Below are 138,643 nucleotides of genomic sequence, written 5' to 3' on the forward strand. Positions count from 1 at the left end.
TTCTTTTTTTTGGTATGATTTAACCTCAAACACTAATGGGTGGGGTGATATTACAAATTTTTTAAAGTTTGATACACTAAATTTAGAGTTTTTAAAATTTAAGGGAGTAATTACAAAAGCGATGAAAATTTAGGAAATTAAATTAAGTTTTTTTGTTCTTTTTCAATCATGTGCAGTTTAGAAAGTGCTTCAATGGCCCAATTGTTTTGCCGTGAGAATCAAGAAAAGCAATTTATATGCTCCTGTCAAATGGTTATGTCAAGACACAGTGATATCGATACAAACATCAATTAAGATGCCCATTAAGATGGAATATTATATCTATTATGGTTTTTTTTTTTTTTTTTCGTGTCTTTTTTGACTGCATTAGTTTATGTTTTAAAAGTATAGCATTAAGTGGTAAAAATTCAGGTACAAATCTTACCAATTAAAAAAAGAAAAAAAGATAAAGAAAAGATAAACAATTACAGTGTTGAACAACGACACTGAGAACATGTGTCAGTAACAAAGTCCCTGGTTGTGCACTGGAATCATATTCTAAACGAAAAAGCATGTTTTCATCATTTAAATCACCAAACCCATCAAATAATTGTTCTTCAGATTTCTTGGAATTTCAGAATATATCAGCCCAGCAAGAAAATAACACAACATGGAAAGAATTGATCCTCCATATATATTGTCATATATAGTTAAGCCTGCCAATGGAGTGAGGCATACAATTCCAAATAGTGCCAAAATTGGCTTGATGATCTTAACTTTTAGTTTTCTTTTGGAGGAAATATACTTTAATTAGTTCTCTAAACTATCACTATATTTTTATTTATGCCTCTAAATTTTTTTTAAAAAGTGTATTTAGAGCTTTTATACTATCATTGCGAGTCAAATAAAACATTTTTGCATTTTCTTTCCAAAATTCCCTTGACGTTATTAAAATATGACTTGATGAAAAGGGCCATCATTAATTTTTGGTATTTTTTTTTCTTATTTTTTTTAATAATTTTAATTTTTCATTTGGGGAAAATATACTTAAGTCTCCTAAAGTACTAGCAACTGTTTTCAAAAGAGTCTCATGCACAAGCAGTGGCGGAGCCACATGTCGGCCAGAGGTGGCCGTGGCCCGAATTTGTTTTTGAAAAAAAAAAATAAAGATGAGCATTAATTTATTGAGAAAAAAAAGTTTTTTTTGAAAAAAAAAATTCACACTTTCAGCACTAGGCCGTGGATCAGCATTAATTTATTGAGAATTTATTTATTTTTTTCTAAATAGGGCCCCTCCATTCTCCTAAAAGTTCATTTGTTTTTTTTTTCTAAATAGGGCCCAATGCGCTGCAGCTGGCCCCTCCATATTAAAAAAAAAAAAAAAAAAAAAATTAGTTTACAAAATGAACTTTCCAAAGCACAAATTTAGTTTACAAAATAAATTTAGTTTACAAATGGCCCGATCCGACATTACAAAATTTATCTTCTATTGCAGAATTATGCCAAGGATTGGCAAAGACAGAAAAATCAAAGATATACTATCTTATTGATGGATTGATTCGTCTTATTTTGACTCTTCCAGTGTCTACAGCAACTACCGAACGAGCATTTTTAGCAATGAAAATTGTTAAAATATGACTACGCAACAAAAATAGAGGATGATTTTCTTGCAAATAGTTTAGTTCTTTATATTGTAAGGGAAATTGCTGAAAGCTTCGATTTAGATTCGATACTTGATGATTTTGTACTTCTAAAAGATCTTAAAGTGCAGTTCTAGACACTTTTTGTATTTCTGTCTTTTTTATGTAGTGCCGACATATTATATTTCTAATATATTAATTTGAGCGCATATTTATGAACTTTTATAGATATTTTTTTGTGATACATATATTGTGTGAATCACCAAAATTTCAGTGTAAAAAAAATTTTTAGGACGCAAAAAAAAAATTTTAGGACGCGAAATTTTTTTTTTACGGCCCCTACATTCTGAAACGTCTGGCTCCGCCACTGTGCACAAGGATTGACATGTGTGATACTTGGATATATCAAATAATCATTTTCTGTTGTAAAAAAAGCCACTATATTAGCCATTAGAATGGATGAGAAAATGCTCATGTGCCTTCCATGTGACTAATTTGACCAAAATCTTCTGAAACACTTACAACCCTTTGTAACATTTTAGACTCCTTACACAGACAAGCTCCTCGCTCACCTCCCTAACACCTCACCAGGTTCCAGCTCCCCGCCAGTCCAACTTTTTGTAGAATCCTTACTAACAACAACGATGAGGGTACTCAAATACTTAAAGGGAATGATTGATCATTGTATTACACCAAAGGTCCACTCATCTTCAAACCTACTGTGATTCAGATTGGGCAGAAAATCCAGATGATTGCTGATTAACTACTAGTTTTGGAGTATTGTTCAACTCTTGCTTAGTTTCATGAAGTGCAAAGGAGGTAGAAGTAGTATAGTGGTTGAACACTGAGGCTGAATATTGAGCCATGGCAATCACCATCACAAATTTATTTTCGATTCATATGCTTCTCAAAGATCTTTAGATTCCTTTATATTTTGACACACCACCAATTTTGTGGTGTGACAATACTAGTGCATTGGCATTGGCTTCCAATCTAGTATTTCATATCTGCACTAACCATGTTGAGATTGATTGAGTACTTTCTAAGAGAAAAAGTGGTAAACAAGGACCTGTTGACTCAATATATCAGTACAACAGACCATATAGCTTGATAGAAAAATGATTGATGTCAATATTTTTGTCATATTTGTTTTTTTTTTTCATTTTATCTTATAAATCAATTATTAGATTTGTTGATTTATGTGGACCTCACATAAGTCAATAGTGAACCTCACAAATCTAATAGTTGATCTATTGAAGTTGTAAGAGAATATGAGAAAAATATGAGCAAATTATTGACACCAATTATTTCTCGGCTTGATATATCAGTATGGCAGTCGGGTTGCGAACATTTTCACCGACTCTTTCCTCTTCTTGATTTATCATGCTCTGTGACAAGCTTAAGGTAGTTCATTTTTTCCATTCGCTTAAGGGGAAGTGTAAGTCAACAATAAAAATGCAAGCTCAAGTTAACTCACGACAAAGGAAAACACAATCATCTCATCATCAAAGGAAAGGGAATCATGCACACATGCAAATTAAATTCAATCTTGATCTTGCCATACAAGACAAGTCAATAGTGAATATTTTTTATTCTATATCTATATATAAAAAATAAAAAAAATAAAAAAAGACATATAATTTTCTAGAATTATGGAAACATATCTCACATCTTGTATATATATATATATATATATATATATATATATATATATATATATATATATAATCACACTTATTTGGTTCCAATTATTTTCTTATATATATCCATAAAAGTCTCAAATATATCATCACTATGACTATGAGGGGTGGTCACAACTCATAAGGTTGTATATCCTATATTCCTATGCCTCTGCGTCTAGTTGGAAAAAGTGTGAAGAGAAGGCTGGAGAATAACCCGGCTCCTAATGGCAAATTCATCATCAGTGCACTCTCATTAGCTCCTGCTTCAGGAAAGAAACAGCTCTGCACATTGGAGTTGGTAGCAGCAAAAACCATGAACACCAAAGGCGACACAAAGGCATGAACAAAATCAACCAAGCTGAGTTTGAATTTGAACTTGTCTAATTCCTTAACATCCTCATCACCATAATTGTAGTTAAAGATGTAGAGGCCATTGAATGTGGCGATGCCATAGTAGAGCTTTCCATCCTTGTCGGTGAAGCTGTCAGTAAATGAGGATAGCAAACAAAAGATGGAGCAAAATGCAATGGTGCATGCTGTGAGGCACTTGTTGGGAAGTTGGCAGGAGCCATTGTTGGAGAATGAAGGGGTGAGTGCTTGAAACGCAAGGACAGAGCCGGTGGGGAGAAGGTTAGCAAGGTTGGCCACACTTGCTAGGGTCTTGTGGACAGGATGGTCCAAGCTGCGGTTCGGCGGCGGTTGTGGAGGAGATATTGGTTCAGCCATGCATGGAAAGAAAGAAAGAAAGAGAGAATTATATGGATTATTGGGTTTGTGTTCGTTCATCCTTAATTTATAGGAAATTAGGAGAACTGGAGATTGGATGGAATGTGCCTAAGCATGAACATGTCAACCATGTGGTGTCAAGGGGCTTTTTTCAGAGGGATGGCGTCAGGGACTCCTACTTTGGCTTAATTTCTATGCATTACGAAACACAATGACACACACACACACACACACACACACATATATATATATATATATGTACATATGCTAGTTGATAAGCTAAAGCAATTTATTTGCTTGTTCCTTTTTTTCTTCCAAGAGTTTACATCATCATATATGGATGGCCCCCTCCCCTACAGTTTGGTGTAGCGGATAGGGCACTGCTGGTCTAAGATTAATAAAATGTCTCGTTTTCTTTTCCAGATGATTTAACAATTTGTTAAGGTAAATATGACAAAACGGCAATCAATTAAGGTGCTGAACAATAATAGCACGTACAGTTGTTGAAGGCTAGCTTGCAGCACTGCAACTAACACCATTAGTGTGAAGGTTTTCTTTAGGAAGATTACAATTTGTAGTAAATAATTAAAGCAACGCATAATATTGTATCAACAATATATTAGACTAATTTGGTAGGCTACTCGTTGGACGTGTTTAAGCCTAACTATTAGGTATGTGGACCCAAGCCTAACACTTGCATACCTCTCGAATTTCTCTCATATACAAAGTTGTTGAATATTATGAATGCTTTCTCATAATATTAGGTTGTTATGTTTGGTGGTGTAATTTATAAAGCATATGTTTGTATGATATCCATAACTTGACATTTCAGCATTCAATTTAGCTTCTATAAATATAGTACCCAACCATTCCTATTCAAGAATAAGGAAGAGCTAGAATAGCCTGTTACGTGCTATTCTGGTCGTATCAGGATCGATCTCCTACAATTTTTTACTCAAATTACATAATTATTAGGCAATTTTTAGGCATCGAAACACTTGAAAAATGTTGCATGTTAAGAATTATGTGATTTAAGAATCTAATATTTCCTTAAAATTGTAGGGATCCTAATTCAAGATTCCCATGGCATTTTCCTAATATATATCCTATAATCATAATAATTGCATATTATTGCAGTATTTGTATTCATAGGAAGGAATTATTCTTAAATAGTTGCATAATTGCAATCATCTTATTAGCAGCTGATTCTATAATAATTGTATTCCCAAAATAAGCTGAAATCCTCTTTATAAAAGGATAATTTATCAAGGAAAATACTCAATCGATTTGAGGTCCGACCCCTCGAAGCCATCGATTTAATCCCACATATTCCAATCATTTGATTAATCTAAGCACACAGATTTTGTGATTGTGGTACATGCCAAATTCATCATTTTGCTGAAAATGGATTCATCGAAGCTTGAATTTCTTCTAGTGTTCTCCCCTTAGTCTCTGGCACCAACTTTGCTACGAACAGGACAGTCAAGCCACATATGCTTGAGAATATGAAGAATGTTCCTGACACAAAAATTAAAACATAAAATAAATGTTACAAAAAAAAAAAAAAAAAAAAGTGATAATATTGTAGTTCCTACCCAAAATAACAACTCTGTAGAGGGAGAGAGAGTGATCAAGCATTACCTGTTGAGCTCCAATCCATTAGGAAGTTGAAAGCATATGAGATAATCCAAGAACCTAACCAGCTAACCAATGTCACAAGGCTACCGGCCGAGCCCTTCATATTTATGGGAAATATCTGAGACAGAAATCACTCCTTTTCAGTCAACTATAGGCCTTAATTTCAACTATTTGGTCATAAAGGATGAATTTTGAGGTGTAATAAGGTTAACAAACCTCTGACATTATAACCCATGGAATTCCTCCCATGCCTAATGAGAAGGATCCTGTGTATACCTGATTGCAGAACCAAACAGATTGACACAGAATTCAGCTAAATCAATCTTCAAATCTCCAATAACTTGGCTCAAAATATGCAAATGTAGATGAGGAAGGGTGATGGATGGCCAAAATTAGATATTTTTTTTTAAAAAAAAAAAGCACAGATTTATGCAAGAAGGGTACTGATTCCTTTGAGGGCAATTTTCGCACTTCACACAGAATTCAGCTAAATCAATCTTCAAATCTCCAAGAACTTGGCTCAAAACAACAACTAGTATGAGATGTTAACACTACAAAAATTCAGGAGTTTTGTGACTCACATATAATGACGTTTTTGGCCCAAAAAAGGTCATTATATGGTTAGTGACGTTTAAATAGTGACTTTCTCAAAATGGCAAAAAGTGCATAGACTAGAAAATGAGCTAATGTCGTTTGAACAGTGAAAATGACACTCTTTGGCACCATTTTCAGCAAAACAGCACCTTTTAGAAGGTGCCGCTTGAACAGTACACTGCACCTTCTAAAAGGTGCCGTTTTGCACTATTCACACGTCACCTAGTGTATGGCAACGTGTGAATAGTGGCACATCACCTTCTAAAAGACAGTATGCAAATGTAGATGAGGAAGGGTGATGGATGGCCAAAATCAGATTAAAAAAATGAACAGATTTATGCAAGAAGGGTACTGATTCTTTTGAGGGCAATTTTCACACTTCAAAAGAGAAAAAAGTATTTCATAAATGCCACTGGTAATTAGACTAAACAAGTATTCATTTGGAGCATTAAAATCATAGGACTTCCACACTTGAAGAAATACGAAAACAATTAACCAAATTTGGAGACGAGCAAAACAAAAATTTTCCACTCTGTTTTTTTCTTTAGTATATATTATCAAAAACCAGAAACTGTGTTTGGGATAATTGCATTACCAGTACACCAACAAGTGCTAAAATTGGAGCGATCTGCGTCCATTTTTGAAGGTCCTACACAATTGAAGTATTACTCGTACAAGAAACGCTCTATTCAATTGATGAAAAAGAATTCAAAGAGACATTTGTTCTAGAAAACCTGGAAGAAGTAAGACAACCCTACAAAAAAGCAACCTAAGCATGTTCCGGCTGCAGAAACCTGAGAAGATTAGTGAGCTTTCAGAATTGGTTTTCATTCAACTGCATAAAGAATTAGACTTACCAACCTTCTTACCAGTAAAAGCGGTCGGCGTCCAGATTTATCCATCAAAAGTACACCCAATGCCGTCATTGGAATCTGTAGAGGACTATCAACATCATTTTAAAGAACATTAAGCAGAAGCATAAGCTGGAATTACACTAAGAGATTCAAAAACCTGAACAGCAACCATTGCTAGAGTCCCAAGACGACCAGAAAACCCTGCATAGACCACATATTCCTATAATCAACTTCAATTTTCTTCTGATTCCTGTCAAATCTAGGTACCATTAAAAAACGATCCTTTTCCTACCAGCTGATATGAATATAGCACTTGCATAAAATGCGATGCCATTGACCCCTCCAAACTGTTGTAGTACCATCAGGCCAACTCCAACCTAACCCGTTTTTATGTCAGCCATAAAAGGATCAAACAAGTGTCAACAATAAAATAAAAATGCCACAGTAATTACTTCAGAAAGCTTACAATGAGTGAATGAGCATATTTCCATTGGAATAAGTCAAGAAAACTAGCTTCTGAAAGCCGTTGAAGGGTTTCTGTATAGTCCTATAAGACAACTTGAGAACCATGTCAATGCTTGTTTCTAAGCAAAATTGTTGGAAAAATTAAAATCTAGGCTGAAGCTTGTAATTATGATAGTTAAATTGGAAACAAAGAGTTATTCTCTCATTGACGTATGAAGTGAAGAAATTACTCTGATCTCAGCAGCTTCCTGGGAGATATCAGCATTCTCCCCCCTAAGGCGCTGTAGAGCAGCTTCACACTCTTTTTCTCTACCAATCTTTGCCTGCAAATAAATAGAATCATCAATTAAGCATGTCATCAATGCTTGAATTTGCCACTTTATACCATTTAGATATGTTTGTTCAATAACATGTACTTGAGTAAAAACATAATATCAGAAGCAATGAATAACACTCAAACGCTTTTGTTTTTTGAATATTCAAAGACATATCTGGAGAGCACATCACGAGAATTTTTTTTGCTAAAATTTTGCACAACTCACCAGCCATCTTGGAGACTCTGGAATGAAAACTAGACCAACAAGTTGTACTAGACATGGAATAGTTCCTGAAATAAAGAAAAATAGTGCACCCTAATTATGAAATTACCTTCGAATGAAAAGAATATAGGAAAAGAGCAGAGAAAATTACCAATCAGAGCTAAAACCCGCCAGTTCACAAAAGCTCCAATTAGAAATGTGAAAGATACACCACAACATATCATCAACTGTTGAACCAATAGTCAGAAGGTGAATGAGTGCTGAGTTTACATTGATTTCCAAATTTTTTGAGGATTTTGCTCTACCTGATGAACAGTTGTAAACCCTCCTCGAAGATTCTTAGGTGTTATTTCTGCTATATATATAGGTACCTGATTGCAAACAGGAATGCAATTAAATTTCTTGTGAACATTAGAGATAATCCATTAGAATTGCAACTCAAGGACTTACCACATAAGAAAGAAGTCCCATCCCACAACCTACAAGCAGTCTCCCAAGGTCAAGCCACCAAGAGACCTTTAAATAAACACCAAATATTTGTTAAAGTATTGATTAAATGATTAAATTTACTTATTCCCATTAGCTTAAGCTTTTGGGACAGTGGTGATTTAACATGGTATTTGAGTCAAAAGTCCTAAGTTCAAATCCTAATTCCGTCAATTCACCCTCCTTTTAATTGCTTTCAATTAAATATTCTACGTGTTGGGTCTTATTTATTAAAATGGAGTTTAAGTCCACATGTGAGAGGAAAATGTTAAAATATGGATTAAATAATTAAAGTTACCCAATCCTATTAGTTTAAACTTTTAAGACAAGTGATGATTTAACATGGTATTAGAGCAAAGATCCTGATTTCGAACTTTTTCTCTGTCCTTTACCCTCATTTTCAATTAAATAGTCTACGTGTTGAGCTTCACTTATTAAGGAAGAGTTTGAGCTCACATGTGAGGAAGGATGTTAGAATATAAATTAAATGATTAAATTCATCTATTTCTATCATCTTAAGCTTTTATATGATAAGTGATAATTTAACAATATTAACATTATGAACTGATCCTCAGAGAATATCTTTACTTGGTACAAATTGATTCCTGAAACAATTTGGTAGTGTGGTAGTTTCTAACGACTTATGATCATCTAATATTCCGTTTTATGTAAGAGAGAGAGAGTTATTCTTCAGTCAGAGAATATCCAAGACAACCTAACTACATTTGTTTACATTAGGGCACCTGTGTCAGCATTAATCATTCTGCTTAGTGACCATAACTTCATGAATTGGAGACAACCAAATGAAGAGAGGAGAGAGGAGGGGGGAGGGGGACAGGATTCAAAACCTTAGAGAATACTATGGTAAGCCAGCCTGCCAGGCAGAATATCTCTGAGAAGCCCATTGCCTGCCTTGCAAAACAACCAAAAAATTGAAAAGTTTGTGATCTTTTCGGAGTTTGACACTTAACAAAATGACTAGATATAACTCCACGGTGATGGAAATACTTACACCTCTTCTACCTATGAAATCTGCTATTTTGCCACTCACTATTGCACCTATCATTGCTCCAATTGTCAATATTGAACCGAAAAGTGAGTACTGCATTATGAACAAATAATGTCAAGAACATCAGACACAGAAATGCATAAAGCAAGCAAAAGGATATAGACAAATGATTCAACAAACGGATTTTGCACAAAGAAATGTTATACAACATTTCATATGAGGGAGCTGAAATAGTGACTTCTTCATGAAGATAGGTCACTCTAAAATTACCTGAAGTCCTGCTCTTGAGATAATATTTAAGGAGAATAGGAGCATAAATACAACAATTTTCACTAAATATCAAGGATACATATCAATTGAGACAAGCAAAGATGGTTCAAATGCTTGAAAATGCTCTAAATTACATTTTCCAAGAGTAATTAGAACCTTATAGTATTACACCCACCTCTGCCACGGTAAGGCCCAGCTCCTCCATGATTCCAGACTGGGCAGGTGATGAGTATCCTATCTGCAAAAAAAATAAGTTTTATACACCATTTCTGTCAGTAGTCAGCATATCCAACCACTAGGCATTGCACATAGAGATACTCAGTGCAGTCTTACTCTCAGATAGTTTAAAAGACTTTGGCTCCTATCCATTGAAAAATCTATATGCTGATATTTAGATGCATTTTTTTGTGAGCGCACATTGTGAGTTAAGTCCCACATCAAGGAATGAGAGAAAGTAAGTAGTTGTGATGCAGTGCGGCATAATGGAAAGCTGAATCTACAAGCACACAACTCACAAATCTTTCACAAGACCAAGAAAAAACAAGGAATTTGTAGGAAAAGTGAAGAAAACTCTCTCTAGTGTTTCTTATTAAAAAACTTGTAAAATTCCTATAGTCTGGCAGCCAAGCCGTCCTTATTAGACTTAAATAAAAGTAGAGTTGCAGCTTTGAAAAGCAAATTACAAAACTACGCTGCCACGATCTCGGTTGAACGAACATTAAGTTCGGTCGAATGAGACAAAATATCACATTCTCGATTGAACAAAATATCGACCAAACCTCTCAAGAATGAGTACTGGTGGACCTCATCTCTTCGATCAAATGAACTTCGACTGAATTATCAACCAAAGCTCTCAGGAATTTATATTGAGCAACATCCCTTGGACTCAGTTGAACGAAATCTTTCCCTCAAATTTCTTCATAAAGTTATTGGCTAACCTTAAGCTTACGTACATTTGATCTCTAAACTCCATACAAAAATTTTGTATGGGTGTAGCTAGAGGTATTACAACTTTTACTACAAGTCTTTTACAAACTAACATGGTAGTTCATGTGGCACTTATTATGTCAGCCACTAAAATGTGGAATGTTTTGTAGCACTTACTACCTTTACAAATTGATGTGGCAATCCAAGTAACATTTACCAGGCCAACCACTCAAATGTGGGCGGTCACATGGCGCACTTATTTCCATAAAATATTGATTGCCACGTGAGTTTGTAAAACAATTGCCGTAAAAGATGCAGAACCCCAATCATTTTCCATTTTCTATTCAACCAATGCTGACATAGGACACCATGTTCTTTGTTCGAAGATTTTTATTTTTAATTTTGTAGTTTTTATAATTTTCTAGAATAAGGTATTATTTCCTTGTTTATGAATATTTCAGATAAAATAGTCTTTACATGGTTTGGAACTATGATAGTAGAATTGTTCAGTAATCTTTTTCCCTGTCAGAGTTCAATATCCATCAATAAGAATTTCTCGATTTTCTACACTTCCTAGAAAAGGCATGAATTTTGAACTATGCTATTAGAATTGTTCAGTAATATTTTTCCTTGTCCTAGACAACTCTACATTTCCTAGAAAATGCATGAATTTTGGACTGTGCTCCTGCTCCTGCTCCTGCCTGGTCACACGCACGTGGGACCACGAGGAATATGCTGAGCAGAGCACGTATGGGGACCATGCTGACTATGGTACACCAAGCTCCAGAGTGAGAAAACTTACAGCTGAACCAAAAACGTAGGAACCGGAGACAGCAACCAAAGTAGTAAGCACAACCGCAACCGTGGCGGAAGAGGGTCCACTCTGCTCACCGCCACCACCACTAACGCCGGCGTATGCTTCATGCTTCTCTTTGGGAAGTAGAGGGCTTGAGAGTTGTCCTTCTTCTATGCTTTCTCTGCCCATCTTGTATGATCTTCTTGGATGGCAAAGAACTGGGAGGAAAAGAGAGGGAGAGTTGTGTGTGTTAATGAGATGTTATGAAGGCAAAGACGAGAGGAACAGGTTTATCAATTGAGAAAGTGGCTGAACAGGACCTACCTTTTTGTCTCTATCTTCTCTTTTGAGGTGGCTGAGGACCCACTTGAGGATGTCAAGCTTTTAACTCATTTGGCATGTGATGTCGTCTATGTTCTGGTCTTCTTTATACATCCTTCAGAAAATGGTCGAAAATGGACGTAAGGTGTGTTACAATGTTACTTTTTTTAAGAAAATATTTGTGTCCACCATAATTGATATGCAACAAGCTTTACAGCAAATTTTTTTCCAAAATATAATGAATTCTGCATAAACGAAAATAAAACCCGAAAATACCATCAGATTTTTATTCCAATATAATACTTCTTAAAAAAAAAAAAAGGATAATGCTAATTTTAAAAATTCAAAACAAGGGTATTAAAGACAATTAAATTGTCATAAATAATTATCTATTCTTAGATAATTTCGAATTTCAAAATAAAACAACTATTTTGAATTTCAAAAATAAAATTGTTGTTTTGAATTTCGAAATAAAACTGTTGTAAACCGCTAATCCAACTAATACTTAAATCTGACTGTTAGATTAAATATTTATCCTTATTATTTAATCTCAATTGTTAGATTAATAGTCTAGTAGATCCAATTACTGGATCTACTTGAGAAACATCCTACGGTTTAGATCAAACCATTAGATCGAACAAGATTTTTATTCCAATCAGAGAACAAAAAGAAAGGATAATACTTCAAAAAAAAAGAAAAAAAAAAGAAGAAGAATGGAAGGATAATGCTAATTTTAAAAATTCAAAACAAGGGTATTAAAGAGGATTGAATTGTGATAGATAATTATCTATACTCAGATAATTTCGAATTTCAAAATAAAACAGCTATTTTGAATTTTGAAAATAAAACTGCTATTAAACTATTGTAAACCGCTAATCCAATTGGTACTTAAATCTGACCGTTTGATTAAATAATTATACTTATTATTTAATCTCAATTGTTATATCAATAGTCCAGTAGATCCAACCACTGGATCTACTTAAGAAACATCCTACTAGATCAAACCACTACATCGAACGAGATTTTTATTCCAATCAAAGACCAAAAAGAAAGGATAATACTTCCAAAAAAAAAAAAAAAAGGATAATCCTAATTTTGAAAATTCAAAAGTATTAAAGATAATTGAATTGTCATATATAATTATCTATTCTTAGATAATTTCGAATTTCAAAATAAAACAGCTATTTTGAATTTCGAAAATAAAATTGTTGTTTTGAATTTCAAAATAAAACTGCAATTTAACTATTATAAACCGCTAATCCAACTAGTACTTAAATCTGACCGCTTGATTAAATAATTATCCTTATTATTTAATCTCAATTGTTAGATCAATAGTCCAGCTGGATCTACTTAAGAAGCATCCTACGGTTTAGATCAAACCACTCGATCAACGATCTTGACCGTCCAAAAATAAATGGTCATGAACGCTCTGAGCTCCGATGCTTCGTGCAAAGTGCGCGCAAAGTGCACCACTAGCGCCCTACAGCCCACGCGATGCGTCCGGTGCTTGGCACCATACCATAACATGCATTAGAATGTATCCTAGCATAGTTCATTTAATAACTTAAATTTGTTGGACCTTATAAATGCCAACAAAATCTTCACTATTTTCGATGTGGGACAACTTTCATTTAATGCTCTTTAAAATCTTCCATTTAAAAACACTCACAAGACACAATATATATATATATAATATTTCAACATTTTCATCTTTTTCATAAATTTATTATGGTATTTATCCATCTCTTATAATAGAAAATAAACATTTCTCTTATCAAAGCCTCCCTGTCATTTCTGCTAACAATCATTATCTACTTAATTTAATTCATCATAAAACTGGTCTTTCCATTTAATTTCTCACACTTTCCTTAAAAAAATTTCTTTAAATTCATTTTCTTGTAAAGCATGGTGAAATATATGATAGCATATATGAACTTGCATAAATGATCACGAATAAATTATGCATATACCTCATGGCATGTAAAAAAGATTTAATAGTACAAGAGACCAAAAAGAAAATCAAATCTTGACATTAATCCAGATGCAACTTAGGAGGAGATTCTTGAAGGCGAAGAAGTCAATCAGGAAAGCTGCCAACAATGCTGGTTGTAGCGGCACTTGGTAGACATTATAAGTATCAACAAAGAGAATCATTTTTAACTTAGTTCCTATGAGGAGACTAAAAGGTAGATGTATAGTGGCAGACGAGACACCATTTGGGACGGTGAAGCAGAGAAACATCATTTCGAGCATCATTTTATTTCCTCCCATCAATTAGAAAGAAATACTTCTTATTACAGGAAATGTGCCATTGATGCTTGTATTTCTTCCAAGGCTCGCCCTTTAGTCTCTGGTACAAATTTTGCGACGAATAAGACAGTAAAACCACAAATGCCCGAGAATATGAAAAATGTGCCTGATGATGTAGAATGCCAAAACATTAATTAGTGTAATTTTACATAAGAGGGAGTAAGCAAGAAACAGTTTACAAAATTAGAAAGTATAAAGACAGTCACCTGATGTACTCCATTCCATCATAAAATTGAAAGTGTATGAGATAATCCAAGAGCAAGACCAGTTCACTAAAGTCAAGAGGCTTCCACCTGTACCCTTGACGTTTATAGGGAATATCTGAGATAGAAAGTCATCCATGAGTTAAAGCTACAGATCTGCTTGTTTATGGAAAATCAATAATTCTGCAGCTGCTAAATAAGTGTGTGTAAGGTTTTTTAGACAATTAAAGGTTTTTCCTTTCATAGTAAAAATAAATAAATAAATTTTAAAAAAAAAAAAAAAAAAAAAGGAAGAAATTTGTCAGAAGAATCAAAGTTCAATAAGTAACATACCTCTGACATTATAACCCATGGTAATCCTGCCATACCTAATGTGTATGCCACACTGAACCCCTGTGTGGATTATTTAATAGTCAATCACATGCATCTCAATTGGATCTATCACTATGTAAATCTTAGTCCAGCATTGGAGTAAAAAAGAATTGATACATTCATTTGTTATCTTTAAAAGTTTAAAAGGAAAAGTGTAACACCTGATCTCATATTAAGAAGATGAATAGCCCACATAGAATTGACGAATTATAAAACCACTTATGAGTGCTAAGTTTCACATTGGTTCCTTACTAGATGAGATTAGGCTTTGCAAGTGATTCTAAGGAACTCCAAATTAACAAGTAATTTTGGAGTGATAATGCAAATGTGGCTTACAAATGGTATCTAAGCCAAGTTGTAATGTTGTGTGGTCTTGAAGCACTGCATGATATGATCTTAACGAGGACTTTAGGGATTTAGAAAAAGGAGATTGTAATACCTTGATCCCACATTGGAAAGATGAGTAACTTGCATAAAGTGGGTGGATTATAAAGCCACTCAAAGAGCCTACATTAATCTCTTACTAAGCGAGACAAAACTTTATAAGTGATTCTAGAGAAATCCAAAGTGACTAGTCCTTTTTGAGTTATAATGCAGATAAAGAGGGTTATTATGGTGTATTGAATATGGAAGAAAGAAGTAGCTTGGTTTCCTAAATTTGGATTGAAACGTGAGAGCTCTTACCAGGATCCCAATTAGCACCAACACGGGAGTGAGCTCTTTCAACTGGTTGATGTCCTGCTCATAACAAAAGCTTTTAAAATACAGTCATTCATACATGCGGAGAACATAACCACAGACAGAGTAGCACTGAATTTGGTTCTGAAAGAAACCTGAAAGCAGAATGACAAGCCTACAAGGAAGCAACTGAAGCACATTCCAGCAGCAGAGACCTGCAAGAAATGGTAGAGTTCAATGCTATCAACTTATTGATGAACAACACCAGGGACTTAGAGCTAACTCTTTGCCGTCCTCACCAAAAGCAGTGGTCGTCTGCCTGATCTATCTGCCAACATAACACCCACAGCGGCAGACGGAATCTGCAAAATAATGTTTTGGTGATTGGGAGGTGTACCAAGTAGAATCATGCATCCCCTTAAAGTCACAGATACAGTGAGCCAAGTACCTGGATGATAGCCATTGATATAGTCCCAATGCTACTTGAAAAACCTAGCATAAACCGGTGCTAGTAATCATCATTTCTTCATTTTTCAGTAGTTACATGAAACAATTCTTGAAGCCATTAAATTTACCAGCTTCTAAAAATATAGAGCTTGCATAAAAAGCAATTGCATTGCACCCTCCCAATTGTTGCAGTATCATCAACCCAAGTCCAACCTAAACCAATACAAGTAAAATACATGTAAAGAGTAAACAAGCTATGAAAGTAAAAGTATCACAGTGGTGAGGCTTACAATGAGGGTATGAACATATCTCTGTTGGAACAAGTCCAGAATTCTAGTTTCTGAATGCTTTTGAAAGGTTTCTGTAAAATCCTGGGAGAAGGAAGGAGCATTTCTCATTTTCTAGTTAAGTTAATAGAAAATACACCGTCATTAAAACATAAAATCGGAAGCTTACTCTAATATCAGCAGCTTCTTGTGAGATATCAGCATTCTTCCCCCGAAGACGCTGTAGAGCAGCTTCAAGTTCTGGTTCTTTACCAATTTTTGCCTGCAGACCACTTGTACTCATCATTTCAAAAGAGAGGAAGTAGAAATTTAGTAGTCTTTAGATGTTTTCTTCTGAAAGTGTACTTGAAAAGGCCATGACAAATATATGAAGGAATTCATTGTATTCTTTTTCATCAGACAACCAAATTCCATATAAATAACTTCAACAGAATCTTGGACTCACCAACCATCTAGGAGACTCTGGAACAAAAAACAATCCCACAAGTTGTACTAAACATGGAATAGCACCTGAAAATAAAATCAATGTGGATAGAACTATATCATTTTAGGATTAATTTATCTTCACATTAAATTTACACTTAGAAAAGGACCAACAAACAAGGTACCAATTAAAGCCAAGGTGCGCCAGGAAACGATATTTCCAATGAAATACATAAGTGAAATGCCGCAACAAATCAACAGCTGCATATTTGATGAAACATAGGGTTGTGAACAATGAGTTGGCTTTTCAATTTAAAGCTATAATTAATGATTTAGTTATACTTATACCTGATAAGCTGATGTAAATTGTCCCCTAAGATTCCTAGGTGTTATTTCTGCAATGTATACAGGTACCTGTTTGGCTATCAGAAATTAATCATTATTTGTTGTTTACTAAGTAGGTAAATCAACTATAAAATCTAAAATGATGAGTTACCACATAGGAAATAACGCCAACGCCAATACCAAGGGACAGTCTTCCCAGATCCAACCACCAAGCATTCTACATGAAGCATTAAACTCTATTAGTAGCTGAAACCCAAAAGAGAGAAATGTCGATGGAGTAATTTCCTTCACTTGGTTCATACTGATTTTGAAAAACAATGAATTGCTTCTCTGCTCCTGAATCAACAATAAAATGGCCAGTGAAGAGCTGGAGTTCTCGCGTGCAAAGGGACGAACTAGGAGTTTGTCTTCGTACGGATTTTGTCTGCATACGGATGGTCTTAGTATTTTACAAGAGGGTTTGTAAGTTTACTATGCATATACTTTGAATCTTCTTTAGAGATTATGTTTTACCTTTGAGGCGCTCAAAATGTTTTCACTTCATCACCAAAAATCTTATGTTGATTATGTTTGATGAGTTCTTTTTTGTGGTTGAATTTGTATTAACTACTACAGAATTTTTTTTCTTAACATTGCTGCATATTGCCTGTTGTGTGCTTAGGGGTTAAATCCTGATCCTTTCACTATTTTAGGGAATGGTAACTGAAAAAGTTGAGATTAGAAATTAATTAAAGTAAGAAGAAATTCTTTGTAAAACTTGGTTGGGGATTGGAACTCATTCTATGGAAAGTTGCTTCCATCTGCTTGAAAGAGGAAATGTGAAGAAAAGATGAATTGGGAACATTAATTGAACATGTTGGCAGAACATATTGGCAACCAAATGCAGCATTATTTAGGGGAAGGTAAGGAAAGTGAGAAAAAAAAAAAAAAAAAAAAAAAAAACCTTTGCAAATGCTATAGCAAGCCAACCTGCAAAGCTGAATATTTCAGAGAACCACATCGCCTGCATTACAAGGTGAACAAGAAATTGAAAGGAATTTAAAAAAAAAAAAAGATTCAGTTTTGATTTACAGTAAGCCCTGAGAAACTTACACCTTTTCGACCAATAATATCCGTTATCTTTCCATTTAACAATGCACCTATAACTCCTCCAATAGTTAGGGTAGAACCAAAAAGTGAGTACTGCAAAAGGCAGAAAAAAGTATCAAAGATGTAAAATCCAAAGAAAATTCAATATGAATCTGCAAGGTACAAATACATTTGTGCATGTGGAAAAACTATAAACTAAAAATAAAGTGATGATATTAGTACTTACTGCAGCCACAGACAGGCCCAAATCTTCCATGATTCCGGATTCAGCAGCTGATGTAAATCCTGTCTTCAAACCAACAATAATACATATATTCAGACCAAGTTAGCCAACCCCCACAACTATTGCTCCATAGAACAGACATATATTGCAGAAGATAGTCAAAACGACACAGTTTCATTCAATCTTTTTCTCTGAGTTATTTGGAAAAAAATAAAATCACACATTTAATAATACAAAAAAAAAGAAAAAGAAAAAAAAAAAAAAAAAAGTGAGTGTCATATATGTTTGACCCACAAAAGAGAAAGAATTACAGCGGAGCCTGAGCAAAGTGAACCGCAGAGGGCGACCATGGTGCTGAGCACAACAACAGGGGTGGCTGCGCCCATGTCTCCAACATATCTAATGGGCTTGGCTTCATCATCTACAAGTGTAGACCTTGGTAGTAGTAGTCCTTCCTCCATGATTTCTCTCCCCATTTTTCATGGAAAGTGGGAAAACTTGTTATATATATTGAGGGAGAAGAGAGGCTGACAGACAAGAGAGAATTTGTGTTGGCGAGAGTTTGTTGAGGCCGATTAGTGGGAGACTTTCAGCTGGGTAGCCATTATTTGCATTTTAAATTAATTTCATCACATCAAATGTTCCTATTCGCAACGTGCCACGAAGATGCCCATACCAACTTTTAAAGACTCATATATATAATTTTTCCAAAAACATACATATGATATTTAATTGCTCTAAACAGATATTTCCATTCAATCACCCTCAAACTTGTATTGAGGTTGCAAAATTTACACTGATACCAGCCACTTCTTGAGAAATATCAGCATTCCTTCCCCTAAAGGCGTTGTAGAGAAGTTTCAAACTCTTTCCCCTTACCAATTTTTAGTGTTTTAATCGCTTTAAAACACTGAGTCTTTTCCCATGGTCTATATAAACACCTTGTTGCATTATTTCTGATAGATCTGAAGGCTATTGTTTTGTGAGCTAAGAGAGAGAAACTTCTCATATACCAGATGCCTTACATTGTTAATCCTCTTAGAGTTTATAGAAAACCACATGCATGTTCTAAATCCTTCAGCTACTAGAGTTCTGTGTTGCAGAGGAGACCAAGTAAAAGATTAACCGGAGTTCTAGAGCTATTGGGTTAGCAAACTAACGGGTAGTTTGTTTGGCTGTGAGTCATGTTTTTACTAGAAAGGTTTTTGTGAGTATAAACTGATTGTATTATTGATCTTCAATAGTGAATTGGTTTTCTGAGTTTGACTTTTCCGAAGTGGTTTTACCTTTGGCGCGTTCTTTTTTTTCACATGAGTAAGAACAAATATAAACAAACAACACTGTTAAAAAAAATTTTAAAAAAACACTGTTACAAAAATAGAAAAAAAAAATTACAAAATCAAAAATACAAGGGACCAAAAAGAAAATAAAATCTTGAGATTAATCCGGAAACAACTTAGGAGGGGATCCTCGAAGGCGAAGAAGGCAATTAGAAAAGCTGTCAGCGATGCTGGTTGTAGAGGCCCATGGTAGATATTATGAGTATTAAAAAAATAAAAAATAAAAACAATTTTTAACTTAGCTTCGTGAAGAGACTAAAAGGTAGATGTATAGTGGTAGAGGAGACACCATTTGGGGCAGTGAATTAGAGAAACATCATTTTCTTTCCTCCCATCAATTAGAAAGAAATACTTCTTATTTCAGAAAATGTGCCATTGATGCTTGTATTTCTTCCAGGGCTCGCCCCTTGGTCTCTAGTACAAATTTTGAAACGAATAAAACAGCGAAACCACAAACGCCCGAGAATATGAAAAATGTGCATGATGATGTAGAATGCCAAAACATTCATGTAATTTTACAGAAGAGGGAGCAAGCAAGAAACATTTTACAAAATATGAAAGTGCATCATAATCTATTAAGTCCATGGTAAAATTGAAAGTGTAGAAACAGTCACCTGATGTACTCCATTCCATCATAAAATTGAAAGTGTACGAGGTAATCCAAGAGCAAGACCCGTGCACTAAAGTCAAGAGGCTTCCACTTGTTCCCTTGACGTTTATAGGGAATATCTGAAACAGAAAGTCATCCATGAGTTAAAGCTACATACCCCTACTTGCTTATGCAAAATCAATAATTTTGTAGCTTCTAAATAAGTATGTGTAAGGTTTTTCAGACGGTTAAAGCTTTTCTTTTCATAGTAAGGAATATATATATATATAAAATTGTCAGAGGAATCGGAGTTCAATAAGTTACATACCTCTGACATTATAACCCATGGTAATCCTCCCATACCTAATGTGTAAGCCACACTGTACCCCTGCGTGGATTATTTGACAGTCAATTACTGCATCTCAATGGGATCTATCACTATGTAAATCTTAGTCTAGCATTGGAGTAAAAAAGAACTGCGAACATTCACTTGTTACCTTTAAGAATTCAAAATGATAAGTGTAACACTGAGTCTCACATTGGGAAGATAACCCACATAGCGTTGGTGGAATATAAAAGCACTTATGGGTACTAAATTTTACATCGGTTCCTTGGTGAGATTAAACTTTATAATTGATTCTAAAAAACTCCAAATTAACAAGTTATTTTGATGTGATAATGCAGGTAACAAGTTTAAGAATTCAAAAGGAATAGTATAACACTCGGTCTTACATTGGAAAGATGAGTAACTTACATAGAGTGTGTAGATTATGAACCCACTCATAGATGCTAAGTTCTACATTGAGTTCTTATCAAGTGATACTGAGCTTTATAATTGATTCCAAATAACTCCAAATTAACTAGTTTTTTTTAAGAGATAGTGCATATAATGAGAGTTATTGATGTGTATTTGAATATGGAAGTAAAAAGTAATTTGATTTTCTAAATTTGAATTGAAACTTAAGAAATCTGTTGTGAGTGCTCTTACCAGGATCCCAATTAGCACCAACATGGGAGTGAGCTCTTTCAACTGGTTGATGTCCTGCTCATAACAAAAGCTTTTAAAATATATGCGGATAACATAACCACAGACAGTCAGAGTAGCTCTGAATTTGGTTCTGATAGAAACCTGAAAGCAGAATGACAAGCCTACAAGGAAGCAGCTGAAGCACATTCCAGCAGCAGAGACCTGCAAGAATTGGTAAGATTTTATTGCTATCAACCTGAAAGCAGAATGACAAGCCTACAAGGACTTTAAGCTGAGTCTCTGCCATCCTCACCAAAAGAAGTGGTCGTCTGCCTGATCTATCTGCCAAGATAACACCCACAGCGGCAGACGGAATCTGCAAAATAATGTTTTGGTGAATGGGAGATGTACCAAGCGGAATCATACATCCCCTCAAAGTCACAGATACAGTGAGCCAATTAAGTACCTGGATGATAGCCATTGATATAGTCCCAATGCTACTTGAAAAACCTAGCATAAACCGGAGCTAGTAGTAATCATCATTTCTTCATTTTTCAGTACTACATGAAACAATTCTTGAAGCCATTAAATTTACCAGCTTCTAAAAATATAGAGCTTGCATAAAAAGCAATTGCATTGGCCCCTCCCAATTGTTGCAGTATCATCAACCCAAGTCCAACCTAAACCAATTTAAGTAAAATATCTATAAAAGAGTAGACAAGCAATGAAAAGTAAAAGTATCACAGCGGTGAGACTTACAATGAGGGAATGAACATATCTACGTTGGAACAAGTCCAGAGTTCTAGCTTCTGAATGCTTTTGAAGGGTTTCTGTAAAATCCTGCGAGAAGGAAGGAGCATATCTCATTTTCTCGTGGCTGTACCAAAAAAGTTAGTTAATAAAACATAACCCCTAAGAAATCTTTCCTCTAGTTAAGTTAATAGAAAATACACTCTCATGATTAAAACACAAAATCACCAAGGTTACTTTGATATCAGCTGCTTCTTGTGAGATATCAGCATTCTTCCCCCGAAGACGCTGTAGAGCAGCTTCAAGTTCTGGTTCTTTACCTATTTTTGCCTGCAGACCACTTGTACTCATCATTTCAACATCCTAATAGATGTTCACGTTTTCTTTACAGAAGAAATTAAACCAAAGAGAGCAAGTATAAATTTAGTAGATGTTTTCTCTCCTGAAAGCATACTTGAAAAGGGCCATGAGAAACATATTAATTAAGGAACTCGTTGTATTCTTTTTCATCAGACAACCAAATTCCATATAAATAACTTCAACAGAATCTTGGACTCACCAACCATCTAGGAGACTCTGGAACAAAAAATAGTCCCACAATTTGTACTAAACTTGGAATAGCACCTGAAAATAAAATCAATATTGTGGATAGAACTATATCATTTTAGGATTAATTTATCTTCACATTAAATTTACACTTAGAAAAGGACCAACAAACAAGGTACCAATTAAAGCCAAGGTGCGCCAGGAAACGATATTTCCAATGAAATACATAAGTGAAATGCCGCAACAAATCAACAGCTGCATATTTGATGAAACATAGGGTTGTGAACAATGAGTTGGCTTTTCAATTTAAAGCTATAATTAATGATTTAGTTATACTTATACCTGATAAGCTGATGTAAATTGTCCCCTAAGATTCTTAGGTGTTATTTCTGCAATGTATACAGGTACCTGTTTGGCTATCAGAAATTAATCATTATTTGTTGTTTTCTAAATAGGTAAATCAACTATAAAATCTAGACTGGTGAGTTACCACATAGGAAATAACGCCACGCCAATACCAAGGGACAGTCTTCCCAGATCCAACCACCAAGCATTCTACATGAAGCATTAAACTCTATTAGTAGCTGAAACCCAAAAGAGAGAAATGTGAATGGAGTAATTTTCTTCACTTGGTTCATACTGATTTTGGAAAAACAAAAATGGTTTATCTGCCCCTAGCCTTCATCAACATACAATAAAGTAGCAAAAAAGGAAGAAACTTAAAAGACTGATTACAATAAATATTGACACTATGATTTCCAGTGTCCTATTTGTTAGGTCTAAAGTATTGGCTCATTCTGGTTATCAAATATATAAGGGTTTTAACTTAGGGTTTGTCAGCAAGCTATCAGAAAGTTGTCCTAAAGCTACACAAATTATTGAAGGGATTTCAAGAACCAACACAAGAGGACCTTTAGAAAAACCGTCAGATAGATGTCCTAACGCAGCTCAGGCGGGTAAATAAAGAATTCAATGTAGAAGATTTGCTAGTGAGGATTGAGGAGTTGGAGTTGTCGTGGGCAAGGAGACAAGCAAGGGGTTTGTCTGCGTACATATAGTTTTAGGATTTTGCAAGAGGGTTTATAAGTTTACTATGCATGTCTGAATCTTTCTTTAGAGATTGGTTTTCTTGGTTTGACTGCATCGGAGTAGTTTTAGTTTTAAGCTGCTCAAAAGGTTTCCAATTGTGTTGATTGTGTTTGATGAGTTCTTTTTTGTTGATGAATTTTTATTAACTACTACAGAATTTGTCTTAAATTTGCTGCATATTGCATGTTGTGTGCTTAGGGGTTAGATCCTGATCCTTTCACTATTTTAGGGAATGTTAACTGAAAAAACTTGAGATTAGAAATTAATTAGAGTAGGAAGAAACTCTTTGCAAAACTTGGTTAGTTGGGGATTGGAACTCATTCTATGGAAAGACGTTGCTTCCATCTGCTTGAAAGAGGAAATGTGAAGACAAGATGAATTGGGAACATTAATTGAACATATTGGCAACCAAATGCAGCATTATTTAGGGGAAGGTAAGAAAAGTAGTGAACAAAAAAACACCTTTCCAAATGCTATAGCAAGCCAACCTGCAAGGCCGAATATTTCCGAGAACCACATTGCCTGCATTACAAAAGGAATAATAAATTCCTTTTAATGTTAGAAGATATGACAAGATATGACAAACTCCACTAATGATATTGCTCCACTCTCATCATGTTCCACTACATTGATATCATGGGGCACTTCCAAAAGATATGATGAGATTCATTATGATGTAACTTTAGTTTGTTGTACGGTCTAGTTTGTTCTATAAATGAGTGTAAGAACCTCTCATGTAATGTATCAAGGAATTCAACTCTTAAAGTGAAAGAGTTGTATTATTGCTTGAATTCCTTGATACAAAAAAAGTGACTAAAGAAACTTACTCCTCTTCGACCAATAACATCCGCTATCTTTCCATTTAACAATGCACCTATAACTCCTCCAATGGTTAGTGTAGAACCAAAAACTGAATACTGCAAAAGACAGAAAAAAGTAGAAGATTGATTGCAGTGATGACAATTAATCATTAAAGGGAAAATTCAATATAAATCTGCAAGCTATAAATACATTTGTGCATGTGATCATGTGTAAATTTGTCAACGTGCCTACAAATACTAATAAAACAAGCACATGATTTTGTGTGAGGATAAATAAAAGAAAAGTGAAAAACTAAAAAACTAAAAATAAAATGATGAATTATATATAGTACTTACATCAGCCACAGACAGACCCAAATCTTCCATGATTCCGGATTCAGCAGCTGATGAATATCCTGACTTCAAACCAACCATAATACATATATGCAGACCAAGTAAGCCAACCCCACAACCAATGCTCCATAGAACAGACCCTTTTTTTTTTTTCCTTATTATTATTATTTTATATAAATATATAAGAATCTATGATTATTAGATATATAATAGATACAGTACACTGCAACGAGTATAACTATATAATAAAGCAAGAGATCTGCTATTCTTCCATTTTTCATTCATCTTTTTTTACAAATTTACTATTTAATCTGTAAAACCTACTTCTAATAGTAAATTTGAAAAACAAAATATGGATGGAGACAGATAAATAGCATTTCTTTACGAAGCAAACTCTTCAAGTGGCTTAACAGTATATATATATATTTTTTCACTTTAATGTTGTTTAATTTTTTCTTTTTTTGAGATTTTTTTTTTTTTTTTTTTTTTGTTAAACAGATCCAAGAGCCGAATGTGTAGACCTGGCCTATGGGCCTATTGTATGGGACGATGCCCACCAATGACAGGCTGAGCAACCTACACAATCCCCATCCCACGGTCACCTCCTTCCAGAACCAATATGTTTCACCCGGCTATAGTAATAAATTGAAAAAACTTCACTTACCTCCGAAGTTTCAACAGTTTTACGATCATAACTTCTAATTATCAATTTTTGCAATGTATGTCAATATTTATACTCTAATGTTTCGGCCTTTTTTAATTGCATCCCTACTTTTAAGGTTTAGAGTTAAATCAAACAAACAGATGAAATATCTCTTATATTCTTGTAAAATTTATGCCCATAAAAAAAAAACAAAAACAAAAACAAATACATCCTCACTAGAGCAAATGTTGACTTTTTTCTTTTTCTTTTTTCTAATTAAGGGGTAATTTGGTTATTTTTGCATGATTTAATAAAAAATTATAATAGAAAGGTGAAATTAAAAGGAGCTAGCTAGAACTTTGATTAATACTGGTATTGCAAAAATTAATAATTTGAGATTATGAATAAAAAATCATTGATAGCTCTGAATCAGTGAAGTTTTCATACTAAATTTAGAACCTTATTTATTTTTATTTTTTAGTACATAACACAACAAAACGAAGAAAATAGCAAAAAACTAAACAGGCCTAGAGCGATGAAATGAAGGAGGGTCATTCCCACTTTTTCTCAGTTACTTGAAGAAAAAAAAAATCATAAAGTAGAAATGCTACCTTAAAAAAAAAAATAGAAAAAAAATATTAAAAAAAAAAAGACCTATTACAAAGTGACATGTCACAACATATATGTAAGATTATCTAGTATTCCTTAAAAAGAAAAGACCTAAAACAATAGTGAAGAAGTGAGTGCGGCGACAAAAAAAGTTAGCCGCTACTAACCATCAGTAGGGGCGAGATTGTTGTCACCACTACTGACCATCAATAGCGGCGACATTTTGTCACCGCTATTTAAAAACATCAGCAGCGACACATGGCCCATTTCAACCTTTTTTGCGGAACAAAAAAAAAAAGTCATTAGCGGCGACTAAAAGTCGCCGCTATTGAGCATCAGTGTTGGATTAGTACCAGCAACTGAATAGCGTCCAAGGGTCGCCGCTATTGATAAATAGCAGCAACATTTAGCTTATTAGCGGCGGCTTTGGGTCGCCGCTAATGAGCTAATTTCTTGTAGTGGTGTTACATATGTTTGAGCCCAAAAAAGGAAAACGTTAACGCAAATATAATGGTTGTTGGTAATGGCACTTACAGCGCAGCCTACGCAGAGTGAACCGCAGAGGGCGACCATGGTGCTAAGTACAAGAACAGGCGTGGCTGCTCCCCTGTCTCCAACATATCTGACGGCCTTTCCTTCGTCTACAATTGTAGACCTTGGCAATAATTCTTCTTCCTCCATGCTTTCTCTCGCCATTTTTAATGCATGGAAAGTAGTGGGAAATTAAACATGAAGAAGAAGAAGAAGAAGAAGAAGAAACAGACAGACAGAGAGTTTGTCGGGAGTCGGGACCGAACATACGGGTTCATTCAGGTGGGTTTAGTGTTCCATGCTTCCTCCTAAACTCAATGGGGGGCGTGGAGGGTGGGGAGGAGGGATATTTGTATAAATGGGATGGGGTGAAGAGGAATATGATGGACTTACAGGTGTAAAGTAAAATAAGTTGAACTATGGTTGAGAAGTACGTAAGGCAGTGATGCTGGGATAAGGCGACAATAATAATAATTGAACAAGAAAGTCCTAAATCCCTCTTTAGGACTACTGTTCAAGCTTTTCATCTTTTTTCTTTTTAGGGCGGTAAAATGGGTGGGTGGATCTGTTAGAATATATGATTTGATTTTATCAATTACAATCAATACAAAGATATTCTCATAATATCAAATCTCACATTATATATTCTTAGGTGTTCGGTCTATGGCCCCCACAACTATTGCTCCATATAACAGACATATATTGCAAAAGATAGTCAAAACACACAGTTTCATTCAATCTTTTTATCTTGAGTTATTTGGAAAAAGTAAAATCATACATTTAATAATACAAAAAAAAAAAAAAAAGAAAAAAAAAGGGAGAAACAGCAGTAAAGAAGTGAGTGTCATATATGTTTGACCCCCAAAAGAGAGAAAGAATTGCAGCGGAGCCTGAGCAAAGTGAACCGCAGAGGGCGACCATGGTGCTGAGCACAACAACAGGGGTGGCTGCGCCCATGTCTCCAACGTATCTAATGCGCTTGGCTTCATCATCTACAAGTGTAGACCTTGGTAGTAGTAGTCCTTCCTCCATGATTTCTCTCCCCATTTTTCATGGAAAGTGGGAGGACTTGTTATATATATTTGAGGGAGAAAGAGAGGCTGACAGACAAGAGAAAATTTGTGTTTGGGAGAGTTTGTTGAGGCCTAAAGTGGAAGACTTTCAACTGGGTAGCCATTTTTTGCATTTTAAATTAATGTCATCACATCATATGTTCCTATTCTCAACGTGCCATGAAGATGCCCATATCAACTTTCAAAGACTTAGTAGTCCTTTGATCAACTGTTGTTTAATTAGTAGTCTCAAAACAATTATTCATTCCATTCAATCCCTCTCAAACTTGTATTGAGGTTGCAAAATTGACACTGATACCAGCCACTTCTTGAGAAATATCAGCATTCCTTCCCCTAAGGCGTTGTAGAGAAGTTTCAAACTCTTTCCCCTTATCAATTTTTGGTGTTTTAATCGCTTTAAAACAGAGTCTTTTCCCATGGTCTATATAAACACCATGTTGAAGTATTTCTGATAGATCTGAAGGCTATTGTTTTGTGAGCTAAGAGAGAGAGAGACTTCTCATCTACCTATGCCTTACATTGTTAATCCTCTTAGAGTTTATAGAAAACCACATGCATGTTCTAAATCCTTCAGCTACTGGAGTTCGGCGTTGCAGAGGAGACCAAGTCAAAGATTAACCTGGGTTCTGGAGCTATTGGGGTAACAAACTAACGGGTAGTTTGTTTGGCTATGAGTCAGGTTTTTACTACAAAGGTTTTTGTGAGTATAAACTGATTGTATTATTAATCTTGTGAATTGGTTTTCTGAGTTTGGCTTTCAAGAAGTGGTTTTTTATTTTTTATTTTTTATTTTTTTGTATTTTTAACATGAGTAAGAACAAATATAAACAAAAAACACTGTCGCAAAAATAGAAAAAATTACAAAATCAAAAATACAAGAGACCAAAAAGAAAATCAAATCTTTTGACATTAATCTGGATACAACTTAAGAGGGGATTCTCGAAGGCGGAGAAGGCAATCAGAAAAGTTGTCAACGATGCTGGTTGTAGCATCTCATGGTAGACATTATGAGCATCAAAAAAAAAACATCATTTTTAATTTAGCTCCTATGAAGAAACAAAAAGGTAGATGTATAGTGGCCAAGGAGACTCCATTTGGGGCGGTGAAGCAGAGAAACACCATTTCAAGCATCAATTTATTTCCTCCCATCAATTAGAAAGAAATACTTCTCATTACAGAATGTGCCATTGATGCTTGTATTTCTTCCAGGGCTCGCCCCTTGGTCTCTGGTACAAATTTTGCGACGAATAGAACAGCGAAACCACAAACGCCCGAGAATATGAAAAATGTGCCTGAAGAGGTAGAATGCCAAAACATTCATGTAATTTTATAGAAGATCGAGGGAGCAAGCAAGAAACAGTTTACAAAATATGAAAGTGCATCATAATCTATTAATTCCACGGTAAAATTGAAAGTGTAGAAACAGCACCTGATGTACTCCATTCCATCATAAAATTGAAAGTGTATGAAACAATCCAAGAGCAAGACCAGTTCACTAAAGTCAAGAGGCTTCCACCTGTACCCTTGACGTTTATTGGGAATATCTGAAATAGAAAGTCATCCATGAGTTAAAGCTATAGACCTACTTGTTTATGCAAAACCAATAATTCTGCAGCTGCTAAATAAGTATGTGTAAGGTTTTTTACACAACAAAAGGTTTTATATATATATATATATATATATATATATATATATATTAAAGATAAATAAAATAAAATAAAATAAAAAGAAGAAGAAGAAATTTGTCAGAGGAATCAGAGTTTAATAAGTTACATACCTCTGACATTATAACCCATGGTAATCCTGCCATACCTAATGTGTAAGCCACACTGAACCCCTGCGTGGATTATTTGATAGTCAATTACTGCATCTCAATTGGATCTATCACTATGTAAACCTTAGTCTAGCATTAGAGTAAAAATGAACGGTAAACATTCACTTGTTACCTTTAAGAAATCAAAAGGAAAAGCGTAACACCTAGTCTCACATTGGGATGATGAATAGTTCACACAGAGTTAGTAGATTATAAAAGCACTTATGGGTGCTAAGTTTCACATCGTTTCCTTACTAAGTGAGATTAAGCTTTATAAGTGATTTCAGGGAACTCCAAATTGGCAAGTAATTTTGAAGTGATAATGCAAATCTGGCTAATGCTTTTCCTAAATTGTTACAAATGGTATTGTGTGGTCACGAAGCATTGCATGAGATGTTCCTGACAAGGACTTCAGGGATTTAGGAAAGGGAGATTGTAATACCCTGATCCCACATTGAAAAGATGAGTAACTTGCATAGAGTGGGTGGATTATGAAGCCACTCCTAAATGATAAGTCCTACATTGATTTTTTACCAAGTGAGACTGAACTTTATAAGTGATTCCAGATAACTCCAAGTTGACTGGTATATTTCAAGTGATAGCGCAAATAATGAGAGTTATTGATGTGTATTTGAATATGAAAGTAAGAAGTAGTTTGATTTTCTAAATTTGAATTAAAACTTAGGAAAGCTGTTGTGAATGCCTTACCAGGATCCCTATTAGCACCAACACGGGAGTGAGCTCTTTCAACTGGTTGATGTCCTGCTTATAACAAAAGCTTTTTAAATATAATCATTCAAATATGCGGAGAACATAACCAGAGACAGAGTATGTCTGAATTTGGTTCTGATAGAAACCTGAAAGCAGAATGACAAGCCTACAAGGAAGCAACTGAAGCACATTCCAGCAGCAGAGACCTGCAAGAATTGGTAGAGTTCATTGCTATCAACTTATTGATGAATTATACCAAGGACTTAAAGCTGACTCTTTGCCATCCGGCCCATCCTCACCAAAAGAAGTGGTCGTCTGCCTGATCTATCTGCCAAGATAACACCCACAGCGGCAGACGGAATCTGCAAAATAATGTTTTTGTGATTGGGAGATGTACCAAGCAGAATCATGCATCCCCTCACAGTCTCATATACAGTGAGCAAAGTACCTGGACGATAGCCATTGATATAGTCCCAATGCTACTTGAAAAACCTAGCATAAACCAGAGCTAGTAATCATCATTTCTTCATTTTTCAGTAGTGACATGAAACAATTCTTGAAGCCATTAAATTTACCAGCTTCTGAAAATATAGAGCTTGCATAAAAAGCAATTGCATTGGCGCCTCCCAATTGTTGCAGTATCATCAACCCAAGTCCAACCTAAACCAATTTAAGTAAAATATCTATAAAGAGTGGACAAGCAATGAAAAGTAAAGGTATCACAGCGGTGAGGCTTACAATGAGGGAATGAACATATATATGTTGGAACAAGTCCAGAATTCTAGTTTCTGAATGCTTTTGAAAGGTTTCTGTAAAATCCTGCGAGAAGGAAGGAGCATACCAAAAAAGTTAATAAAACATAACCACTAAGACATCTTTCCTCTAGTTAAGTTAATAGAAAATACACTCTCATTAAAACACAAAATCAGAAGGTTACTTTGATATCAGCTGCTTCTTGTGATATATCAGCATGCTTCCCCCTAAGACGCTGTAGAGCAGCTTCAAGTTCTGGTTCTTTACCAATTTTTGCCTGCAGACCACTTGTACTCATCATTTCCACATCCTAATGGATGCTCACATTTTCTTTACAGAAGAAACCAAAGAGAGAAAGTAGAAATTTCAGTAGTCTTTAGATGTGTTCTCTTGAAAACACACTTGAAAAGGCCATGAAAAACATATTAAAGAATTCAACACATTCTTTTTCTTCACACAACGAAAAATCTGTATAAATAACTTCAACAAAATCTTTGGACTCACCAACCATCTAGGAGACTCTGGAACAAAAAATAATCCCACAAGTTGTACTAAACATGGAATAGCACCTGAAAATAAAATCAATGTGGATAGAACTATATCATTCTAGGATTAATTTATCTTCAGATTAAATTCTCACAGAGAAGGACCAACAAACAAGGTACCGATTAAAGCCAAGGTGCGCCAGGAAACGATATTTCCAATGAAATACATAAGTGAAATGCCGCAACAAACCAACAGCTGCATAATTGATGAAACATAGGGTTGTGAACCATGATCAGTTGGCTATTCAATTTAAAGCTATTATTAATGATTTAGTTATACCTGATAAGCTGATGTAAATTGTCCTCTAAGATTCTTAGGTGTTATTTCTGCAATGTATACAGGTACCTGTTTGAGTATCAGAAATTAATCATTATTTGTTGTTTTTGAAATAGGTAAATCAACTATAAAATGTAGAACTGATGAATTACCACATAGCAAATAACACCAAAGCCAATACCAAGGGACAGTCTTCCCAGATCCAACCACCAAGCATTCTACATCAAGCATTAAACTCTATTAGTAGCTGAAACCCAAAAGAGAGAAATGTGGATGGAGTAATTTCCTTCACTTGGTTCATACTGACTTTGGAAAAACAAAAAATGGCTTATCTGCCCCTTCATCAACATACAATAAAATAGCAAAAAAGGAAGAAACTTCAAAGTCCGATTACAATAAATATTAACACTATGATTTCTAGTGTCCTATTTGTTAGGTCTAAAGTATTGCCTCATTCCAGTTATCAAAATAAGGGTTGTAACTTTTTAAACACAAGTGTTTAGGTGTAAAAATTAGGGTTTGAAATTTCAAGATTTTATACCGCCGTCAGCAAGCTGTCAGAAAGTTGTCCTAGCGCTACACAAATTGAAAGAGTTTTTTATTGTGTTTGATGGAGTAATGATATAAGGAGGACTAGAGTCTTCCCAAATGTGATGTGACTTTTAAAATCACCATTGAATTTAAGATGAACATTATTAAATTTTGATCTATTTGTGATTTTAAATGACACATCACATTTGGAAGGATTTTAAGGATGACTCTCTAGCCCTCCTTATATCATTACTCGATCTGTTTGAAGAGTTCTTTTTTGTGAATGAATTTTTATTAACTTCTACAAAACTTTTGTCTTAAATTTGCTGCACATTGGGGGTTAGATCCTGATCCTTTCACTCTTTTAGGGACTGGTAACTGAAGAAACTTGGGATTAGAAATTAATTAGAGTAAGAAGAAACTCTTTGTAAAACTTGGTTGGGGATTGGAACTCATTCTATGGAAAGTTGCTTAAAGAGGAAATGTGAAGACAAGATGAATTGGGAACATTAATTGAACATATTGGCAACCAAATGCAGCATTATTTAGGGGAAGGTAAGAAAAGTGAACAAAAACCCACCTTTCCAAATGCTATAGCAAGCCAACCTGCAAGGCCGAATATTTCCGAGAACCACATTGCCTGCATTACAATATCAACAAGAAATTGAAAGGAATAATAATAACAATAATAAATAAATAAGATTTCATTTTTAATTCACAGTAAGCCCTGAGATACAAAAAATTTTCTGAATTTTCTCAAGTGTTACAATATCAACAACCAAATGCAGAATTTTCTGACGTGTTACTTTCTGACACGTCAGAAATTTCTGACGTGCCACGAAGTGACATGTCAGAATTTTCTGACGTGCGAGAATGAGACACGTCAGAAATTTTTCTGATGTGCCACAAAGTCACAACCTGACACGTCAAAAAAAATTTTGACGTGCCTCTACTGACACGTCAGAAATTTTTCGTTTCTGACACCCAAAATTTTAACGCCCCACACACGTCAAAAATGCCCCATCAGAAAACCCATGTCAGCAAAATTTCCCTTTTTTGTAGTGTAAAGAAACTTACACCTCTTCGACCAATAATATCCGCTATCTTTCCATTTAACAATGCACCTATAACTCCTCCAATGGTTAGTGTAGAACCAAAAACTGAATACTGCAAAAGGCAGAAAAAAGAAAAAAGATTAATTGCATGCAGAATTGACAATTAATCATCAAAGGTTTAAAATCCAAAGAAAATTCAATATAAATCTGCAAGGTGCAAATACATTTGTGCATGTGATCATGTGTAAATTTGTCAACGTGCTTACAAATACTAATGAAATAAACACATGATTTTGTGTGAGGATAAATTAAAGAAAATTGAAAAACTAAAAGACTAAAAATAAAATGATGAATAATTAATTAGTACTTACATCAGCCACAGACAGACCCAAATCTTCCATGATTCCGGATTCAGCAGCTGATGAATATCCTGTCTTCAAACCAACCATAATATCATATATTCAGACCAACTTAGCCAACCCAACAACCAATGCTCCATAGAACAGGTTCAACAGACATTTTTTTTTTTTTTATATGAACCTATGATTATAGATACAGTACACTGCAACGACTATAACTATATATATAATAAAGCAAGAGATATGCTAATTCTTTCAATTTTTCATCCATCTTTTTGTAAATTTATTATTGAATCTGTAAAACCTATTAGATAAATTTGAAAGATAAAAAGCTTTTTTTTTTTTTTCTTTTTTTTTTTTTGTTAAACAGATCCAAGAGCCGAATGTAGCTGTGTAGACCTGGCCTATGGGCCTATTGTATGGGACAATGCATGCCCACCAATGACAGGCTGAGCAACCTACACAATCCCCGGCCCACAGTCACCTCCTACCACAGGGCCACAACCAATATTATTAAGTTCAAATAACTGTTTTTGTTTTTTTTTTTTTTTTTTTTTGACATGTCCGCACAAAAGGGGAGAGGGAGATTCGAACTAGTGACTTCCACTTCACTAAGTGTGGTCCAAGCTGATTGAGCTACCTCTGGGGGACAATTGCATCCCTACTATTAAGGTTTAGAGTTAAATCAAGAGACAAACAAATGAATTGTCTCTTATATTCCTGTAAAATTTATACCCTTAAAAAAAAAAAATCCAGTCCTCACTAGAGAGGCAAATGTTGACTTTTCTTCTTTTTTTTTCCCCTAATTAAGGGGTAATTTGGTCATTTTTGCATGATTTAATAAAAAAATTATGATAGAAAGGTAAAATTAAAAGGAGCTTTGAATACTGTCATTGCAAAAATTAATAATTTGAGATTATGAATCAAAAATCATTGATAGCTCTAAATAAGTGAAGATTTCCTAAAATTTACAACTTTTTTTTTTTTTTTGTGAGTACATAACGCACACAACAAAACGAAGAAGAAAGTAAAAAACTAAACAGGCCTAGCTAGAGGGATGAAACGAAGGAGGGTCATTCCCACTTTCTCTCAATTATTTGAAAAAAATAAAAAATAAAAAAACTATTACAAAGTGACGTGTCACAACATGTAAGATTTTCTAGTATTCCTAGAAAAGGAAAGACCTAAAACAGTAGTGAAGAAGTGAGTGTTATATGTTTGAGCCCGAAAAAGGAAAACAGAAAAGGTTGTTGGTAATTAATGGCACTTACAGCGCAGCCTGCGCAGAGTGAACCGCAGAGGGCGACCATGGTGCTGAGTACTACAACAGGCGTGGCTGCTCCCCTTTCTCCATCATATCTGAAGGCCTTGGCTTCATCTACAATTGTAGACCTTGGCAATAATTCTTCTTCCTCCATGCCTTCTCTCGCCATTTTTAATGCATGGAAAGAAGAAGAAGAAGAAGAAGAAGAGAGAGGGCAAGATTCAAGAACTTGTTTTATATATATATATATATATTGAGGGCCGGAGAAAGACATACAGACAGACAGATCGAGAGTTTGTTGAGACCGAACACACGACGGATTCATGGGAGACTTTCGGGTGGGTTTAGTTTAGTTGCCATTTTTGGCATTTTTATATTAAGGCTATCAAATCACGTGCTTCTTGTTTCTGACTTGTTAATGTTCCTATTATGATCAACGTGCCATGAAGATATATATATATATATTGGCTAATTTAAAAAATAAATGAATAAATGTTGAAAAATGCTATGGGTTAATATTTTCTCATATTTGGCCAATCTCATCTTAAAAATCAACCATTAAATTTATGAATTCCACATAAGTCAATGATAACCGAAAAAATATTAGGACGGAACTCTCTCGCCGTAATAGGTATTAGGCCTTAACATCAGATGATCTATTTTAAGTTTAAGTTGACTAAACAGATATATGTTTATTTGTTTTTCTTTTTATATAAAAATAAAATAAAATAAGTCAGAAAAACTAAAATTAAAAAAATGCTAGGAGATGGACAGTTGAAAATGTTGAATAACATTTTCTCTTTGTGAAATGGAACCATACTTGGTCATTTTCTTGTTAACAATTTTGTTTTCAGTTATCATCAAGTCAAAAACATTAAAAAAAAAAAAAAAAATTGTTTTTGATCTTTATGTTACATCAAAATACTTTTTTCAATCCAAAAATTAAAAATCTACTGAGTTTTATTTTTTTCTAATAACATACGTGTGGTATTTAATTGTTCTAAACAAATATTTCCATTCACTGATCACCATCAAACCTAATATAAATAAAAATAATTGGAATATCCCGTAGAAGATTTGATCATGTGAATGTACAGAGTGGGTGGATCATATATGTGGGGGGACAAATGCATCTCATATTACTAATTTCCATTAATAATTTCAATAGAAACAAGATGATCAAAGTAGATCATTCAAATAATTGAATACCACACGAGATATAAATATTAAAAACCATTGGAAACCCAGGTGTGAACACAGTGTATTATAATTAATAGAATGGGAAATTCATCTTAATTATTGGACCAAATGGGTAATCGATGCCTGTATTTCTTCTAGCACTCGCCCCTTTGTTTCTGGTACAAGCTTTGCAACAAATACAACAGCTGAACCACATATCAACGAGAATATGAAAAATGTTCCTGTAGTAGTGTACATACGTACCCAAAACATTGTTTTTATTAAAAAACAAAAACAAAAAAAAACCGGAGAGAGTGGGGCTGCAGGGGTTTGATTACCTGCTGAGCTCCATTCCATCATAAAGTTGAAAGCGTAGGTTACAATCCAAGAACAGGTCCAGTTTGCTAAAGACACCAGGCTTCCAGCTGAGCCCTTTATGTTCATGGGAAATATCTGTAACAAAATCTGACCCTTCAATCTAAAGCTCAAAACCTTCTTCTTCTTCTGTCAAACTGCTATTAAAACCAATGAAAAGATTCTTTCTATTACTTGAAACAAGAAAGTTATATACCTCTGACAATAGGACCCATGGTATTCCTGCCATGCCTATTGAGTAAGAAACAGCATACCCCTGAGCATTGCTATTAGTTAGTAAACGACAAACTCGACTTGATTAGGATTTAAGGTTGTTGTATTTAACGATATAAATTATGGAACATCACGTGGTGTCACCTACACCGTTAAACACAACAACATTGAAATGAAAACAATTAATGATCATCAGCAGGCACTAAGGTCCGTTCTCCTTTTAAGAACTCAGATAGCATCCAAACTTAGGAATCTTAAACACCACAAATTGTTATATGGTATTTCAAGCATATATGGAATTGTTACAAAATATGAGACATAGAAAAGAGGTATCTTTGATGGGTTTCCTTGTGAAGAAGGGGAATAATTGTATATACCATTATGCCAATAAACACCAAAATGGGAGTGAGCCCCTTCCACTGCTGGAGGTCCTGCTCACAGCAAACTTACCTTTTTCAAACAATGATCTTTTACCAATAAAAGTATACAAAAAACAATAGAAAAAGAGGTATATATATGGATTTGGGTGAACCTGAAACCAGAATGACAAGCCTACAAGAAAGCAACTCAAGCACATTCCGGCAGCAGATACCTACAAGAAATGGAAACTTCACTATCATTTAATCAATGAACTAAATTATTACCTTAAAAATGTATCCTTTTCCATCCTCACCATTAGAAGTAGCCGTCTTCCTGATTTATCTATTAAGAGCACACTAGCAGCAGTAGCTGGAATCTGCAATTGAATATTTACACTTGGTAAAAATGCATAAACCAAAAGCCTTGATTCATTCTGCAGTTAAAGCATCAATTAGTACCTGGATAATAGCCATTGATATTGTCCCAACACTACTAGAAAAATCTGTCATAAACCAGTGATCCATATCATCCTTTTTCATGTCTTCTATATTATCATTTAACTATGGAAAGCGGTTCTAAAGGCCCTTAATTTACCAGCTTCTTCAAATATAGAGGCGGCATAAGCAGAAATGGCATTGTTCCCTCCAAACTGTACCAGTAACATCAATCCAACTCCAACCTTTTAAGAGATACAGTAGAAAGATTAGACATGTTTTGAAAGGAAGAGGTTCTATGTATAAAAATTAATTTGTTTTCATTTCTAGTAAGGCTCACAGTAAGTGAATGAGCATATCTCCTTTGGAACAAATCTAGAAATCTAGTTTTTGACTGCAGCTCCAAAGCTTCCGTATAATCCTGCAAAAACAGGAACACATAAATACTAAAACATAAGAAACCAAAAATTATTCTGCTTGAGGTTGCAAAATTTACCCTGATATCAGCCACTTCTTGAGAAATATCAGCATTCCTTCCCCTAAGGCGTTGTAGAGCAGTTTCAAACTCTTTCTCCTTGCCAATTTTAGCCTGCAGGCAATTGTATGATCATTTGACAATTCTAATGGATCCTCACTTTTCCTTTACTGTGTATGCTTTAAGATAAAAGCGAAAAAGAAGATCTTTCTCTTTTACACTTTAGATGCATCATAAACATGACATTTTCACTATAACCTTTGAGTTGGACTCACCAGCCATCTAGGAGATTCTGGAATGAAGAATAAGCCTAGAAGTTCTATGAGACATGGAATGATACCTGAAAGTAACAAATGAACACAAATAGAATTGACTCAGAAATTCTCTACATATAAATAAGTAGGGAAAGTTACTAAACTCGTCCCTAAGGTTTGGCCTTGTTTCAAATCGACTCCTAGAGCACAGAAAATAGATGAAATTTGTACAGAAATTGGACAAAAGGATCACTTTGATGCTGCAATTACCAATTAAACTAATGGAAATCTTGAAAGGAATTACCAATTAAAGCCAAGATGCGCCAAGAAGTGACATTTCCAATGAAGTACATCAGAGAAATGCCGCAAGTAATCATCAACTGTACACTTGATGAAATATATTAAAGTAAAACAATTGAGTTAGGAATTCAGTCCAAACACCATAATAAGTAATTCTTACCTACCTGATTAGCGGATGTAAATCCTCCCCGAAGGTTCTTTGGGGTAATTTCTGCAACATATATAGGAACCTGGAATTGGATTTATTACTATCATAATTAGCAAGTGTTTCACAGATAGATAGCTAAATTAAGTAGGAATCAAAAGTCTTATTATAATTACCACGTAGGCAAGAATCCCATTGCTAAATCCCAAAGACAGTCTTCCAAGGTCCAGCCACCAAGCATTCTACAGGAAGAATTCAAATGATCTTTCTGCTATGAATCTAAACGTTAAATGCAGAGAAATGGAAATGTGACAAACGATATCTGTCTGACTTGCTTCAGAATGATTTTCAACAATCTTTCAATGGAAAAAATGGCCACAACCAAATAGACATCAGAAGTAAAGTTCAATCAGAATGCACTCTTTGCAAAAATTAAAAGGACCTCATCTTATTTGAAGTTGTTTCCATAAATCAAAGGAGAAGAGGAAAAACCTTTGCAAATGCTATAGCAAGCCACCCTGCAATGGTGAAGAACTCAGAGAACCACAATGTCTGGATTAAAATACCATTAAAAAAAGTGTTAAATCATCCGTTATTCCATAATCTTAATATGATAAAAAAGAGTATACTTCCCAACACTTGGAATATGTAATTGAAATTGTCATAAACTATAGAGTCAAGGTTTGAACTCGAACCTCTACTTTGATATTATGCTAAATCACCAATAATCCCAAAAACTTAAATTGATAGAAAATAATGATTAATTAATAATAATAAAAAAAAAATGTGGGAGAATTTGAGGGAGTAAAAGTGGCAAAAGAATCTTACACCTCTCCTACCGATGACATCTGCTATCTTTCCATTAACAAGTGCTCCTGCTATTCCTCCTGCTGTCATTATTGAACCGAAAACTGAATACTGCACAGTGAGGTTGGGGAAAAAGGCATGCAAGTAAATAAGACACTGAAATTATTATGTGAAATAACAGAGAAAATTTGATAGGAACAATCAAGATAACAAGTTCTAAATTAAGGGATAAGTGTCACATTTCACTAAATTGAAGTTAAGATTTTGGCTAGTCCTGTACCAAAAATTTCTCAAAAAAACTTCACATCCAGCTCAATAAAATGACTAAACTTTTGCTGATAGTACTCAACAAACAACAAATCCTTGGCTATATTAATAATTAAAAATAAATAAATAAACAATTTTGTTCTCTTTCCTCTTTGTGAATTGGGAAAGTAAATAAAGAAATAATATTTTAAATTGAAAAGTAAAAGTTGATAACTAAAATGGTGAATGATGTAATTGTTTTGAAAAAATGAATATCTAAAATAATTAAAATGTAATCCCTTAAGTAAAATTTAGCTAAACATTTATTGAACTAAACTAGATGTGAGGGATTGAGGGATTGACATACCTTTCTCAAATTCATAAATTTAAACCGTTCATTTCATCTAAACGTTTAAAATAATTCATGTTTCAGCATTTAATGAGAAAATTTAATAAGGAAATTACCTTTAAGGAATTTAATAAGCCATGTTTCTTCATTAAATGTTAAAACATGGCTTATTTTAATCGCTTGGATAAAATGAACAGTTAAGATTTATGAATTTGAGAATCTCAAATTTAAAAAAAAAAAATTATAAGAAATCTCAAGCCTGATGGGATTGCTCGGGTAAACTATATGAAATAGAACCTTATAAATTATAATCTTTATCTCCACATGAGTTATTTATTCCACATGGGTTATTTATTTAGTGGGCCCTCTCATTATTGGACTTCAATTATTCGGCCTACTTGTATTAACAAGTCTCAAACTGTTTGCATTTTGAAACTTCCATAAACAAATTTAGCTATATATATATATATATATATATATATAAAGGATTAGCACTTACAGCAGCGACAGAGAGGCCCAAGTCTTCCATAATTCCAGATTCAGCAGGAGATGAAAATCCGGACTGCAAACCAGTAATACTGCAAATGTTGAGACAAAGTTGCTCCTATTCCGGCCTCTTTCTTTTCTTTTGGAAGAAAATATATATATATATATATATAACAAGACCAATTGGGTGTTTGGATAATATAGTGCTACTTACAGAACACCCAATAGAAAGTGAAGCGCAGAGGGCGACTATGGAGCTCAGTACAACAATGGCCGTGGCTTTGGAATCACTTGCTGACACGTCCTCGCAGTTCTCATTGGCCTCTGCTGCTAAAAGTCCATCTTCCATTTTTTTCTCTTCTTTGATGTTTGAGTGCAGAACCTCTTAAGCCTCTTCCACTATATACCCAGCACGTGAGAGTGAGAGTTGGTGCCTGCCTGCGGTTGGTGAGACAAATTAACACGAGAATAAAATACTCTTCCGTTTCAAATGAAACGAAGAGTATTTATTTAGTGTAAAATGAAGGGTAATATTGTCTTAAAGTTGAACGATAAAATTTACAATATTGCCTTCTTATTTTACACTAAATGAATATTATCCGAGAATTCAAAGGAATCAAAGCAATATGAGCGGCTTTCTTGCTTTTTAAACATTGATTTATATATTCTGGCATCTCAAAAACAGGGGTTTTCTCTGCTTTTGCTTGGGATAAATCTTACACCTTCTCTCGAATTATACACTCTCCTTGACCTGTCACATAAAATAACTATTGGAATTTGGATTATATATATATATACACTTGGAAATTTCTAGGAATGAAGAGTACTAATCAACATTTTAAATTTAACCAAATCGGGGTGATCATATCATATCTGAATCTTTTCCAGTGTTTACAAAAAGGAGTATTGAATGTACAACTCCCGAAATAAATAAATTAAAAAAACAGAAGTTTTCGTGCATTCTTGTCAGGTTGACTTGCAGTTGGAGCTACGTACGACCCAATGTGGGTTGTTGAAAAAACGTGTCTATGATCCCTATATTTGTTACCACAACGAGGGGGTTGTGGTAATCTAATTTATATCAATCATTGTCCTCTTCTTTTCTTTTTTGAATAAAAAAAAAAAAAGTTTAAAAATGGTCAAAACGAGCTTTTGTTAAAAAACGTTTTTCTGACATAAAAATTATATTTCTCAAACGCAATTCTAAACAGGCTCTTAGCCATTCAAGGCTTAGCGTTGACAGTGTCTCCCTATGTCATCCACGACTCAACTCCATCGACATTTGACACCTCCCTCAAACATCTACAAATAATGATCATTGTAATAAAATTCAACATACTTCAATATATAGCCTTAAAGGCCCTTACCAGTCTCTTTCTTTCTCACTTTATATATTTTATTATATACAAGAGAAAAAAATGTTGTAAAAATTATGTAATTGCATATAGGGATAATGAAACTGACGGATTTGATGCCATTTATAACTACTCTTTTCTTATTATTGCAGACTATGAGTTTGGATTTCTTCGAGTGCACGCCCAGTGGTCTCTGGCACCAGCTTAGCAACAAATAAAATTCCCACACCACATATGCCTGCGAATATGAAGAATGTCCCTGAAATGGTGAACCAAGAACAATCGTTAGAAAAAAAAAAATGGTAAATCTACTAAATCATCACTTATCCAAAAAGTTTAAAGTAATAGAAAGAAGTAAATTTAATCAATACTCTATCTCTACACGTAGAATATTTAATTTAAATAGACATCTGGCTTTAATATTATATTAAATCATCACTTGTTCCAAAAGCTTAACCTCAAATCTAATTTGAATATATTTAAATCTAATTTGATTTGATCTCTTATACCGTTTTGAATTCTCTCAACTTCAATATAAATAGGAACCCTTTGTATTGTAAATTTATCAATTAAATAAGAGCACAATATATATAATCCTTAGGGCTTTTATCTTGCGAAAGTAGATCATAGACCGGACCATATAAAATCTTGTCTTTGTTGCTTTTATTTTCGTTTCATTATCATTTTCTTCATAACAAAGAAGCTTAAGTGAATGAAGAGTCACAAAGAGAAGGAGGACTAATTAAAGGGAGGCATTACCGGCTGAGCTCCACGCAAATGAAAAGTTGAAAGTGACAGCAATAATCCAAGAACCAATCCAGCTCACAAAAGTCACAAGGCTTCCAGCGGAAGCCCTTATGTTTATTGGAAATATCTGGAAAAAAAACAAACAAACAAACAAACCCCATTATTCATTTTCAAGCTAATTCCTTGTTATGTCATTCTCACTTAAATTTTTTATAGTTTGGTGCAGAAATGAAGCTTAAAACGTACCTCTGACATAATAATCCATGGTATTCCTGCCAAGCCTAGCTGAAAAGAACCCAAGAAAACCTGATTGCAGAATCATATATATGGTTAATACACATCTGGAAAAGAAAGACATGAAGTGTGTCTTATGCCAGGAGTGTTTGTGTTTTTTCTGCTTTTAGGTGTTGAGGAGTAGCATGGATTTAGGATAGGTGTTTGATTCAAATAACAATACACCAATAAGGAAAAAAAAAAAACACAAAATGGGTTGATTTAGCTTGAAAAAGTTTCCCTATGGTTAGCTTTCATTACCAATACACCAATAAGGACAAAAATCGGAATGAGCTCCTTCCCACTTTGAAGATCCTGCAAGAAGAATGAAAGACCAGTGATACTTAAAACTTTTTGAACCTTTTAGGACACTGATACTTCAAAAGAATATAATTTAGCAAATTAAGTATACAGGTTTATAAATTTTGCTTAACCTGCAAGAAGAATGACAATCCAGTGAGGAAACAACCTAAGCATGTTCCTGCCACAGATATCTGCAATCAAATCATTGGCAGACTTCTTCAGTATGGGATAGTCAATAAACTACAAATATAAACAGAAAATTGCTTCGTTCTGACCAGTAGGAGTGGCCTTCTTCCACACCTATCTATGAAGAGTACTCCCAAAACTGTCATTGGAATCTGCATATAAATGGCTACTTAATCTTAGAGAAGGAACAAGTTATACCAGATATATGAAGATTACAGTGAACCTGAACAACTGCCGCTGCTATAGTCCCAAGCTTACTAGAAAATCCTGTCATACAGCAGCTATTATGTCTTCCTTTCTCTATGATAATTGATATGATTCTTTCAATTAAGCATGAGTAATTACTATAGTTTCATAACTTACCAGCAGACTCAAATATCACACTTGTATAAAATGTAAACCCATTAAGTCCTCCAAGCTGCTGGAATACCATAAGCCCGACTCCAACCTGTGACAGTTTCAAAATGTCTAGACATCACACAAGATATTGAACAAAAAGGCTACACCTAAGAATAATTTAGAGTGTTTATTACTGTTATTGAATAAGCATATGTCCACTTGAATAGGTATAGAATTCCATCTTCAGATATCCGTTGAACGTTTTCTGTATATTCCTGTAAGACAAGGAAGCCAATTGCATAATAATAATATAAGCTTTTGGGATAAGCAGTGATTTACCAATAATTGTTTCAATATTAGTTGCTCCTTTATTAAGTATGGTAAAAGTAAGAATTACTATGATATCAGCTGCTTCTTGAGAAATATCAGCATTTTCTCCCCTGAGGACTTGCAGCACAGCTTCAAACTCTTCTATGCGCCTGCATTTGGCCTGCAGGCAATCAAACACAGAGCATAGTAATGAATTTGTTTTTGGAACTTAATGCAATGCTAAAATTGATTTTCATTTGTTATAGGCTTCATATATATGTAACATGGAAAAGAAAAATAACCATAATGTTCTCCCATTCTACTAATGTACCATGTGCAATCCAACCTAAAAGACAACTTCCAGAAGAAGCTTGAATTGGACTTACCAGCCATCTAGGAGACTCAGGAATAAGAAATAGGCCAAGCAGATTTACTAGACATGGGATAATTCCTGAGAATGATATCACATAGAAGCCAGTTTTAAGGAGCTATCTTGTGACTGTATTAGCAACAATACAAGCTGAATAAATAGGTGACCTATTAGAGCCAGGGTTCGCCAATTGACAAGAGAACCAAGGAGAAATGTGAATGCTTGGCCAAAACCTATCATCAGCTGCATATGGACAATGCATTGGCACATAAAGGATGGAGCTGACATTTAATTCAAACCTATAATCAGAAACTCTACCTGAGAAAGTGATGCAAATGCTCCTCTAACATTCTTGGGTGTAATTTCAGCAATATAAACAGGAACCTGTAAAAAAATATCATTATTCATCACAAGAATAGGTGATAACATTTGAAGTCTTAACCTTGTCATTGCAATTACCACATAGGAAAGAACCCCAATTCCACATCCAACTAAAAATCTTCCAATGTCAAGCCACCAAGCATCCTGTCAACAAGAATACACATTTTATGTTATGAAATCATTCAGTACTTCAGTTTCTAGTTGATTCCACCTAAACAATTTAATATTCTCCAATATAGTTGCTGGCCCAATTCAGACCTTTTATTTTTGTTTTTCACTTCAATCTCTTTTTTATTGTTACAAATATGCTTCAATTCATGGGGGGCATCTTCTCAATTAGTATACATAGAACTTGAACTTGAACTTGAACCTCCAGCAGAGACAAGAAAGTTAATATAACTATCTCTTTCTAATGCTAAGTCTAAAGCTTTCTTCTAAATTTGCTTGCTGACAATCTGCTTGACTATTAATCCTTGTTGCCAATCAAATTTCTTATAATATGAGACAAATATAAGAGAATCAAAGAAACCCTTTAAGTAAATAAAAGGTAGGAAAAGAAATAAAAGTAGAAGAATAAGAAGACCTTCGAAAATAATATTGCAAGCCACCCTAGGATGCAGAGTATTTCTGAAACTCCCATTGCCTGCTTTATAAGATTAGCTTATACTAATCAACTAAAAAAGTTGGTAGACGAATTATTTAGAGGGTAACTTGAAAACATACACCTCTCCTGCCAATGAAATCAGCAATATTCCCACTAAATACTGCTCCCAACATTGCTCCAATTGTTAATATTGAACCAAAAATCGAATACTGCACCAAGTGTGAAAAATGGAATGAGGAAAAATGAATCTAATAAAGGAATATAACATAAAGAACACAAATTCAATATATTGTAACAATCAACAAAGACTTCCCCACAATCATGTAATTTCAGATTTGTGTGTGTGTGTGTAAGGAGGTGGACAAATCAAGCACCCTGCATAATTCTATTTCAACACAACTTGAGAAATGCTTCTTTGCATTTTGGCGTTCATCTTGCGTGCATCTTCGCTGGCTTATTATTTTTGTTCATTTTTAAAGCTTGAGCAACAGCCATGGTGGTTGCCGTGGCTTAACTTCATGGCCATGCAACTAACGTCATGGCTGTGGAGGTTGAACCATGCTATGGAGGGGAGAGGGAGAGAGAAAGAGAGGGTAGAAAGATGCAGAGAGGGGAGAGATGATAGAGAAACTGGAAGGCATAAGTGGAGGGAACAAAATATAATTCTTATTGAAGTGGCTTGGATGCCAACTACGTAGAAACGCTATTGCAGTCTCTCTCTAAATGACATAAATTTCTTTCAAAAGGAATTTTCTTGAATTAAATACGTTAAAAAACACATGTTTTTTTTAATAATTTTATTAAAATACCATGTCATTCTCGCATGCAAATTAAAAAATTCATGTGCTTCTTACATGATTATTTTTGGGGGTGGGGGTGGGGGTGGGGGTGGTTCGGCCACCCCCAAACCGGCCATGAGGTAGCTCAACTACCCCCAATGGCTAAAATGGGGGTGACCGGCCACCCCCATAATTTTTCAATTTATTTTTAGAGTTTAATTTTTTTAATTTTTTTATAATTATTTTAGGACAAGTGTTATTTGTATGTGACAATACGTAGCATTTCATTAGTTTGGGCCGACGGAATGTAACATAGAGATTAAGTTGGTCTTTTTCCATAAATTAGGTACTATTTGTGAAACGATTTGAAACTTAGGTAAGAAAAAAAAATGAAAACTTAAGTGCTAAAAAAGTAATTAACCTTAAAAAAATGCCAAAAATTAAAAAATTAAAAAAAAAAAAAAAAAAAAAAGAAAAAAAAGAGGGCAAAACTGTTATTACGTGACATTAATCTTGATAGAGATGCTGGGCCACCTCTCTCTAATTTTTTTAATTTTTTTGAAGCAAAAAGTTAGCCTTGATACATAAAGAATTAAGCACCTAGCTTTTCAAAATATTTTTATTAAAAAAGTGTGAAAAAAGTTTTAAATAGTATTTTATAATTTTGAAAAGCGTTTTATGTTTTTGAATAGTTTGTTGATAGTTTGGAGAAAAGTGTTTTTTTTTTTTTTTTTTTTTTCAGTTTTCAAAACGGTTTCCAAACTAGGCCTTAGAGACTGGTTGGTATAGATTTTTCAAAGTATTTGACATTTCAAACTATTTTATTCTTGATTTAATGTAATTTTCATTTCAAAAGGTTATTAATCTCGAGTTGAAATATTGGTCCAAGCATTCTGGCAGTAATTTTCGAATCCTAATTAAAGTCCAAGTCTCAACGGCTAGTCGTTTGCTCCTTTCTTTTGGCCCTAAAAAAGTAAACAAATAAATCCACTTGTCACTTTCCATTTGGTCTTCAAATCTAGGCCTATAAGTACCACAGCCCTCACCTTAATAATAATCTCAGATGACACTGCTGCACCCATATGTTAAGTTTTTGACCTCCAGATGGAAATATTAGTTAGCTAATATAATAACCATGTTTAAATCATGAGTAAAATGCTATTTAGTCATAAACAATTATATAACTGTTATACAACTTGATGTTATGACGGTGAAAATCAGCTCTTAAATCAAATACTAATTGTAAAAAAAAAAAAAGAAATTATGACTGTCGCGTCTTATAAATTGTATGACAGTTATAATAGGAGTCTACTAAATAATAAGCTAAATTGAACCTCAGCGAAGTTAAGGCCAAGGTCTTCCTTAATTCCGGATTCGGCTGGTGACGAATACCCCACCTGCAAAACAATGAAAACCCCACTTTGATGAATACTCATCAGGTTTGTTTATGTTGCTCATATAATATAGGGATAATTGCGCTTTTAGTCCCTATAGTTTGAGGCAGAAAAGGGCAGAAGGGGGAGAAGTTTAACAGCTAAAGTGAAACACATTTAACAACAAAACTATAAAAACCTTAATCAAATCTAAAAGACAGTAATTATATATATACTTACACCATTTCCAAAAGTATAAGATCCGCAGGTGGCAACTAAGGTGCTGAGGAGAAGAATAAATGTTGTGGTTGAAGAGGATTCAGTCTTGTGGAGCCTTGGTTCCAGAAGGAGTGCTCCTTCTTCCATGCTTCCTCCTAAACTCATTGGGGGTGGTGGAGGGTGGGGAGGAGGAATATTTGTATAAAGGGGATGGGGTGAAGAGGAATATGGTGGGACTTACAGGTGTAAAACAAAAATAAGTTGAAATATGGTTGAGAGGAGAGTACGAGAGAGAGAGAGAGAGAGATGCAGTGATGCATGGATGCTTCCATGGGATGGGGCAGGGCTTTTAGTGAGACTTTGAACTAATGGTTGGGTTGTGTGTGAAGACGACTGGGCATAATTGGAATTATTTGAACCGAATAGTATTCAGTTAGTTATATTTGAATAGTATTTTTTATCTTTTCATTTTTCCTCAAAGACAAAAATATTCCTCAAAGACAAAAATATTCATCAAATATAACTAATGGGATATTCTTCAGTTTAAATGAATGGGTGGGGATCATAATTCCTCTTTGGGACTATCCAAACTTTTCATCTTTTCTCTTTTGAGCATTTAATTCTTTACACCGACCAACCTTAATAATTAAGAGCATTCGAATAAACCATCGCTTTATTAAAAAGGTATTCAACCTATCTGGGAATAGGATTCTCTCCATTTCAAATTAAATGGAGAGTATCTATTTAGTGTAAAATGAAGGGTAATATTATAAATTTTATTATTTGACTTTAATGTTAATACAATATTACCTTTTATCTTATATTAAATAGAGTATGTCAATTATTTTAATGGGAGTCTTAGGTGACAGCCTAATTGGCCTAATGAAACAGCCGGCCCTAGCTGAGAGAGAGAGTGGTTCAGCACATGGCCAGCTACTTACTCGATTGCACCATAATCAACTTACTATGGTGCAATACACATGTTGACAATTTAAAATGGGCCAAGAGATATACATATAACCCAAGTTGGCACGGCTAACTTTTTTCCTAAAAGAGCTAACCTAGATTTAGATCGCAATAATTATTTGTTCGAATTACTAGTAATTTAAATAGATAATGTGAAAGATCTGAGATCCTATATAAAACATATCTGCTTTCATATGGAACCCACATGTTCGAGTAGGCGACCACCAAACAGCTTAAAATTTATTTAAACAAGTGAATTTTATATGAATCTCTCATATTATTTGTTCCAATTACTAACAATTAGGACCGATGATTGTTGATCCTTTTCCGACAGGCCAGCACTCCCATTGTAGGAGTGCGCCTCCAACATTTTCACAAACAGTGAATTTTATATGAATCAGGAATTCGGGTGAAGTAAAACAGCACACGGTGTGCCACGCACACCTGTGCAAAACTTTTTTTTTTTTAATTATAAAAAAAAAAATTGCACAGGCGTGCGTGGCACGCCGTGTGTTGTGTATCACGACTCCAGGAATTCCATCACTTGATTCGACCCCCACTAAGCCATACCCTATTCAATGACATTCAACTAGATATATATACATACAAATTTTGAAAATTGTTTTAATAATTCAAACAGTGATTAGATGCAAGGATTTGATGTCATTTATAATGATCATTGCAGACTATGAGTAATTGATATTTGAATTTCTTCTAGTGCACGCCCCTTGGTCTCTGGCACCAGCTTAGCTATGAATAAAATTCCCACGCCACATATGCCTGCGAATATGAAGAATGTCCCTGGAATGGTGGACCAAGAACAGTCATTAGAATAAAATCTTGTCTTTGTTGCTTTTATTTCTATTTCATTATTATTTTCTTCTGAACAAAGAAGCTTAGGTGAATGAAGAGTCACAAAGGGGAGGAGGACTAATTAGAGGACGGCATTACCTGCTGTGCTCCACCCAAATGAAAAGTTGAAAGTGACAGCAATAATCCAAGCACCAACCCAGCTCACAAAAGTCACAAGGCTTCCAGCGGAAACCATGATGTTTATAGGAAATATCTGGAAGAAGAAAAAAAAAACCCCCATATTCATTTTCAAGCTAATAATACCTTCTTGTTATGTCATTCTAGCTTAAATTTGTTATAGTTTAGTGCAGAAATGAAGCTTAAAACGTACCTCTGACATAATAATCCATGGTATTCCTGCCAATCCTAGCTGAAAAGAACCCAAGAAAACCTGATTGCAGAATCATATATATATATTATTAATACACAACTGGAAAAGAAAGGCATGAAGTATGTGTTGTATGTGCAAGGCAGGGGCGAGGAAAATCAAACATTTCTACTTGTTTCCTTATGCCAGGAGTGTTTGAGTTTTTTCTGCTTTTAGGTGTTGAGGAGTGGCATGAATTCAGTTTTCATTACCAATACACCAATAAGGACCAAAATCGGAATGAGCTCCTTCCCACTTTGAAGATCCTGCAAGAAGAATGAAAATCAAGTGATACTTAAAAACTTTTTAGGACACAGTGATACTTCAAAAGTATATAGGTTTATAAATTTTGCTTCAAAAATAACCTGCAAGAAGAATGAAAGTCCAGTGAGGAAACAACCTAAGCATGTTCCTGCCACAGATATCTGCAATCAAATCATTGGCAGACTTCTTCAGTATGGGGTGGTAAATAAACTACAAATATAAATAGAAAATTGCTCAGTTCTGACCAGTAGAAGTGGCCGTCTTCCACACTTATCTATGAAGAGTACTCCCAAAACTGTCATGAGAATCTGCATAGAAATTACTACTTAATCTTAGAGAAGAAACAAGTTATACCAGATATATGAAGGTTACAGTGAACCTGAACAACTGCCGCTGCTATAGTCCCAAGCTTACTAGAAAAACCTGTCATACAGCAGCTATTATGTCTTCCTTTCTCTATGATAATTGATATGATTCTTTCAATTAAGCATGAGTAATTACTATAGTCTCGTAACTTACCAGCCGACTCAAATATCACACTTGTATAAAATGTAAACCCATTAAGTCCTCCAAGCTGTTGGAACACCATAAGCCCGACTCCAACCTATGACAGTTTCAAAATGTCTAGACATCACACAAGATATTAAACAAGAAGGCAACACCTTAAAATAATTTAGAGTGCTTACTAATATTGAATAAGCATATTTCCGCTGGAATAGGTATAGAATTCCATCTTCAGATATCCATTGAATGTTTTCTGTATATTCCTGTAAGACAATGAAAGTCAATTGCATAATAATAATAATAATGATTGAGGTTTTGGAATAAGTGATGAGTTTACCAATAAAAGTTCAATACTAGTTGCTCCTTTATTAAGTATGATAAAAGAGGATTACTATGATATCAGCTGCTTCTTGAGAAATATCAGCATTTTCTCCCCTGAGGAATTGCAGCACAGCTTCAAACTCTTTTATGCGACCACATTTGGCCTGCAGGCAATCCAACTCAGAGCATAGTAATAATACTAATGCTACATTAACTCTTGAACCTAATGCAATGCTAAAATTGATTTTCATTTGTTATAGGCTTCATATATATGTAACAAGGTAAACAAAAACATCCTTAATTTTCTCCCATTCTATTAATGCACCATGTACAAACCAACCTAAAAGACGACTTCCAGCAGAAGCTTGAATTGGACTTACCAGCCATCTAGGAGACTCAGGAACAAGAAATAGGCCAAGCAGATGTACTAGACATGGGATAATTCCTGAGAATGAGATCACATAGAGCCAAGGTGCTATTTTAAGGAGCTATCTTTCGACTGTATTAGCAACAATACAAGCTTAATAAACAGATGACCTATTAGAGCCAAGGTGCGCCAATTGACAAGAGAACCAGTGAGAAATGTGAGCGCTTGGCCAAAACCTATCATCAACTGCATAGGGAAAATACATTGGCACATACAGGATGGAGCTGACATTGAATTCAAACCTATGATCAGTACATCTACCTGAGAAAATGATGTAAATGTTCCTCTAACATTCTTGGGCGTAATTTCTGCAATATAAACAGGAACCTGTAAAAAAATTATAAATATCATTATTCATCAGAAGAATAAGTGATCATATTTGAAGTCTAAACCTTGTAATTGCAATTACCACATAGGAAAGAACCCCAATTCCACATCCAACTAAAAATCTTCCAATGTCAAGCCACCAAGCATCCTGTCAACAAGAATACACATTTTATGTTATGAAATTATTCACTTTAGTTTCTAGTTGATTCCCCCTAAACAATTTAATAATCTCCAATATAGTCGCTGATCTTTTTCAGACCTTTTGTTTTTGTTTTTCATTTCAGTCTCTTTGTATATCAATCCTTATACGATCATATAACTGTATTCGGAAATTTCAACTAATACAAATTATATCCAAAGGAACTATAGTTGCTGCAAATATGCTTCATTGGGTATCTTCTAAATTAATATACATAGAACTTGAACTTGAAACTCCAACAGAAACAAGAAATATCTCTTTGTAATGCTTTCTTCTAAAGTTGCTTGCTGACAATCAAACTTCTTGAAAGAATATAGTCTAGGACATGAGACAAATATAAGTGAATCAAAGAAAACCTTTAAGTAAAGAAAATGTAGGAAAAGAAATAGAAGTAGAAGAATACGAAGACCTTGGAAAATAATATTGCAAGCCACCCCAGGATGCAGACTATTTCAGAAACTCCCATTGCCTGCTTTACAAAGCAATACTATTTAACTGAAAAAATTGGTAGACTGTGAAATCGAAATTTTAGGCTATGCAACAAATTATTTAGATGGTAACTAGAAAACTTACACCTCTCCTGCCAATGAGATCCGCAATTTTCCCACTAAACACTGCTCCTAACATTGCTCCAATTGTTAATATTGAACCAAAAATCGAATACTGCATTGCGTGGGAAAAAAAAGAATTAGGAAAAAATGTATAAGACAATATACTATATACGTCAACCCTAATTCGACCCATTTAATAAAATGGGTCAGATCCTTCGACCTTAACCCACTAATTTTGTGTTGGACTTGGCAGGTTAATTTTGTGTTATGTTTGTGCCAAGTCCGCGAGTCATGCTAAAAATTGACAGCCCTGCTCCATGGTAATTGTCATGGCTCAACTTCCATGGTCATGCAAGTAATGTCATGGCTGTGTTGAACCATGCTGTGGAGGGGAGAGTGAGAAAGAAAGGAGAAAGGGTAGAAAAACGCAGAGAGGGGAGAGATGATAGAGAAACTGGAAGGCATAAGTGGAGGTAACAAAATATTTTTAAAATGAAAAAAAAAAAAAAAAAAAAAAAAAAAAATGCTAACAAAAATCATGGATTGGAAAGAAGCTATTACTCGGGTCCTAATGACTAGTTAATGTCAAAAGGTTGGAAACTAGGTTTTAAAATTCAAATGACTCAAAACACAGTGGGTGCTGCATATGTTTTCCTTAATTTTATATCAACTTGTTGGGCTTGGATGCCAACTACAAATGCTATTGCGCTCTTCCTCAAAATTACAATTGAAATACGCTTGAAGAATTAGGATATGTTTGATAATGGTCTTGAAAAGTGTCTTTTGGTTTTAGTTTGAAAAAAAATGTTTTGAAGTGAAAATGTTTTTCTCACAGAGTCCACATTTGGGAAAATGCTTTTTGTGGAGTCGACCTAAGAAAATTGTTTGGTTGTGTTTAAAAAATAATAATAATAATAATAATAAATATGATTATTTTGAGAAAACAAAAACAAAAGTAGAACAGAACTCTTACTTATAAAAATTTTAAAAAGGAAATTTGATTAGAACTTCCTGAGTTTTCAAAATACTCCATCAGTTTTTAAATCGGACTTTTAACTTCATAAGTGTTTCACATTTTTCACTTTATTCATTCTATCCAAAACTATTTACCCCTCACACTACCGGCCCCTTCTACAATCGATGTGAGATCAACAAGATAAATTATTGGTACCAATAATTTATCTATATTTTCCTATAAAGTCAATAGATCAACCTTTAAAATTGTGGGGTCCACCACTTACATGGGATTCACAAAAGTTTACAAATTTAATAATTAATTTAAAGAAGTCACACGCCGCATGTTAAAAAATATTTTTTATTCTATTAATTAAAAAAATGACAATATTTGAAGAAAAAAAAAAAAAAAAAAAGAAGGCAGAAAAAGGATAGTGGGGTGGCGGGTTTGCCACCCCTAGTGGAGGGGGGGCTTGTGCAACCGTCTCCAACCAAGAAGGTTGATGCGGTCACCCTGGGTTGCTGTGCAAACCCCCTCGGTTGGAGGCGGTCGAGCGAGCTGGCCCCTTGGTTTATGCAAAAACATTATAAAAAATAAAAAAATAATTTAAAAAAAAAAAAGAAGTAAAAAAGCATGTTTAAATTGAACCTCCGCTGTGTTAAGGCCAAGATCATCCTCAATTCCAGACTCAGCTGGTGACGAATACCCCACCTGCAACCAAAACAATGAAAATGAAAAACCCACGTTGATGAACATTCATTCTTTCCCTTTTTCTCCGATGATCAGCTGCTGCAAAACACCTCAACTGAAAAAGCACAAACCTTTACTGAATCTAAAAGACAGTGATGATGATGATGATGATGATATATACTTACAGCATTTCCAAAAGTATAAGATCCACATGTGGCGACTAAGGTGCTAAGGACAAGATTCAATGTTGTGGTTGAAGAGGATTCACTTAGCAGTGCTGTTCTTGTCGTTGTCCGTGCTCCTTCTTCCATGTTTCTTGCTTGCCTCTGACTCTGTGTGTCGGTGGACTGCGCCCTTGAGGAGTGGGAGGAGAGATGCTTGTATACATGGGGTCTGGCCGTCTGGGGATGAACGATACGTGAGCAGTTCATTGGTGCAAACTATTAAATATTAATTATTTTAATATTATCTTTTTTGCCTTTTTAGCAGATTAGGTAAAGACTATGTAAAATGTATTAACTGTACTGTATGTCTGTAACGCTCTATATAAATATTTTATTATTACTTATAAAAATATAAAAAAAAAAAAATATATATATATATATATATATATATATATATTATTTTTTCTTTCTTTTTTTAGATTTTTTATAGTAAGAAATAATATTTTAAAACAAATAAAAAATAATAGAGAAACTCTTGAAAAGTGTATTAAAAAAAAAACACAATAATTAAAATAAATAGTTGTACCTTTTTTTTAGCTTTTTTATTTATTATTGTTAGAGATGCTCTTAAGCAATTATTGTTTTTTAAAATAACGAAATTATCCTTACTTAAATTAAAACAAAAATACTAAAATTTAATTTTCTTTCAAATTTGTAAGAGTATTTTTGTCTTATTAAAAATTCTATAAGGGTAATTTTATCATTTTATTAGAATGGGGTACATTGTCATTGTTTTGATAGTTTGATGAGTAAATTATCGCAATTAATAGTTTATGAGGTAAATTGTCATTGAAGTAGTAATTTGAGAGAGTTAAATAGACTTTACCCTTTTTTTTATATTTAATATTTTACGCTTACTAACTGACATTGATTTTAGTCGTTATTACGAGTTTCGATCGCTTATCATTGCCATGCTGCTGATTTTCATTTTATAATTTCTAGTTTCTCTAGTCGTCTCTAATTTTTCAATTTATTTTAAAGAGAAAAATATCAGTATCACAGATTAGTTGAAATAGGTATTGCATTATCAGCTTCAGATGCTAATTAGAGATGTTAATTAAGAATTTTTCATTAATTGTCAAATTAATCTACCATAGTTCATCATAAATTTTGGTATTTTGTTAAATATGTATATATAGGGACGGCTGGTGCTGGGGTAGTACAGTCTATCACATAACATGATCCAACCATTTAAATAATTATAATTGAGATTAAACCATTCTTCAATCTAAAATACCATTCTTATCCAGTAAAGGCAAATTAAGTCTATAAATACAAATAATATAACTATGGCCTTTAAATATCAAGATCTATCTCCATATTTTCTATATTAAAAAAAATTAAAAAAAAAATTAAAAAAAATAATCTATTTTTATACCAGCCTAATTTAAAAATTGAGCCAAGAGCGGGACAAATAACTCAAGCTGACTGAGCTAACTTTTCTGCTAGAAGAATTGACCTGTATTGGGATTATGATTCTATGAATTGCTAGTAATTTGAACAGATAATGTAAGAAATTTTATATGAAACCTGCATGTTCGGGTAGATGGCCGAACAACCCAAAATTAGGTCTCATATGGGTCTCTCACGTTATTGGTCCAAATTACTAACAGTTCGAACAGATAATTGTTGTGGATCTTTATTGGGCAGACCAAAACTCTAATTGTAAGAGCATTCTCAGCAGACTCTCTATATTCCCTAAGTTTAAGAAGTATGTCCAAAAAATCGCAAAAAACGTCCCTAAACAAATTCCTTATATGGTTCTTTAGGATTCCACTTCAGTAGTAAAAACTACCGCATAAATGCTGTAGGTCAAAACGGTACAATATTGAACTAAAACAACTTTGGGTAGTGCGCCTGCAGTAAAAACGGTACTACAGCATTAATAAAAAATTGAGCTCTTTTCCATGCCGGGAATCACGTCGTTACAGCTCAAACGGTAATGTCTTGTGTTATGTTTTTTTTGTCCAAAGGCTCTAAAACTGCTCCCAGGTCTTGTGTTTTTTGTTTTTTTGAATATGCATAGGTGAATACAAGCAAAAGAATGGCATCGAGTTTGCATTGCTCAGACTCTCTATTTCCAGCTACCGAAAAAACAACATTGGTAAAATGCAATTGCATTTTTTTCTGTTAAAAGTCAAAAACAGAGAGCAAAGTTTTATGGAGGCAGGTAGTAGTTGCCTCTTGGAGATCGAGTGAAAATAACATAGCAAAGTTCCAGAGGAAGATGCCTGCAAAAAATAAAAAAAGGGACGACTATGAAAATTCCTAAAAAAAACTAACAGAGACCAAAGTGGCAAAGTTCCAGTGAAAATATCAAACTTTTTGCATACATAAGAGGATTCTAAAAGTTCTTTAAAAAAAAAAAAAAAAAAAAAAAAAAAAGGAGGATTCTAAAACATGGTTTGCCTCTTGTGGGGACTACTGGTTAGCTTAAACATGGTTTTCCGTTTGTAACGGCGTGATTCCAAGCGTGCAGAAGAGCTCCAGGCGTGCAAAAGAGTTATTTAATGCTATAGTGCCCTTTTTATTGCAATCGCACTACCCAAATTCGGTTCTTTAAACCATTAGCTGCTACAGTTGAATCAATGTTTTGGGTTCAACTGTAGCAATTTCACATGATTATTGTATTAATAAAACTGATGCGCTCTCTCTCTCCTCTCTCCTCTCTTCGTCTTCCCCTTCTTTACCCCAGTATTTTCTTTTCTTCTTCTCCGTTCAAGCAAACGCAGAAGGAGAAGAGAGGCCTTCCCTGACCCACTTTGCAAGCTTAATCTCAAAGAGACCTCTGATTTTGTCGAGTCATTTCCAATGGCCAGCAACAATATCAAAGAAGGTAGAGGATTTCTTGAGGTTTCAGAGGAGAAGAGAGGAAATGAAGATGGTGAATCAGAGGAGAAATTGCAAACCGCAAATCAGAGACTGAAACCATCAAATCTTACTGCTTCAACTTCGGTCTGAGAGACGATCTGAACCCTGTCCTTTCACGATCAGATTTCCATCCATAAACGTACCGCTCTGAGTCCTCAAACTTGACGCAAATCGGAGAAGAAATAGAAGACAAACTTGAACCATTTGAGAAGAAAATGGCAAAATCACATGGAAGAAGAAATAGCTACTGCCGGAAGAAAGAAGAAGAAAATATGAGGGGAAGAGAGAAAGTACAAACTATAGGAATAAAATATAGAAAAAGGTAAAATAAAAAAATAATATTTTAATGGTATAAGGGAGCATTTAAGGATGCTATTAGGTGTGTATTGACATAGAGAAGTAAAAAGTAGTTCGAATCCTTAAATTTAGAGAAAATGATCGGAGGCTGCTGAAAATGCTCAAAAAATGGGTCTCCAACATCTTCACAACCTGGTCCATTGTGGGCTAGGGGTGTCAAAAATAACCGGAACTGGGACCGGAGAACCGGGAAACCGGGAAACCGGGGACCGGTTCCGGTTTTCCCGGTTTTTTTTTTTTGGCAACCGGAACCGGAACCGGGTTTTATTTTATATATATATATATATATATATATATATATATATATATATATATTAACATTGTCTTTGTAATATGTTTGTGAACTATTTTTATTGTGAGTGTATTTCTTTTTATTGGTAGATTATTTAAATACTTGTTTTATTTTTTATTTTTTTGGGTTTTGAATTGTTGTAGTAAGGGGTATTTATTTCTTGTGCATGTTGGTTTGTTTACATACTTGTTTTTACTTTTTATTGTTTTAATGTTTTCTTTATGTATCTAATTTAAAATGATTTTTAGGGTATTTTAAAAATTTTGATTTTTTTATTTTTAAGGCTCATATAGGCAAAAACATTGATTTTTTAGGATTTTTAGGCTTTTTTAGGTTTATTTTTTAATTATTTGGAACAATCACAATAAAGCCTCTTTAATTTAGACAAAAAGATTAATAACTTTTTTTTAAATGAGCTAACTTATGAAAAAAATAATGGACTTATTTTAGGCCCAATACCTAAAATAAGCCCCAAACATTAATTTTTTTTCAAAAACCGGTTACCGGACCGGGTAAAACCGAAACTGGCTGGGAACCGGGACCCCGGTTAACTGGGGTCCCAGTTCCGGTTCCGGTTTCCCAAAATCGAGAACCGGGGTACCCCGGTTCCGGTTCCGGTTTTGGCCAAAAACCGGGAAACCGAACCGGGTTGACACCCCTATTATGGGCCTAGCATGTCGTATTGGATGAGAACAAAGAACTGCAACAACAACATGATGTTCCATCACTTGGTTGGACCCCCACTGAGGCATATCTTCTTCAATGACATCCAAAGCTCTCCCTTTCTGCATCAGAGACCAAGCCCAATCTGTCAAACGGGAAGCTTTTCCCTCCTCTGTTTCAATTGCTTTTCTCCCACTCAGAAGCTCAAGCAGCACAACCCCAAAGCTGTAAACATCACTCCTCTCTGTCAAAATCCCATACAAAGCATACTCTGGTGCAACATAGCCAAGAGTCCCAGCCACCCTGGTGCTCAAATGTGTCATCCCCTCTGCATAATTGAACCTTGCAAGCCCAAAATCTGCCGACTTTGGCTCAAAATGCTCATCCAAAAGTATGTTGCTGGCCTTGACATCCCTGTGGATGATGGCCGGCTGCGCTCCATAGTGTAAATAAGCCAATCCGCGGGCTGTTCCAACCGCAATCTTCTGCCGAACAGGCCAGCTAAGCTTCTTCATTTCTGATCCAAAAAGGTGGTCGTAGAGGCTCCCATTAGGCATGAAATCGCAGACAATTATTCTCTGGTGACCCACCAGAGGAACCGTTGTGGTACAATACCCTTTCAAAGAAACAAGATTCACATGCCTCACGCTTGCAATAACCTCCACCTCATGTGAAAAAGTTGCATCCCCTGCAGCAGAAGCAGAGCAGTTCTTGAATCTCTTGAAAGCAACTTGGGAATGGGATCCATCTGGCAATACACCCTTATAAACGTTCCCATATCCTCCCTTTCCGACCAGATTCTCCATGGAAAAGTTCATGGTAGCCTTCTTAATGTCTTCATATTGGAATTTCACCAAGTTGGTAAGAATCAAACCGGTCTTCTCCTTAGTGATCTTCTCTCTCTTGCAGTGTTTTCGTCGCATCCAAATAAACAGAACTGCAGAGGATGCCCCAGAGAATCCAACAAGACAATCTGTCAGAGCACCAGAAAGCACAATCGCATGTCTCTTGGCGTTGGAAGCCCGCAATGAAAATTCAAGCGAGAACAAACACTTTGCAGTTGCTGTATTTCCACACCCATTAACCATCGCAGCTGCATACATGAAAGGATATCCCGAACAATCTGAGACATTTCCAATATCAGGACCCTGCAAGTACGATTCACCAACGCTCGACAAACTTTTTGTACACACATCACAAGCAGAGCTATTGTCAAGAGACTGGTTACAGAAAAGCTTAATTTCCTGCAATTTAGATTCAGGAATTCGGCTCTCGAACTCCACCCGAGATGTAATTCTCTTACAACCCCTGGAAATCCATTCTGGGTGATACCCACAAGCAGTTTGGATATCAAAACCACGAAAATGCTGACCAATTAAGCTCATGTATGATTCCCAACATGCCCTGGAATCGGTGGAAGGAGGCAGAAAGCGCCCGTTTGTTCGAAGATACTCCAACCAAACAAGACGGATCGCCTCGAGAGCGTATTGGCACCGTCTTGGCATGTTAAGAGACACAGGCCCAGGAGCACCTTCATTCAGCAATTCCCCAAGAAAATGGAAGTTCAGAGGACAAAAGGGTTCAGAAGGGTCTTCTCTATGCAAGATTTTCCGGCAATCGGGGACTGAAAAACTGAAGCCAGAATATGCTAAGCCTAGTGCTAAGGCAAAGCAAATGGATAAAAAGGAGGAGGACATTTCAATGCTAAGGTTTCTTGGGATTGAAGGAAACTCTAAAACCTCCTCAATGTGTTAGCTAGTGGCCGGCCCGTTGGAAGTGGATATATATAGTCCTCACAAATGATTTTTAAAAGTAAAAGAATCTTTGGAAGCTAATAGACATCTTATGTGTTGTATGCGTGGTTTGATCTGATTCCAACTTGAATCACAGAAAAAAAGAAACTTTCAACTTGAAGTCAAATAATTCACCTAATAAACAAATATAGGGAATATCCATAAGAAAGCAACTTTGTCTCCCAAATCCTAGGCAGGCAAAACAGTATCCTTATTATAAACAAATTTACAGATTACTATTTAGAAACAAACTTGGCCTCTCAAATTTGTATGCAGACAGCACAATAGCCTTAATATACATCTTTCATCTTGCTCTAGAGTCACTTTTGCTGTAGCAAATTTTTAAGTAAGTTGGCAATAAGAATGATAACGACGTTAGGAAAAATGCTAGCTAGTCTCAAAAAAACTAATCAATTTAAAGCTTTTCGAGAATCATTTATAATACAACCACATATTTTATGTGTCATCTTTTCAATATAGGATCTGAGTGTTACGAGCGCTCTCGTCTGATCTACCCAAGATGTTTGCTCGTGTGTTCAAAGCCTAACGAAGATTTGTTCAAGGTCTGCTAAACAACCTCCCCGGGGCGTTTCCAAGCTTTAATGGATAAGCATTAGCCACTTCTTAGTTTACTCGAGAAAAAAGAAGAATATGCAGAGAAAAGAGGGACATTATTGTTGTCTGTTTTCATCTGTACTCTTTGTAGTAATTGAGAGACCATATATTAGTATACACTTGGCAGAGAGAATAATGAAACACCTGGAAAGGAGCAAATAGAGCTGCCAAAACACAATAGACAAACAGAAAAAGTCAAGAGAACATGAATCGAATCTGCATTGACAAGACTTAAGTAGTTGAAAATTAGACAAATCATTTTGAGATTATGCAGATTATTATATATTGCATGAAATAATTAGGTCTGATACGTAGAATGAAACAGTTGATCATACATTTAAAAAATTCAGCTTGGAAGACTACTGACTTTTTTACACGGACCGAGTATGCGCGGGAAGATTTTCTTCTAGAAATGTTTGTAGCCGATGATCTTATAATATAAATTAAATGGCTAAATTATTTTTTCTTATCGGCTTAAGTTTTTGAGACAAGTGATGGTTTAACATGATATCAGAACAGAAGTCATGAGTTTGAATCTTGTTTCCGTTATTCTTATCTCATTTCAATTAAAATATTTCACGTGTTGCGCCTATCTCTAACAAAAAAGTAATTATTTCAACAGATAATTAAAAAGTAATTTGTAAACACATTAATACACTAAAGATTTCATCTTTTTGCTTAAATTGCTCTAAACTGAATGTTGCTGAAATTGTCAGCTACCAAAGTTGCAGCCTCTGGAAAACAAGAAGGCTTGTGTTGAAAAATGCTAACAAGGCTACTATGCTACTCTTGTTTCTCTACAATTCAAAAGTTCCCCTTCTCAGTAAGGCAGAGGACACCAAATTAATGTGTTAAATCATCTGCTTTACATGTGCTACTGACAACTTCCCTCACTGTCCCTATGATCTAGAATGGGATGATCACTTTTACAGCAAAATGGCTGGTGACATGCAGGGCTGGACATGAAAGTTGAGCCATCACTATAGCTTGCTGATTGCTGCTCTATATCACCAATCTCTGCTAGAAGCGAAAGAGGACGATCCGGGATCGGGGGAACTGGAAAATCAATTTCCAGCAAATTCACAATTTGAATCATTGTTGGCCTACAATATAATAGTGTATGTGAAGAAAGAACCCCAACAAGAACATATTTCTCCATTACTTCTGGCAGGCCCAACTCAGGCATGCCTTCATCAATAACTTCCCTTGCTCTACCTTCCCTCACTAATGACCAAGCCCAATCTGTCAAAAGCAAAGTTTTGTTATTCTCAACTGAAATCACAGCTTTCTTCCCACTCAAAAGCTCAAGAAGCACAACCCCAAAACTGAAGACATCAGTTCTCTCAGACAGTTGTCCATACAAAGCATACTCAGGGGCAACATAACCAAGAGTCCCAGCCGCCTGAGTGCTAAAATGTGACAGCCCCTCCGGAGTGAACTTTGCTAGGCCAAAATCAGCCAGTTTAGGCTCAAATGTTTCATCCAAAAGTATATTACTAGCTTTGACATCTCTATGTATAATACCAGGATAGACTCCATTGTGCAAGTAAACGAACCCACGAGCCATTCCTTGGGCAATCTTTTGACGAATAGGCCAAGAAAGCTTCTCATTCCCTGACTCAAAAAGATGATCATAAAGGCTTCCATTACGGATCAATTCACAAACAATTATCCTTTGGTGGCCTTCCAAAGGCAGTGTTGCAGTGCAATAGCCTCTTAAACTAACAAGATTCACATGCTTAATTCTGGCAATAACCTCCACTTCGTGTGCAAATATCTCATCCCCAGCAGGAGAACAGTTCTTCAACCTCTTCACTGCAACTTCAGACCCATCTGACAATATTCCCTTGTAAACATTCCCATATCCTCCCCTTCCAATAATATTCTCCCTATGAAAATTATTTGTAGCCGTTTTGATTTCCTCAAACGTGAACTTAATGACACTATTCCTTCCACTAATCATTTCCCTCCCTAAAACCAAACCCGTCTCAGCTGGATCAAAATTCCCCTCCCTCTCCCTCCATTTCCTGTGCCTTCTCCAACAAACACAGACCACCAAAACTGACCCAAATAAGCCAATAAAACAACCTGCCAAAACCCCCCAAAACACAATCTTCATTTTCTTAGTGTTTCTACCAGTAAAAGTGAAATCAATTGTGAACAAACACTTGGCCGTCCATGTATCAGTGGGTCCAAATCAATTAGCGAAAGCAGCAGCATACACAAATGGATAAACTAGCAATATATACATGATGCACAAGATGAACTATTCTCCAAAGACTGCACTTACCCCTGATTTCCTGCAATTCAGATTGAGAAATTTGGCTTTCAAACTGCACCTAAGTTGTAATGTTCATGCAACTCTCCGACATCAAGCTAGTCTCAACCCTGCAAGTCGATCGAACACTAAAACCTGGTGCGAGCTCATTGACTAGTCTTCCATACAAGTCCCAACATGCCTCCGAGGAGTTCTCGAATCTCTCATACAATCAATCAATCAAGCAGAACAAACGTGATATAGTATTTAAAGAAAAATAAACAAAATAACAAGGAGGCAAGATTTACGTGATTCGACAATTTACTTACGTCTAGAGTTCAAAAGTAGAGAGCGATTTCACTAATTCAAAAGGGGAGAACACAAAAGAGTGTTAAAACACTCACAAACCCAAAACCCAAAAATAATACACCCAAATTCAATTCTCTCTCACTTTCTAGTACTCTCAATTCTCTAGTACTAGCTCTATATTTTCTGCAGAGCTCAACACAAGTTGCTCTCTTCCGGCCACTGTTCCCACAACAAAGGAAAAAACATGCACACGGTTTGCACGGTTTGCAATAAATGTCAAGAAATGTAGGATGACTTAACCAAAAGTCCAAAAGTGTGGGCAGAATTTTCTTCATTCAGTGCAGACATTGGATTGAGAGATTATGCTTCAAATGTCATCCTTTGACCAATATGAGCCATTACTTTTCAACACTTTGGTGGGGGAAAAGAAGGTGGGCATTTGAGAATTGGTCGGTTTGATTGTCAACAAAGAGCTTTGACATATATCTACTTCTCCAACTAAGAGCTTAATCTGATATGGGGTTTGAAAGTTAAGGTCAGAACAAAATTTTATATTTGGCGGGTGCACTCAGAACAATATACGAAAAATGCAACATTTTTTCTCCGGGTTCTTCTTCCATTTTTCAGCTTTTCAAAATTACTATTACATCTGTGTAAGCAGTGACAATGGATATCTTGAGGAGATTGATTCTTAAAGCATATGGTTTAGAACTATTATGCTAAAAGTGTTCATGTGTTTTGAGGGTATTTTTTTTGTTTTTGTTTAAAAACATGTTCTGAAATCTAAAGGTTTAGTCCCTCTAAGATATGGTTGGAGGAAGTGGTTCGGCCACCCATAGCCTTGGAGATGGTATGGCCCGAAGGTGATTCAGCCACCTCATGGCCTTTAGAATGGTTTAACCACCCCATACAAAAACCTCTTTTTTTTAAAAAAAAAAAACCTTTTAAGTTTTTCTACACATTTTTTTAATTGTTATGAATGGTATTAACAAGCAAACTCTCACTTCTTCCAAAATAAAACACATGGTTCGAATAATACCGGGTAAAGATTTTGAGAAATACTATACAGGTTCTCACTTCCACACTTTTAAGTACACAGTCCTTAAAATGACGTAAAAATCACCGTTAAATTTTGGATTAAACGTGTATAGCATTTCTCAAAGATTTTACCACTTACCTATACCCCATATAGAATCCTATATGTTTATTTGAATATAATGGCTCAAAGTCAAAGTCAATCGAGGGGTTTCAATTATTTGGCACCGGTCAAGTTGGGGCAAAAGTCAATGTTTACCATAAGTAGGTAAAGGCTGCTTAGCTTCTTGAGATTCCGATTCTCTATTTGGGTCAAGGGTGACATAGAAGCTGCCTCAAAAATCTAATTGGGCCTAAGTTGAGATAATGGGCTAGATGCTGATGTGCCGTATGAACCAAAGGTTGCTTGCTTGGGTAGGAAAAACCTTCACTAGCTACAGGTCCAATTGGGCCTAAGTTCAGATAATTAATCTACTTTGTGACTAAGCACAGCAAATAAGACTGTAATTTTATTACTATTATTATTTTTCTTTTACATGTCCGCATAAGAGTGGAAGAAAAAAAATTTTAAATTATTTAAACCAAGTAAACTTAAAAAAAATTAAAAATTAAAAAAATAAACAACAGTAAAGTCATGTGGCAAAAAGACATTATTGTGTAATATCCACAATGAAGTAAGTAATGAACCACACCTCCATGGGCCGACATATAAGACATTTTTTTTTATAATTAAAATTACATATGATATAGAAGAAAAAAAAAATATATATATATATATATATAAACTATTTCAAATACTGTTAAAAATGCTAAAAAAATCATATATCAATTAGTACATGTGATCAAGTTGCTCAACGTGGGCCTGGGGTGCGGCCATTGTTTCTGCATAAAGGCTTGGCTTGTAAGAGCAGCAACCGGCATCGCCGGGTCCATATCTGCCCCCCCGATTTCACAATACATACCAGACACGCACATGCTATATTGTAAATTTCTTCCCCATCCTTTTCGCCATTATTAATTAAATAATGACAAAAATTTGAGTAATGTTAGAGATTATTTTTTTTTTTTGGTACTTTTAAAGTTGATGTAGATTTTAAAATCACATCAACTTTAGGAAGATAAAAAAATGGTATTCAGCATTATTCCATAAATTTTCTTAATTCTTAATGACCTTAAAAATTTAATGTGCGTTTTAAATGTTTATAAACACTTGACACTATTTTAAATGGGTTTGATGAGTCTTCAAGAGGTAGCTCAATCGGTTATGATTACGCTTCGGAGGTCAGTAGTTTGAATTTCCCTCTCCCCACTTGTGTGGATATGTCCAAAAAAAGTTGGAAGATATTTCTTCGGATTGAGATCTCCTAAAATTTTCTTTAAATTTAAGATTCTCAAATTCATAAATCTCAGTCATTTATCTCATTTAACTGTCTAAAATAAGTTATGTTTCGACCTTTAAATTCTAAGAAATCTCAATCATATTTCCTCTGTTTGAATTAAATTTATGTCCGTTAAATAATTATTTAGTTAAGCGCGTCTTTTAATTTTTATGTTGGTGCCCGTGCGGCCTAGAGCGTAGAGCCCTGAGAAGCACACCAACGAAGAAACACTTCCTTAATCTCAATTTGTAATATATTAATTAAGACAAAACTCCAGCGAATTCACGGAGAAAGATATATATATATATATAATGTCACAGTTCCTTGGTGCTACCGCTTGCGTGTATAATATATAGTTGCCCACGTCTTGGAGTGTTGAAAAGGACAAACCAACATTCTTCCATGCTTTCTCTATCGCATGTCTCCAAGACCAAGAGTATTCTCGTATTGCGGATGGTGTCATGGGTGCATGCTTTTGAGGCACCTGGTTTTTTAACCAATAGCCCCTTGTATTTTTCTCTATATACACTATATGCCCAGAACTGAACCTTGTCTAAATATAATTATTGTGCATTATTACGGGCTTAATTACTTAAACACCATAAAGTGTAGTTTGAGTAACCTTAATGTCTCCAAGTTCAACTAAATTCTAAATAATATTAATCTTTACTTAATTTCATTAATAAATTTGGTCTTACAAAACATAATAGATATAAAAGACTAATAGAAATAAACTACTTCTAATGAAAATATACTATCTTTAATGATGACATATGATCTAATATTTAAATTATAAATCTAATTCTATAAAGATAACTTATTATCTCTAAGTATTTTAATTTTAAAATACCTCTATTATTAGTCTTGTAACATGCATCATCCCATTCCCATAAAAGTATTGACCTTTTGAAGTCCTAACCTCCAAGAGAGAGTAGTGTGACCTAAAAACAAATAAAGGATTTGGTAGTTTAGGTGTTGTGATGTAATTTTTAATGGTCTAGATTTAATTTCACTCTCTATTTTCCATGGGACGGTGACGGGTTTATTTGTTAGGTCAATGGGTGAAAAATGGTGCATTTTCTCATTGGGTGTTTGTGTTTTAACAATTGCTTAATTATTTATGGAGTAATGCTACTCTTCACTCGTATTTTATATGTCAGCCGGCGTGAAGAATTATCATTTTTTTTTATACTTTTCTTCGTCCAAATTATTTAAAGAACTCTTAGCTTCATAAGCTCTCGCTTTTATAAATTATGTTTCAATTGTGACCAATAAAAGAAGGGGGTATAAATTAAAAAATCAAGGTCTTAAAATAGATTAATTCCAAAGCATGAAGTAATTCTATTATAATTTATCAAAAGAAAACGACCATTTGACCATAAAAAGTAATCACCACGTAGACGAATAAAAAACATAAATCCAAAAGAGTATAGTTTACTAATTAATTAATCACATAAAAATTAAGCTCATACACAAAACACTCAAAGATGATAATTGATGAGATCATAAGTTATTTATTAGGAGCCTTGATGAAAAAGCTCACGCATAATATCTTATAAACCAATTGTAAGCAAACATTGCCAATCTTTACATTTTTATAATTTTATTTAATTATTTCCTCTTTTTTTAATATTAATAAATTGGGTAAAGTCCACTTAACCCTCTAAAACTATCACCCCAATGACAATGTACCCCCAAACTACTAAAACAATGACAATATATCCCAAAATGCTAACAAAATGATGAAATTACTCTTATAGAAATTTCAATAAGACAAAAATACCCTTCAAATTAAAAAAAAAAAAAAAAAAAAATTTAGTATTTTTGTTTTTATTTTAGTTAGGGTTAAATTGGAGGTACATTGTTTTGTTTTGGTAGTTTGAGGGGTAAATTGTCGCAATTGATAGTTTTGGAGTACATTATCATTAAGATGGTAGTTTGAGGAAGTTAAGTGAATTTTACCCTAATAAATTAAGTGGTCAAAACTCGTCAACTATAAAGAAGATTTTATGGGACCAATTAATTAGCTCATGTAGTACAGTGGTCCAGTACCGTAAACATGACATTGATTACGGGTTTATCCAGTTCAGTTTATTTCATAGACCAGACAGATGTACAGTTGAGTAAATATCTATTTTAGCAATAGATAATTATGACTAATAATTAACATTTTTTTTTTGTAAGTTCTAATAATTAACAATTTTTTCTTTAATTTTTTCTTTAAGTGTAATAATTAACATTGGTGCAGCTAAGTTTGGTACAAAGTTTTTGTAGATAGGTACCTGAGCTTTTTGAGAAAATCAATGATTTAACATGATTTCAGATAAAAATTTGTTATGATTCTAAGAATATGTTTGAGATTGGGTTTGAAAAATAAAATTTTTAAGTCAAAAAGTTTTTTTTTTTTGGCAAAAGCTTCATCTGTAAGCTTTTGTTAAAAATGCGTTTTGGCCATTTTTAGGTTTTTTGAATCGTTAAAAGCGCTTTCAATTTTATGTTTACCAAATAGATACATTTTTTTTCAAACGAATTTTTTTAGTGTTAAACACACTTTTAGACTCATCAAACGCACACCCAAACAAGTCCTAAATATTTTAGAGGGCTTAAGTATAAGCCAATTTTAAATGATGAGTTTTATTCAAAGTTTGTATCATAAATCCTTAATTATGACCTTATTTCGGTCATTAATGGTGATCTTTATCGGAAGCAATATATATATATATATATATATATATATATACAATGGCTTTACCAAATTGTCAATATAATTAATGAAGCTAATCAAGCATTCTTCATAGGAGAAGTGTTATTTTTATTTATTTATTTTTGTTGACATATCCACATAAAAAGGGAAGGGAGATTTGAACTAATAACATCCGCTTCATTAAGCGTGGTCCTAACCAATTGAACTACCTCTTGAGAGAAAGTGTTATTTCTTTACAAAACTAAATGCATGCAACAATTTCTTTTTTATTATTACAACCTGCTTCACATAAACATCCCTTCTAAACATCTTTGGTCTGTCATGCGAGAAGACTCAATCATTAAAATATGTCCTTGAAGATATTAATGGAACTATATATATACTATTTTATGAACTTTCCATTGGGAATTAAGCAGCTACATAAGAGGCTGACCCTCTATCGACAGCTAACATAAGATTTGAGAAATAGATAATTAAAAGGTTAAGAGAAATGTTTGGTTTTTTAATATTTTTATAAAAAAATTTGATTCCAAACTAATGTGACACCATTGTTTCACCTTAAAATGAGCTTCCGATACTCACGGGAAGTAGATGGTTACATCGTCAATTCATCAAAAAGAGAACGGTAAGCAACCCTTTTGAATAAGTTGTATAGCCGTTTTAGTGTTTCACATTTGGTAGACAATAATAAGTTCAAAAAGAATAACTATTTCACATGATTGACAATCTATTATTCTTTTTATAGTCATTCCTTCAAAAAATGAGATAAAGTGCTATTTTTATAATTAGCTCTTTTTGTTGATGCTTTTTAAATAATATTTTGTGTTTTTGATCTTTTGTTAATGTTTTTGTTTTTAAACTAAAAAACAAAAAGGACAAGGACGCAAGTGTTATCAAACAAAATTTAACCTTAAATTTGTTTTTTCAAAAAAAAAAATAATAATTTACAGCTAAGAAATTTTTTTTTTTTGTCGCCTTTCAGGTTGGTCGGCCACTCAAACAAAAAACACAGGAAGTGGTGTGACCACCCTCGTTGCCAACCGGGGGTAAACTTCGAGGGTCCAAACCTTGTTCAATTATTCAACAAATCAACTTCAGATAAAAAGGCCAAAACATCTTAGTATAACAAGATTTACAAACAATGTTTTGATCAGCAAATAAAGCCAATACTAAAACCTAACAAATGGTCGGGTCCCTTTCTAGAGCTCCGTTTAGCATCTCTATAGATTTTTTAAGTTGATTACCAAGAGTGTTGGCCACGAAGTTGCTTCTTGTATTTTGGCATTCCTTTCAACGTTTAATACTTTATGATAGGGGTAGGTACAACTTTTAATGAACTCATTAAAAAAAAAAAAAAAAAAAAAAGCAGAAAAATCATCAAGAAATGAGTGCTTTTATTTTTAGAAAATGAACATTTATTTTGAATGTCCCAAAAATGAGAAATCTATTAATAGTTCATTAAAAAGTGCAATTTTTCGTTAGCATGGGAGTAATAAATTAACACAAGTTAATGGAATTTAACAAGAAGCCTAGAAAGTAGTTGCAATGTATTTAATATGTAGCTTAATCAAGGGTTAGTGCATTAGTTTCGGGTCTAGAATGTAATACGTCATCTGTGACGTTTATAATCTCGTAGCTTTGACTATGATTCATTGTAAGAACTTTATGCTTATGATGATTTATATGAATGAAACTTATATAGTTATATGGATTTCATTTAAAAATAAATAAAAATTGAAGAAATATTTATGTACATACCCTTTTGGTTATGCTCCAAATGATTCAGCTCTTAATTTAATCAAACTATTAAATTACAATTTTGGAAGAGAAATATTGTATAAAATCATAAACCATGCAAATTTTTTTTCTTCATTTCTTCAAAATGTCATTGTATTTTTTTTTAATTTATCATTTTTTTAATTATAATTTAAAAAATATAAAAATTTGCATTTTCAAAAATGAGCGGAGAAATCCTTAAAGTGAGAAGTTCGCTATGAATTAGTGCACTACTTGACATAAGTAAAAGATCAGGGCGCAAAATGAAATTTTCCCAAAACACTTTCGTGTTTTGTAATTTAACTGAAAGTTTAAAACAATGCTCGCTCTCTCTCTCTCTTTCTCTCTCTCTCTCTGTGAAACTTTCTTTGTCTCTCTGTCTCACTTTCTGTTGAGAGTGTTTAAGGTTCGAGAGGACAAGTCGCTGTGCATCTTTAAACACATGTCAGCACCCCAGTTGAGCAGAACAGCGACTCCAACGGATCCATGTAAGAGAGAGAAGACAAGAAAATAGACTAACATTATGATAAATTTCCATATTTAGATTCCGAATTTGTAGCCAAGAAAGAGAAAGGTAAAAAAAAAAAAATCCAAGTAAATGAATAATAATTAAATAACTGAATAAAATACTTAGCAGGAACAGACACGGATTTATTGAAGCACATTGATGATTGGTATATAATTACCGCTTCTTTGGTCTCTTTCTCTGCATTGCATTGTTTCTGGGTGGCTTTCTCCCGTGTGTGAGTGTGTCCATGGCGAATGGTAGAGAGCATAGAGCTTCTTCCCCATGGTATGCGTGTGTTCTCCTTCATGTTCTCTCAGTAGGGTATGTCTTGTATCTTCTTTATATTCAACTCTTTTCTATGGGTTACTGAGTTTGAGCTTGTGGGTTTTGTATGTTTCTGCAATGGTTGAGCTTTTATATCTAGTTATGAATGTTTTGTTGGTTTGTTTGCCGTGTCTATCTGACCCCTTCTTTTACCTTCTTTTTTTTTTTTTTTTTTTTTCAGATTTTGTTTTTGTCACTTTTCTTAGTTTGAGCTTATGGGTTTAGTGTGTTTTTATTTGTGTTATATAATGAAGAATATTCAGAAATTTTGATTGTATGTTTTGTGATTTCTTGTTTCAATGTGTTTTGGGTGGTGTGAGCTTGTGGGTCTTGTCGATTTTGTATATTTGATGAATAATGGTGCATATATGTGGCTGTGATGTCACATTTTGTGTGATTTGTTTTATAAACCTGATTTCTTCTCCATTCATTTAATTTTTCTGTTATTATTATTTTTATTTTGAGCTTATAGGGTTCGGGGATTTATATAAAGACAAGTGATTCCATGAGGATTTAGAGGTTCCTCTTCAGCATCTGCATAATCTCCTTATCGCGTACTCTGATAAAAATGTACTCCTTTAATTTTTTTTTTTTTTTAAGTTTCTGTTTAGAGTATTTATATTTGTTTGATGGCAGAGTAGATTTGAAGATTTTGACCAATGGGTTCTCTGATAATCAGCTCTATGTGATTTTATTCTTCCTTGTGTTAATAAGTTTAGATTGTTGTTCTTTTTATAAATGTTTTGCTATAACAGCAGATTTGAGATTTTCTTTATTATGCATTCTTCTTCTTCATGTTCTGTTTTTTCTTATTAGTTATTCAACCTTTTCTTATATTGCTTCAAATTTAGCTGACGGGGCTTGTAAACCTTGCACTTTACTGCAAAAGGAGAGGTTGTCAATGGAATTTGTTCTTAATCTATATATCCATAAACACTTTGCTTATGGATTTTGGAGGAAATTATATATTTATACTATTGGAATAAATATAGAGGTTTTGTACTTCTCAATGCTGTGATTTTTGTTTCTGATTAACCATTTTTTTCTAACATTATTTAGATTTCGCTTATGTGTCCCTCATTTTTTCTTACGTAAATGTGAAAACATACAGAATTAAATATTTTTCCTTTTGTTATAGGTTTACAGTGAGTCTAATTGTTTCTTTGCTCTGTCTGAGTTTTTATTGATATCTGTGTTTTTCTTGGTTTCAAGTTTAAGCCTGGATTTGTGGTTTGGTCTCTTTTTGCCATCATGTAACAATTTTTCAGAGTTTTCTCAGATGTTGAGTGTTGTCTCAGATGAATCTCTGCTAATTTTTGTTTTTCTTTGGTTCCTTTTCTTAATCTTATTTACTTAAAACTTTGGTCTTGACCATTTTAGGAGATGGTTTTGAACTTTTCTTCTCTAGGGCCATCAGTTTTATGCACAATTAGCAATATACTTTTGGCCTGATTCTGGTCCTTGTCGTTTTTCTCTTTTCTGTATGAAACAGATGATTTCCTTTAAATTTTATTTCCTAAATAGTGACTCATATTTTGAAATCTCTCTAGTTTATTTAAATTTTTACTGATTCTTGAATAATTGCTCACAATTGTAAATATATTTTATTCAGGGAGAATGATAATGCTGCCGACAGCAAAGCAAAGAATATCCCCGTAGATGGCGCTCTTAAAGTAAAACATAGAAGACAAGGGGCTCTGCTTTCTTCCTCTGCTTCTGCGCAAGGTAATTCTTTCTATTGTCATTTGTTTCACGATAATGCATAGGTCAATCTGTTTGCAACTCTGTATCCACTTTCGTCATACTTGTTTTTCTTCTTGTGTAGACTTGAGATGTTTTGATGTGGAAAAGGAGAAACAAGACGTGTCATCTCCTAGAGGAGTTTTAGAAGCCTGCATTAGAGGATTTGAATCTGATGCAGGTTCTTCCAAAAATATCTCCAATGAAATGGACACTCGTTCAAATTCAAGCTGGAGCAGGTTCTTTAAATTATGGAAGAAAAGATCATTTAAGCGCTTAGGCTCTTTCCCTCCTCTTGGTGTATCAAAAGGAAAAAGCAGCACTAGAGAAAACCCGGAACTTAGTAATTTATCTAACTTCAAGTCTTCATTGGTGAACTTCAGCCTCTCTGAACTCCAAACTGCAACCAACAATTTCAACCCTGGTTTGTACTACAATTCAGAAATGTTGGCATACTTCTTTCAATTTTATAGTAGACTGTACTTGAACCCTAATTGCAAGATATGAATGCTTCTTTGGAAAATGTTACTTTCTTGTTCATTAAGATGGTTTTATGGTCCTGTTTCTTGTAGAAAATTTAATTGGAAAGGGTGGTTATGCTGAAGTTTACAAGGGTTGTTTGCAAGATGGGCAGCTGATTGCTGTGAAGCGTCTGACAAAAGGAACAGCTGATGAGAGAACATCAGGCTTTCTATCTGAGCTTGGCATTATAGCCCATGTAGACCATCCTAATACTGCTAAGTTAATTGGCTGTGGGATTGAGGGTGGAATGCACCTCATTTTTCAATTATCTCCACATGGGAGTTTAGGATCTCTTCTTCATGGTCTGTTCATATTTTGCATACTCCTATTCTTGAGTTAAAATCGGCTTCTGGTTTATGGTCTCATGGGTTTTCTCTAATTCAATTTTCTAGGTTCAAAGGATAATAAACTAGCTTGGAGCAAAAGGTATAAAATTGCTCTGGGAACAGCAGACGGTCTGCTCTATCTTCACGAGAGTTGTCAGCGGCGAATCATCCATAGAGATATTAAGGCTGATAATATTCTGCTTACAGAGGATTTTGAGCCTCAGGTATCTTTGAACACAAGAAACCACAATCAAATATTGCCAAAATATCTGTTTTGTATGGTTTATTTTGTAGAAACAATTTCCTAAATCACAACGTAAAAATTGTTGCAGTATATGCCTTGATGCGCGATTTTTAAGGCCCACCAACTTGGAACAATAACAACAAATCGTGTGATTGTGTCTATAGGTCTTGTTCTATACAACACATGGATGTATAAAACATGTTGCTGCTGGCACTTTCCAACACTAGTGATCCTTGTGCATATTTATCTTCTTTCAGAAACACTCGTACTACAATGTTTCAACTATATTGCACTCAGAATTCTTGGTGACGAAATTTCGTCGGAAGTATGCTTCCTAAGTTGCCTTATTTTTTGATGATCTATTGCTGCGATTACACCTTTTTTAAAACAATGTACCAGAGACATGCAGAAGTGTGTTGATTCTTAGCATAAACAATTTCCTGGATATGGGAAACTAATAATATGATTTCCTAGATACAGGAAGCTGTTAATCTTGAGGACTATATTCTGTATAAATCCCGAATGTGGATGAAGTCATTAATCAAAAGAAAGGCAGATGCGAAAGGGTATGCGTAGCATTTCATTAAAAGCAGGTCACATGGTCACTCATCATCTCTCAATATTAATGTTCCCTGTTTTATGTTGTGCTTGTGAAGTAAGTTGACCAGTGAAGTCGCCTGTCTGTGGGAATAGAAAGGTCAAATCCAGATCCCATTTGGTCAGTGGAAGAGTTTGAGACCTAAAGCCATACTAGGAATTGCCTATGTTGGAAGGAATGCTTTTATTTCATGAAAACAACGTCAAGTTTGTTGCTGTGTATTTTGGAGAAGATAGTTTAAGAATTACCTTTGCTGTTATATCCTTTTGCTCCAGAATTTTACTTTATGAAAGGGGTTGTAGCTTGATATGGAACATCCATAGACAGGCAATCTATCTGTTGCTGGCTTGAAGTTAGGCAGGTGGACATGTTGAATGTAATAACTACTTTTGACCAACCCCAAAATGATAAAAATGATTTTTTGGTCAGTTAGATTTGAGGATCCCTGAAACAAAGACATCATACCAGACATGTTCTTCCCCTGCACCCCATGCACTCTACTCTCATTGGTCTCTCAATTTTTCCTTTTTGTGCTTTTTCCAAAAAAAAAAAAAAAAAAATTATGTGAGACTGGGAAACCACTAATGATGGCATTGTAATTGTTGAAATTGACAAACATTTAAATTTTCCATGTACATAAAATTTACTCTACTTGTCCTCTCTCCTATGACATCAAGTAGTCTTGTTACACACCTTAAATATTTTAGTTTCTTATTTTTTTGTTTTTTTAAATTCTAGAATTATAACTCTTAACTTAGCACATTTCAATCCAGATTTGTGATTTTGGGCTTGCAAAGTGGCTACCCAAACACTGGACTCACCACAGTGTATCAAAATTTGAAGGCACATTTGGGTCTGTAAGCCTAAACTTTGGTTTTGGAGTTACTATATATCTCCTAGTGTAATGTTCTCCTTATTTTGTAAGTGCAGGTATTTTGCTCCCGAATATTTCATGCATGGCACAGTTGATGAAAAAACTGATGTTTACTCTTTTGGGGTTCTACTCTTGGAGCTCATAACTGGGCGTCGAGCTTTGGATAATTTGCAGCAAAGCCTTGTGATTTGGGTAAGTTTTTTTTTCTTTGTGATTTGGTCAAATCATCACCTATTGTCCCTATATTTCAGGCACGCAACTACTTTTCCAATTGTCTTCCCTGTTGTAGGCAAAGCCTTTACTTGATAAAAATGATATTAAGGAGCTTGTTGATCCTTCTCTTGGTGATAATTACGATACAGAAGAAATGGATCGTGTGGTTTTAACTGCCTCTATGTGCATAGAGCAGTCTCCTATCCTTCGCCCTCGAATGAATCAGGCAAGTACTGAATTTAAAACAGTTTCTCATAGACTTCCTAGTCCCATGATTCATTTGAGTTTGGTAATTACCATCTCAGTGGATGAGAAGTATGAGAATTTCACTAATCGAACAGTTTCGATTTTCCAAGGGAAATGACAGGTGTGACCCCGTATTCTATTGTGACACACTGCAAATGCACCGCTAGCCAACTACAAAGACATCCACTATAGAAACCTTATGTTACAGATTATTTCACTTACAAAACTTTTGTAACTTTGAAGACCCAATCTTGTAACCTTTGCAAACAACCCGATTACCTTCCATCAAAGTGGCTCCAGAACTTCTAACCTTCTTCTACACGGATCATCCTCACGAATGAACCTCATCCGCTTCAAACCGGAATTCTGGTGGCGGTAGGCTTTTTATGGTTTGTATGAGGAGAATAAACTAGGAGAATGTTTTGATCTATTTAGGTTCAATAACCATATTAAAACCTTTCCAAAGCAATTGAGAAACTGCCTCTTTTGAGACTAGGGAAGTCATGGTATGAGATGCCTATATAGAGAGGGGACAAAGCATGGTTTTAGGTCAAATTCAGTCTAACTTAAAATTGTCAGCGACTGGTTTCTGTCAACTAAGGATCAAGCTCGGTCGATCGAGCCATTAGGGTTTTGATGCTAAATTGCAATTTGCCCACCTAGGTTGACCAAGGATCGACCAACCCTCTCGGGTTTTTGTATGGGACATGCTGCAACTGCGCTGTTGATTGAAAAAAGGCTGAGGGATTGACCGATTCTTTCTCAACTTCAATTTTAATACCTCTTCAACTTATTTCGATCCCAACTCAACCCTAAACCTAATGCTTACACCAAATCATGCTTTGACACTGAATTTGCCAATACTAAAACCTAACCATGAGGAGAGAACCAGACTTTTAGGGGTACTATTCTTGCTTATCTTCAGCTCCAAAAGCAAGAAAAGCCTCAATACTATTCAATCAGTATCTTGGTTTGGTTTTTGTACCCTCGTTGACCTTGAATATATCTAAGGTCATTCTTTCCTTAAAAAGAACTATAATAGGGAAAGAAAACAAATATGTTTAAGGAGTTCACATGCTCTTTCTCTCTGGTGACTCCAGTTCGGGAGGTCATTTTTCCTTAGTTCTTTGAACTTCGGCCTCCTAGATCTACTACAATGGGGATGCCATAATTGAAAAATAAAAAAAGTTACTCAAAGCTGTTATTAAATAGCATATTGATCAATATTCTTCTGTTCAATGCAGGTTGTGATACTGCTAAGAGGTGATAAATTTGTCTCAGATTGTGCTGTAGAATGTCAAAGAAGGTCTTCCCAGAGAACATACTCTGAAGAGCTCTTGGATGTACAAGAATACAACTCAACCAAGTATCTGGGCGATCTAAAACGGCACCAGGAGCTTGCTTTGGGTTCTTGAAAGCACCAGATAGGATATTTAAGTATATAGTAGGTATAATAGTTCCTATAGATCTTTTAAAAGGAAAAAAGGAGACAAAAAAATTGGTTCCTATAGATTTTGCAGCTCAGAGGGGTGTTTGGAAGTCCAGTGGAAATGAATTCATAAATATTGTTTTCCATAGCATTTGAAAGCACTAGTTTATATTTTAGAGTTAAGCCATTACTAAAAGGTGAATTGGAAACAAAAACAAATCAGTGATCATCAAATTCCCAAACAATTATGATTCATGTCCATAAATTATTGTGGAGATTGCATTTCAACTGTAATCAAAACTAGAACACCCAGATGTGCTTGCTTCAAATTCCATGTAAAACAGTGTAGAATGGCTTTATTTCCAATGTACTCCAAAACACCCCTTAATCAGTTTTTCCTGCTGTATATATATAAGTTTTTCTGCTCAAACTTGCTAGTGCAGATTATACATGGAGACATGGCTTTCAAGTCACTATTGAGTGTTTTTGCTAAAGCTCTTGCTGGCTCATTATCCAATGTGTAACTGGGTGCAACAATGTTGTGGTAAATGGTCACAGAAAATAGACCCGATAAGGATTTATGGCAATTACTTGTCCGAATTGCTAGCAATTTATGCAAGTAATGTGAGATAGCCTATATTAAACCTACCTATTTAGGTAAGTGGCCAGACAATCCATAATTCATTTGGGCAAGTGGGTCTTCTCTGAACTCTCTCTGTCATTAGTTACCCGAATTGCTATGAATCCTAATCCAAAAAAAAGTACAAGACCATGTTAAAAAATGGCCAAAGTCCAACAAGAAGGTAGTATAAGAACACCAATCTTCTAGGTCTCTTGACAACTTTTAGTCGTTACACTTTTCTTGCGGATTAGAGGCAAGTGTTAGAGATAATGTCCCCAGTTCAAATTTAAATACTCAAGATCAAGAGTTTGAACAGAATAATTCTAATTCTAATTCAAATATATGATAATGTTATCTATGATGTTATCATCTTATTTGAATTTGAATTATTCGCTCAACAAAATAATTTATATTCAAATATTAGATAATGTTATATTTGATCTCTCTTAACCCAAAGGATATATGCCAGATTAAGAACAGATGCAAACTTGTCAGAGGACATTGTAGAGGATACATCCGTAGTAAAAAAAGGTATGAAGATACTTAGATGGGCACGGTTCTATGCCATCAACGATACCCATCAGATCATTACTCAAAATATTAGGCTCAAAAAGAGACAAACCACATAAGGTAGGTGGTACTACCAGTGAGTTTGATAGAGACCAAAATAAATGTAGAAGCAGATGAAGACGCCATAGGATCGTAAAATAATCGTGAGCTTTAGAAGAGCTCTGATACCGTGAAAATTTGTAATAATGTTTTGGTTTAAATACCAAAACAGGAAAGTATATTCAATTATATATAATGTTGTACAGTTACAGTAAACCTATCCTGATGATTCTAATCTAAGCTTATAATTCAAAATTGAAATATGATAGATACAATCTATGTACTCTTCAGTTACACTTTAAACATGAGATAAGATGATAACAACCTCAGATATAACATTATCATATATTTGAATTTGAATTATTTTGTTGAGTGAATAATTCAAACTCAAATAAGATGATAACAATATCAAATATAACATTATCATATATTTGAATTTGAATTATTCGGTTGAGTGAATAATTCAAACTCTTGATCTTAAGTATCTGAATTTAAACTGAGAACATTATCTCTAACAGCAAGAAGAGGGGAAAAAACAAAATGGGGTCAACAACCATGACTATCTAATTCCAAAAGGAAGAAGAAGAAAGAAAGCCATGGAAGCCTTCTGATTATCATTCCCTCCAATCAAATCATCTTGGATTAATAGTCTCCCAATCAAATAATGTATCCCTATATAAGTCTATCATGAGGTTGTCGAAAAAAATCCAAATTTCCTTTTCTTTTTTCTTTTTTTGAGGGCAAGGGAATATCAAAATTTATTTCTTTTGTGCTTCGGCATCTCGTTTAAGATATTCCCAATCCATTGTCGTGACGTAAATGTTTTCCAATTTCTTTTTTTTTTTTTTTTTTTTTTTTTTAAATGAAAAATAAATCATACGCTTTGGATATATACCATTATGCATATACATGGACATAAAATGCTTGGAGTAATTATTGGATGAAAAGACAGATTAACCCCTCTCAAGTGTCATCATCTCCAAAAAAGACATTGCTTCACCCAAAGGAGAAAATTTTCCAAAGAGAGACATGGGCAAAAAATTTTGACTCGAGAAATAGATATCTCTAATCTTATTAGTATTAATCACCTTAAGTCTCGGACGGTATTAAGTTATAATTCAGTCGAACTTGATAGAGCACATATATTTTTTATGGGTATGTGTTATTATGATCATGGCCAAATAAAATAGTTATGATCATGATTTTTAGAGTTCTATAAGTTATTATTGTTCTTCAATTAGCCCATCCATTAGACTTTGGTCAATTTTCTAACGGAAATAGTGTAAAAATGTCAATTATACTAAAAAAAAAATTCATAAAAATTGGTGGAAATGAAGTGGTCGAACCACCCTACTACCATTTTATTTTTATTTTTTAAGAGATATAATTAAGATTTGACATTACTTTTGTTAAAAAAATAAATAAAATGATGCAAACGAAGATAAAAAATGATCTTGTTGAAAAACAGAAAAACTCCCTAAAATTAATTACGGAAAATTAGGAACCGATAAAACTGAGTTCAAAAGGTACAATTGATTACTTGTAGTTGTATGTTTTCGTCCCGCTAGCCAAACGTTATTGTCAAAACGCTTGAAAATAAAATTTTTGTCAAAAAAAACACTTTTTTGACTTAAAAGCTAAACGCAATCTGTGTGTAAAAACAAAATAATATTTTTTAACCTTTAATATTATCTTTCTTTTCAATAAAGAATAAATAATTTTTTTAAAATAATATTTAAATAAAATAATAAAAGTGAAAAAGTAATTAAGTTTTTGAAGAAGAAAAAAGAAAAGTAATTTATTTATTTAGATATGAAGGAGCAAAATGCACGCTTTCCAAAATTTGGTGAGGGCAGATTTGTAAGTTAGTTTTGGAAACTGTTGAAAAACAGAACCTCCCAGGGACCTCGTAGACATTTCACGAAACCTCCTAGGATCCCTCTGACATTTTGCAAATTATCGCTTTCACTGCAATTAAAACCCAGCACACAGCACAGACCCAACCCAAACTGAAACTCAAAATGAGAGAATAAATAAATTAAAAAAAAAAAAAAAACACAGAGAGAGAGAGATTTAAAAAAGGAAAAAAGAAAAAGACAGCGACACGGAGAGAAGCGGCGAGGGAGGAAAAGAGAGATTTCGCATATAAAAGGGAAACCAACCGTCTCCGTTAAGGTCAAACCCAACCACCACTACCGCCGGTACACCCTCACGAAAACGCCACCGTTTCCTCTCCAACTCTTATGCTATATCCGATCCTCCGCACTCGGGCGACTCTCGTCGTTGGGGCCCATTTCCGATATCCCGGTGACTCCCCGGTGGGCGGTAAACTTGGATATTTGACTCATGAAGAGCCAAGCCAACAAGGCCAACGGCAATGGCTTTATCCCTAATTCTCTGAAATTTATTTCCTCCTGCATCAAAACCGCCTCGTCCGGTGTCCGGTCAGCCAGCGCCTCCGTCGCTGCCTCTATCTCCGGCGATAACCAGGACCACAAAGACCAGGTCCGCTTTTTAATTTATTGGATTTTTTGTAATTGCTATTCTTGAGTTTAGTGGTTATTGTGGTTTGAATTATCGGAGTTTGTTTGGAATTGGGGTTAGGAATACGTGTAAGTTCTGTTTGGCATCGGGTAAAGCCGGGGGAAGGAAAATAGAGGGGAAATGAAAACTGCTTTGTGGTTCAGTAATTGATTTAGTGTATGTGTTTGGCTGCTGAGAAAAGTGAGGGAAAATGACGAATGTGAGATGTGGAGATTTCTTTTTAGATAGAGGGATAACGTTCTCTCTATTTATGTATTTATCTATTTTGCAATATCGAAAGAGACGAAGGGCTTGTAGAATTTAAGAAATAACTTGGAAGCTTGAAAAATTTCTGGCGGACATTTTATTTTTCTGTGTGTGTGTGTATATATATATATATATTCTGGGATGGTCATGGTTTAAATTTCTCAGAGTGTGAAGTAGATGTGAGCTTTGGGTGTAGAATGGAAATTTTGGATGTCACAGAATAGTGAGAAGAGACTTAAGTGTCTCTTCTTTGGCAACTGGTTATATGCTTTCAAAAAGACGATAATGGTAGGGCAGAATGGGCTGTCATTTAATTGAGCTAATATTTCATTCTGCCATTTGATCACTGTCTCCATAGGTTAATAATGACACCCTTTTATGATTGCAGTTTTCTTTATCATCTAATGCATTGTTTGTGTAAGAGCATGATTTAATCGTTTTTTTTTCTTCCCAAAACAGGTATTATGGGCTGGTTTTGACAGATTAGAGCTTGGCCCCTCTGCCTTTAAACGTATTCTCTTACTCGGTTACTCCAATGGCTTTCAAGTCCTTGACGTTGAAGATGCCTCTAATGTCAGTGAAGTTGTTTCTAGGCATGATGATCCTGTCACATTCTTACAGATGCAGCCTCTCCCTGCAAAGTCTGAGGGTCGTGAAGGATTCAGAGCATCACATCCTTTACTCTTGGTTGTTGCATGTGATGATTTGAAGAGCTCAGGTCCAATGCAAAGTGCGAGAGATGGGATGGGCAGAGATGGCTTTACTGAACCTCAAACAGGAAGCAACATTAGCTCTCCTACGGCTGTTCGGTTTTACTCACTAAGGTCTCACAATTATGTTCATGTTCTGAGATTCCGGTCAACTGTGTATATGGTTAGATGCAGTCCTCAAATAGTGGCTGTGGGCCTTGCAGCACAAGTAAGCATTGGTTTATGTCAAGTATCTATTTCAAGTTATTTATAGTGTGCTTGTGATTGGAAGTAGATTTCTTTTATCCTCAACAAAATCTGACAGATTGAATGATTATAACATCCAATAGATTTTCGTGTGGAATAATTCATCAAGTACCTCCAACAACCTTGGTGAATTAGATAGATGGTTGCTGAATTAGTGGTTGTTTGTAAAGACAGCTATCAGAGGAAGGCTATATTGTTTAGATGAAGAAATTATGTAATTTCTATTTAAGTTCATGAATGGTGTAATTTAAACTTTACTAGTGTCTCATTTTTTTTTAATATTTTTTTTTCTGCCAGATATACTGCTTCGATGCTCTCACTCTTGAGAATAAGTTCAGTGTACTCACCTATCCTGTCCCTGAATTGGGAGGCCAAGGAATGGTTGGGGTTAATATTGGCTATGGACCCATGGCTGTGGGCCCCAGGTGGTTAGCGTATGCTTCCAACAATCCATTGCTGTCAAACACAGGCCGCCTTAGTCCACAAAGTCTTACTCCGCCAGGCGTCAGTCCATCCACATCACCTGGCAATGGAAGTCTAGTGGCTCGTTATGCCATGGAATCTAGTAAGCAGTTAGCTACTGGACTAATCAATTTGGGCGATATGGGATACAAAACTTTTTCCAAATATTGTCAAGAGCTCATACCTGATAGTTCTAATTCTCCTGTATCGTCAAACTCCAGCTGGAAAGTTGGTCGGATTGCATCACATTCGTCAGAAACCGATAATGCTGGGATGGTTAGTTTTTTATAATCTAAAAACCCTAGTTTTCAATCTTTCATGAGAATCTCATAGTCGCTGCACAACATGTACATAAGGGAAAATAGACCATTTTTATTTTGCCTTATGTATTTCATTTTCCAATGAGGTCTTTTAAGTTCAGCTTCCCCATAGCTGAAAAGGGGCTCATTTGAGACGTTTAATTTTGCTCAATAGTTTTTGGGAATATTAATATTTATCTCTTTAGGAGATAACTGAATATCAAAGGGATGTGCCAGATTTTTATTTTTTGCTTCTTCTGCAACTATTAAAATCTGAGAATATCTTCTTATGTAGTAAAACATTTATCGCAGGTTGTTGTTAAAGATTTTCTTTCCAGAGCTGTTGTATCACAATTTAGGGCCCATACTAGTCCAATTTCTGCTTTGTGTTTTGACCCAAGTGGGACACTTCTAGTTACTGCCTCAATTCATGGGAACAATATAAACATTTTCCGGATTATGCCATCCAGCTCACGGAACGGATCATTTAGTCAACCCCTTGATTGGGGTTCTACTTATGTGCACCTGTACAAGCTCCACCGTGGCATGACATCAGCTGTATGTTCCTACCCTCTCCTTATCCTGAAACTGTTGTGTTTTATATGTTCACGATTGTTCTCTTTTTCCCTTGTGTTCATTATACAGGTGATACAAGACATTTGTTTTAGTTACTATAGTCAGTGGATTGCCATTGTTTCTTCCAGGGGCACTTGCCATATTTTTGCTCTTTCCCCTTTTGGTGGTGAGACTGTTCTCCAAATACAGAACTCTGATGTTGATGGTCCTACCCTTTTGCCAGTTCTATCTCTACCATGGTGGTCCACTCCATCTTTCATGATAAACCAACAATCTTATTCTCCCCCACCACCACCACCGGTTACCCTCTCTGTGGTTAGCAGAATAAAAAATAGTAACTCTGGGTGGCTCAACCAAGTTAGTAATGCTGCATCTTCTGTAGCAGGAAAGGTATCCATTCCATCTGGTGCTGTTGCTGCTGTTTTTTATAGTTCTGTGCCTCATGATCTGCTACCTGCTCACTTCAAAGCCAATGCTTTGGAGCACCTATTGGTTTACACCCCGTCTGGTCACACAATTCAATATAAACTACTCCCATCACTGGGAGGAGAGCCAAGTGAAGCTGCCTCGAGAACTGGGCCAGGTTCTTCGTTGCAGATACAAGATGAGGAGTTGCGAGTAAAAGTTGAACCTGTTCAATGGTGGGATGTTTGCCGAAGAAGTGATTGGCCAGAAAGAGAGGAATGCATTTCTGGGATTACTCCTGGCAGACAAGGGACTTCAGAGATAGTCATGGATACTTCGGATTGTGAGGATAATGATATTGGAAATAAGGATTTTGCAAAGTCCAATGAGCCATCTCACTTATATCTCTCCAATGCTGAGGTACAGATTAGCTCTGGGAGGATAACAATCTGGCAAAAATCTAAGGTACTTGTTATGGATTTAATTGTGAGATACTCTCTTGTCGCTATTGGCAACTATTTTTTATGATACTTTCATTCTTATTTTAGATATCTTTCTATGCGATGAGTCCTGTGGGAGCTAATGAGGAGAATTTCACCGAAAATCATGCTGGTGGAGAGATTGAACTAGAGAAGGTTCCTGTTCATGAGATTGAAATTAAGCGGAGGGATTTATTACCCGTTTTTGACCATTTCCTAAGGATTCAGCCTGATTGGAATGACAGGTAATTATCTTTGCATATTGTGCTCAAGTGGTTATTAATTTCCAAAAATATATATAAAATAATACCTTAACAAATTAGCTGTTGATGGAAGAATTTATTCTTTAATTTCTATTGTATCAGGAAACAGATATTAATTTTCACTTGCATTCCCTTTTCATGTCATTTAAATAGCATCCTCCTCATTAGTGTTGTATTGGCCTTTATTGTTTTTATGGGTCTTTCATGGTATCATCCCTTGTGATGAAATGTTACTGAAACCCAAAGGATTAGTTTATTATGTGAAGTATCCCATTGGACAACTACTATCATAGAAAAGTTTGTTTCCAGTTAATAACTAGCATAAGAACCTTTGTGGTTGGGTTTGCACGAGTGGATTAGAATATTTGGTAGTTTAAAGCATTTCTAGCAAGACTGCGTGGGGCTTATACAGGAAGAAGCAATACTCTTGGTCATCTAAACATGCCCTATATGCATCTAGATTCTAGAACTTTCAAAACAATCTCTTGAATTTGATGCATGTTTGCCATATAATCATAGTGGAAGAAGAACATGTCCTTCTACTTAGGCGTTCTCTTGTATACTTCATGTGTCCTAGGGTTGCGCCCTTTTATGCTCTTTGATATGCATTACATTACTAATAATAAGAAAGGAAGAACATGGTGGAGAATGGCAGTTATTTTAGTTATTGTTGGAATAAAACAATCTCTGGAGGTTCATAGTGGATAAGTAATATGGTGATTATTTTGGATATTGGGGATATATTTTAGGCTCTATGGTCAAGGGAGGGCATATAGAGGAGTTGAAGATCTATTTTATTTTTATTTTGATTAGTATGATTTTGGTTTTTAAGAAAAAAATAAAGGTATTTTAGGAAGAAAGACAAAAAATTGGTCAAGTGTAATTTGACAAGCGATGGTACTTTGACACATCTTAAGTGTCACACTTAGTAGTTTGGAGGCATAAATGAAAACGGAGTGGTGATAGTTTTCCCTTTTTTTTTTTAATAAGTAATTCAATCTTATTAGAAAGCGTAGAGAGGTGTAACCCAACTAGGGAGAAGAACATAAATCCATAAGCTCTAGGAAATTAGATAGTAGAAGACTATAGTGAGAAGCCATCCAAACATAGAGGGATTTGAATATGAAAGCTTTTAACTCTTATCCCCGAGCTCTCGTAATCTTCAAAGTTCCACGCATTCCTGTTAAATACACCATATTAAGCACAAGGGAACCACCCTCCAAGCTTCTAAATTACGGTAGCTTTCAAACTATCCTCTCCAACTAGCCAACAACTCCACCACCTCGTTGGGGCAGACCCACTCTATTTCAAAAAGATAGAGGACCAAAACCTACAAGTCTCTGTCTACCTCACAATGGAGTAGAAGGTGATCTGTGAATTTCCCACTCTTCTTGCACATACAACATTAGTCCATCTCAAAGACATGCCTTTTTAGGTTATCCAAACTCAATATCTTTCCTAACACACCCGTCCAAACAAAGAATACCACTCTCGTAGGGGCCTTATTTTTTCCAAATGCTCTTCTACAGAAAGGGAGAGCCAATGGGAGGGCTAAGCGCCTTAAAAAACGATTCGACTTCAAACTCCGCCTTTGGAAGGGATCCAACACGTTCTATCCTTGCCACCTCAACCCAACTCGAGGGAATATGAAAGATTAAAAATCAAAGTGTTCAACTCCACCTCCCAGTCTGTTGCTACTTTGATAAAGGAGACCTTCCATTCTAAAAAGCCGTTAGAAAACTGCACATGATCTGCTACTTACTTATCAAAAAACTGCACATGATCTGCCACCAAAACCTCCTTATGGTGAGGAATAGAAAACATGGGGAAAGCTTCCTTCAAGGTTTGATCTCCACACCACATATCGTGCTAAAACTGGATTCTAGACCCATCTTCCACCTCAAACCTCACAAATTTGGGAAACTCTCCCCATCTCCTAATGTTTTTCCACACCCGGACCCCATAGGGCTCAACAACCGCATTGGAGCACCAACCACCCCACAAGCGGTCATATTTAACTTCCACCACCGATCTCCACAAAGCCACTCTCTTCGTGGCATAGCGTCATAACCACTTCTCCAGTAGAGCTCGGTTAAACAAGAGCAAGATTTGAACCCCCAAACCGCATGAAATTGGTGTACCAATTTTGGACCAACTAATTAGATGGAATTTAAACTCCTCTCCAATTTCGCCCCACAAGGAATCCTGCTAAAGTTTCTCAATACAGTTTGCAACTCCAATAGGGATGGGTAAGAGGGATAAAAAATAAGTGGGCAAGTTAGAAAAATAACTTTTAATCAAAGTGAGCCTACCACCCTTAGGCAAATACAGCCTCTTCTGAGGAAAACCAGAAAAAAAGGGTAATTAATCAACTTTCACCAAAAGCTTTGCAAACAAATGCTCAACTCAACCAACTTTGAGACCCAGGAAACAAAGTTCAGCAGATCACCTTCAAAGATCCTTCTTTCTCTTTCTTTCCAGTTGCTTTGGGAGGGCTTGCAACCTCCAAATAACTGCTGGTCATTTCTTACCCCAGAAAACTTACCATAATATTTGGATACCAAAATCTCTGCTCTACTGAGCATTCTGTTGGTAATTCAGCTAACACATGCTACTATTTTGCTCAATGTTTAAAGTTTATCTTTGTCCAATATGTCTTCTCAAGATTTTCAACTAGGCATCCGGTAATTTGTTGTTTTCAAACATTCCATGTAATGAACCATGCCATCTAATTTATTTTAGAATTTGTCATGGTTGATCTTGTTTCCCTTTGGATTTTGAGTGATTTAGTTGTTGCATTGGAAAGAATTGTCATTAAGATCTTCAAAACTGACGCAGTTTGAAATTTGTGTTATGATTCCGGTGGTTTTATGTTTTAGATGGCTCCATTCTGAAAACTGAATATTGCCTATGAATAAGATGAAAAATCAAGGCAACGTTTCCAATCATGTTGTCCAGAAGTGTCCTGTCCTGTAAAGCTTCAACCTGTCTTCTACTTTCTTATTGGGATGAAATTTTCACAGCTTTCCAGGCATGCTTTAGGACCCATTAAACCGGAAAACATTGGATCTCACATGTTACATGCTGAATTTCTCAACTTTCACACCTATGAGGTGTGGAGGCACCTGTATGCCTAGATATCTATCAAAATAATATCATCAAAATGATTTTTTTTTCTTACATATGTTTACCACAAACCTACTTGCTTGATTTTTTTGTGTGCAGGAGCCTTGTTGGTGAAAGATGCTCAAGTTCATCTTCTGATTCTCATGCAGCTAAAGAAAAGGTCTCCGAAGTTGCAGTTATTTGCCATTCTAAGCTGATATCACGTGGTGCAGTTGAAAACCCAGATGGTAGTAAGATAAAGCTTTGAATGTGATACGTTTTGATTCTTTTGAAATGAGTTGCTTATTAGTTTATTTATTTCCTGGAACTTTTTTCTCAGGATTATCCGGGGAATCGTATCCATCCATTGCCCAATCTCAGAATGAAAATAATGTGGAGAAACAAGGGAGATCACTTTTCTCATCACCCCTGCTGAATAGAAGCTCTATTAACAAAAATAGTATTTCAAATTCTGCCGAACAACCTACAACTGGGGTTTCTCTCGTTCGGGATAGTAATATCACTAATAGTATGTCCACTTTAACAAGTGACTCATTTCCTGCTGATAGAACTATTGTAAAAGAAGTTCAGTCATCAAACAGTGCTGGGGTCAGTGAAGCTTCAAACATAAGCTCCAACCGTTCTGATTTGAGTATGAATATTATTGATGAGGGATTAGTACATGACTCTCTAGACTTTGAGCAATTTTTTCAAGAGGGGTATTATAAAGCGTCACCTTTGAGTGACTGCCGTGATACAACTGAAGTTATTACTGATGTGGACAGCAGTAGTCCCTGTGACAGGGAGAAATCAGAGGAAGATGGTGACAATGACGACATGCTTGGTGGCATGTTTGCCTTCTCAGAGGAAGGTAGGACATTGAAACGATTGTATTTATTTGATCATACTCTTACTCGTGACATGATTTTTGGCTCAACTACAAGAAACCAAAGATGCTTTTGACCCTGCTATATTTGAACTTATTTTATCTGGATCATGTATTACTTGCAAATGGAGCCTTGTACTTGGTATTAACGCAAAAAAATACATTATGGATGCCAATTAGATATAAATTTGCCCTTTTTAGACGAAGTAAGTTTGTATTAGGATTATGAGATATTTTATAATCAGACAGGAAGATTAACTATATGTGGCCTCTTTAAATATAGTTTTGGATGCCAATGCCATAATAGGATCAAGCAAAATTGTCAAGAAATGTGGTGTTTTGATGCAAGGTTTAGAAAACATTTCAAGGCTTTATCTCATATCAAGTATGTTCCCAAAGTATTTTTCTGGAGTTTTGGGTACACTGGCTCATTTCTTAGGAAACAGTTATAATGTTTTTGTTTTATTTTTCTTGAGTTAGAATTTTTTTTTTTTTGGTGCATTTTAACATACATGTGGCAATATACCTGCTTATTTCAAAATCTTGTCTTAATTATTTGGATATTATTTCATTTATGTTTCATTCCTTTGTTGAATTATTGCCTCTTCTATTACATAGATTATAACTTGACGGAGATATGTAGCTTTTGTGAGCATGGTTATGACTTTGTGAATTGCAATGCAATAATGGGTTCTGAAACTCCATATATAGGGTGCATTTTAACGTTTTATTAGGTGGAACCCTACCCCAGTAATGTTATTTCTTCTATTGCAGGTTGATTTGTGCCTTATTGCTTCTAATATGTGCTGAACGGATGCATTCAGAATGTTGTGTAATGACAAGCCAAAGCTCAGCCTAATGGAGGATGAGATTCTAATGGACAAAATGCAGGTTATTTCCTTTCGACAATTGAATAGCTACTGACTGATTGATACAAATGATATGATCTTGGCTCATTAAAGGGTTGCTGTTGCAAATGCCTGGTTTCATCTCATCTAATCCCATGTACATGTTGTAAATTGAAATTAAATAGTACAAATGATTTGTGTGGACAGGTTCTTTCTATGCTGTGTAACATTATTCATTCTTCAAAGAAAAAGGAAAAAAGAAATAAAGAAGGTTAATGAAAGAGAGCATATTACTGTACAAAATGCATTCCTTGTCGGACCAGGTTTCCCAATTCAAAGTGAGTATCCAAACATTCTGTTTGGATGAGCTCTCTCTCACGCATTTATTTGGTGCAGGAATAACGTATTGATTGGTGGACTCTTGAGCTTCTTCATCATTGGATTTTAAGAAAAGGCTAGAAAATATTAGGGAATATGGAATTTTTAATGGTATAATAGAAGGGTAGGATTTGGATGTGAAATAAAGAGGAAACTATAGGGTTTGGGTGGGAGCATCCTGGGCTATGAACAGTAACTTGGGAATATTATTCGGACTTTTGGTGTTTTGGGGTTGTTTGCGAGCTATTTAATATAAGGGCTCTTTAAAACAGGTTTATATGGAAATAAATTATGAAAGTCATATCTAATATTGGTTAGAGTTTCAAACAAAATTGCTAGAAACTGAAAAAAAAATATATATAAAAAAAATAAAGAAATAAGGAAAGAAAAGAGACAAACCAAGGCATTACACTTGGTTTTTTTAAGCATCGTACTTTCCTTGTATCACATCTCGGAGAAGAATTGCATCACCAATCTTCAAGAGCAATCGTTGTTGAAAATTCTGCTACATTTAACCATTAGGTGAGCTTGGTGGTCGCACAGTCTATTTACAAGTACGAACATGATCGAAAACAAATAAAAAGATGCATGATTGATTTGTGAAACAACTCGTAACAGTGAGTGTGCATCAAAATGAACAAAAATATTTCTCCATGTCGTTTTCTTGAAGCGTGTGGTGAAACATTTAGACTGTGGGTATTTATAGGTATCACTTTAAGAATAAATAGGTGGAGGCGAATAAATACGTGGAGGCTCAAGAGCTAAAGCACGGGAAACAAATTTATCAGATCTTGTTTTTATTGCGTGAACTGTACTGTATTATATTTCGCTGTGTATTTTTTTTCTAACGTAAACCCAAGTGGAAAGCCATTTAGCAGTCTTTGGGTTTCTAGAAGCACTTGTTCTTTATGAGGGTTAGACCTGGCATTATTGGTTCAGTAATTTAGTACGGTTATTAACATAGACTTTGTGACTAAATAATTGTATTTCTTTACCTTTACAAGGGGAAGGGGATTCTGGGTGCACTTTGTAGGAGTGGAGAGAGTTTTGGATTCAGGAGTTTAGCCTCTCTAGTCTACTATAATAGTTGGAATAGTATATAACAAATTAGTTGCTTGCTAAGTCAAATCTGAATAGAGAGAACCTAGCTATGTATATAGAAGAAGGGTAGTCAATCACAAATTTTTTCATCGATTCTTAAGTAAATATTGGTTGAAAAAGATAATGAGCTAAATAAATTGTAGAAAAAAAGAAAGTGTTTTGCTAGAATATATGTGCATACCTTGTGAGTAGGTTCATTCTCTTTTATTTATGGAGTGTTTTCTCGATTTAGAATTTAGTGTGCGATGAACTAATTCTACAGTATAAAGTGATGAATAAGCGTTCCTCTCAAGACTTGTATATGAGCCCTTGGATTTGAAAGTAGAAATAGTCTGGTAGGGTGGAGATGCATTTAAAAAGGTTTATTATTCATATTTAAAATGAAGGATTCAGTTCTATGTATGTGATTGTACAGCTTGTATCAAATGGGGGGCATATAGAGCTTTAGATGGAGGGGGACCATTTAATTATTCATTTGAGAGGCCATGTGCAGCTTCCAGTCTCCATAGCCATCTCACATGTGCAGCTTTCAGTCTTTGCAACCGCCCTACTTTCTGCTGATGCAGAATTTATAAGAGTACCTGTACTGATGCAGTAGTTGTGCAGTACCTTTTGAGTTTGCTCTAAAACAAACACTCAAAACTCCGTTTTTTAACGCAATCCCAAACAGGCACGGGAGGAGGCCTTTGTTGATCATGTCGGTTGAGTTTATCGTTCTCCAAGAGGGATTAGAATCAAACTAATGGTGAAGAAACGTAATAGGAGATGGGAAATTTGTTCTCGTACTGACAGGTTGGGCTCAAGCATGTTTGGTTGCAGGTTTGTGATTCAAAATATTTGGCATGGAAGCTAGAGCTGAAATAAGCAGTCAAAACTTAAGGGCTTTGTTTGTGGGTTTGTGATGTACAATTGTTGTGGGTACTGACAAAGAACATTCATGCATAAAGTTTGTTGGGGGTCTCTGTTCATTCATGGCTCTGGATCCCCAATATCCTAGGCCTTTGTATTTTTATGGCCTTTGCCTTTGGCAATTGGCATCAACATTAATGGCTGAAATCTACGGAGTATACAGCAATTGGCCCCCACTTTTAGATGCCCTTCATGTCAAGGGAGATAGAATTTTTACCCAATCCATGCATTTACTGCAATCTCTCTCTCTCTCTCTCTCTCTCTCTCTCTCTCTCTCTTGGCTGATAATCTACAGAGACATGTCGGCCGGCCGGCCCCTCAGAAAAAAAAAAAAATTTATATATAGAAAGTTGGCAGTGGCAGCATCCAATAAAGGAACCATATATGTTGTGCCTGGCAGGCGGCGAGGCTGCAGGGGCTTTGTCGTCTACGTGCATGTCTTTCTCCAAGCATGCACTTGAACAGTGGCATGGGTTCCCAACATCTGCAACAATGTCGTAAAACAATTGCCCAACTTTGTTCTCAACTGCCATGGTGTTGTCCCTACAGAAGGAGAGCCTCTAGCTAGCTGCTCTTTTGGCTGTAAAATCACCTCTAAGATTCGTTATCGGTCATTCTTAGATCACTAGTAAAATATTCTTTTAATTTTTTTTTTTTTTTTTTTTTTTGTAATTTCATTCTACACTTCTGAATTATCACGCGATTTGACAAGTCCCATAAACTTCAAAACCTCTCAATTTGAACCCAAAAACTTTCAATTGCAATTAATTTGAACCCTTTCGTCAGATTTAACTATTAACTTTTAATGGCAATACCTAAAAAGACCAAAATATCTTTAAATTAAAATTAAAAAAAAAAACCTTGTGACTGCAATTTTTTTTTTTTTTTTAACTTTATTTTTTAATTTGGAATTAAGGGTAAATTTGGAGTTTTATAAAAAAAATCAAGAGTATAAACGTCATTATCTCACTTTTAACGTTTAAAATTTGACGGAAGGATTTAAATTGATTGCAATTGAAAGTTCAGAGGTTCAAATTAAGAAGTTTTGAAGTTTATTGGGAGCTTGTCGAGTCGCGTGGTAATTCAGGAGTTTAAAGTGAAATTACTCATTTAAAAAAAAATTGGAAAAATAAGCTCTTTTTTTTTTTTTTTTAACGTTTGTATTCAAATAAACGTCATAATAGCATTACCTTATCATTTTTTTATACTATTTAAAAATTATTTCTCTTGGTTTAGGGAACACGAAAGGAATCGATCAGGTGAGTTTTTATGAATACTTCTAGTTTCTTTATTTCCTTTGAGAGCCAATCAACCATTAATCAATCTACCAACATTGCTTACTAAGCCACTACCATCAACTCATCTCGGTAATGTTTTGAGGACTCCCTTGTATTCTATTTGGTACTATATATATATATATATATATATATATATATATATATCATCTCTTTAAAGAAATAAAAAATTTATTTTATTTTATTTATTTATTTTTGAAGTGGTGATATTAATATAGGCATTTGATGGTGGATTAGGGGTTTCGTTTGAAGCATCAAGACCATTTAATTTAGAGTTGGCTGCCCAACCATGATGGGTGGGGGGGGGGGGCCCATTAACATCCATAAGGGCCCAGAGAAAAAAAGGATTCGATAAGGGCGCACCGCCATGCACACCCTGTCTAGTCAGACACGAAGCTTTTAATATTGTTTGAAAGTTGAGACTTCTCATTTTAAAAACACTAATTATATCCCATTATCAAACTCATCCATTCAACTAATATATCTAGCTAGTGTTAATTTATTTAATTGCGTTTTTATATTTTGAAATATAATTTCTTCATTGCTAGTTTAAAACATCACCATATATTTTTTCAAATTATCTATGTGGAAAGTTATGGTTTTTTTTTTTTTTTTCTAAGCGAAAATGCGAGAAGGGGTGACCAATGTCATTTCTCCCATTGACGTGACCATCGTGGTTTTCACCCGCTATGGAATATTCGGTTTGAGCCATAGTTACTGCCTAGGAAGGCGAGTCCGTCACCACAGCTCCATTAAAGTGCAAGTTGGTAAAATCACTTCTTAGGTAGTATCTGGTTCGTGGACTACTACCACAAGCGAGTTCGAACCCATGACCATTAGGAAGAAAGGAGGGAGAGAATTGAACCTTATTCCATGCTACTTTACCAACTCAGTTACCACCTTGGTGATGTGGAAAGTTATGGTTAACTGGTTAACAACATCATTTTTATAGATATGCTCTTCGAATTTGGCCTCAATCATTCAGATGATAATTAGGAATTTTTTTTCTTAAGTAAGGATCTGCTGATAGGTAAGGTTAGCTAAATCTCATCGACACAAACTCGTTTAGAATTCAATTGAGATAGAATCGTTATTCTCGAAAATCTCAAGTAACTATAATTATATATTTCATATAATTAGAATATGTAAAGAAGAAATATTTATACTCGTCAACAATTAATTTAAAGGAGCAATTTGACCCTAGCCTCCACATGTTTTTCTCCCTATAACTTATTAGTTATGGTTTTTTAGTAAATCGTGAGACTATAATTGCTTTGATCCTTACAAGTTTTCATCCATATAATTGATTTCCCTCAATAAAGAGCACAGTTTCCTTCTGAGTATATGACACTATAATTACTTTTGACTCTTTCATGAGTTTGTTGAAGATTTCGTCACATATAACATTCGGTAGGGGCACTTTTTCTTTTTCTTTTTAGGGTGATCATTCAAAGTTAAAAAGGCAAAGAGATGTGATACACATCATCCCCTAATCCTTATCCCATTTTTTTACTTTTTAAACTCACCATTAAATCTGTGAGGCCATGTTTGAGTCCATATGTGCTCTACATATCTAATGGTAATATCTAAGCTACTTAAATTGTAGGAGGGCCAAAGGGAACATTTGCCCCTTCTCGCCTCCTATGACTCCGCCTATGCTTGAGATTAACCATATTATATTGATTATCAATCACTCACTTTTTTCATTTAACCAAACCACATTACTCACAAGCGTAGATATTCTAATAAAGTTTAGACTTTTAAGTACTTCACGTACACTTGAAAGTCTGAACTATGAGACATGCTATTTAGCATTTTCTCAGCATTTTGAATTGATTTGGGTAAATTGAACATGGCATATCAGCTAAGAATGCTAAATAATATTTCTCTTTAATTATTATTCTTTTGGGGGAGTGTTTGAACTACAAAAACAAAAAGGACCTCTTCTATTCTATCCCTAAAATCTACAATGAAATTTCATGTAGAAGACTATAATATCCTAACTTATAATAAAAAGATGTGCTAAAATCTCCTAATAATCTGTAAAAGATAGGTGGATTACTTTTTTTAAGGATGGACTTGAATTTACACTTGATCAATTTCATTAATTACTTATGTTTTTCGTACTTAGAAAAACAAAATCTAAGAAGATACTAAGATAGGCGCCCAAGCCCATTATAAATTTTGGTTACTTCAATAATTCAATCTAATTAGAACTACAATTTATTGAATTTTGAACTTGATCAGGAAGTAAATAGTTGGGTAGAGGTGGTGGAAGCAAAATTGAGCTTTCCGCTTTACACTTTCACCGGTGTCGAAATGACGTCCGACTCTTCTCTATCGTAAGTCATTTCCATCCGGCCTTTGCCTTTGAAATGTTGAAGGTAGAATCAAGCGGAACTTATCCCAAATCCCAAAAGCTTAAGCACCTAACATGTCAAATATTTAATTAAAATTAAAGTGAATTGACGGAGACAATGCTCGAATTCAAGAACTTTCGCTGTAATATCATATAAAATCATCACTTGTTTCAAAAAGTTAAACGGATAAAAAAAATAGTAAATTTAATAATTTAATTAATATTCTAATAAAAGAATCGGATGAGACGAAGGCGGCACGTCGTCTTTATCTTCTCCCAATGGTTCCAGATCTATAGTTGGCAATCTGCCACAACAACTTTTACTTTTATCATCAATTTGGAAACCCTAATTAGTACCGTGGCGAACCAGCAAATTAGTAATTTCAGGAAGGAAAGTCGAACATCCTTTTTAAGGTTTCCCGAAAGTCTACATCTTTTCACTACCAAAAAACCATTTTTAAGGCCGAAGGTCCATGACAGAAGGCTTCATCTTCACGCCAGGGCCCGCCAATAATTTCACCATTAAGCAATCATATTTGTAAAATTTAGTAAAAAAAAAGCACCAAATTTATCTTCTTTTATTTCCCTTTTCTAGCATTGGGCCCAAACATGATTATGCTTATCCAAAGTCTTTGGTTCCCACTAAGTTAAGCATTGATAAAAGTTCCTAAGTGGGTTTGAAAAAAAAAAGGGTTAAAAAGATGAACGTTTCTGATATGACATCGTATGCACTGTTAAATGTAACAATAAAAAAAAAATACACCGTTAAATACAAGAACGTTCGGAGAGGTGAGTTGGAACATTTGAGGATGACGATGTAATTATAATTAGTGGGAAAAAGAAAGAATGGATATTTGCTCTAATATGCCTTAATGAAAGAGTAGTAAAGCCAAGAACTAAGGTTGTTGTGGGGCATATATGATGCAGTAGTTGTCTGTTTTTGTTGAGTTCACTTAAAGCCAATCATCCAATCAAATGCAGTGACCAATCAAACAGCAACAGCACCACAAACAACAAGAAAAACAAAGAGCAGCAGCTATTTTTATAGAGAATCTTGGAAAGGTTGTTGAAAGCATAGGCCTGAATTCATGTACATGTGAAGGGATAAGGGATAAAGAGGAATAGGTTAAAAAAATATAGTAAAATAAATAAAAACTGGATATATATCAATGTATCATGCATATGCTCTTTGAAGAACATGGAGTCCTATCTCTCTGCTATCATATAATACCAACTTAAATATCTTTGGAGAAAGAGACGTTGGATTTTTCACCTTTTATTGCCTACATGTGGCATCTGTACGTTTTTCCAATTATCTTCAACAAGAGAAAATCTATCAAAGGATGGATCTCAGAATTATGTAGATGTGACATGGCTTCTAAGTACTTCCACATCATCCCACTTTGAGCTTAGCGACGTTGAAAATGTAGGCTTATGTGTGCAATTGGCTCTGTTTTTTCTTCTGCGCACTGAAATCTTGTCCATCCCGTCGATATATATAAAATAAATCATCATACATGAATTATCTGAACATATATATATAGATTAGATTTGTCCAATGAGATGCAACCATGTCATCTGTATTCCCTTTACATATTTAAGGAAATTTTGCATTATCCGTGACGTTCACCGTCCTTATCCCTTTTTTTTGTTGCAAGTTTGCTTTTAAGAGTGAGATGTACTCCAAGTTTGCGTCATTTGGTATAAGGGCCGACTGACACACTGAGTATGAGACCAGATGCAGTTCATTGAGTATGAGATCGAATATGTTGCAGCTTTGTCGTCAGGTCACTGCCCGCAGGAAATGACGATCTATAAGCTGGAACATAATATTAAATCATTGAATACTAATAGATGAGTAGAGATGCCGAAAAAGAAATGGCTACCATTGAGTCATTGTCGATAAAGTGGGCCTTCATGGATGTCGGTTATTGAGTGTGGTGGTATGTTACGATCGTAAGTGTCTCAAATGGCTTAAGTACAATCTTAACCATGTATATATAATTTTATTGGCGTCCTCTCCTTGCAAGCCCGTTTTCAATTTGTGAGTCGGTTTGTGTTAGAAATGGGTTTTGGGCCTAACTCAACCCAAAAGCTAGCTCCAGAGTTGATGTTTCCTCTCGCCTTATAAATGGCTCATCTCCTTAATACCCAAGCAATGTGGAACTTCCAACACGCCCTCTCACATATGGCGGGAGGACATCCAAGCCAACACGTGCGACAATGAGTAACGGTGGGACACAGCTAATTGGGCTAGGCACGTGTGGCGGGACAACATCCAAGCCAACACGTGCAACAATGGGAGAGACGGTGGGCCACAGCCAATTGAACCTAGCTCTAATACCATGTTAGAAATGGGTCTTGGGCTTAACTCAACCCAAAGGCTAGCTCCAGAGTTGATGTTTCCTCTCGCCTTATAAATGTCTCATCTCCTTAATACCCAAGCAATGTGAGACTTCCAACAGTTTGTATCAAAGTTTCGAAATTGAAAACAATATTTATACATGTTAATCATTCTGATGAATGTTTTTATGATAACAAAAGATTTTCTTAGTTTACTTAATGGGATATTAATGACATTTAAATTGGTTTAAAACATTTTCGAATTGAAAAAAGAATAATGACTAATTAATTTAAGTGAAAAGAAGTAAGGAGTACTTGAGAGAGAAGTAAAGGAAACGGAAACACAAGTGAAAAGAGTGCGACTTTATTTGCTGTATGCATATATAGTCGGCACAAGAGGCAGGAATCTGAGCGTTTTCTCCTCAGAGAGTAAAACTTATTACATCTCTCTGAGAGTTTTTACTCTTTCCAAGGGGAAAAAAGACTGAAAGAAAGACGAAATGAATCTTTAAGATCTGGAAGTTATTGCAAGAACTTGAGAAAGCTACAATGGATGGTGTGGTTCAGTTGCAGAAGCAGTTGGTTGACTATACGGCCTCACTCTTTCATGAGGTCAGTAGACATGAACTGTATATGCTCATTCCAGAGAAGCAGGAAAATAAATTGATTTTTTATCTGCCTTTTTTGTTATACTCTTTGTCTTCTTGGGTTGGGTTTTGATGCTAAGTTTTTTCTGTGTGAATAGGGATTTCTGGATGAGCAGTTTAACCAGCTTCAGCAGCTGCAAGATGAAAGCAACCCAGATTTTGTGGTTGAAGTTGTGTCTCTCTTCTTTGAGGATTCTGAGAGGCTTCTCAATGAACTGGGAAAAACCCTGTAAGGACAAACAAGCCTTCCATCTTTTTCAACAATTCTCTTTTGTGCCTTGTTGATTTTTTTTTTCTTTCTGGGTTTGGTTTTACGTTGAAAGTTTTGTGTTAATGTAGTTGGGCTTTTTTTTTTTTTTTTTTCTATCTTATTTAGGGAACAGAAAACTGTCGATTTTAAAAAGGTGGATGCCCATGTTCACCAGTTGAAGGGTAGCAGCTCCAGGTAACTCTTTTGTTTTACCTTTTTTTTCTCCCTTCAAAGGCTCATTTTGCTTGGATGAAAGTCATTTTCCAAGTATTTCAGTTGGTTAGCTCCTTAGACAAGATCAAAGCAGTTGGTATTGTTCTTGTATAGGTGGGTGATAGATTAGACTTGTTTTCTACTATTGTTTCCACTTTCAGAGCCATTTTTGTCTAGCATGAGAAGAAGCACATGTGCTTCAATGCTTCCAACTATTTCCTGACTTGGGTGAATAAGTTAAAATCAGCTGATCCAGATCTGGAAAACAATCCCAGAAAAATGAGAGTTTAAAGCCCATTTGGGTGATAATTGACTTGCTGTTTATCAATGAGGCACAAAGGAACTATTTAGTTCCAACATTCTTGCCCCACATGAAGGAAAAACTCATTTAACACCATCACCTTGCCACAATCATTAAGGAATGTATCCAGACTGAAACAAAAGAATCCTGCTATGGGAAAAGGGAAACTTTTTTCCTTTTTCTTCAACCAGATTTTCACTAGGAACTTGGTTCTTTCATGACAGTATTGGTGCACAGAGGGTTCAAAAACTCTGCATTGCCTTCAGGAATTACTGCGAGGAGCTGAATACTGAAGGGTAAGTTTCTTACCACCCCATAGCAAAAACATGCTTGTATCTTAAGTTAGTGGAAATTATTTGTATTCTAATAGAGTAAAAGCCTTGGAATAGGTGTCTTAAATGTCTGCAACAAGTAAAGCATGAGTATTCTCTTGTGAAAAACAAGCTGGAAACTCTGTTCAAGGTAAGGAGAAGATCTTGCAGAGAACTTAATTATATGGCTATTTCAGCTTCTTTGTCTCCTACCCTCATTTTTCTACTTGTTTGCTTGTAGCTTGAGCGACAGACTATTGCTGCAGGTGGTTCAATTCCTACTTTGTGAGATCAAGTAAAGCTATCAGAGCAAGAGACCACAATGGGGTTTTCGATTTGTAAAAAATTTCTTTAATTTCTTTCTTCTATTAGTCTAAGTTTCTGAAGGTTTGTATGAACTTTAGAGCTAGAGCATGTTTCATATTCACTCTAAGATCAATGATAAAGAATCTGAACAAATCCTTCCTCTTTTCCTCTCCATCCTATAGCAATGCTTCTTATTATTATAACTGTTCTGCAATGTCTACAAAAACAAAGGACAGTTTTGAAAAGGCCTATGGTTGTGGTTGCAAGCCTTCTCAAACATTCCTCTAGATATATTCATGATTATAAACCGAGTAATGTTATTTAGTAGATTATTATACGCCTGCCATACAACTTAATGATGTAGCAGCAAAAATCAGCCATTGAATCAAGTCATGTATGAGGCTAGAAATCCCATTAGTTGTGCAGAATAGTACAATGGAGAATAATGGAGGCTGCCTAGTCAAAGCAAATATGCCTCTATTTTCTTCGGGAAAGACAACATTTGAAAAGGCGACCTAGAGCTACTCTCTTGTTGATGCTTTCAGATTTTACTTGTTTGATCCTTATAATTATATTCCAAATTAGGGTATTTTAGTAAATCACTATTTATTTTAAAAGTTTAAGTCACACGAGGTTACTCTATGTTATTCACAGCTTAAACTCTCCCCTAATACGTAAAATATTTAATTGAAATAGAAGGTGAACCTTTACTCAAATACTATGTTAAAAAGTCACAACTTATCTTCAAAGTTTAAACAATAGGTTGCAGTTTGCAAAACTTTGAAACTATATTTTCTTTTCCACCATTTAGGGTAGATTGGTCATTGCAGGAGCCTTAAAAAAACACTAGATTGTCATCGGGAAGCTGAATTGCTCAAGATTAAATATGCTGTATCCCTTATGTCAAGGCCATGTCTAATTCAAATTAATGAATTTGGAGGTCATGTTAACAATAGTGGGATTCTTCTTCCATTGAGGACAATCTATACACACTAAAACCAATTAAAGCCACCGACCGCCGACCATTTTTCATTAGCAACCCTACAACTTTGTTAAAATATTTTAAGCAGGAATTGAAAATTAAGACAAAAACCCACGTTGGTAAGCTGATTATTTTACAATCAAATGTTACCTGTAAGATTCAATGAACAGGTGTATTTTATAAGGTCAACTGTATCAGATTGGGGTGGATGTCTCCTCCTCTGCAGCTAACTTAAGCAAGGACAAAATACATGCTGTAATGCGTAGCACCTAATTGTTCCTTGTTGGTTAGTGGCCCTGTTCCTATAACGACCCTTTTTAGATGTATTCTTTTCTTTCTTTCCAGTCTAGGATGAAATTTCCTATGTTATTTGACTCTCTATAAGATTTTATTACCCAACCAAGTTCGAACGAAGATTTTCTGCAATTTGCTGCTCGAAGAGGAAGGGGCAGGAGAATTGCAAACTCCTATGAGAGAGGGCTCCCTATCCGAGTAGAGAGCATGTGCAAAGAGTCCATACTCGGACACGAGAGGACGGATTTCCAATTGTAGGGGATCCCAATCCACCAAACCCACTTGAGATGTCAAGCTATTTGGCTTGATTACCTATACCCTAGCCAAAATGATCCAAATATAACCCAATTAGGACCATAAAATTTCCACACCCCTATTTTAATCACAACTCTCAGGTGAATAGGTCCTAAACTACTCTTAAGGTTTTCAAGGAATCTTGAAAGATGGGATGCCAATGTGATTGAAATTGAAAAATGGAATTAATGTAAGACATAGAAGATATTATAATGAGAAGAAAACAAACAACCACATCTTATTCAGAAGTCCAAGGCGGATTCTGTGCTCAAAGTTTCCACCTTGGCAGATTCCTTCATTACATGTATAACCTATTTTAATCATGAATTGCATTGTTCATAATCTCTTGGTTATATTATATAGAGGGTTTTATATATAAATTTTTTTCCGGAGTTGGTGCATGTATGTAGCAAGAACTAGGATGCATGACTGTTGACTCCTTATTCTTCTGCACATTTTACAAGTAAATAGCATATACCCTAGTGTCCAATCTGCCATTCAACCCCATTGCAGTACAAACTTTCAGAAAAATGCCCTGCGTATTCCACATAGATTGCAGAATGTAATGAAGACAAAACCAAGCATATATGAAATAAGAATTAATGTATATTAGGGTAATAGAAACCTGTGCACAAGCACATCTGATACATTTCTCAAGGCTTAAACTCATAGTGAATTGTAGTATTGTCTAAGTAGATAAAATATATTTGATTATACTCAGAAATAGGATGATCGTTAATAAATTAAGGATTCTAGTCTATATTTATGAATTGTTTAAGATTGTATTTTTTAAAAAATTGCGATTTGAGAACGCAGAAAATTCGTATTTTCAAATTGCAAGCAACGAGGTACTTTTTTGAAAAAGGCACAATTTTAAAGGTCAAACTGCGATTTTGCCAAACACTTGACTGCATTTTTAAAAATCACATTTTCAAAGCACATACTTTTAAATCGCAAAACCAAATGAACCCTTAGTCAATTAAAATGGATTTTCAAAGTTTAGAGCAAATCTCTCGAAGTCCAAGGCTAGCAAGTTCTCAAGGAGCTTCAAATTTTGAAAGAATTTCCAGCTATGCATATGAAACAATCTTCAAGATGTCATTCTCAGCTATGTGATACAAGTCCTCTTTCCGCATCATATTATTTAGTAAATTACTATACAATGTTGTGCAACTCAGATAATGTAAGAGTAAAAATCTGTCTTTCATTTTTTTCTTTTGTTATTTACAAGTACTGATCTAATGGCTAATTTTTTGTCATATGATTAAGTTGTATAACAATCATATAGCAGTATACTAAATAGCATTATTTCCTATGATATATTTAGGGCTTAATACTTGGTTTAATCATGGCATATACAGCTTTTGAAGACCTCAAGTAACAAGTACATTGTAGCATTCCCTTTATTCTTATAATGCCCTAATCAGGGCCCCATGTTTTCTCAAAAGTTTTTAAAAATTCCTTCAGAATGTTTTTTAAATTAGAATATGCCCCCTCTCCCCCCCCCCCCCCCCCCCCCCTCCCAAATTTTTTTATTTTGTACTTTTACCCCAAAACTATAAATGCTAGTTCCACGGATGCCCTCGTCCATTTCAAAATCCACATCCCAGTTACATTCATCATATGATCTTCTTGCTTTGCTAATACCAAACATTCAATTATTGGTGTAGACCATCAAAACGTTGCATCTACTCCACAACCAAATACAAACACCAAACTCATTATGTAATTACTATATACTATTTATATGCATGTGCAGGCTCATCCATGCCCATGTGCATGTATTTCTGCTTAACTATTAAGACATATAGCATCAATTAAAAAAAAAAAAAAAAGATATATAGCATGCATATATTAAACTAAATGACAACTGTAGTACTATTCTATGGGTTTAATGTATAGTTGTACTGGGCTTCAAGTGGATCCATATGCATCTTTGAAGTCCTAGGAAAATCCTTATAATTTATAGACTACACAATGTGTATAAGTGGTGGGAAGAAGTTTTGATTTTATCATCTTTTTCATCAACGCTGGCCCAGTGGAGGAAAGCTCTCCTCTATTGGGCCTGGCCCACTTTCTCAACTCGAGTCTTTTAAGTTTAGCAGCTTTCATACTTGAGGAACAAACAAAAGAATGTGGTGGCCCTGGTGGGGGGGAGAGTCAACTTAAAAGCAAAAACAAACTAGCCGAGGAAATTTCTTTTAACCTACTCTAATGAATGCCAAGTGTCATTTTTTGGTATGTTTTCTTTAAGATTTTTAATAGTCATTTATTGTCATTTTACTAACTTAAGAACTAAAACATTAATTTTTGAGAAACCCAAACATATTAGATGACACTTGACACTTATTAGAATAGGTTGAAATATATACGTAGATAGAGTTCATACAAGTTCGAAATGTTGCTTAAAGGTAACTTTTTAGCCATTTGAGGCCAACAACTGTGCCCTTTCCCATCAGATGCAACTCTTAAAAGAGGCAATTTTTGAAATGGTGCATCTATCCGCTATAAATAGACACCTCTCATGAGAACCTATTACCATGGGAGATTTACAGTGCGTGAGGGTGTGCACGGTTATAGTGTGATCATCCCATCACAAACATTCATCTCTTACTTGAGTAGTGGACAGGATTTCTTTTAGAACCAAAATTTTGCCCGATATCAACTCTCATCTATAGGATCCACATATCGGTGTATGATCGTGTAATGGCTCCATGTGCGCACACTTTTGTCACTTCCTTATATGAGTCCACCCGTTACCATAATGATGAATCGTAAGTGTAGTGGATCACAAAACAAACAATACTATTACAAATCAAGGAATTAAAGTTTGATTAACAAACGATACATAAAAGTCATGCATCTGAAAATGCTGTGCATATATGATTAGATGGACTTATGGACATAAAATTTGTGTATCTTCTTAGTGGACTTGGATCTTCAGCTATTGGAGATAAAGCAAGTATAATTAATAAAAAACTATGTATTTATAAAACCACAGTTTGGATCCTAAGCAATTTTTTACACTAACTATTATTAACTTAAAAAATGTGAAAGAGTTCTTATTGAACTCATCTGTCTCAATAAACGAGTGAATTGCCTGAAACTTACTCAAATAAATAGGATTCATAAATTTTTTTTCATATTTAATACTTGAATTGCTAGTTATCCACACAATCATAGCAAAAAATTTCTTGAAATCTCCATCCATAGACAAATTGCTGTAAACTAGAAGTACAATCTCCAAGAGGACCATCCCAATGTTACATCTCTATTAATGACCTAAATTCATTCCAATTTAGAACACTATTTTTATTTTTTGTTCTTTTCTTCAAATAATATGGTTTGGTTCTCTCTCTTTTCTTTTCTTTTTCTTTTTTTTTTTTTTCCCTTCATTTTTCATCACAAATTGTTCATGTATTCTGTTCAATGTTCATGTATTGATTTGAATAATGGTAGAAGTTTTTTCCGGGCTAGAAGATGGCCCAGGGCCACCAAGATCAATCGCAGATACGAAACGAAAAGCATCCACGTGGCAGTATCATTAAGCCCACCCCAAGATGCCCAGGCCCACGAAAAAACGGCCCTACAAGATCCAATCTTTTGAAGCTTCTAGAAACCTCTTACAATTCCCAAAAAGTCCTCAAAAGCTGGGCCCCAAAATTTGAATCCTCAAGGCAACCCTCCACATCCTCCTTCGCTCTCCTATCTCTATCCCTTAAAGGATTTAAATCTCGCATTTCCACCATAAGTGCCCTAGCAAAACCCTAACCCTGAATTCTACCAATCCGATTTTTCTTTCATCACAGCCTCAAAAAAGAAAAAATGGCGAAAAAAAAAGTGACCCGTCAAGCTGAAAATCACAAAGAAGAAGCCGCTCAACCCCAAGACCAAAGCCAAACCCACCAAGCCAAACCAATGGATGACCCTTCAGAGAAGCTCCAGAACCTCAAGTCCCTCAACTCTCTGCTTCTCAAAGAAACCTTTGAGCGTAGGCAGCAGGTTGAGTCGTTGGAACAGGCCAAGCAGGCCTTGGAGGCCGAGTTGAATCGCTCTGGGATGGAGAAGGCGGCGCTGGAGGCTGAGTTGACTTGGGCGAGTGAGGAGAGTGTTGGGTTGGAGTTGGAGAAAAGTGTGATTTTTGCTTTTTGGGAGACCCAGATAGTTGAAATCGGTGTTGGGTTTGATGGGTTAGTGAGAGAGAAGGGTGAGATTGAGAAAATGAAGTGTGAAAGAGAGGCTGAGATTGGGTTCTTAAAGAAAGAGGCCAATGAGCTGGTGGCTAATCTTGAGAATGAGAGAGGTAGGCTGAGCCGGGTGTGCCGGGAGAGGGATTTGCTTAAGACTGAGATTGATGGTCATGTTCAGGAGGCAAATGGGTTGAGAGAAAATGTGGTTGAGATGGAGAAAAAAGACAAGAAAAGTGTGGAAGAGATTGAAAAACTGAAAGTGGAATGTGAAGGGTTATTGAAGGAAAAATTGGAGACAGAAAAGGCCGTCAAGGCCTTGAAGAGGGAGAAAGAATCGGTTCAGAGGAATTTGGAGCAGTCGATGGAGGTGATTAACAGTTTGAAGAGTGAGATTGAGGGGGTTATGACGGCGAAGAGTGAGGTTGAGAGGGAGAGAACTACGCAAGAAGTCAAGATTGGTGAACTGGAGAAAGACGTGGGGGAATTGAATGGGATTGTAATGACTTTGCGGGGGGAGGAGGAAATTTTGCACGCAAAAGTTTTGGAGTTGAAGAAAATGATTGGCCAAGCTATGGATAAGGAGAAAGAGATGGCATTGCAGATTAATGTGTTGGTGGAAGAGAAGAGGGAGAAGGAACAGAATATTGAGAAGTTGAAAGATCAAAGGGATTCGGTCCAGAGGATTTTGGATATGACTAGCAAGGAATCAGAGGGTAGGCTGCATAAGATTGAGGAATTGATTCGAGAGGAAAGTGAGATTGGGGAACTGAAGCTTAGCCTAGAGAGTAAAATTGTTCAGCTGGAAACAGAAGTTGATAGTCTAAGGAGTGTTATATCTACATTGCGGGAGTCTTGTAGAGGTGAAGCAGAGAAGAACAAACAATTAGTGTTTGAAGTTGGTCGCCTTAGGGATGCTTTTGATCGACTTACACTTGAGAGAGATGAGGTGCAAAAGGGTTTTGACGAGGAGAAAAAGAAAGTGAAAAGCATGGAGGTAGTGGTTTTAGAGAAGGAGAAGAGGATTGAAGAAACTGTGGAAGAGCTAGGGCAGATGAGGAGTGAGCGTGAGAATTTGATTGAGAGAAATAAGGCGATAGAAAGCGGTGTGGAAGTTTTGGTGAAAGAAAAAGATTTGGTGCAGAAGAACCTTGTTGAAGCCCAACGTGGAATTGATGATTTGAAGGCTAAAATGGAATCCGCAGGCATTAATTCAAAACGGGCATTGAGCATGATGAAGAACACCGCAGCATTGGTGTGTCATTCTACTGATGATAGGGATGGTAAGGAAGAAGTGGTTATCAATGAGCAGAAGCTAGAGGAAGAAATTCAACCGTATGCGGTGGAGTTGGACGCCATCAAGATTGCTTTCAGAAACAAGGAAAAGATGGTGGAGGATATGAAGAAACAGCTTGATTTTCTCCAGAGCTCTGTGGCTGAGGCACATAAGAGGAAGAGTTTCTGGACTATGGTTTCTTCTGCAACTACAATTCTTGCTGCAGCATCTGTTGCTTATGTTGCCAGAGGACGCTAAGCAGTTAAGTTTTGGTTTTTAGTACGACAAGTTGCTTTTGGTTCTAGGATCAACTAATTAAGTTCCAGTTGACGAGAAAACTAATGGCGTTTTGGTACTTTTGGACTACTAAGATAATAATGTTTCTTTTCCAGCTGCTGAAATTACTATCTCGGAAAATCAGTTTAACTGCTTCTCTTTTTCGGTTATATGAAACAATCGTTCTTATGATGATAGCATATGTTCTTCCTATTGTGTTTTCTTTTGATGTTATATTGTTTATTGTTCTTTGAGAAATAATAAGAAAAGAAAAAATAAAGGTAAAAATGCATCCTTGAAAATTGGTCTAATCTAATGTAACATGCCATCATATGAATGACTATGAATTAGAGGCTGTGTTATCTTAAACTATATAAAATCCATACAGAGTCAGTACTTTGCATTGGATTATTGTTCCAAGTTTTAATGTCACAATTGGTTAGATATACTTATTGATGCTTTGTTTTTGGGTCAGTCTGATATGTATTCGCAATATGTAAGCGCAAATGCTATTACAATTTATTTGTTATTGATGAAAGTACATAGATTGCTGGGTTAGGCCTACAGTGACATTGTTCAAGCATATAATTACTTGGTTTTTAATTTCATGGAACTTAAAATTTGGAGAAAAATTAAACATAAAAAGAAATGGAGAAAAATCTTTATTTTTGCCAGTTGTTGATATGTATGCTTTTATGGGTTTTGTAATGCAATTTATGAGTCAGTGAGACAAAATTATGGTACTTTTTATCTAGGTCTGGTTTCTCTGTTTTTTCAGCTCAAAGTTAATCTTGGCAAAAGATTAACTAAACTACTATTACGCATTGATTATGTTATTCTGTGCTTGTAATCTTTTGTAATCTGAAAAGATTGTCTTTTGATTGGTGCTGCAACCATAATAGTGGATGGTGTTTTAACAGCTTTGTCAATGCGATCAACAATCAACTTTTTCCGAGTCTCATCCAACTATATGTAGATATGAAAAAAATTTGCTGTCAAACCATGCTTTCTCCAAGGTTATGTGTTACAATCCCTCTTTGCTTTGGACTTGATATGTCCATTCTCTCTGTCTCTCAAGTATTTGAGTTATAAGTAAGAGTCTTTAAATATAAGTTGTTTTATATTTGGTGTCTTTGAGTCGTCGGTAAGAGTTGAGGAGTCTTTGAAATTGTTTTGCAGTAGGAGTCAATTGCTACGGTTGTAAGTTTTATTTAAATCAAGTTTATGAATAAAACTGATTTAGAAAGAAGTTTATTTTCAAACTCTTGGTTTGAAGGAGGTTTTGGTTCCCTCTAAAAACTTGCCCTAAATTACCCTATTACAGACCTGATATTCAGGTTTGGAACATTATGTTGACATTCAGTCTAGGCTTTTTTCATTTCTCATATCCCTTCCTGCTTATTAAGTTGGGAAAAAAAGAGGAAGATGAAAAACCAACTTAACTTTACTCATTTCTTTCACTTCTCCCAAAAAAAAGTGAACCTTTTTGTTTCCTATTACCAAGCAGCTTTTCTCACATTTTTTTCCCAAATTAATCGCTTCTTATTATTATTTTTTTTTAAAAAAAAAAAACACTCAAAACAACTCTTTACAAAAGGCACTACTCTATATCCACTCTATTCCATGATAGGGAACCACGCCTTTATTAGGAAGGCTTTGCCTTTTTCTCTTAATAAATTATTATTAAAAAAAAAAAATGCCGTTTGTTTTGACTCCTTTTTGGGTCGTGGGCCATTCTTCAATACCAATCAATTGGTAGACATGAAGGCTGCAAGTATTCTGGAGATAAGAAATGCACAAGAATCCAATGGGTTTTCTGGTCCTTATTGTTGTAAACTTGTAATTTCTCTGTGCAGTAAATGAAAATGGCACTGTATTTTTTATTTTCTTCTTTAACAGACTTTTTTGGCAGTGCTTTTGGTTTCCTTTTTCTTTTATATTCAAATTCAGGGAAAGGAAAAGTGGGGGTTTCCTTGTTTTTCAAGATCATAATAATCCTGCTATTTTTGTCTCTTCTTAGAAGTTTAGGGCTTCACAGCTTGGTGGTATATATGGTACATGATGGTAGCTGCTATTTGAATTTCAGTATTTCTGTATTTCTGTATCTACCCTTATAAACACATTTATTTATTACATCAAAGAGAAGAAATAATTACAGGCATAGGCATCTGAATTCTGAATTGTTGTACTCAGACAGCTATACAAACAGATGACCAAGAAAGTTGTAAATTTAGTGTTTCTGCAGGATGCAATGAACTCGGTTTCTCAGAAATGTTGTCCCTTCTATTTCCTGTGTGTATTTACTTTCATTAGTAAAGGAACTTACTACAACAATGGTAGTACTGACAGATATACAAACCCTACCAAGATAAGATAGTAGTAAATTTAGTGTTCTTCACAAGGCTATGAACTCAGAAAATGTGTGTTGGTTTTTCCTAATAAGATAGAGATAAATGCAGCAAGTTTCCTTTCCCACTGTCACATTTATGCTTCATCTGTTTTCTGTTGGGGCATCATAAAGGCTTAAATTCATTACTATAAGATGTGGCTCAACTTCCTCTCAAAGTTCTACATTTTTCAATACTATTAATAGGCCTTCATACAGCTGGGGTTTTCTTCTTCTTCTTTTGTTGAAAAAAAAAAACACAAGTACTATAACAATCAATAAATACGGATACAAATTTAAAGAAGGAAGGATGAGAAAATTGTGAGATGGTTTCAGTCCATGCCTTAACAAGACAAGATAAGGAATTTTTAAATGGGCATTAATATTGTCATCAAGGATGGAAACAAGGGGGGGGACTGACAGCGATCATAGCCCTTCCCTTATATTTTAGGATTTTTTAACCTTATTGTAATGGCCCCCTTCAGAAAAACAAAAAAAAAAAACATTCAATACAGTTCGGCACCTTTAGAGTTAAGTTTCTCGTTCCGTCCCTGATTGTGATAAAAGATTAATATCAGCAAAAACTACGTAGATTGTAACCATGCAATCCTTATCAACAAAGGGGTTTATTTCTAAATCATTCTATTTTTATTTTTTTTTTGTTTTCTTTGTGTTGCATAGCTATTTTATGTATCATTGCCAAAGCATATATATATAGGGGGCTGAAAAAGTTGAATAAATAAGGCTGCATGTCTTTTTCACAAGCTTAGCTGTTGGTTACCATATACAAGTATTCTTTTTATCATTGTGAAAGCAAATCTCAACAGCTTAAAATGGTCAGTTCTCCTGTGGTCCCTTGGAAACATCCAAATCCCAACCACCACTGTATTGAGTGTTTCCCTTTCAAAGCAACCCAACTTTTGTATTTATCTGGCATCCCAAGCCCCAAATTACTCATTTTAAACAGGATTTTAAGGACTAACCAGGTTCAATCAATCTCCCTCAATGGCAATAAATAGACTTATCTCACTTTGTTTTCAATCATTCCCTCAGACTGTATTCATACCCTTTTTCTGTCAACTCTCCTTCTTTATCAAGGATTTCTACGTGAACAGCCACGAAACCACACCTTCTTCCCCCTTATTTTAGGTTTATATACACACTTCATGCTACATATATTTTACTCTCTTTTTCTAAACCCTAAAAGCACCTTCAACTTCATCATCTCTGTAGTTTTTATTTTTTATTTTTAATCTTTCTCTTGCAGCTGCAAATGAGTTATAACTAGTATTCACTATCAGCTCCACCCTAAACTTGGTATGGGTTCTTTTATGCTTGTTTAGTAAATGAATAAAGAAGATCTAAGTTTGACATACGGACTTGTTAACAAACAAGTCAAGCTTGAGCACGAGCAAAAATAGGTTTATTAGGTTTGCGTAAGTTGCAATTCATGTTTGTATGTCAAGTTTGGGACGTGTCGTGACGAGACATGAGTATAAAATTAACTAGGTCAACCATGACTCGACCCATTTAACTAATTGGGTCAAATTCCTTAACCCTAGCTTGACTCAACTTGGCTTTGCAGTCCTTTATTCTCGTAGCATCTTCCAAGCTCAAACTATTATAGTTTCTCATATTCAGCATTCCAAGAGAGAGTGAAGTGTATAGAAGCTTAGGAACCGAACTTCTTTCAAAAATTGCCAACTATTTGAGCTGCATGTTACTTGCGGGTAATCATCAAAACTTCCACAGATTCCTCTATAAAAGCACTAAAGGGGAAGGAAAGAAAAAAAAGAACCCTAGACAAAGCTTGAATTAACTCAGCTCTGTCATCTTTGCTTCATGTCCCGTAGTTTATTCACCCACACAACCACATAGCAACATTGGTATGGAATCTGCCAAACACATAATTCAGGTCTCTGTCACATTTGATCATGTATTCAGGGAATATAAATAGGAAAGCAACTCCAAGTCGAAGCATTGTCAATGTTTATAAAAGCATTTTATGTACAGTTGCCAAGTACACTGTCAAACATCAGCACAACGAAGAGAAAACAACCCAAAAATGGAAGTGAAGGACCAAAACAAAAAAGAAAAAAAGAAAAAAGAAAAAAGAAAAAAGGAAGGGAACAGCCAATAAGCAAACACTTTATATAAGCTAGAACATATGTACGAACATACAGGATCACAACAACATGGACATTTTTCTGCCCATGTTCTAAAATTAGAGAGAGATATATATATATATATAACTGACACTAGCGAGGCACCGATCCCAATTGATCGGCCACCAAATGTTACCCCCCACACTCTCGTCCTCCTCCTCTGCGTTGCTGGAAGGCATAATAATGGGTAATCTTAGATTTGGTGGGACTGCTAAACTTAGTCAGGTGGCTCTCCTGCCACCATGAAAACTGCATCAAACCAATACCATAGATGTCCAGACAATAGGATATCCACCACAAAAACATCCTGATCCAGCTACATGCTGAACCATACCTTCAGAACCCAACAATCAAGCCCAGCCATTCTTATACCAAGAAGAGAACCAGGCTCCAGGAAGCAGAGTCTGAGCGACGCCGATGAATAAAAAAGTAAGTAGAATTACTACACAATCTTTATATACTGCACACAACCTCCTAAGAACCCCAACTGGACAAGCATTTGTTACAAATGGCTGCCTGTAGGTAAAAAAAGTTAAAAGCTTATTAACAGTCAGAACTCACAAAGTTACTTATCTCACCCATGACAGTATAGAAGTGGTTGTTATTAGGCAACAAGTAAAAGCCAATTGTTGCCTGCTCCAGATACAGAAGTTTCACTTCTTGGCCAGCCTTCTCAAGTCCCTTGACATAAGCCAACTGCCAGTCCTGAACAAGGTCTAAACCAGCCACCACAACAAGGCTTTTTGGGAACTTAATTCCTTCAAGGATTTTACCCTTGGGACCAAATGGGTTACATGCTGGATGGTCTCTATCTTCCCCGTCAGGGAGAAATGCTTTCCAATACCAGTCTCGGTCTTGGATTGTGACAAAATATTTCCCGTCTAATCGCTTTTCAGATTCAGTCCTCTCTGGCCCACCAAACATTGGGTTGAGCAGTATATTGCCCAAAATTTCAATATCTGACTCTACTGCTCGTAAAGCAACATGATGTACAATGTTACCTCCAGAACTATCACCAGCCAAGTATATATGAACTTTTGAGTCCTTACTTTGAAGCCATGACCTTGAGTTAACCCACTCAAGAGCTCCCCATCCGTCATCATAAGCACATGGATACCTATTTTCAGGTGCACGGCGATAATTCACGGAGACCACAACAGCCTTACAAATGCCCACTAGTCGACGACAAAGAGTGTCATATATAGCACTGTTTGCAGAAGAGTGAGCAAAGCTTCCACCATGAAAGAAGATTATGACAGGGACAACCTCAGCGGTCATAGGCTTCTCAAGATCAACAATGTTTAACTGAGGTTCTCCATCTTGGGCTGGTCGATAGATCCGGCTAAGGAGGCTAGTACTACGGTCAATAATCACATCGAATGAGAAAACCCCATCAACCGGATTTGCATTTGCTGGTACTTTCCGATCAAGGAACTCCGCTAAGTGCCGGTTGAAAGTGCCATCAGGACGGCGAAGAAGATTGTAAGCCAACTTGAAGTTGGATATCAGGACCCATGTATTCAGAGGTACAACCATCTTTGTACAAAATAAAGTTGAAAAAAAAAATCAGAAAATTTCACAATTCAGCAAAACAGGTTACTATGAACAAAAATAGTAAAATATACCTAACTGCAAAAAATCCCATTCAATTTAATCTTAAAACGGAATATGCAAACAGTTTCTTTCATATACATGAAACAGATTTTCTTTCCTTCCTTTACATTTTTGTTTTTGGCAACAAAATGCAACTGATTCAGAAATCAACAATAACAGTAGGCACTAAAACCTAGAAAACCCGCAAATGAGCAGGAAATCGCTTCGACAATACCACAAAAACTTCAAATCAAAATTATGTGCCCCAGAAATTTAGCTAATACTCAACTTTCCAGACAAAATCATAAGCTGAACACCTGCACAAGAAACCACCTTGACCATTTGATCTTCACATCCAAGTGAAAACCAAAAGTTCAAAAACAAAACTTAATTAAAAAAAAAAAAAAAAATCCAGATTTTTATAAATAAAATCAGAAACCAAGGCACCCAAGTAATGAAGACATAAATGAATTAATGTAGAACAAAGACCCATTAGCTTATTCTTATTTGATATCAAAACCCGAGGAAGAACTGCCCCCAAACAGATGAAAATCAGCGAAAAAAATAATAATCCAACCTTCAAGAACAAACCACAACCCCGTAAACCAAATCCCAAGCATCAATCACTTTAAACAAACCCATTTCTTACCTCAAAGTCCCAAATAAAACTGCCCCAAACCCAAACTAAAACTAGCAAAATAGAAAGAAAAAAAGAACAGAAATCAACTTGCCAAGAACAAAATCACTAGTCCAGAAATCTAATACCTAGAACCCCCTTCCAAAAAAATAAATAAATAAAAACCATCAAAGAGCTTCCATATTTAAACACATAATCATCAAGAACTCTGACCAAACAAAACAGACGCAATCAAAATATTCAACAAATCAAATATAAATTCATTACAATACCTTGGACTCATTGAGGTTGACTTCATTACTCCCAGCCATCAAAACCGGTCCTTCAAAAAGAGCTAAGTAGAAGAACCTCAGGGAAAGACTCCAATTATAGATCCTTCCAGAGAATCAAAGAAACCCCACTTCACAAGTGCTCACAAATTCAAAAACCAAACACAAACAGGCACTTAATCTTATTTCCACTATCTTTCTCTATAAGAACACTTGCGTTAACCCATTATTCCAAGCAAACAGCCCCTAGTCCTACGCTTTCTTCTCTCCAAGATAATGTTAAATCTCGGTGCAATAAAACAGACACGAAGAGAGAGAGAGAGAGAGAGAGTGTGTGTGTGTGTGTGTGCGCGCGCGTGTGTGGAGGGGGGTGAATGATAATAACAGCGGGCGTACGTTAGCAAACATGTAAAGACAAATGCTAACGTACGACGGGGGCCAATGAGGACGAGAGAGACGACAAGCTGAGCGGCCGAAAGAAAACTGTGGTGTGGGACCCACCCATCTAAACTATAATTATTTTTACAGAAACTTTTCCTTTTTTTTTGTTTTTATGTTTTATTTCTGACGCATTAATTAAACTTTTTTTAAAAAAAAAAATATTTGTTTTATTTATTTATTTATTTATTTTTGGTTTTTGGAGACATAAATCGAAGAGTAAACGGAGACAACGCAGGAGCTTTCCGTGCGTGCGGCAGAAGCCAGGCCACGTGAGGACAAACGGAATCCGTCACAACGCGAAATGACTTTTGTACCCTCATTCGTAGCTTTATTCTACAAAAGTGCCCATGATAGGGAGAGCCTGTTTTGTTTGTAAGCTAGTGTTTTGTACTGTAACTGAGGAAATTGTCCTTGTCAATATATATATATATATATATATATAGAGAAAAAAAAACTATCACGTAACTCAAAGGCCATGCTTGTTTGTATTTTTGTTTTTCAAAATACTAACTTAATTTTTAGTTTTATACGACGATTCTCAATTTTTCACACTTTTTTTTTTTTATAAATTATTTTTAAAATTACCATTAAATTAAAATTTAATAAAAACGTAAATATATATATATATATGTCCCAAAACACGGTTATAAACATTTTCGTTATTATCGAACTCTCATTAACTCTTTTTAATTTAAAACAAAAACAATGTTATATATTACTATCTCATTTTTTTTTCACTTCACTTAATTAATATAACGCATTAACAATACTTGATAATTATAAAAAAAAAATAATAATAATAAAAAAAAAAAGTGTAGTATATAATATTAACTTTTACATAAAACTGAAAATACTATTGCTCAAATTAAAAAAATAATAATAAAAAAATAGAAAAAACATGTGCTGGTTACAGTTGGAAACTATGCAGCTGTTGGGTTTGTTTGTCAGACAGAAATAATAAAAAGTTTTGACCAGCACATTGGACGCATCTAAGCTGATATTAAGCTAATTTGGTCACCTATTAAATTGCATTTGGCGTGCATACTTTAATGAAACTCTACACAAGGAGTGACAGCCTGACAGCTCTTCACAAGCCTCATGAGGTGCCCTCATGCTACCCTGCTCTAATATTAATGCATGGATCCCACTCTTAAAAGTATCATATTTTTTACTATTATGGGTTAGGAATCTTATACATAGTGACCCCCTAATGATCCAACTTGTTTAACTTTCAAAACTTTTCTCTCAATTTTAAATTACTCATCAAAATCCTCTATCTTAGTGGTCGACTATTAGGGGCCCAATGATATTCCCATGTCAGATATGAGATACGAGTATAAACTTAATTAAACAGGTCAAACTCTTCAATTTTTAAAAAAAATAAAAAATAATCAGACACAATATAAAACAAGACCCCTTACGGGACAAGCCTAGATCTAAAACAAAGATACGATTAAGTGCTTTAGCATTCGTGTTAAACACATTTATATTGAATAATCATTAAACATTAGATAGTTTTGAGATCCACTTACTCGACTAGAAAGCAACTAAAACAAGTAACACAAAAAAAGAAAGCAAAAGATATCCCACATGATCTTTGATCGACCTAACCCCAATTGAGGTCTAATTATTTTGATAAAATCCAGCTTTGTGTGAGCTAGTGGCAAAGTGATTGAGTGATCAAGTAATAACAAAAATAAGTGACCAATATAATATTAATTAATCTAAACCCATTAACTTAAATTGTATGTTAAAGAGATATCAAACGTGTTATAACTATGCCTCACACAAACAACTATGATTCACTTCAATTCAATTATATGGATATCAAATAAAGTTCAAAATTTTCCAAGCCAAGTATGCTTAAGAAAATTCTCACCCATACAAACCCCCCCAAACATTCCCATTTGGAGAAAGAGCATAGCAAGCATCATTTAAAGAGGGAATAATGCAATTTAATAGATTATTGCATAATGTTATACAAATTGATATGACAGTGAAAATTAACCATTGAATTTACAGTTGTAAAAAAATAAAAAAATAAAAAATAATTAATTTTTACCAATCAATCATCTCAAATTATATGACTTTCATATGCCAGTTTAATGAAAATTAGCATTGCTCTTTTACGACGATTATAGTAGCTGCCTTACAACACATCTAATCGGACAATATTAAAGCATGACAAATGTGCTCCTTATGCATGGTTCTTTCTTTCTTTCTTTTCCTATTAAGTACAAAGTACAATTCCATTGATGGAAAGATGTTCATTTTGCTGATCACCTTGTCATTGCTAGTTTTAAGCAACTCATTTTCAATTCATGTAAACTCTCCCTCTCTTTCTCTAAATAAATGTCATAAAATTCCAAACATCTCAAGCTTGGGCTAAAATCAAGTAATTGATCTGAAAATTTTAAAAAATCAAGAAATAATTACCAATGAAACATTTGAAGTATTCAATAAATAGCCTTTTTTTTTTCAGTCATTGACAAAAAAAAAAAAAAAAAACTTAAAATAAGTCACATCAGACAGTATGAAATTGGTGCGAAGAATGACGTTACTCTATAGTTTTATTATTGTTTAATTTTTAGAATCCATTTATTAAATAATGTTGAAATGGGGTTAATTTGTTCACAAAATCTTAAAAGATACTTTAAAAATAGAACTTATTAAGGTAATAAATAAATGTATTTAACCCTTAATTGTATACTGGAGAGAGGGGGGGTGTATTGAAATATGGACACGTGTTACGAATTGAGGTTTCTGATCCAACACAAAGTGGTCCCCGTTGTCCCGTCAGAGGGGGAGATCGACAATACCGAAAATGGGCAAAGGCTATGATGATCATTGCTCTGCTGTCTTCGAACTCACACAAGCTAGATATTCTTTAGCATTGGGACCCACGGAAACGTACGTTTGTTCTCGCCACGTGTTTCAACCTCAACCGTACATCACGGCCCATGGATTTTGATGAACCTTTTCAAGCGTTGGAGCCCACGAAAGAGGATTGGGTGGAGCTTTGTATAGTGTACAGATACGTGTCAACCGCTCGTGCGTTTTTTGATAGGGAAAACCAAGATTTGGTATTTCTTATGGAAAGTACGGATTCGTACTCTGTTAAAGGTATAGCGAAAGCCCCAAATCCCTGGGTTTAGTGAAGTTTGAGTTTATTACTTTCGAATAGTCTATCTTTCTTTTCTCTTTTTTTTTTTTTAGGTATCTTTTTATATTACTGGTGTGACGTGTCAATCTTCATCCATATTTCAATCCCCTTTTATTTAAAAAAAAAAAAAAAAAAAATTCACAGACCAATGAGCACTGTAATTTTTTTTTTAAGAAAAAAATTCACTTTACACCTTTAATTTTTAGGTGCTTTTTAATTTGAACCATAAAATTTAAAAATTAACAATGTACTCTCCTAATGTTTAAAAAAAATTTAATTTAAACATTTTGTTATTAATTTTCATTAAATTGGACGAAAATTAAAAAAAGAGTAATTACGTAATTTCATAGATTTTTGTTCAATTTGACGGAAATTAGTAACGGGATGTTTAAATTGAAATTTTTTGAAATATTAGAGAGGTACATTGCCAATTTTAAAACTTTGGGGTTCAAATTTAAAAATTCTTGAAATTTCAAGGGTAAAGTGGATTTTTTTTTTTATATATATATAATTTGTTGATAGAATAATGTTATAAATTATATTTTTATCTTATAGCTAATATGATAGTTGGTTGAATCTGACACATCATCCCTAGGAGATAGCTCAATCAGTTGGGATTACTCCTAATGAAGCGAAATTCACTAGCCCGAACCTCACTCTCCCTCTTGTACGGACATGTAAGAAAAAAAAAAAAAAAAAAACTGACACATCAGTATTGTAAAATAATTATGATAAATGTTACAGTTCTTTCTGATCCTATGTAAATATTGTTTTTTAAAAACAAATATGAGGGACCAGTAAAATCAGGACAACACTAAAAAAAAAAAAAAACGTAATGTAAAAACATGATTTCTAATATTATGAATTGATACGTATAAATAAATTATATATAAAAAAAAAAAAAAATGATGATGAGTCTACTATTTTTCATATTGTAAAAATTAATAAAGCACCAAACTAGAAAAATAAAAATAAAAAATAGAAAATAAAATAAAAATAGGCAGAGTCATACAGCTGCACCTCGGCAGCCCTATTGTCTTATGCGAAGGTGGATATGGTTATGCCACGCCATCCACCTCCTTGAAGGACTCCTTTTGGGTCACATCATAAATGCCAGACGCACTTGCAAGGTAATTTGATCCTAGTCAAAAGGCAGAAAAATATATATTATTCATAGATTATGTAATAAATCAAACCAACCCAAAGATAATTAATAAACCCTAATAATCTCTACTTTCTTCAAGTTTAATTATTCTATTTTATTCTCAAATTAAATAAAACTTATCATTCCCCACTCAAATCTTAGCTAAATCAATCAACTAAAAGGAAAAGCTCAAAATCAAGAATAAAGTAACCCCATTTAAAGCATCTCCATTCTCCAATAATATCAACATATTCTCTTAAAAATTTACATGAATTTTTACTCTTGTAAGATTCTTAATATAACAGTAAAAATTAGCACTTAATTTTTGTTTATAAGTACTAATTAACCCAAAGATAATCGTATAACAACATATTAAATAGCATTGCTTATAAAAATTTACTTGGGTTTTTACTCTTGTAAGATTCCAAATATAACTATATATATATTTTATAATTTAATTTGAAAAAAAAAAAAAAGAGTAATGATAAACATGAGTGATGAAGCAAACAAAGCATTTGGCATCTAGTTGTGATGTCACTTTCGATGAACATCGGCATCAAAGGGCTGCTTTGGGGGTGGGGAGCTTTACTATTATCATTGCAGCCGAGAGTGGGGTTTGGAAGCATTGGCGTTAGGTCAACAACTAGGAACAGTTGTTCGATTCTTGTGCATTATCCATCCCATTGCTTCATGCCAAAACTCACTAGAAATGTTAAGGGTTTATATATATATATATATATAAATTAATAATTTGATTTATAAATTTATGTAGAATCTCACGAATTTAATGATTGCTCTATTGAATTTATAAGAAAATATGAACAAAATATAAAGAACTTATTGACTTATAGCATTTTCCGTCCCTTAATAACCCCTCACCTTCTCTCTGGGTGTGTGGTGTCTGTGTGTATGGACCAAAATTCTACACATCATCCCTTCTCCTTTTGCTTTCATTTCTTTTGGCTTCTTCTGTGCCTTTCTCTTTCTCCCTTTAACCTTCTTCTCTTTCTCTCTCCCTTTATTCATGACTTCATTTGCCTGTGACAAATATGCCGGTCTTCATTCATGGAATGAGAACCATGTTTTTGTTTTTTTTTTAGTATCGAATGAGACTTCTTATTATGCCTCCAATTTGGGCCCAAAAATTGCTTCAAGGTTTGAAGTCTATCCCATTAGTTAGCTAAAGAGTATTTACCTCCTACTCAACAAATATTTAGTTAAAATTTAACTAAATAACATTTTTTTTCTTCCTATTGTAACTATATTTTTTCAAAGCAACTATATCCGACTCAACATTTTAACTACCTACTTTTATTTTTCTCATTTAAAATATTAAGAAAAACTTCACTTAATATTCCTAAACTACCACACATTTTGAAAAAATATCCAAAATTTTAAAAACTCTCAATTTCACCCCCATAAACTTTTAATTTGATGTAATGCACCCCATTTGTCAATTTTAAACATTAAAAGTGATAAAATGACCTTTATAACCTCTAATTTTTTTATATACAATTTTAAATTTACCCTTAATTTCAAATTAACATTTAAAAAAAAAAATTAAAGGGTAATTTGGTCTTTTAATCATTTTCGTTAGGGGTTAACTGCTGAATCAGATGGATGGTGGATAATTTAATCAAATTGAAAGTTTAAAGGGTTAAATTGAAAGTTTTTAAAATTTGGAGGGTCATCTCAAAACCCGTAATAGTTTAAGGATATAAAATGGAGTTTCCCCAAAATATTATTTCTTTATTTACTTTTACTATTTCCAAGATGAGAAGAGTATCATATTAATTTTTTATTAATATAAATTACACTTTGTTGGCTAGTCCAATCTAAGTACTCTTACAAATTTCCATATGGACTACATAACTTACATTAATGTTACAGTACATTTAGGTTCCGTTTGTTATAATTTTTACATTTCTTTTGAAAATAAAAATATTAACAAACAATTTAAATACAAAACACTCTAAAAAATATAAAACAAAATTTAACTTTTATGTCATATTATAATATTTTTTTTAATAAAAACAAAAAATACCCCAAAATTTATCTTTTATTCATTATTAGTCATTGTTCCATTTTCCTTCCTTCTGTCATTTTTTTTTTAAAAATTTTATGAGTAGCTTTAGATTTGGCCAATTACTATAAAGTCATGTGACAATTTAAATTAGTAAAATAATTCAAAAAAAAAAAAATATTTTGATAACCAATATTTTGTTTGCTTAATTATTTTACTAATTATTAACTGTCACATAAATTTATAAATGACTTTGTAGTAAAAGTTACGAGTAGTGATTAAGAGAACACTAGCATGCATGAACAGTGTGCACGCCTATGTTTATATATATATATATATATATATATATATATATATATGTGTGTGTGTGTGTGTGTGTGTGTGTGTGAACACTGGTATGCACATTGTTCATGCACGCTATTGTTCTCTCAATCACTATTCAAAAGTTATAATACCCGTAGAACCACTCATTTACTTAAGAAAATATTCGAGGTATATTTATAGACGAATGTAACAATTTATAATTGATAAAATAATTTTTTTTAAAAAGCGATAAGAAATATTTTTATCTTAAGTGTTTCATTCAATTATGATGAGCACATACTATTTTAAATAACTTTTTTTATAAAAGTTCAAATATTCCTAACACCACTCATTAACTTATATTCAAGCATAGCATCATTGACTTGTATCAAGCATGACTGAAGCAAATAATTGTTTTTCCTGTCTTGATAATTTAATTAAGAAAAATGTCCACATTGACGAAGTCAAAAATATTATATTTATGGGTTCTAAAATTGTATTGTTTAATGATTAGGAGACAATTATGATTAAGCTATATTTGTTGCTTTCACCTTGGTTGAGGAATTTATCTGACATCCACACATGTGACACTCGGAACCTCTAAAGTCTAACCTGACCTATAATGTTTTTTTTTTTTTAGTGACCGACCTATGCTATGATATTAACCCAATAATGAGTGTCAGATTTTTCAATATTAAATTAATACAACAAATGATAGTAGGGCAATTTATATTACAATACTTCTCATTCACAAAAGTTCATTATATTAAATGGCTGCAAAAGTGACACTTGGAAGGTTCGATTATCGACGGGTTGTAAGAAGGCTGCCTACCAAATTGGCAAGAGGGCCGGCGGTCTATGGCCAAGGGGCCAATGACCCGCAACTAGGGTTTGGTGACCTGAGCGCATTCTTGTCAAAATACAACTCCCAACAACTGATTCCCTACGCTAACTCATCCAACAACATGTCACAGATTACTGACGAAAATTTTTGAAACATTTTGGGGGCATTTGTTCATGTATGCATAATTGACCCTACTATCACTTTGCCAAAGTTCTCTCATGCCTCACAAAAACGGACTTGAGCGTCAATACTCTTGACGGGTTCACCACCAACGAGCCCTCTAACCTATTTCGAGTGGCATGCAATCACTCTACTAGCAACACTTGTTATTATGAGGTTCGCCCACTTGTAGAAAGTGGGCATGCTTCAAAGAAGAAACATCCAGTTTGATGGTTTCATTGAGGGGGCACAAGCCTGAAACCTCATATTTCCACAAAAAGGATTGAAATGAGAATGTTGTCCATTGAAAGAGAAAAGGAGCTGTAAATGGGATCTCCTTGATGGGCTCTTTTAGCTTAGGAATCTTTGCTGCCGAGTGCGTAGTTGCTGGATCTCACTATGGAAAGGAATTTGGAATGGCTTGATTTGACCAAGGAAAACTTGAACATCCATGTCACGTGTCTTCTCCATGGGCCCAACTCTATGGCCCATTTATTATTATTATTATTATTATTATTATTAGTAGAAAATTTTACATATTCTTTTCAAATTAATAGATAATTCTCAATGTTTTTATAAATTGAAGCAATGTCCCTTCAAAGTACCAAAAATTTACAAAATATTCTTACAAAATTTTTAGAAAAAAAAAATAAACTTAAGGCTTCTTTCATTGTAATTTGTATTTTCTTCTTTTTGGTGGGGGAAGAGACCTAACGCTAACAGCAGTTGAATGGAACTATATACATAAAGCGAAAAGATGAGAATGGCTGAACTGAAACAAGGTGCTACTTCACCATCCCTACAGGTCCCAGCATAAACAAATATAATAATTATAAAGGAAAAATGCATATACCCATCTATCAAGTAATTTGCAATGTTTTTCCAAATTTTAAATTTAATTAATGTACTTTCAAACTATCAAAAAATGTCAACGTACCCCTTTTATCTTTCAAAAAAGACAAAAATATCTTAAAAAAAATTTAAAATAGCAAAAATATCCTTATAAATTTCAAGGTGGCCATGGTGAAGACAGTTGCTGTGAGTTCACCATTTTTAAAAAATTTTAGATGTTGCTATCATTTAGTTTCAAATTGATTGTCAGAAAAAAAAAAAAAAAAAAACCGATTACCCTCAGTGCACAATTCATTATCACCATCTAATTAAAAATTTATTATTATTTTTGTTCTTCATTTAATAAAATAATAGCCTAAGACCCAATTTATTTCAAAAAAATACAAAATAGCATTTTAATATTTTTGATAGTTTAGTGTTTTTCTCTAAAAGTCACTTGTATTGGGCTTATGAGTTGTGGGTTTCACAGTGGCATGGAGGTTTGAAGAAGGTCCAGAAACCAAATCCAGCCCATATTGAAAACATTTCCAGAAAACCAACACAAAAGGTTGATAAATGAAAAATTAAGGAAAAAATTAAGGTTTAGCCTTCCCACCTACTACCACCTTCATATTTACGGTACCAAACTTTAAAAAGTGACACACGACTCTTTCTAACAACCAACCCGTTACAAATAAATTACTCTGTTAGTAATGGGCATCAAAATGGACCAAAAAATAGTCATATACATTGCATAAATAAAAAAAATTAAGTTTAGCCTTCCCACCTACTACCACTTTCGTATTCACGCTACCAAACTTTAAAAAATGGCACACGACTCTTTCCAACAACCAACCCGTTACAAATAAATTACTCTGTTAGTAATGGGCGTAAAAATGGACCAAAACATAGTCATATACACAACACGTGACTATTTTGCGTTTTAACTTTCTAATTTTTTTTTTTTTTTTAAAGTAAACAATTGAAAACAATTTGTGAAAATGGTTTGGCAACCCCTTTTACAATATATGCTTTACAGTTTAGGGTCATTCTCAGCAACTTGTTGTTGAGCATCTTTCTTTGTCTTACCCATTCTAACCCCTATCTTCTCACCAATGAATAAAACCTCAACACAAAATTGCAAATCTGCTTAAAAAACAGGGTTGAAATCAAGGAAAAGGTAGCATATTCAATTTTCCAGCATCAGTTTGAACATCTCTGCTTTTGGACACCTGATTTTGAGATACACCAAATGGGGCTTCAGCCCCATTTTGCACTCTAGGGTTGTCAACCACATGATATTAAAAATATGGACATATGTCACTTTTATAGACTAAATTTAAAAAAATTCCTCAAACCTAATTTAGAAAAAAACTCTATCCCTACCATATAACTTAATTTAATCAATCTTTTAGAATCATAGCATTAAAAGTATTTATTGTACAAAACCCAAGTTACTAATGCACCGACGTCGTTTTAATGCACGGACTCAAAAGCCCGCGAAAACGAAAAAACCAAAAGCAACTCGAATCTAAGTGCGGGTGCCACGTTGGCTATCCGCATGATGGCCCTCTCGACCAATCAGATCACACTTTCACTGCCTATAAAATCCAACACCCTCATTTCTTTTGTTCAAGCGTCACCTTTCATACCACGAAAAACCAAAAGTACCAAAGCTAGGGTTAGGGTTAAGGTTTCTGTGGCATTTTCTTTTGTTGGAGTTGTGAATCGGAGAGATGAGTTCGACGGGTGGAGGTGGTGGAGGGTCGACTAAGGGCGGGAGGGGAAAGCCCAAGGCTTCGAAGTCAGTGTCGCGGTCGCAGAAGGCTGGGCTGCAGTTTCCGGTGGGCAGGATCGCCAGGTTTCTCAAGGCTGGCAAGTACGCCGAGCGTGTCGGCGCCGGCGCTCCGGTCTACCTCTCCGCCGTGCTCGAGTACCTCGCTGCTGAGGTCCGTTTCTTCGCTTTTGGTTTTGGTTTTGGTTTCGGTTTTTGATTTGATGATTTTCGTTGCGATTTTTTTATTCTTTTCAAATTAGGGTTCCAAATGGGAGGTTTTGTTTGCTTTAATTGGGTTTGGTTTTGATGGATTGCGTGAAAACAGGGGATTTTTCTTTAATTGGGACTTGATTTGATTTATGTGCAGACTAAATTATTGTTATTTTGTCTTTAAATCGGTTTTGTTTGGCCTAACTGGCTTTGATTTGGTGGATTTTGTTGGTGCGATGCGGGGGATGAAATTAGGTTTTTTTATTTAAAGGTTTGGTTTTGCTTTGGGCTTCTTGGTGGTGAGCTGTTGAGTGGTGTAACCGGGTTTTATTTTGATGGGTTTTGATGCTTGGGATGAAATTGGAGCTTTCTTTGGAGATTTGGTGCTGTTTGGGTGTCTTGGTTGATGTTTTTGGTTTTTTCGAAGTGAAATCGGTTTCATATTTGTTTGATTGTGTTGATTGGATGGGTGCGAATCACTAATTAAAAAAAGTATGATTCATTTTCTTATATTCCGTTTGTCTAATTGGATCCAAAGTTGTGATTGTTTCATTGAATTCAGTTCAATCTCAGTTAAAACAGAAACGTTTATTTTGTGGGTTTGGAGTTTTGATCTGTGTTTGATTGTGGAATGTGTGTATATTCAGGTATTGGAGCTTGCTGGGAATGCTGCTAGAGACAACAAGAAGAACCGAATTGTGCCCAGGCATATCCAGCTGGCAGTAAGAAACGATGAGGAGCTGAGCAAGCTTTTGGGCTCTGTGACCATTGCCAACGGAGGAGTCTTACCCAATATCCACCAGACCCTTCTACCTAAGAAGGTCGGCAAAGGGAAGGGCGACATTGGCTCTGCTTCTCAAGAGTTCTAGGGCTTTCTAGTCTCTTTCATTCGTGGGTTTGCCATAGTTTGTAAAATAGATGTGCTTTTCAGTTTTCTGCTTTTGTCATCCGAATTTTGAAAGTTATCTTTTTTGTTAAAAAAACGAAATCTGTTAGGTTTCTCATATATGTCCAATTGGCCTATTTTTGTTTGTTCTCTTCAATTAAATAAAGACGAAGGTGACATATTGGTTGAAGGGTATTCATATGGGAGGATGGTTTTGTTGGTGAAGTTAAGACTGGTTTCTTGACATAGCTTTTTGCAGTTGCGAGTGGATAATCTTATTGCAATGCACATTCCTACCATTCGGGTTTACTTGGAGCGCCAATTTTAGGATGTCTAGGGGAGAAAGAGCTTCGGTGATGGTATGTTACTGTTAGGTGTCATTTGAGCAGAATTGTGAAAGTTCCTGTGGGTGCCAAATGCCAATGGCCTTCTTTGTTTGGTGGACGGACTTAATGGAGCTGGTGGGTGGGTTAGTGAAAGTTTGGCTATGCCAAAAATCATAGTGCCAAAGCAGTCCTGTGAGAGGTAGATGGATTGGATTCACTGCGAATTAGTTTATTTGGGCAGTTGAATAGTGGTAATTTGGAAGTAATATTTGGGGATGATAATTAATAGTAAACGTAAATTTAATTATTTAATTAATATTTTTTTTTATTTGTAGGGGTTTGTATTCATCATTTTTAATTTCGATATTATAACAAATTATTATTTGTTTAAACATTTAAATTAATAAAAAAATTAATCTTATAATTAATATTTTAACATAAAGCACAATCGACACTTCAACTGGATATTTTGTGGAAGCACAGCACGTGCGTTGAGAGGCCAAAATAACTCACTGCGTATATATTTAAAAGTAGGGGTTGACTTCAGGGGGTGAAAGAATTATCTGCCTACCTTTACGAAGGTCTCAGCCAATGATCGAGTCCAAATGATGCCCAACTGGTGTTCTTTAAACTAAAGGGTATAGCTAGGAAATTTAAAATGTTATTCTAAATTTAGGAACATTATTTTAATATAAAAGAGTCTTTATTAGGAAGTTTATTTAAATAGAGAAGAACAAATATTTTACTTCTTTAAATTTAAGAAAAAGTGCCATAATTTTTAATTTTGGGAAAAGCACATCTATCCTTTCTAAAAATCAAGCGATTTGCAATTATTTCTAGACTTTTTAATTGATACAATGTTCTCTCAAATTACTATTGGGGTTCTTTTGTGCAAATAAATGACAAAGATATGCTTCATAATTTATTTAAAAAAAATCATTTTTCTTCATTTTTGTCTTTCTATTTTTCTTCAATTTTTTATTAGAGATATTTTTGTGTTATTAATTTATTATTATTATTTCCATAAAATGGGACGACTGTAGTCTAAAGGAAACATTGCAATAATTGAATGCTTAGGGGTCATTGCAAATTAATTGGTTGTTAGTGGGGAATAAATGTACTTTTGCCTTTAATTTTCTTTTAATCGGCTTTTTCTAACTTTCTCCTTTGATGTTATTCCCTATCACCTACAGTATTGTACTGGGAGCAATTGTTTAGGTCGCGACAACACATCGGACAAAGATAGGACCAAAAAAAGATGGGTGGCTTGAATGCCAAGCTTGCACCATGGGCATTGGGCAAGCCGAAGGTGTGGCAATTTGGAGGTGGCTGAACCTTTCATTTTGACCAATAGGGTGGTTCAGCTAATCAGCCACTTTTCGTGGTGGTGTTGGTGGGCAATGAGTTGTGGTATTGAGGGTGACAGTTGGAGTAGGCTTAAAAATACATTTTAGGTTTTCAACATACAAGATGATGTGATAAAATTTAGACTATTCATTTAAAGTAAACAAAAAATAAAAAAGTATTGCATTGGATCTCAATCCCTTGTCTTCCTCAAGCATTTTTGTCACTCATTTACTCCGTTCAACCCTTGTCGGTATTTCTTTGTTAATATTTTTCTTATGCACAACACAAGTATATTTTTTTGGCATAAGATAGCATTTCTCAATTGACAATGCTTGCAAAAGTTGGTTTTTAAGGTGGTTTTATCTACATTTTTGGGGCAAGGTCAGATTTAAACTTCTCCTCCCACCTCAAAATCTTTCACTGACCTAAGCATTATAGGCATTTCGTGTCATCACAACGAACAAACCTCGATGCTCATTACTATTTTCTTTTGCCTGAGAGCCCTCTCGACTGTGTAGTTTACTGCATCATAAAACTCAACTTCTTTTCTTGATCGACATAGCAAACTAAGATTTTCTGTGGGTATGGCTTAATTTTTTTTTTTTGTTGACATTATATAGCAATCTATATACTACAAGCATAATGTAATATAATAGAGATAATTCTTTTATTTTATCTCTAACATTTTTTTTTTTTGTTACATTACTATTCACTCAATTTTTATTTTCTTTTTCAATTATTTTGTGAAAAATTACAGTTTGTTTGTGTATGAAATTGCCAAACCCGTGAATGGATAATTTGTTCTCTTTGCTTGTTTTGTAAGCAAATTTCATATTAATAAAAAATTTATGATTTATTTACTCTATAATCTATATAAGTACAAAAAATACTTTTTTTTTTTTAATGATGTTTATCCTTTTTATGCGAATGGTTGAGAATGACTGCAACCAAAGTCTTAATTCTTAAACAAGTTTGGCAACTAATGGATTCTTTTGTGTTTTTTGAATGGGAACTGTGGCCTGTTATGCGGGTTTGTCATGTCGCCCTCAACTAAGACTGCCAGCGTTCAGAATCATATGCTCGTCTGAGGTTGTTGTCTCGCGGCGACAAGCTTTGGAGCAACTGGACAAGAAGCTGGCCGACGGGGATGACAAGGCAGCTCTCTCATATGCTAAGGACTTGCAAGGGAAGCCCGGAGGGCTTCGGGTTTTTGGGGCTGCTAGACAGGTTGGGAGAATTAGTTCTTGGTTTAGTTAATGTTGTTTTTGTTGTTGTCGTTCTTTTGGTCGACTTGTTAGAAATTCTGGTGGGAATTGCAATTTTTCTTCAATGATAATCATCTTGTTGTGAAATAGAGGAAAAGCTCAAGGCTTTTTAATCTGGGAGCACTCTAGCTGCACTTCACGAATTTGTTTCATGCTTCCATCGACATTTCTGGATCCAAATGGAAGAAGATCAGGCATTTTGATTAGGATTGTCTGCTGGGTTATGGATGAATTCAAATAGGGGGTTGTTATATGGCTAATGCTTGCTAATTGGTATTCTATAGATGTGGATTAAGTTACTGTTTTATGATGCTGTATTGTATTCTATAGAATGTTATATTTTGAATTACTTCAATAAATTAGCTTCTACAAATTGGCAAAAGATGTAGTCAGATTTCTGATTTGGAAACAGAACTAAGATTGCTGCTTAGAATATAGTTAAGGATCATAATACGGAATTCAATGTTCCTGTTAAGGGTTATTTGGTTTGTTTGTTTAATGATTTTTGGGCAAAGGCTATTGCAATTCATGGTTGGTTAGATAGATATGGTGCTCAGCGAGTGCTTGTCCAAAGTTGAATAAAAATAGTTTCTTTTACCATACGAGGGGATCCATGATGCAGGTGCCCCAAAGACTCTATACCTTGGATGAGTTGAGGCTGAATGGAATAGAAGCATCATCTCTTTTATCACCAGTGGATACAACACTTGGTTCGATTGAAAGAAACCTGCAACTTGCTGCTGTTTTAGGAGGGCTTTCTGCCTGGAATGTGCTTGGGTTTAACCCACAACAAGTTCTATATTTTTCTCTGGGATTACTGTTTCTATGGACACTGGACTCTGTAATTCCCTTATCTCTTCTCTCTCTCTCCCCCCACGCCATGTCTGTGTTTTGGCTGAATTCCAAAACTATGTTGTGTTATTCTTGGAAGTACTTAAATTTCATTCTCTGACTCTCTCACTGAATTGGTTGTTTATAGGTCTCTTTTGATGGTGGTGTTGGTAGCTTGGTTCTTGATACAATTGGTCACACATTTAGTCAGAAGTACCACAATAGGGTTATCCAAGTAAGATACACCCTCAGAAGCATTCTATTTCTGTGTATAATTATCCAGCAATACCGTGTTGAGAGCATTCTGCATTTATGTGGTGATGACATCCATGTATGTTCTTGTTTCAAATGCCATAACATATTCAGGGGCGTCTCCTGTAAGATTTTTGTTTTATATGTTCATTAGCAGGATAACCTATCTTCTGATGGGTTTTAGTATCCTATCTCATACCAATGAGCTTGAAGTAACCATCATATGGGACCTCTGTGCAGCATGAAGCTGGGCATTTCTTAATTGCTTACTTGGTGGGTATTCTTCCCAAGGGATACACACTATCCAGCTTGGAAGCTTTGAACAAGGAAGGGTCTCTCAATGTTCAAGCAGGGACCGCATTTGTGGATTTAGATTTTCTTGAAGAAGTAGGTTGTTTTCTTTAATCTGATATTATATTTCTTTCTTCTCCTACTGTTCTTTTTTATGTCTCACTGCTGTTGTTATTGCCTCTTATTGTTACCACCTTCCATGTCACACAGGTAAATGCAGGGAAATTATCATCAACAGTATGTCACAGACTACAATATATTGCTGTTTGTAAACATTGTTAAACTACCAGTTGTCCCAAAAGCTTAAGCTGATAGAAAGAGGTAAATTTAATCATTTTAAGCTTTTGGGACAACTGGTAGTTTAACATGGTATCAAAGCCAAAAGGTCATGGGATCGAACTTTGATTCCAGTTCACCCCCCATTTAAATTAAATATTTTACGTATTGGGTTTTACCTATTAAAAAGGAGTTTGATCCCACACGTGAGGGAGGGTGTTAAACTAATGATTTAAGTGATTAAATTTACCTCTTCCTATCAGCTTAAACTTTTAGGGCAACTAGTAGTTTAACAAACATATTGCATCTAATGTTGCTCTTGAAACCTTCGAGTTTCTTTTCATCTTTAGACGCTGAACAGATTCTCATGCATTGCACTGGCGGGGGTGGCAACTGAGTATCTTTTATATGGAGTTGCTGAGGGAGGCCTTGCTGACATAAACAAGGTTTTTAGTAGTCTCTTTATGATTAACATGCAAATAGCTAGCTGATCAATGCAATTACCCATGTTACTAATTGAACATCTCTGTCAATCAATCATTAACAGCTGGACATGTTACTCAAAGGCTTGGGATTCACTCAGAAGAAAGTGGATTCTCAAGTAAGATGGTCTGTACTGAATACTGTCCTGCTTTTGCGTCGCCATGAAGTAGCTCGAGCTAAACTTGCAGAGGCCATGTCCACTGGCAAATCTGTAGGATCTTGCATTGGCATTATAGAGGATTCCATCGACCTTTCAGAAATCTAACTGCAACTGGGTCAACATTTGTCTAATTATTATGATCTTGGGTGGGGAATTATAGCAGGTTTAGGCCAAGTGAAAAGGTTGTGATATAGAGAAAAGGCAATAGTTCAATGCATTAATTCTTTGAAAATTCTGGGGATTATATGTTGTGAATGACCATGCCTCCCCATAATATTTTAATTACAGTAGATTTAAACTGCCTGTGCTGACAAAACGTTTTGCTTTCATTACTTGTACAATTCAAATTTAGGGAAAAATGCTATGGAGGTTCATGAGATAAGACTTTTCATCAAATTAATCACTAAATTTCAAATTTTATCTACTTACTTTCGAAGATTTTAATTGTTACCAAATAGATCTTTCCATTCACCTTCCATTAAATTACTAACAATTGTGATGTCATATCTAATCAAAAGGCAATACGGGTCCATTTTTAATATGAGGAATGATAGGGATCCAACTTTTTTGCTAAACAAAAGTCCAACTTTTGCCTTATTTATTTTTAAAAAATAAAATAAGATAAAAATTAGAAAAAATGTTTGAAGTAACCCTATCTATTTTTTGTCTTTCTTTTATTTGGTATTTTTTTAAAAATGAAAAATGGTATTTTTTTCATAATAATGTCATTTTTTTAAAGAAAATGTCATTATTATGAAGAAAAATACCATTTTTTATTTTTTAAAAAAATACTAAATAAAAGAAAGGCCAAAAATAGATAGGGTTGCTTTAGACATTTTTTCCATTTTCTATTTTGTTTTTTTTAGAAAAAAAAAAAGAAGGTAAAAGTTGAACTTTTGTTGGAAAAGAAGTTGAGCCTTTAGCATTTATCTTTTAATATATATATAACCATATGTGAAAATGGCCAGCATAGCCACCCCGAGAGTAGGGGCGGGTGGCTGGCTTGATGAGAGCGGCAGTTGGATTACATTAATCGCTCATATGTATGACTTAGTCATGTGTGAATTAAAAAAAATAAAGGCGGAATTTAATGGAGGGAGCAACTCAATATATTTTAGAATTTTGTAGATCCGAATTGTAGCAAGTTAAAGGTTTAAATGTAATTGGTGTTGTGGTTTTGGGGATGAAGTTTAATTTTTTTTTTTTGAACAAATTATTTATCCATGGATATAATAATTAAATGGGACAAAATGCTTCGTACAATGTTATAGATATAATTTGAAATCTTCACAACTCAAAAATTATCTATGACATACACAATATCCTCTCGGGTTATTATAAGATAATATCTATAAAAAATTCAATGTCAGTTTTAGATTTATAGCAAATTCCGGCGAATCACGTCTCTTATCCACTGCCAAGTCCTTGATTCCCTGGCCTTTTTATTTCCTCTACTAGTGCTTTATCAATCGCAATCCCCTTCGTTGCCTTTATCATAGTGATAATTTTTTTTTTTTTTTTTTAATGCTTAATAACTTCTCTGTCATCGTCTATGGTTTGCTCCCAAAAAATGAACTATAAGAAAACAAAAGACCGATTGAAAACCAAATATGTTATTCTTAAAGATTCGTGAAAGCAAAACATAAGAAAACGAACAAAACTTCACCTTATAAATCGCTATTAAAAGCAGATTTAGAAATAATACATTATTATTTAAAAACAATGAAAATATAATAACAAAAATCTAATACATCCTCATGCATTCCACGCGCCACCACCGGCTAACTACGCACAGCTAAAAAGCACCCCGATAACCATTGACATACGCGCCCTAATCGATTTACGGTGAATGCAGAAAAATGGAGGTTGAAGGGAGAAAGAGAAAGGGGCAGGGAGGAGGGAGTTGCAACTCCATCCTCCCAACTCCCTCCTCCCATTCTGCTATGCTCTTTATGTGCCGCTCTCTTTCATAAGTATAATTTATTATAATCATCATTTCTAATTTCATGAAAAAAAATTAGGCATATTAAATAGAAAATTTAATTTCTAGCTGTTCAACTCATGTCGCAGACAGCTTCACACGTGAGAAGCAAAAAGTCAGAAGTCAAGGCAGAGACTCTTCCAAGAACAAAAACTCAAGACTTGTTCCTCGGAAACATCTCTTCTAGTTTTAACGTTTTTGTTACATTTCTTCGTAATTGTTCTTTCCCGGTGAGGAGTAGAGGGATTGGGTGAGAGAGATGGGCGTGCAGTGGGTTCTGGTGTGCCACGGCCTGGTGACGCTGTTAGTGGTGATATCGTTTCTGTGTGGGCAGTGGCCTATCTTTCAGGGGACTTTCGTCGAACGCATACACCACTTCCTCACCTTCGGCGCCTACGATTACTTCCTGTACTCCCTCCCTCACCCTATCCCTCTCTCGCCCCTCTCCGTCAATCTTCTTCGCGATTTGATTCAGTGAGGCGCCCTAATTTTGTTCTTTTTGTTTGCTTTTATAGGCGGTTTGTTGGGACTCTGTGTGGCTCCAAGGCGACCGATGCTATTCTCTCTATGGAGTATTTCTGCTGCGATCGACCCAATCCCATTTTACAGGTTTGGGGACCACAACCGTATTGTTCCATGGCTTATTATTTGACTGTGAATTGGTTTTTATTGGTTAGGCTTAAAGTGGGTGTGGATTTCTTTTCGTGTTTTTGGACCATGAGGTGGGAAAGAATTGGGTTTGGATGGAATTGGATTGTGGTTGGGGAAATGAGATTATTTTCCAAGGTTTTTTAGGTGTTTAGATGAATCATGGAAGTGGTATGATCTAATTTTTATTATACGGTCATGTCAAATTGGTTCATTGTGTTCTTTGTAGTACATTCTAGTACATTCTTAATTTCGAAGAGAGACAACCCTTGTAAAAGTTTGGGTGAGAAAGAGGATGGCATTTCTTGTTGTTAGACATGGTGATTGGTGAATGACGAGTGAAATTGAAATTTCTTATTGTCCTCTCCCTGTGTGGGTACCAAAGGCCAAGCCGTGGTGTCTACATTGAGAATTTAAAATGTAAGGATGTTTTGTGGGCATGGGTTGAGTCCCACTTCCCGCGTTTAATAGGTTGGTTTAAGGTTTATAAGTGATCTATAAGTGATTATGAAGAGCTCTAATTGTTGCTAGTCTTTTTGGGTTATTACACAAACTTGATTAGCAGATCCTCAGAACATGATATGGGCGATGTAAATACAGGATTTTGTTATTTGCTTAGATGTTTACTTGATTTTTTTTTTTTATATATGAACTAGATAAAGGGAATTTGATGGTTGAGGGAGGTTATATCTTTACACCTTGGCGAGATGGCCAATGGCTGGGATGCCGGCAGTGTATAATGGGGTGTGCAGGGGACCTTAAATGATATGTTTATAGGTATCAATCTGCAGTTGCCAAACTCAACTTATCCTTGATGTCACTTCTTGCTCATTTATTAGAGGTTGTTCTTCATACTACTGATCCAATCTAGAAATGATTGCTGCCTTTCTTTTTTCAGTTAGGAGCTAATTTTCATATAACTTTGTGTTTCATTACAGTTCATATATCTCATGATGATTGGAGGAATATATTATTTTATTTCAAAGTTTTGCTTCAACTATATTCCTGGCTATTATTTAAGTGGGGTTCACAGGTATGCATGATGGAGTCTGTGACTTACTCTCTTGCTCTTTGTTTTTTATTTTTATTTTTTAATTTTTTTTTTATCCTGAATTTTCTTAGATATTGGTTGTTCCTGCAGGTACACAAGCTTGTTGGCTGTTGGTGTCGGTGTTCTGCTCTTTCTATTGACTAGCTTTTCTGATCCAGGAACTGTGAAGGCTGAGAATGTTTCACAGTATATCTCTGCCTACCCATATGACAATGTTATTTATTCTGAGAAAGAATGTTCAACTTGCAAAATTCCAAAGTGAGTTCCCCCCTCCCCACCCACCCACCCACCCACCCACCAACTTTGGTGGTAAGGTTTTTTTCTGAACTTTTTTACTTCAGTTTATAGTGATCTTTTCATTCCTTTGGCTCAGACCTGCCAGGTCCAAGCACTGCAGCATTTGTGATCGCTGTGTTGCTCGCTTTGACCATCATTGTGGATGGATGGTTAAACTCTCAAACTATTTTCTTTTTTATTTCTCTTCTTTGATTGGATGTATTAACATTACACTTTCAATTTCTACTTAAAGCTGTTAATTTTTGCAGAATAATTGTATAGGAGAGAGAAACACCCGCTACTTCATGGCTTTTCTTTTGTGGTGAGAACTATATGATTTGTGACATTTAAGTTTATAGTTTTGCAATGTATGCCATGGTAAATGGCCTTTTCTGTTCTCCACTACCTATGCGGCCCAATTAATTCCTATGTAAGGTGTCATGTTCTTCTCAGAATATATTTGATAATGAGGGGCAGGGAATCTATCTCTACAGCTGTTTTTTTTGTAATAGATGGACCGGAAACTAATTATCATGTGTAAGCTTGTGAAGTAATCAGACCACAAAAATCTAACTTACATGTTAAGGTTTTGAATTTGTATTGTACAGTAATCTTTTGTCACTTTTGAATTTCATGGCCTCTGAATTAGTCTCAAAATCAATGCCCAAGTGCTGAATCCAATCAATAAATGAGCAGTGTCTTTGATGTTTTCTCCTATAATCTTGATCACCTGGCTGTTTTCAACTTTATTTGAGATTTATAGCAGTATGCTGTTCTGTTCCTCTTATTTCATTTATTTATGTTTTGGGTTCTATTTAACTTATGTGTGTCTTTAGTGATTTTGCAGGCATTTTCTTATTTGCATATATGGAACGGTTGCCATTGGGTTGGTTCTTGCTGGACAGTTAAAAGAATTAAGAGTTGTATATATTCTAACTGGTAAAGTGATTTGTGGTTCAGATATCCCAGTTAATGGCTTTCTTGCACATGAGGCTAAATGTGACATCTATCCCTCTCTTTCTTTGTGCAGTTTATTATGGCATCGAAAATTCTTTACGTCGTTTAGTGCCACATATTGTACAGGTAGGGCTTTCTTTAGTTTGCTTCTCTATCATCTGAAGTTGTCTTTTTCATACCATCAAGGGTGGTGGTTTAATGGCCCAAGGAAATCCCCAAAGTGATTAGGCATGTACTAGGGCGTGGGCTTGAATCTTCGCAATGGAGAATCCGCACATATACCTGATTAGTATTAGTCTCCTTGGTTCCCATTGATGTCCTGGTGGAGTTAGGTCATGTTATGGCTTAGTCGGACTTGAGGGAGCGTCTACGGTTTCCACCGTCTAGGCCCCTCCTGTGCGGCTCCCAGCGGGTAGGTGCTACTATGGTCACGCCCAAGTAGAATAGCTACAATTGGTCTCCCTGGCTTATCCTTTTTTGCTAAAAAAAAAAAAAAAAAAAAGTATTTTTTATGCCTGGAGTCCAGCTTTTGTTTTGAGGGAACTTGAAAGGAAGGGTAACTTTGAAAGGCATCTAGAATTTTCTGATTTGTTATCTATAATAGATCAATTAATTAACTGTCTTCGATGTTGAAGTTATGCTTGAACTATTTATGCTAGTTTGCACATTTCTTGTTCTATGTAGGGGATGGGCTATTATGAATGTCGATTTATCTACTCTTTTGACTTTGCTTAATGGTTTTCTTGTGTATAAACAGTGGTTACTGGCCTCCTACAACACTCAAATACTTATGATGGTTTTTCTTGCAATAGTTTCACTGCTATTGGCGGGGTTCTTTGGCTACCATGCCAACCTATGTCTCACCAATACCACCACGAATGAGGTCTATTTTCCCTGCCTTGACGTTTCTGAATAATTTTGTGAGGGGAAAACTGGTGATATAGTAAAGGCTTATTAGGTTCCATTGCTGCAACAGGATCACTTTCTGAGCTTCTCGTTTTCTTTCCTTTTTTTTTTTTTTTGATGGGGGGGATTTGTTTCTTACGCACTACTAGAACCCTGAAACTTACTCACTACGTGGATTTGTTTCTTGTTCTTGGGATACAGACTTTCAAATGGCAAGATTACATAAGCTGGCAGAAGAAGCTAAATGAAGCAAGGGCAAGTGCTGCAGCCCTCAAAGCAGGTATCAGTGGGATGAGAATTGAAGGAGAGCCTCCAAAGAGCAAATGGAGATCATTTTTTAGAAAATCCACTACAGAAAATGTGCAGGTCACAAAAAATAACATTTACGATAAAGGATTCTTCCACAATCTTCTGGAGATCATCTTCCCCCTATCAATGAGATCCTCGTTTTTGCAAACCAAATCAAAGTCTGGCTGAAATTTCCATTAATGCTTGTTGTTCACCTGGCTGTTGTTTCTTCCAATAGAATCGGCTTCGTCAGTTGTTTTTGCAATTTTCACTTCATAGATGGCCAGCCAGGGAGCCTGAGGAAGGACTGTGTAAATCAGAACCTTTTACATCACTTACCATTTATGGCTGCAGTCTGAGATTATAGGACATTCTGCTGTGAGAATTGATGGGTCGGAATATGGTGAAATATTATTGGAAAATAGTAAACACCCTCATTTTGTAAGAGTTTCCTTTGGTGCCATTACTAATATAGTAATCGTTTTTCCTCTTCTTGGTTTTTATTTTTTTCTTTAATTTTTATTTTCCCTATATGTATACATTACGCCTGCCTTTTAACAAAAGAAAAGCTAGGCATACATGTTCCAAGTGCAACAACGCATAAATCGATCGATCCATCATTGTCACTAAGGTAGTAGGGTAGTCGTAGATGTTAAACCAATGGCTTTGATTTATCCACGTAAATCTGCACAACTTACTACTGCACAAGTATTGGGTAGACTGTAGTCCCCCCAAATGTTTAGTTTAAAGAGGAAATGGAAGTAGTCGTTTGGTTTGACCGTGTGGGCGTACACCAAGATCGTGGTTCTTAGAACCAATGGCAAGATCCAAGCCATTACCTAAATCATTAATGACAGATGATTTTTTTGGATATTTTCAGAATCCTGCAACAATATTAAACCCCAGTCAAAGACAGCATTAGCAACATTGGTCTTGTCTACCGAAAGAGATTATATTGTTTGCCCCA

At 35.0% G+C, this 138,643-nt stretch overlaps 14 protein-coding genes, 1 non-coding gene and 3 pseudogenes across 29 annotated transcripts; 7 read left to right on the forward strand and 11 right to left on the reverse strand.

Moving 5' to 3' along the window:
• Window positions 1-3,454: 3,454 nt before the first annotated feature.
• On the reverse strand, window positions 3,455-4,027 carry LOC132168961 (protein DMP4 pseudogene; annotated as a pseudogene).
• A 1,159-nt stretch (window positions 4,028-5,186) lies between these two features.
• Window positions 5,187-11,876, reverse strand: LOC132168659 (sugar transporter ERD6-like 5). The gene is made up of 18 exons (XM_059579660.2): window positions 11,612-11,876; window positions 10,058-10,120; window positions 9,616-9,705; window positions 9,452-9,511; window positions 8,568-8,633; window positions 8,423-8,488; window positions 8,269-8,344; window positions 8,121-8,185; window positions 7,809-7,901; window positions 7,580-7,660; window positions 7,406-7,490; window positions 7,271-7,314; window positions 7,129-7,191; window positions 6,994-7,053; window positions 6,855-6,908; window positions 5,882-5,941; window positions 5,669-5,783; window positions 5,187-5,545 (listed from the first exon to the last, which is right to left on the reverse strand). Exons 1-18 carry the CDS (start codon window positions 11,792-11,794, stop codon window positions 5,418-5,420), a joined length of 1,452 nt encoding a protein of 483 aa, XP_059435643.2. The 5' UTR covers window positions 11,795-11,876; the 3' UTR covers window positions 5,187-5,417.
• Window positions 11,877-13,870: 1,994 nt separating this feature from the next.
• Window positions 13,871-18,971, reverse strand: LOC132168664 (sugar transporter ERD6-like 5). 3 transcript variants are annotated; one of them, XM_088512936.1, is made up of 18 exons: window positions 18,615-18,971; window positions 18,307-18,369; window positions 18,084-18,173; window positions 17,961-17,994; window positions 17,143-17,208; window positions 16,995-17,041; window positions 16,832-16,907; window positions 16,669-16,733; window positions 16,393-16,485; window positions 16,227-16,307; window positions 16,065-16,149; window positions 15,938-15,981; window positions 15,789-15,851; window positions 15,645-15,704; window positions 15,496-15,549; window positions 14,773-14,832; window positions 14,443-14,557; window positions 13,871-14,342 (listed from the first exon to the last, which is right to left on the reverse strand). In XM_088512936.1, exons 1-18 carry the CDS (start codon window positions 18,777-18,779, stop codon window positions 14,221-14,223), a joined length of 1,383 nt encoding a protein of 460 aa, XP_088369062.1. In that variant the 5' UTR covers window positions 18,780-18,971; the 3' UTR covers window positions 13,871-14,220. The 3 variants fall into 3 exon arrangements, with proteins under 3 accessions (XP_088369062.1, XP_088369060.1, XP_088369059.1); XM_088512934.1 differs by having other exon boundaries at window positions 16,995-17,068; XM_088512933.1 differs by having other exon boundaries at window positions 16,995-17,060; window positions 17,935-17,994; window positions 18,615-18,970.
• A 943-nt stretch (window positions 18,972-19,914) lies between these two features.
• LOC132168658 (sugar transporter ERD6-like 5) lies at window positions 19,915-26,868 on the reverse strand. Its single transcript, XR_015911368.1, has 18 exons — window positions 26,525-26,868; window positions 24,742-24,804; window positions 24,412-24,501; window positions 24,047-24,106; window positions 22,986-23,050; window positions 22,838-22,903; window positions 22,675-22,750; window positions 22,509-22,573; window positions 22,187-22,279; window positions 21,959-22,039; window positions 21,795-21,879; window positions 21,666-21,709; window positions 21,513-21,575; window positions 21,362-21,421; window positions 21,221-21,274; window positions 20,561-20,620; window positions 20,258-20,372; window positions 19,915-20,123 (listed from the first exon to the last, which is right to left on the reverse strand). It is a non-coding gene; the product is annotated as a sugar transporter ERD6-like 5 (transcript).
• A 1,768-nt stretch (window positions 26,869-28,636) lies between these two features.
• On the reverse strand, window positions 28,637-34,978 carry LOC132168964 (sugar transporter ERD6-like 5). Of its 2 annotated transcripts, XM_088512940.1 has the most exons (18): window positions 34,910-34,978; window positions 33,651-33,709; window positions 33,302-33,391; window positions 32,805-32,864; window positions 31,846-31,911; window positions 31,697-31,762; window positions 31,537-31,612; window positions 31,376-31,440; window positions 31,056-31,148; window positions 30,857-30,937; window positions 30,694-30,778; window positions 30,567-30,610; window positions 30,418-30,480; window positions 30,265-30,324; window positions 30,116-30,169; window positions 29,372-29,431; window positions 29,024-29,138; window positions 28,637-28,886 (listed from the first exon to the last, which is right to left on the reverse strand). In XM_088512940.1, the coding sequence occupies exons 2-18, from the start codon at window positions 33,678-33,680 to the stop codon at window positions 28,747-28,749; spliced, it is 1,248 nt and encodes a 415-aa protein (XP_088369066.1). In that variant the 5' UTR covers window positions 33,681-33,709; window positions 34,910-34,978; the 3' UTR covers window positions 28,637-28,746. The 2 variants fall into 2 exon arrangements, with proteins under 2 accessions (XP_088369066.1, XP_059436043.2); XM_059580060.2 differs by lacking the exon at window positions 34,910-34,978 and having other exon boundaries at window positions 33,651-33,713.
• A 1,056-nt stretch (window positions 34,979-36,034) lies between these two features.
• On the reverse strand, window positions 36,035-40,971 carry LOC132168661 (sugar transporter ERD6-like 5). Of its 3 annotated transcripts, none has more exons than XM_059579663.2 (18): window positions 40,740-40,971; window positions 40,539-40,601; window positions 39,466-39,555; window positions 39,130-39,189; window positions 38,814-38,879; window positions 38,657-38,722; window positions 38,497-38,572; window positions 38,214-38,278; window positions 37,960-38,052; window positions 37,804-37,884; window positions 37,624-37,708; window positions 37,488-37,531; window positions 37,343-37,405; window positions 37,202-37,261; window positions 37,047-37,100; window positions 36,653-36,712; window positions 36,420-36,534; window positions 36,035-36,287 (listed from the first exon to the last, which is right to left on the reverse strand). In XM_059579663.2, exons 1-18 carry the CDS (start codon window positions 40,872-40,874, stop codon window positions 36,199-36,201), a joined length of 1,365 nt encoding a protein of 454 aa, XP_059435646.1. In that variant the 5' UTR covers window positions 40,875-40,971; the 3' UTR covers window positions 36,035-36,198. The 3 variants fall into 3 exon arrangements, with proteins under 3 accessions (XP_059435646.1, XP_059435645.1, XP_059435647.1); XM_059579662.2 differs by having other exon boundaries at window positions 36,038-36,323; XM_059579664.2 differs by lacking the exon at window positions 40,740-40,971 and having other exon boundaries at window positions 36,039-36,323; window positions 39,468-39,555.
• Window positions 40,972-41,940: 969 nt separating this feature from the next.
• Window positions 41,941-45,443, reverse strand: LOC132168667 (sugar transporter ERD6-like 5). Its single transcript, XM_059579675.2, has 15 exons — window positions 45,372-45,443; window positions 44,867-44,932; window positions 44,726-44,791; window positions 44,575-44,650; window positions 44,424-44,488; window positions 44,126-44,218; window positions 43,923-44,003; window positions 43,753-43,837; window positions 43,613-43,656; window positions 43,479-43,541; window positions 43,335-43,394; window positions 43,162-43,215; window positions 42,874-42,933; window positions 42,640-42,754; window positions 41,941-42,139 (listed from the first exon to the last, which is right to left on the reverse strand). Exons 1-15 carry the CDS (start codon window positions 45,426-45,428, stop codon window positions 42,024-42,026), a joined length of 1,101 nt encoding a protein of 366 aa, XP_059435658.2. The 5' UTR covers window positions 45,429-45,443; the 3' UTR covers window positions 41,941-42,023.
• A 3,865-nt stretch (window positions 45,444-49,308) lies between these two features.
• On the reverse strand, window positions 49,309-54,586 carry LOC132168666 (sugar transporter ERD6-like 5). 5 transcript variants are annotated; one of them, XM_059579673.2, is made up of 18 exons: window positions 54,372-54,586; window positions 54,145-54,207; window positions 52,564-52,653; window positions 52,400-52,459; window positions 51,874-51,939; window positions 51,726-51,791; window positions 51,575-51,650; window positions 51,418-51,482; window positions 51,109-51,201; window positions 50,899-50,979; window positions 50,732-50,816; window positions 50,592-50,635; window positions 50,458-50,520; window positions 50,314-50,373; window positions 50,161-50,214; window positions 49,913-49,972; window positions 49,681-49,795; window positions 49,309-49,530 (listed from the first exon to the last, which is right to left on the reverse strand). In XM_059579673.2, exons 1-18 carry the CDS (start codon window positions 54,495-54,497, stop codon window positions 49,406-49,408), a joined length of 1,392 nt encoding a protein of 463 aa, XP_059435656.1. In that variant the 5' UTR covers window positions 54,498-54,586; the 3' UTR covers window positions 49,309-49,405. The 5 variants fall into 5 exon arrangements, with proteins under 5 accessions (XP_059435656.1, XP_088369041.1, XP_059435653.1 ...); XM_088512915.1 differs by having other exon boundaries at window positions 52,400-52,477; XM_059579670.2 differs by having other exon boundaries at window positions 50,592-50,816.
• A 2,762-nt stretch (window positions 54,587-57,348) lies between these two features.
• Window positions 57,349-60,296, reverse strand: LOC132168966 (putative LRR receptor-like serine/threonine-protein kinase RKF3 pseudogene; annotated as a pseudogene).
• A 1,358-nt stretch (window positions 60,297-61,654) lies between these two features.
• On the reverse strand, window positions 61,655-63,497 carry LOC132172427 (putative LRR receptor-like serine/threonine-protein kinase RKF3 pseudogene; annotated as a pseudogene).
• Window positions 63,498-70,841: 7,344 nt separating this feature from the next.
• Window positions 70,842-77,935, forward strand: RBK2 (ROP binding protein kinases 2). 4 transcript variants are annotated; one of them, XM_059582688.2, is made up of 10 exons: window positions 71,188-71,254; window positions 71,766-71,863; window positions 72,906-73,018; window positions 73,119-73,457; window positions 73,606-73,857; window positions 73,948-74,105; window positions 75,497-75,576; window positions 75,654-75,789; window positions 75,887-76,036; window positions 77,301-77,935. In XM_059582688.2, coding segments are annotated over exons 2-10 (1,401 nt in total). In that variant the 5' UTR covers window positions 71,188-71,254; window positions 71,766-71,861; the 3' UTR covers window positions 77,472-77,935. The 4 variants fall into 4 exon arrangements, with proteins under 4 accessions (XP_059438672.1, XP_059438670.2, XP_059438671.1 ...); XM_059582689.2 differs by lacking the exons at window positions 71,188-71,254; window positions 71,766-71,863 and adding an exon at window positions 70,842-70,949; XM_059582687.2 differs by lacking the exon at window positions 71,766-71,863 and having other exon boundaries at window positions 71,174-71,254.
• A 2,812-nt stretch (window positions 77,936-80,747) lies between these two features.
• ATG18H (autophagy 18h-like protein) lies at window positions 80,748-89,987 on the forward strand. 2 transcript variants are annotated; one of them, XM_059581352.2, is made up of 9 exons: window positions 80,748-81,221; window positions 81,966-82,424; window positions 82,760-83,200; window positions 83,536-83,781; window positions 83,869-84,669; window positions 84,753-84,928; window positions 88,172-88,302; window positions 88,392-88,922; window positions 89,712-89,987. In XM_059581352.2, the coding sequence occupies exons 1-9, from the start codon at window positions 81,063-81,065 to the stop codon at window positions 89,714-89,716; spliced, it is 2,949 nt and encodes a 982-aa protein (XP_059437335.2). In that variant the 5' UTR covers window positions 80,748-81,062; the 3' UTR covers window positions 89,717-89,987. The 2 variants fall into 2 exon arrangements, with proteins under 2 accessions (XP_059437335.2, XP_059437336.2); XM_059581353.2 differs by having other exon boundaries at window positions 80,749-81,221; window positions 88,172-88,299.
• An 8,512-nt stretch (window positions 89,988-98,499) lies between these two features.
• Window positions 98,500-100,370, forward strand: LOC132170939 (histidine-containing phosphotransfer protein 1). Its single transcript, XM_059582098.2, has 6 exons — window positions 98,500-98,782; window positions 98,916-99,046; window positions 99,194-99,262; window positions 99,806-99,877; window positions 99,971-100,043; window positions 100,134-100,370. Exons 1-6 carry the CDS (start codon window positions 98,720-98,722, stop codon window positions 100,179-100,181), a joined length of 456 nt encoding a protein of 151 aa, XP_059438081.2. The 5' UTR covers window positions 98,500-98,719; the 3' UTR covers window positions 100,182-100,370.
• A 5,089-nt stretch (window positions 100,371-105,459) lies between these two features.
• LOC132170948 (Prefoldin chaperone subunit family protein) lies at window positions 105,460-107,720 on the forward strand. The gene has a single exon (XM_059582108.2). The coding sequence runs from the start codon at window positions 105,594-105,596 to the stop codon at window positions 107,487-107,489; it is 1,896 nt and encodes a 631-aa protein (XP_059438091.2). The 5' UTR covers window positions 105,460-105,593; the 3' UTR covers window positions 107,490-107,720.
• A 4,295-nt stretch (window positions 107,721-112,015) lies between these two features.
• Window positions 112,016-114,879, reverse strand: LOC132170533 (gibberellin receptor GID1C). Its single transcript, XM_059581543.2, has 2 exons — window positions 114,561-114,879; window positions 112,016-113,594 (listed from the first exon to the last, which is right to left on the reverse strand). Exons 1-2 carry the CDS (start codon window positions 114,597-114,599, stop codon window positions 112,602-112,604), a joined length of 1,032 nt encoding a protein of 343 aa, XP_059437526.1. The 5' UTR covers window positions 114,600-114,879; the 3' UTR covers window positions 112,016-112,601.
• A 10,226-nt stretch (window positions 114,880-125,105) lies between these two features.
• Window positions 125,106-126,483, forward strand: LOC132170435 (histone H2AX). The gene is made up of 2 exons (XM_059581421.2): window positions 125,106-125,414; window positions 126,100-126,483. The coding sequence occupies exons 1-2, from the start codon at window positions 125,202-125,204 to the stop codon at window positions 126,319-126,321; spliced, it is 435 nt and encodes a 144-aa protein (XP_059437404.1). The 5' UTR covers window positions 125,106-125,201; the 3' UTR covers window positions 126,322-126,483.
• Window positions 126,484-128,959: 2,476 nt separating this feature from the next.
• Window positions 128,960-131,898, forward strand: LOC132170631 (stress regulated protein). The gene is made up of 7 exons (XM_059581678.2): window positions 128,960-129,238; window positions 129,899-130,117; window positions 130,256-130,342; window positions 130,600-130,746; window positions 130,861-130,887; window positions 131,277-131,372; window positions 131,474-131,898. The coding sequence occupies exons 1-7, from the start codon at window positions 129,017-129,019 to the stop codon at window positions 131,672-131,674; spliced, it is 999 nt and encodes a 332-aa protein (XP_059437661.2). The 5' UTR covers window positions 128,960-129,016; the 3' UTR covers window positions 131,675-131,898.
• Window positions 131,899-133,667: 1,769 nt separating this feature from the next.
• LOC132172859 (DHHC-type zinc finger family protein) lies at window positions 133,668-138,167 on the forward strand. 2 transcript variants are annotated; one of them, XM_059584427.2, is made up of 10 exons: window positions 133,668-133,958; window positions 134,066-134,159; window positions 135,137-135,231; window positions 135,340-135,507; window positions 135,623-135,695; window positions 135,795-135,847; window positions 136,373-136,464; window positions 136,556-136,608; window positions 137,240-137,365; window positions 137,590-138,167. In XM_059584427.2, exons 1-10 carry the CDS (start codon window positions 133,810-133,812, stop codon window positions 137,863-137,865), a joined length of 1,179 nt encoding a protein of 392 aa, XP_059440410.2. In that variant the 5' UTR covers window positions 133,668-133,809; the 3' UTR covers window positions 137,866-138,167. The 2 variants fall into 2 exon arrangements, with proteins under 2 accessions (XP_059440410.2, XP_059440411.2); XM_059584428.2 differs by lacking the exons at window positions 133,668-133,958; window positions 134,066-134,159 and adding an exon at window positions 134,832-135,039.
• The last annotated feature ends 476 nt before the right edge of the window (window positions 138,168-138,643 follow it).

This window comes from Corylus avellana, chromosome 1 (genome assembly GCF_965113065.1).
Source record: "Corylus avellana chromosome 1, dhCorAvel1.hap1.2, whole genome shotgun sequence".
NCBI lineage: Eukaryota > Viridiplantae > Streptophyta > Magnoliopsida > Fagales > Betulaceae > Corylus > Corylus avellana.

What these genes read in the sequence shown, in the direction of transcription:
- LOC132168661 (XM_059579662.2), bottom strand. Translation starts at nt 40,874, where the DNA reads ATGGAAGATGGACTTTTAGCAGCAGAGGCCAATGAGAACTGCGAGGAC. An exon ending in ATGGGATTCTTGCCTACGTG is followed by an intron (nt 38,723 to 38,813) that starts GTAATTATAATA and finishes ATCCAATTCCAG; the next exon opens with GTTCCTATATATGTTGCAGA. An exon ending in TATCAATGGCTATTATCCAG is followed by an intron (nt 37,406 to 37,487) that starts GTACTAATTGAT and finishes ATTCAATTGCAG; the next exon opens with ATTCCAGCTACTGCTGCTAG.
- LOC132170631 (XM_059581678.2), top strand. Translation starts at nt 129,017, where the DNA reads ATGGGAACTGTGGCCTGTTATGCGGGTTTGTCATGTCGCCCTCAACTA. An exon ending in TTTTTGGGGCTGCTAGACAG is followed by an intron (nt 129,239 to 129,898) that starts GTTGGGAGAATT and finishes TCCATGATGCAG; the next exon opens with GTGCCCCAAAGACTCTATAC. An exon ending in ACCACAATAGGGTTATCCAA is followed by an intron (nt 130,343 to 130,599) that starts GTAAGATACACC and finishes ACCTCTGTGCAG; the next exon opens with CATGAAGCTGGGCATTTCTT.
- LOC132170533 (XM_059581543.2), bottom strand. Translation starts at nt 114,599, where the DNA reads ATGGCTGGGAGTAATGAAGTCAACCTCAATGAGTCCAAG. An exon ending in TCAACCTCAATGAGTCCAAG is followed by an intron (nt 113,595 to 114,560) that starts GTATTGTAATGA and finishes TTTTGTACAAAG; the next exon opens with ATGGTTGTACCTCTGAATAC.
- LOC132170948 (XM_059582108.2), top strand. Translation starts at nt 105,594, where the DNA reads ATGGCGAAAAAAAAAGTGACCCGTCAAGCTGAAAATCACAAAGAAGAA.
- LOC132170435 (XM_059581421.2), top strand. Translation starts at nt 125,202, where the DNA reads ATGAGTTCGACGGGTGGAGGTGGTGGAGGGTCGACTAAGGGCGGGAGG. An exon ending in TCGAGTACCTCGCTGCTGAG is followed by an intron (nt 125,415 to 126,099) that starts GTCCGTTTCTTC and finishes GTGTATATTCAG; the next exon opens with GTATTGGAGCTTGCTGGGAA.
- LOC132168659 (XM_059579660.2), bottom strand. Translation starts at nt 11,794, where the DNA reads ATGGGCAGAGAAAGCATAGAAGAAGGACAACTCTCAAGCCCTCTACTT. An exon ending in CCTACGTTTTTGGTTCAGCT is followed by an intron (nt 10,121 to 11,611) that starts GTAAGTTTTCTC and finishes TTTTTTTTGCAG; the next exon opens with ATAGGATACTCATCACCTGC. An exon ending in GGTTTACAACTGTTCATCAG is followed by an intron (nt 8,345 to 8,422) that starts GTAGAGCAAAAT and finishes TTGGTTCAACAG; the next exon opens with TTGATGATATGTTGTGGTGT.
- LOC132168666 (XM_059579668.2), bottom strand. Translation starts at nt 54,497, where the DNA reads ATGGAAGAAGGAGCACGGACAACGACAAGAACAGCACTGCTAAGTGAA. An exon ending in TTGGCCTTAACACAGCGGAG is followed by an intron (nt 52,654 to 54,144) that starts GTTCAATTTAAA and finishes CACGCAATGCAG; the next exon opens with TATTCGATTTTTGGTTCAAT. An exon ending in AATATGCTTATTCAATATTA is followed by an intron (nt 50,817 to 50,898) that starts GTAAGCACTCTA and finishes AAACTGTCATAG; the next exon opens with GTTGGAGTCGGGCTTATGGT.
- ATG18H (XM_059581352.2), top strand. Translation starts at nt 81,063, where the DNA reads ATGAAGAGCCAAGCCAACAAGGCCAACGGCAATGGCTTTATCCCTAAT. An exon ending in CAGCCTGATTGGAATGACAG is followed by an intron (nt 84,929 to 88,171) that starts GTAATTATCTTT and finishes TTTTGTGTGCAG; the next exon opens with GAGCCTTGTTGGTGAAAGAT. An exon ending in AGTTGAAAACCCAGATGGTA is followed by an intron (nt 88,303 to 88,391) that starts GTAAGATAAAGC and finishes CTTTTTTCTCAG; the next exon opens with GATTATCCGGGGAATCGTAT.
- LOC132168667 (XM_059579675.2), bottom strand. Translation starts at nt 45,428, where the DNA reads ATGGGAGTTTCAGAAATACTCTGCATCCTAGGGTGGCTTGCAATATTA. An exon ending in CATTTGCATCACTTTCTCAG is followed by an intron (nt 44,651 to 44,725) that starts GTAGAGTTTCTG and finishes GTCCATATGCAG; the next exon opens with CTGATGATAGGTTTTGGCCA. An exon ending in GAAGAAGGCCACTCCTACTG is followed by an intron (nt 43,395 to 43,478) that starts GTCAGAACGAAG and finishes ATTTGATTGCAG; the next exon opens with ATATCTGTGGCAGGAACATG.
- LOC132170939 (XM_059582098.2), top strand. Translation starts at nt 98,720, where the DNA reads ATGGATGGTGTGGTTCAGTTGCAGAAGCAGTTGGTTGACTATACGGCC. An exon ending in CGGCCTCACTCTTTCATGAG is followed by an intron (nt 98,783 to 98,915) that starts GTCAGTAGACAT and finishes CTGTGTGAATAG; the next exon opens with GGATTTCTGGATGAGCAGTT. An exon ending in AATGAACTGGGAAAAACCCT is followed by an intron (nt 99,047 to 99,193) that starts GTAAGGACAAAC and finishes TATCTTATTTAG; the next exon opens with GGAACAGAAAACTGTCGATT.
- LOC132168964 (XM_088512940.1), bottom strand. Translation starts at nt 33,680, where the DNA reads ATGGAAGATTTGGGTCTGTCTGTGGCTGAT. An exon ending in TTGGTGTTATTTGCTATGTG is followed by an intron (nt 31,763 to 31,845) that starts GTAATTCATCAG and finishes ATACTCAAACAG; the next exon opens with GTACCTGTATACATTGCAGA. An exon ending in GATGGAATGGAGTACATCAG is followed by an intron (nt 28,887 to 29,023) that starts GTGCTGTTTCTA and finishes CTACCTCTTCAG; the next exon opens with GCACATTTTTCATATTCTCG.
- RBK2 (XM_059582686.2), top strand. Translation starts at nt 71,217, where the DNA reads ATGGCGAATGGTAGAGAGCATAGAGCTTCTTCCCCATGGTATGCGTGT. An exon ending in CTTCATGTTCTCTCAGTAGG is followed by an intron (nt 71,291 to 72,905) that starts GTATGTCTTGTA and finishes TATTTTATTCAG; the next exon opens with GGAGAATGATAATGCTGCCG. An exon ending in AGCAAAGCCTTGTGATTTGG is followed by an intron (nt 75,790 to 75,886) that starts GTAAGTTTTTTT and finishes TCCCTGTTGTAG; the next exon opens with GCAAAGCCTTTACTTGATAA.
- LOC132172859 (XM_059584427.2), top strand. Translation starts at nt 133,810, where the DNA reads ATGGGCGTGCAGTGGGTTCTGGTGTGCCACGGCCTGGTGACGCTGTTA. An exon ending in TATTTAAGTGGGGTTCACAG is followed by an intron (nt 135,232 to 135,339) that starts GTATGCATGATG and finishes TTGTTCCTGCAG; the next exon opens with GTACACAAGCTTGTTGGCTG. An exon ending in TCAACTTGCAAAATTCCAAA is followed by an intron (nt 135,508 to 135,622) that starts GTGAGTTCCCCC and finishes CCTTTGGCTCAG; the next exon opens with ACCTGCCAGGTCCAAGCACT.
- LOC132168664 (XM_088512933.1), bottom strand. Translation starts at nt 18,779, where the DNA reads ATGGGGAGAGAAATCATGGAGGAAGGACTACTACTACCAAGGTCTACA. An exon ending in ATATTATTGGTCGAAAAGGT is followed by an intron (nt 17,995 to 18,083) that starts GTAAGTTTCTCA and finishes CTTGTAATGCAG; the next exon opens with GCGATGTGGTTCTCTGAAAT. An exon ending in AAGAAGCTGCTGATATTAGA is followed by an intron (nt 16,308 to 16,392) that starts GTAAGCTTCCGA and finishes TCCTTCTCCCAG; the next exon opens with GATTTTACAGAAACCTTTCA.